This window comes from Podarcis pityusensis (assembly GCF_964106645.2).
Source record: "Podarcis pityusensis genome assembly, chromosome: 1".
Taxonomy (NCBI): domain Eukaryota; kingdom Metazoa; phylum Chordata; class Lepidosauria; order Squamata; family Lacertidae; genus Podarcis; species Podarcis pityusensis.
Window position 1 is genome coordinate 103840063 of NC_138028.1, and position 144179 is coordinate 103984241.

The following is a 144179-nucleotide window of genomic DNA, read 5'->3' on the forward strand; positions in this document are numbered from 1 at the left end:
ATTTTCAGTGGCGGTGGTGTCTTTTCCAGCTACTGGAAAAAGCAGCCCAGTCCTGTGCTCAGGTTTGTGGCCTGCATTCCAGCAGCATCTTGTTGTCATGGTGCCATTGGGAGAGGGTTTGGGTTCTAATATGACGGGGCTCTTTTTGGGGTGCGGGAAACAGAAATGCTTCGGTGACTGGGGAAGTCTGGCAGGCATCAGAGCGAACTCCTAGGGACCAAGGTCCCTTCAGCCCCCCCAAAAAAAATATTTGAGGGGGCTGCCCCCCCAAGTTAATGGGCATTGCCATCATTCAAATGTCATGCGTGTGCCATGTCCTGTGATCGATTATGCGGGGCGGGGCTTGCCTGGCCCCCCATATTTTATTGAAGTTGGCACTCCTGGTGGCAGGGGGTTCCATAGGCGCCCCAGAAGGATCTGAGAATCATTCCATGGATTCTGTGACATGCAACCCCAAAGCGATGGGCACAAGGGGTGATCTCTCGTGACCTGTGGAGGATCTTCCAGTCCCGGAGGTGGGTCGAAGGGCTGCGTGGCGAAGCCAAGGCGGCTTCTCCTCCTTTCTCTGCCTCTCTCTCTCTCTCTCTCCGCCTTGCAACGCGGGCGACCAGCCCTGCAGCTCGTCTCAACCCCTCTGATCAGCCAAGCCACGCTAATTGGCTGGCCAATGGCGAGGCAGCCCAAGAATTTAGCGCGGCTTGCGGCGCTCTCATTGGCTGGCGGGAGTGTCGGGGAGGCTGAGCGTTCCAGAGCAGGACTGCAGTGCACGCCGCCAGCCTCGCTCGCTGCATTGTGCGCTCGTGGGATGGGGCGGCTGGCCCGAGGCGGGCGGCTGGCCACGCAAGCGGTGAGTAGCCCGGGTTCCCCCCACCTTGATGACTCTTTTTAAATAAGGGGGAAAGGAGGGTCCCCGTGTAGAGGAGGCGGCACAGCGCTGCGTGCGAGAGGCGCGGAGTCTCAGGCGAGGCTTTTGTTGTGCGTTGCTCGCTGCAAGCGCTGGGGATCTGCAGCAACAGATGAAATGTTTGGGGAATTGATCGGCGCGCTTTGCAAGTGCACGATCACGAGCGCGCTGGTTTCCCCCCTTCCTGGGTCTGGTCTTCCCTCCTCGTCGGCGAGAGTGTCGTGGTCAGTCCATCTCCCCCAAGGATCAAGAGCGGGCGAGCTTTCAGAGGGCAGGAAATGAAATAGGCGCTTCGCTGGGGGGAAGTTTCCGAGCTGGAGATAATACAAACGGAGTCGAGACGGGAGGCTTACCTACGAAATACAGATGTATTTCATTGCTAAATAAAGTGGACTTAAAAAAAACAAACAAGCCCCTCTCTCTCCCCACCCCCCCAGTGACCACAGAATATTTTGCAGCCTGGTGGTTGATCCCTACAGATGAAATACTTAAAAGAAATATCTAGGTGGATCCTCGCTGTTTGTGGTATTCGAATTAAAGCTACATCCTAGTTTTAAATATTACAGCAGAAACTCTATTAAAAGGAACAAACCAGGCCTTGTAGTTGAATATCTAGAACAGCTCCGTTGAGATGCTTAGGTTAAAGTTGATTCAGTTCTATTGATTTTTGGTCAGACCGTTTAGCGTGTTAAATGTGAATAAACGGAATGCATTTGGTGGTAGACTGAGGATGCAGAACTCCTTTTTATTTAACAGGTTCAAGAGTTTACATTTTTTGAGGCTCCTTTTCTACTAATGTGACATACACACAAAGTTAATAGGCCTGACTCAAGTACTCAAATGCTATGTGAATGCATTTTGTTGTGAATTCCAATAGTTGCTTCTCATAGTTGCAAAGCATTTTGTCTGTAGGGTGATGCTCTTTTGATTGGACGGACATGTGTCTCAAACTGCTAAAAATTGATAGGTAAAGCTGGTACTTGCTGAGAACATCACTTAAGGGAAGATGGAAGTCCAAGTCTAAGTTTAATCTTATGCATGTTTGCCCAGGAGAAAACCCATGGGACCTAACTCCCAGGAAATCATGCAAATTGCAATCACTGGCTGTAATCTTTTGCACACTTACTTGGGAGTAAGTACTATTGAACACAGTGGGACTTACTTTTGAATAAACATACAAAGCTGTTAGATCATAAGTACATTTACTAGTGGTCTATATTGGTAATACAAGCGGAGTGATTCACACATTTATTTTAATGTGGTAGTCTAGATAATGTTGCACATTCTAGCCTGAATGCCGTCTTGCCACTTAAAAATGAAAAAAATTATTTCAGTCCTGAGATTTGCTTGCTTGTTTGTTTTTGTAAAAAATAATAATTGTGAACTTCAAAAGGTTTTCCTTTGGAATTGTTCATTTACCATAAAAACTTTCATAACTTTAATGACTCAAGAAAAATTGCAATTACTTTAGTTCATCTAAGTCTGTCATTTTGGGCATTTGCTAGAATGACTGTTTTTGAAGTGATTCTTTGATTTCAAAATTGGTCTCATTGACTGACTTCTGAGTTAACATGCGTAGCATCCAGTAATTTCACATGTCTGTTGTGAGAGCCAGTGTGGTGGTGTGGTGAGAGTGTTGGAGTAAGACCTGGGATACCAGGGTTCAAATGCCCACTCAGCTATGAAACTAACTGGGTGTGGCCAGCCATACCTACCTCACAGGGTTGATGTGGGGATTGAATGAAGAAGGGCAAAAAAGGTGGGATAGAAAGGCAATAAATAAATAAAACCGTTTAATAAGTACAACATCAAATAATTTACACATGGATGAAAAGGGGCGAAGATGCTTTGAACTGGTCTTCCATAAATGCATGATGCTTATAAATTACCTGACGTGTTTCAGGAAAAACAAGAGTAGGGCAAAGAATATTGATGTGTCCTGGCTTGGTAAGGTAACTAGAGGGTTATATCTTCAATAAATATTCCCACTTCTTACCTTTCTCTTTTCTTTTTAAAAATCTGTCTCATTCTATGGGCTGTCCCATCTCTCGTTTTGCGAGTTTGAATGAGCTATTTCGAGATTTATTATTATAGATAGAACGTCTACAGCTTGTGATCTCAAGCTGTAACATTCATTGAATGTGATGCATATCCAAGATTTGAAGTCAAACGATGAGATGTGATTTAAAGGATATTAATCTTTCTGAAATTCACTTTAAGTCCAGGTGGTAAGGCTTGACAGGTTTGTGGATTGCTGCCACAGTCGGCAGCAAGATATGTAGCCTTAAAGTCGAGGTAAGTTAAACATGAGGAAACTATTGTGTAATCGACTTTGTTTTTTTGTGAGAATCCTGATGTCCGTCTATCACAGATGGATACAAAAAATGGCTTATAGGAGCAAAGCTAGATTCAAAAAGGTGGCCGAGAGATGGAGCTAATTATCTACAGTACACACTGGGACAACTTACACACATAAGATAGGTTTCTACATATGAATTACTATAGAAAACGGGTACCAATGGAAGCCTTTTTGTTCCTACCGCACTTGGGAGTTGGGCACCCTAGAAATCATCCAAAGATCTACAACTAGATCGCACTCCCATTGTAAGGATTTTGAATTGTTCCACATGTGGAAATATTGGTTGATTATTTCGATCGAATATTTCTTTTTCTCTTTTAAAATTTATATCCCACCCATCTGCCTGGGTTTCCCCTGCCACTCTAGGCGGCTTACAACATATATAAAAACACAACAAAACATCAAACATTGAAAAACAAAATATCCTATATAAGCAGCCAACCAACCAATAAATAAATAAATCAGTAGAAATCAAGAATAACAGTAACAACAACAACAACAAAACAACAACAACAACAACAACAACAACAACAACAATAATAAACAGTTTACAGTTATACCCAAATTAAAATAACCACCAACTCCACCTAAACGTTTAACCAACACCAACCCCACAAAAACAAAACAGAGGAACCAAAACTAGAACCGTTTAAAACAATTTAAACATTTTAGCAAGTTGCCCCAAACCAAGAGTTGTTCCAGCAATGTCCCAGTGGCCTCCCAAGAGCCTCTTTTAGCTGTTCAGGGTGAGTCTGGGCTCCACTCCCTGGGCCAGGTGGAAATGGGCCTTGCAGCAGGGAGCAGGTCTTCCTTCCAGCACTCATGGCAGCAGCAATGGTTATTTACCGAAACAAATTTCTCTGCCCTAATTAGTGTAGTTACTTGGATATGTGCGCGTGTAAATACAAATATTCAGGTGGGAATAATGAAGCAAAAGTGGTTAGCCGTTGATAGAGTATGTGTTTGGCAGTGCAGTCTGGTCTGCATGTGCTTGGAAGTGATTCCCATGGAATTCAGTGGGGCTCACTCCTAGGCAAGTTGCATAGAACCACCCCTTGTTAAAATCAGTGGCATTTATAACTGCTTTCTGTCCTTTTCCGTGTATAAGACTAGGGTTTTTCCTTTAAAAATCATGCCAAAAGATGGGGGTCGTCTTATACATGGGTCGTGCATAGGGTGGATGTTTGATTGGTTGCTGCCACGGCTGTTAGCGGCTATTGTGCACGTGATTGGTTTCTGCGTAAATGGATGGTGTTGATTGGCTGAAGCTGCGGCAATTGGCAGCTTCTGCCGGCGAGGGGACGGACGAGGCAGATTTTGTGACGGGTGCAGGTGAGCGATTTTCAGCAATCCCCTCCCAAAGCTCAACAACTCGGTGCCTTCTCCCCTCCATTTTCTTAAATTTGAGTCCCCCAATTTGAGTCTTATACATGGGGGCATCTTGTACACATAAAAGTATGGTAACTATGGCTGGAAGGGTAATATCCATTTGTTTTTAGTGTCTACAATTCATTTTAGAGCTTTCTTGAAGAAATACATTTATGTTGTCCGTTTCTAGCAAACTATATTTAGTTTCTGGAACTGTTTTCATAGAATAATAGAATTGTAGTCCAACCCATTGCGATGCAGGAATCTTTTGTCCTACTTGAGGCTTGAACCCACAACCCTGAGATTAAGAGTCTCCTGCTCATCTTTTATTTGTTTTATTATCACGCCGATGGAGAACCATTAATCCAGTGTCAAGAGTCCAGCAACACCAATAGCGCTGTAAAATCAGGTGTGGGGATGTGGCCATGCTTGTTACTGTCTATGATTACTGAATATGTGATATTGAATACGATGATGATTCTGATAGAGCTGGATAATCCCTGAGAATATGCTTCAGTACCTAAAAGTATTATTTTGACAGTGTGTTAGGTTTACTGGTTTCATAGCTTATATAGCAGCTTTATTTTCTCAAATAAAATCGACCTTCTATGAATCAAGTCTCTCTGTGTGAATATGGCACTAAGATTATATCTAGTGGTGGCCTTGCACCAGCAGAAAGCACTTCTTCTTAGACAAGGCAGGGCACCCAATATTTTCTGACCTCCGCAACGACTACATCCTCTATGGACCCATGAAAAGTTGCTCTAGAGCACTGGGAGATCTGCCAGGAGAGAATGAGAGAACTGTGATAGGGGATTGGTGTAAATTGAGTGTCTCACCTCACACAAATACAGCAAATACATAAATGCAGATTTCTTTCTGTGACACATAATTGAAATCAATGAGCATTATTCCACTGGGTAGGATTTATGCAACATGTTCACAAAGCCATCCGTCCTCCATTTTCGGTATTTGCAATGTAAATGGGAAATGGAACAGGATTCTCCTTGAGTTGATAAGCTATCGCTTGCACAAATGACATGCAAAGTTGAACTATTAGCTTCTATATGCACTTTTCAATAATTAAATGGTTAGACTGGTAAGAGGGAAATACTAAACTCATTTAATTGTGCATATATATATATACACAGTATGTACAACTGTTGTACATGTATATTGTTCAGTGTACTCATTGCATATCCAATATGTGGAAGAAAGAGCATTTCTCTAAAGCTATGGCTTTGTGCAGTTTCTATGGGCTTTTAAGATAAAAGACCTATAAGGGATTCCCCCCCACCCCACTGCTTTGTTGATATATCCTAAGCATGATAAAAATGGTTCCTCCAGTCCCATATTGAAAACTGGCTCATAACCAATAAATACTTTTTTATGTCTGTGTTAAGTTTGGTTCTTAGGAAATGCTACTGTCATAACTCTCAGTCTAGCAAATGTATGTGGAAATAGGTTGCTGCGGGCACATTTATCACAAAGTCTGCAGTAATGGTTTAAGATTACTGTATCCAGCACGGGATAATATATGCACAATCCCATGCATTTCTTAATAGAATCTCTCTCAAATGCTACCAGCTTGTGCCTTAGGTACTGGCCTGGTTCATTAAACCATAGGCGTCTGTGTTCTCCCCTGCCAATACAGCTGTGAGGAGTTCAGAAGCTTCTGCTTCCTTTATAGATTAAACACAGTTTACCTTTACTGCTGAACCCTAAACTGTGGTCAATCTTAATTGTGTTTAGTGACAAGCCAGCTTTATAAAATATGGTTTGAAGTTGGCTGGCTTCCACAGAGTCCTTAAAATGTAACACTAAACCATAGCTGGCCATGTATGAGCTGTAACAAGGAAGATTTTGAAAGTGTTTGTTTCCTTTTTAGTTTAACCATACATTTCAGCATTGTCTGAATCCAAAAAACTATGGTTTATGAAGCTGGCTTGTTTCAATAAACTGTAGTTAAGAGTACCTACAGTTCAGGTTTGGCTGCAATGCTAAATAGATAATTTAAAAAGGAATGGAAAACTTAGGATTGCCTTGTGGCAGTGGAAGAGAAGGGAGTGTATGAGCCGCAGGCTCATTCATGTAGTGGTAAGCCATAGTTATTGTTGCTTCCAAAGCAGGCTTGTGGAGTGACAAGCCTAGTCTTGGTAGTAACTCTGTGCCTGCACTTGACCCTGTAGGAAGTTACTGAAATGGGTGAACAACCACGGAATGGATATATGTGCATTTGGCAAAGCAATCAGATGACTGCATTTGTTGCATGTGTAGCAGCATTCCTCATGTGTCAGTTTAGAAATTGCTTGGGTTGCTGATTCCCTGTGGCTTCCTTCCACAGGGAGGCCTTTAAATATTTGAATTTAATACACATGGAATGAGCAAATCCTGTGGGATGCAACAACACTCAACTTCAATGAATAGCGGCTGCATAAAACTTTTGATTTGATAAGCCTAAATTAATCAGCATAGTTTTGGGGTGGTTGGGGTGGTTTGGGGTGGTTTATCCCATGCTTTCCCCTGCAACAAGAAAAAAGCACTATAGCATTTGTGTGTTGATTCTTAAACACTTACATTTCAAATATATATATGCATTTTAGTCTTTATGCTGCAGATCTAAAGGGAGCTTTTAAATAGATCTAAATCAGTGAGACAGTTTTCTTTATCATAAAATTAAGAGTAAATGGATGTCGACCATAATTGTTCTATTTAGAATGCATTCTTAGCACTATTGTTAAAATCCTTGGCACGGGTGCAGACTAAAGCTTTGATTGTGCTTAACAAGTTTACATATGTCGTTCCCTTTCATGTGGCAAACACTTTGAATCAGTTGAGTAATCTTGTAGTTGTGTTTCAGAGCTGCAGGAATGTTTACCATTAGTGAAAATTTATTCCATCCTGCTGCATAAATGCTTGGAACTAAAACATTTGGTATGTTATGCTACTTCACCCAAGCGTTCTAATGCTATAAGTAACCTTTGGGATGCCTAAACAGAAATATTGTACTGTCCCCGTATCCCAGCCAAAATATTATTTGATCCTTTGGGACAGTGGTAAAATCCTGTCTTATGAACAATACTCCCTTGAGCTGTATGAGATGAGAGTGGGTGTAATGCCTTGCATTTGCTTGGAGGGGAGGGAAATAAGGCACAAGCTCATGTCAGCAATGGATTGTGCAATTTGTCTACCTTTATCCTTGAAGCTGTTTCCAGGCACCAGTAGGCTAGCCTGGACCACCCCTGTGGGAGACCTGCACGGGGCTGGAAAATTTGGAGATGAAAGCAATACATACTTTAAAAGCATTAAATTCCTCCTTGATTCCACTGTTATCTGTAAAGTGAGCAAAGGAGATCAGTTACAAAAGAGAGAAACTTGATAATCAAACAAAGGTACTCCTTTTTCTCACTTGTTTGGGAAAAATGTTTACCTCGTAATGTTACCTTTCTTATTAATTCCCTTTTCAAACATAATCTTCCTATGTTGGTGTCATTTTATTTGTTCTCTCTCTCTCTTTCCTGCATGTAATGTTCCTGTAGAACAACTGTTCCATTGCATATCTTCTGAGAACTTCACTTATCCTAAGTTGCACCTCATTGGTTTTCTGGAGCATCCAGTTACCTAAATGAGCATTATCAAGTACCAGTTAATTGTGTTGCTTGCAACTGAGGCTAATGGCTGCATTACCTAAATAGTAAACCAGCACAGAATTTCTATCTTGGTGAAAATAAGGTAGGTAAGTTGTGGGGAGCAAAGGTGCTTAAGGATACATTCTTTATACAGTAATTGACTTTTTAAAATCCTTTGAAATTTAGTGTACCTTGCTAAATATTTTTTCAGTTGTTCTGTATTCTTCAGCCAAGCCTTCAGTATGGGACAATTGCACCTTAGTTCATGGCTTTGTAATGTTTTTCTCTCTGCTCTTGAATAGCATAGAACAAGATAATTGGTTGATAGCACTGATTTCCTCCTCCTGTGTGAATAATAATAATAATAATAATAATAAATTTTATTTATATCCCGCCCTCCCCAGCCGATGCCGGGCTCAGGGCGGCTAACAACAATAAAATAGTACAACATTCTAAAAACATTTCATTATAAAATTAATTCAACTCAAAATGATGGCAACCATTAGGCTAAAGTTCTGTGAAGATTTCCAAAGGAGGGAGTCAGCTCTGTCTTGCAGGCCTTGCGGAAAGATGTCAAGTCCCACAGGGCCCTAGTCTCTTGTGACACAGCGTTCCACCAGATTGGAGCCACAGCCGAAAAAACCCTCTCATTTTTATACCCAGTGTCGACTCCTTCAAATTAATTCATTCTGTGTCTCCTGCGCTGGGTTGAGCTAAGCTTATGTAGAGATGAACTTAAATTAAAACTATTGAGTTGAGGTGTAAGACGTAACACCATGATCCTGAGCACAGTTGTTGGAAGGGTCGTTAATTACAACAGAATTCAGTTCCAAAACCCTCCAGTCCAGACTGCAAATACTTTAGGGGCCATATTTACTACCGATCTGAGGTTAATTTGAATTTATCTGTACCTATCTGTCTTTTGAGGGGAAACAATATGGTAGCTTGGGAACAGTATAATCTTTTGTCTCTGTTTCCAAGATAGTGAATCAGGATCTTGAAGGCTTTGAAAACCTATACAAGTCTTCAAGCAGTGGTTGCTGGAGCCATTAATGACATAGGACTGAAATGGGGTTGAGATTAAGAGAGTTTAGCAGCAAAATGTCAGTCCAGGCAATAAGATCATAGATGGAATTCTAAGGTTTGATAACCAGTGACCTATATGCCTTCTCATGACTCAAAGGACACTATTTATTTACATTCTCTATATTTGAACCACGCTTGTCTTCTAGTTATATGCAATGTTCTCCTGGGCATGTTTCCTTTAAGTCAGGGATGCAGAACTAGGGTTGTTGGACTACAACTTCCATCAGCCCCAGCCAGCATGGTCCATGGTCAGGGATGATGGGAGTTGTAGTCAAGCAACATCTGGAGGGCTGTGGGTTTCTGAGCTCTTATTTAAGTGAATTATTTTTTAGGGGGAAATTTCAGTTGGAGGATTTGCGAGATCCCATTATCTTGTCACTAGATCTTTGCTTCAGGGCTGCATATTTGAGGTTAAAAATATTTTGGCGTAGAAATGATATGTAGTTGAAAAGAAAATTTAAGGAACCAGGGGTGGAGGGAAGTTACGGGATTCGGGGAATCCCATTTTATGGATTTGATATTGTTTTTGTGTATATTTTTCTACGTTTGTTGTTGTATTTGTTATTTTTTTCTGTTTTTGTTATTTTTGTTGAAATTTTAATAATATATATATTTTTAAAGGACTGCATATTGTTGCACTGCCATAAGAGTAATAAGATACAGAGGGTAGTGTTGAATACGTACGTCTTGCAGGTGTCATTGGAAAGTTGATAATACAGCCACATTTGCTCATCCTAGATAATTTTGTCCTGGCATTGACATCAAGGGCAGCACTTGGAATGACAGGCTCCTCTTGGAGCAGGAAGCTCATTATGCTTTAGGCTTACACTCCTGAAACTGGCACAGAATTTATATGACATCACATAGCTGGCAAGATAGTAGCTCTGCTCCACAGGCTGTATGGAAACACAGCCTGTGTACAAATAATTCATGTAAGAGCTCCTTTTTTTTCAGCCGAAGAGGGAATATTAACTTTTATCAACCGGTAGTAGGGTGTCATCTTGGAAAACAGAGTCATATGTTTTCCTGTAGCCCTTTTCCATTTGTGAGGCAAGTTTTTCCCCCCTTCCTAGAGAATCAAATCTCTGTCTCTTTCATTTTTTTAAAAAATAGTGGAACTGCTCCAGAACTAAATGGAATGTGGTTTTGAAGAACTATACCATTGGTAGCCCTTTTTGGATGAAGAACATGAGCAGGTTGGAAAAGAGCTCAGTGTCCCAAGTGACCCTTTCCATAAATCAGCAGGAGCTTTGTCGTAGATATCAATTTGTGGTAAATCTCAATGGGCCATGTGAATTAGACCTCAGTATATGAGCTGCAGTGATTTCCTTGCGGCCATAAAATTTGTCCTTTTTTTCATCTGGAGGGCAAAAAGGGATAGACAGAAAATAAAGCTCTTCTCCTTTATTTTGGAGCTAAGACAAGCTAAAGATAACTTGGGTTTGGCTTTTCTGGTTTCGGTTCTTAAATGCTTGTTCGAATATCAGTGTTCCTTGTTTTGTGTTCTCTCCCCCCCCCCCCCAATTCTCCTTCCATGGCCACAACTGTTTTGTTAACTAGGTTCAAATCCTTGCTTGCCTTTGAGGCTCACTTGTTGCGGCTAATCGCTATCAACATTTAGTCCAGGCAAAACAGAACTACGGCTAGTGGATAGGCCATTTGACTCTGGTTTGAGTTTACAGTTTGTCCTGGAAGGGGGTTGCATCCCCCCTGAACAGGGGTGAGCCACCCATGAGGCTAGGTGAGGCTGTTAGCCTCGGGTGGTGGATCTGGCCCTCTCCCTGCCCCTGCTGTTGTTCTGCTGCCAGCCCTCCTGGGGCTTTGCCCTCAATGCTGGTGCAGTGCTGTTGCCTTCACGGTCCTCACCTCTGTTGCTGCGTCATGGTGGTAGCATGGGCACAGCCTCAGGCAAGACTGCAGTTGTGGGACCAGTGGCAGTATGGGTGGGGCAGTGGAAGAAAGCCCAGATCTGTGGAGGGGGGGAGTTGACATGGAGGAAGGGGCATAATCATGGTGTTTTGCCCATAGCAGCAAAATGTCCTGATCCAGCCGTGCCCCTGAATTTATAGTTTGGGGATACCCTTGGCATGGTACTCTTGTTAGATGCATCAGTGGTGATGGGTTCCTTTTTCCAGCTTCAGCTGGCTCACTCACCAAGACCCTTCCTTGCTGTCATTGTGTATGTCCTTGAAACCTCCAGAATTGATTTGGGTGGGTCAACCCTTAAATTGTTCAGAAACTTCAGCTGGTGCAAAGTGCCGCAGGTAGGTTGCTGATGGGTGATAGCCAGTTTTGTGAGATCTACCCCAGCTGCTGATCTATTTCTGTGGTCAATTCAGGCTGCTGATCTTAACCCTTTAAAGCCCTCAACACTTTGGGACCTGTATGCCTCAAGGACCGCTGTCTTCCATATGAGCCTCCAAACCCAATTCAGTGATTGTCTGGGACTTATTAATGAGTAAGCCCCACTGGACATGAGTATCATGCCTGATATATTGTATTCTGTTGGAAGCCACACAAAGTGGCTGGGGCGCCCCAGTCAGATGGGCGGGGTACAAGTAAGAAATTAGTAGTATTCTTACTACTACTACTACTACTATTAGTAAATAGACATAGAATTGCAGTGTTGCATTTCTGTGCTGCTTGACTTTTTAAAATAGTGTTCTTATTCCACATCCATAGCATTTGTCTTGTTATCTCACTCTTTGTTTGCTGTGTTGCTCTTTATTTTATTTTATTATTATTATTTTAAGAAACATTTCAGAGCACCAGTAGAGAGCAGTTTTATACAACAGGCCAGACCTCTGCAGATGTGTATTTCCCCAGCTCTCCCCAGCTGTAGCAGAAAGAGGGCACATGACCAGCCTTTGGAGCAACTGCACAGAAACCTCCCCTCTAATTAATCCCCGATACCTTTAACACTGTGGTCTAATTTGGTAAGAAGTTCAAAGGGATACAGTTTCACCTCTTGGCTCCTGGGCTGTAACTAGATAGCCTTATAGACAACATTGTTGAAACATGTATCTTGTGTCCATGTGTAAACTGAAGAGCGCTGCAGACCATGATCTAACTGTGAGGAATCTCCTTTGTGACAAGGGAACATGCCACCATTAAGACACTTCAGCACTACTTAGTTTAGTTCTGATCTTCACATGATGCTGATGATGGAGGTGTTGTTGATGTTGTTGTTGTTGTTGATGATGATAATAGAAAGAATAATAAAAAATTGGAATTTAATGTAGCATTATGTACACAGGAAATGAGGTCTGCTCATGTATTTAAACTCCCTCCCCCCTCTTTCCTTCCTCCTGTTCCTCCTAAACCTGCCCTGTGGTTCCCCTAATCTCCAGAACAGTTTTAGGGGGAGGAGAATCCCAAATGTGAGCAGAACTCATTCCATGCACACAGCAACTTAGTTGAATCCCATTCAGTGTGCCTTCTAGAATTCATACGCTTACACTAGAATAAAGCTTTGTTCTTTAGACAGCTATTCCCTAGAAAGAGTTATGTTTTGCTTGAAACTGTGTTGGGACTTCTCTATAAATGCTGTTTTATGCAGCTGTGGGTTTTTCATCTTTGCATCTCTTTCTACTGCTGTTACTCCGTACTGGTGGTTTCTTAAATGTCAGATCTGCATTACGTATGGGTAGCGTGAGTGCATCTTCTTTGCTTTTAATGTGATGTTTGCATTATGCATGATACTACTGAAGAATAACATGGAGGACAGTGAGATAAATGAACAGAGCTCTTGTTCCATCTCCTCTGTAGCATTTTAACCTTATTGGAGGTGTTGTTTTGAATCTGCCCACTGTTGGGTCAGAATGTTTACACCCTGAAAACGCAATGATGTTAAATAAAGGAGTACAGTACATTGGATGGTAAAGCAGACTTCTGAGAGGGTTTATTTAGGCAAAAAGCCCACTGAATTCAATGAGGCTTGCTTCTTAAGTGTGCATTGGATTGTAATCTAAATTAATGGCAAGTGGAGAGAGCCTATATCACTTGATGGGGCTCATTGGGGCTCCATTAAGGCCTGTCCACAGTGCTGAAAATCACCTTTTGGAAATGAAATAATATTTTAATAAAATGTTTTGGCTGGATACTGCAAGAACCACTAGGGATTCAGAAGCTGGTACATATGTGAGAGTTATGAATGTTACTGATGTATGTCTCACTGAAATGCTTTTGATGTCGTAAGGAATAAGTAATTTAACAGGTGCCAAAGATGTATAATTAGGAGACATCTATTTTGTCAGTGTTCACAGTGAGCCAATTGCCACTTCTGCATTTGTAGGATTTTAAATACACAGAGCTGTGATATTGACTGGACAGATCCTCTTATGGTCATTATTGGCATTAACCACCAATTTTCAGACATTCACCTGATAGGCTTTCTCATGGGTGTCCACAGCCTTTGCATTTTAGGTGTTCACTGTAACATAAATGAAATATGTACGTATTCTGCCCTTCAGCTGAGTTTGTGAGAGTATCTAGTTTCAGGTACCTAGGCTCGGCCAGTACTGTGCTTTCCTTGTCAGGACTTAGTCGTGGAACATTTGAAGTAAAAAGATAAAATAAAACTGCAAAACCTCGTTTCTCTTATCACTGTGTGACCAAAACCAACCCCCCCCCCCAAACTTGGAAATAGGGGCATATTCAGTGCAAGCTTAAATATTGGTGCAAGGTACTCTAATGGGCCCTCTCAACCTTGAAGAGATCACAATGTAGATACCAATAATTATTTAATGGTGTCTTTAATAATGTCTTTCTTGACGCTCTGGGCAAAATGGGAATTGGGGTGATGGTGTTTGGCAATTTGATGGTGTTGGGGAAACAATCATATATCTGCTCTCACCATCCTCTTGCAACTGGTTCATACTGTATCTATGTACATCACAGCCGTAACTCTCTCCCTCTGCTCAGAAAATCATAGTGGGGGAGTTGGGATACAGTAGGCACCCCTAGCAGAAAGAATTCTCAACACATTTGCCAAGTTTCCAATTCTCAGGATTCGTTGTGGGCAGTCCATGGCGCTTAAACTTCTAAGCTGGCTTTCTTGGTAGTTCTTCTGCCTTGAAACAAGTCAACTGGCAAGGTAGATTTTCTTTATGCAGACGGAGCATAGTTGCCTCCAGGAGAAACACGCTGTATATTTGCTGAGCTTTTATAATTTGGACAAAAACAAAACTCATGATGTTTCACACTGGTTAATTATTACTTGGCAACCTTCATCTTCAAATACCTTTATGAATGTTCATGAATAATCACAGAAGGTGGTATTTATTATTGCCATGTAGCACATCAGACTATAAAGACATTGATTTATTTCTTTAATTTCTCTCTCCAGACTACGAATGATAATCGAGATTAGATTTGAGAGGTTGATGTCTTGTCTGATCTCCCCCACCCTGTAAAAGTCTTGGCTACATAGTCTTGCTCCGTACTAGACTCCTAATGGGGTTATTTCTGGCTGGGTGAGGATAAATTTATTGTGATGGATGGAACTATAAATTATCCGTTTGCCCTCATTTACAAATTAATGGCTTGGGTCCCGAAATAAAAGTGGAAAGTCAAATTAAGTGGAGTCGGTCATCACCATGTCTGAGACCTGTTCAGCTTCTTTGCTTCTCTCCAGTTCCTCTTTCATTACCTTCCTCAGCAGTCCAACGTGCCTCTGCAAGTATTGCAAAGTAAGCAGACAGGACAGTTAGTTAACTAAGAAGGAAGGTTTATGGTGGCAGAATCGTTCTCAGTTCTAAGGTTCTCTTAGTGAAGGAGTGATCTGGATAGCGGTGGCCTGATAATAACCAAACAAAAAGCTAGCCACACTTTGCCTTTTAAATAGTTGCTTACCTAGCTTGCCCAATCGGCTGTAGGTACTAACTGTTGATGGGCAAGGCAAGGAAGCAGAACATGCCACTATATTAACTGAAGTGGCTAATCTAACCGACTGAAAGGTCATTCTGTCTTTTGGACAGTAGAAATCGGTACAGCTCCAATCTTCTTATGATTTTTAAAGAGTATCATCCCACCTCACTCTCAGAGAGCTACTAAATATTTCTTGCGCTGTCTGAAAGTAATACTCCCTCCTAGAGAAGTTAGACCGGCTCCTTCCTTGCTATCTTCCTGCTGGCAGGTAAAGCCCTTTCTATTCCAACAGGGCTTTGGGGACTGATTGTTTTTGAGGACAGAGCAGGTGCTGTGATTTTTAAAAAATGATTATTGGATTTTTAAACATTAAAACAACACTAATTGAATTAAAATAATTATTGCTTTCCCCCATGTTCTTAGCTGGTTCTGTTTTATCTGTGTAAGCTGCCTTGAGTCCCGAACTGGAAAATGGCAGGGTATAAATAAATATAATAGCAATACAGTTGAAAGTTTTTCTTTTGGGCTTTATTCTGCAGAATGCGGTATGAGTAAGTGCAGTGACGCTCTGGATGATAGGTCTTCAGTTGGGCCCCCTGCTGCGCACTCTAAACAGCAGGGCTCCCACCAAAACAAACAAGCTTTTCATCATAGTAAAATGTCCTAGTGTTTTGACAGCTTTGTCTGGACATCACATTACACTGTACTGAAAATGGAAGCGTTTGAGCCAATGAGAGTGCAGGAGTGGTGTTCAGTTATTGACCCGGCACTTCATAGTTTACATTTTCAGTTAGGTGGATCCCCTGAACTCTTTCTGACTCAAGACATCAGATGGGCATGAAGCTTCTCTTGTCATCGCTTGATGTGCATCACACATTATGCAAATCCTTTAGCGCTTACTGGTTCCATGCTCTGCATCTTACAGAATCTCTGAGTCTTTTGAAAGTAGTACTTAATACAGGTGGATCTCTGTTCAGCTTTATGGAAGCCAAAAACAAGTCACAAATAGTTGTCATGGGACTGGGCCCTTCCTTAACACACCTTTAGTTGCTGGAAGGTTGACACATTTTGCAGAACTAAAGGTGTGGGGAAAGGATAAGATTGTGAGTTCGTATTTCTCTCCCTCACTCCCTCACACACACTTATTTAGGGTTATTTTTTCCAAACAAAAAGTATGTATATCCCACTTTTTAATCAGTCTTCAAGGTTACCAACAACAAATAGTGATCATAAAAAAGAAATATGAAAGTGGTGAAGAATAACAGTGCCCCAGACCAGAAATTAGCTGGACTGGTCTCTGCTCTCCAACTTAGATCAGTGAATTTCCCAAAGTCACATTAAAAGAAGAATTGGGTTTTGCCATGCTCTAGAAAGCAGATGGTGATTAAGGTTGCAATTCTAAGCCTTGTTAAATATGATAGAACTTACTTCTGACCAGACAAGGAGTAACCCATTGATTATTTTGTCCTCTTTGGAATTGGTGTGTAACATCTCAGCTCTGTCCTTAGACATTGCTACACGAGGAGCACGCAAGCGAGAATGGCCAGCTCTTTATGCAATAAAGTATATTTCTCTATTCTCCAGGCTCCTGCTTTACCCAGACGATGTTCCAAATGCAAGCTTTGGTTCAGTACAAGTGGCAACCCATGCTTGGCAGCCGTTCCTGAATTCTTCTGCCTATAGTGGGAATGTGTGGAGTTCAGTTGCAACCTGCCTTCAAGTCAAGTGTGGCTGAAGGGCAGGTTTCCTAGCTCCTGACATCTTCTGGTGTCCCAGGGTAGGAGAGGGGAAACAATGGACCTCCCTATTAACAGTTCACGATAGGTGCCAGAAATGCCACCTGTCCACATGAAATGGGTGGGGTTAGCCACACTGTGTTTATCCTTTTTTACTACCTCAGTTAAGATGAAGCAAAGGAGATGTGTACTCTTGCAGTGGGGAGAGTGAGAACACATTATTTTGAGGCAGTAAGAGAAGCACATGGAAGCTCTGAAAATACATAAGGGAGATTGGCTCTGAAGGTGCGTTTCCTGAGTTTAATTCCTCTTCTCATCACCATCTCCTTTGGTAAGAGGCAGCCTATCTCTTAAAGGATTGTACGAGACTGGTGGTTCATCACAGGTGATCTCAGGATGCAGGGATGGCCTCACAGGGATGGTGCCCTGTGTTGGCAGAATGAGATGTGAGCATACACACACCCATCCCTGTCTGTTTCACCCCTTTCTACTGCTGTCAACAAATGAGTAAGATAAAAATCTTACTAATGAAATTTTGGAGTAGGATAAGGGAGTTGTGCATGCACTGTCAGGACAATTGTCATCAGAGGCAGGTTTGAGAGGTGGAGGCAGACCACCTGTTTATCTCCTCTCTGTTCATTTGGCATGTATAGGAAACAATAAGACTCTCAGAATAGAGTGGGATGGTTGTTCTTTGTGTGTGTGAACAGCTCCTTCTGTTGTCCTGTGTGGTAGCCAACATTTCTCTAGAAATGTTCCCCCAAAGTGTAATAAGCAGAACAGAATTCTAATTAAGGACATTGCATATTTGCACAGTCAGTTAATTGTTCAGAGAATATTTTTGAAAAAGAGTTTTAATTTAAATAGCTTTTGCTGTTGGCAAATCTGTTTGCTTATGTTTGTGTGTGTGTGTTTAATGGTAAAATAATAATGTCTCCAATTTAACAATAATGTCCTGGGAACCTAAAATAGAAATGTTTGTTTACAGTGTATTTATGCAGTTTGTTTATGAGAAGGTCACACTGCTCTGTAACTTGTTCTGATTGTTTCCAGATTTCTGTGTTGTAATAAATTGTATACTATGTTGAACTAAATATCCCCCCCCTGCAATACAGAGTTGTATCCAGTTCAGCCATTTAAGAACGCCCAAATTTAGGATGCTTTGGAAAGGTTTATTTCTTTTAGCCTATTTGAAACCAAGGGCATTCAATGTGCAAGACTGTGATAAACAGACCAACAATAGAGGAACTGGTGGGGCTTCAGATGTTGCTGGACTACAACTCCCAGCATTCCCAGCAGCATGGCCAATAGGGATGCTGGGAGTTTTGGTCCTACAGCATATGGAGCCCCACAGATTCCCCATCCTTGAAATATACCAAGAAAGCTTGCTAGCAAAAGGGTTCCCAGATTTGCTGGTAGAGTCCTATAATATGTGGCTGTGAGGTGTTCCCACTTGGCTTTTAATTAGAATTTCATCACTTTCCTCAGAGCTATTGTAATGACTGGTTACAGTGCAAGAAGATTTACGGGCATAAACGTAAGGCATAAAGTTCAACAGCCAAAAATTGCAATAAGGAATGTACAGTGTAAACTCTTTCCCCTCCTTATCAGCAAGTGCAATTAAGACAGATGATTTCCATAGTAGTAAGCATCCTACAAAACCTGTCTGTTACTAATGTTAAACTTGGCTACTCTGAAAGTGCTAATCTAGAATTTCTTGATGGTCTGAACTCTTGCCCTCCACCTCTGCCCAAGAGGTCCTAGCAGATTATTTCTTCCACAGTTTACCTTCTGCGTTTGCTGTTTTATTTAAGTAATATTGGTCAAGAAATCAGTCAAACTTTGAAATTTTAGAGGAAGCACTTTTGATTAAATGTTATTGGGAGAGAAATGCCCCCAGAGCTAGGAGATGATAGGAGTGGCTGATCTGACAGTAATGTTCACTATTTATGCTTGTGTATTCAGAACAATGAAACTGGCACCGGATAAAGACATGGGGAGGAAATGGAGTCTAGGATGGTGCTCATCTGACATGGCTAATGTAGTTTTAGCCTTCAGTGAATAGAACCATAATTTCCAGGTCGTGGGAAGGAACCCTTCCACTTGGTTTTTCTCTAGTCAGACTTCAACTGTAGTTCTCTGTCCGGTTCTGGGAGACACACTTGAAAAAGGATACAGGCACAATGGAATGGGTTTAGGGAAGGGCAGAGAAGGTCAGCAGTATGGAAAACAAGACTTCTGAAGGAACTGGGTATATATAGCCTGGAGAAGAGAAAACTGAGGAAAGGCGCTTTAAGAGCACTCTTCAAATAAAGGGCTGCCGATACAATAAAGGCCCAAAGCCTTGTTCTTTACTGCTTCAGCAGACAGGATTAGAGCTTGCTGGCTTTAGCTGAAAGAGGTCAGATTTTGGTTGACCACCAAGAAATCTACTTGACGGTAAGAACAGTTCCTAGTGGTTTGTCCCTTGCTACAGGTCTTTGGGTGATAGCGTGCTCTGACAGTTGGGCAAGATTGTTCCATCCAGCCTGTGTTTCCCAGTTTAGCCTGAATTTGTTGATTTGGCCCCAGTTGCACTCGTTGACTTGCCCAATGGAAATTACCAATATGGACGCCAGCAGGGATTGGCAAGAGAGAAGTAGGTGGCAGCATATGCCATGCTTGAGCTGTGTTCTTTCTGTCTGCAAAGCTGCCCTTAAATGGAAAGCTTAAGCTTGTTTATGTAGCAAACCTACTCTTCTGTGTGTGGATGGGGAGATGGGCTGCTTGAGTACCCTGGGATTCTCCCCTGTTCTCCCTACGGGTCCATCCAGCTCAGCATTCAGTGTTTGGGGTCGGCTGATGTTTGTGTAGGGTCCAGTTCCATGCTGCATTCCAAGATCTGTTTCTGCCTGCGTTAAGGTACTTCCTCGTTTTCTCAAAATAATTTGTATGTCGCTAGAAGCAGTTGAGTGTGTGGCCCATGCCAAAGATTTGCAGTGTTTTGCGAGCCTTTGGTATTATATTGCATGCTCTTTCTCTCTTAAGTTAAATTCAACATACAAAAAAAGAAGTTTTATAGTAGTCAATTCTGAAAGCTACTAGTCAACTCTGAAATTTGCTAATCTTGTCTGCCGTCAGAAGCTAAACAACTGATGCTGATTTTCTGATTTCCTTCCTTTTTTTCTGGCGCACAGTCGTAAATGGGTGAATTTATCCAATGAAATGCCACTAAACCCAAAGCTGTCTTGGGATGGAGGGCAAGTATATGAAAATAGCCCGAAATCAGCAAAAAGTTTATACTTTAGTATTAGTATTAAATTTAGAGATGTACCTGTAACTGTGACTACATTTCTTTGAATCAGACACTTGTTCTGGGACATTAAGGGCCAACAGTGAATGGAGATGAAATGTGATGAGGGAGGATTGGATGCTACTGCAAATTCTTTGAGTAGACAAGATCCTGATCAAAATTCTCCTAACCAAAAGCGGATGAGAAGCAGAGTGGAGCTGGTCTGCACTGACAGCAGTAGCCTCAGGACTTGTGGCATCCAAGATTCCAAGGGGAAATGTGTGGCGCTTGTGTTTCTTTTCTCCTCGTTACAAAGCAATGCGCTTTGTAATTTTATATCCTGCCTGTCTTCCAACATGGAACTCAAGGTGATATTCATGGTGCTTTGAGGTGGACTCCCACCCAGACACTGGCCCAATCCAGACCTGCTTAGTTTCAGCCCCTCTGCTGCCTCATCTGCCTCCAGGCCGTACCTTGTTTGCTAATAATTATTTGCAAGGGAGCCCTTTTTCAGTGTATCTTGTGTGGTTTTGGGTTTTTTAAATGTGTGTTTGTTTGTTTTCATTGTGTATCTGAGCTGTATAGAATTCAGGGGAAGGTAGGGTATTATTGTTGTTGTTGTTGTTGTTGTTGTTGTTGTAAGAATATTGTTTTATGGGAAAGGCCCAGTAATGGAGAACTGGCGAATCCATGCTTTCTAGCTCTCGCCCTCACCCACAACAGTGTTAAGCATATTTTCCTACATGCAGTGGGGGATTAGATTAGAAAATGGGAAGCGGTTCTATACTCACCTCATACTTGACAATAAGATAAAGCACTTCAGTGTATAAGCCCCCAAAGAAAAGGTATGACATATATAGTGCCTAAGTAATTTTTGGAACTTTGTGTAGTGAACAATTTGTGACTGTACTTCAGTGGGTGGATTTGGAAGTCTTGCACCCTGCCTCAGATTTTTCAGGTCTTTGCAAGTGAAGAGAAGCAGTTGAAGAGAGTGTCTGTTGTTTTGTTTCCTGCCAAACCTAAGACTGAAAAAATATATAGGTAAAGGTATAAAAAAACACCATACAGAAGTTTGAGAAACATGCCAGTGCGCTGATTTGCCATTTAAAAGCTGTTCTGGAAATCTGTGAACCAAACACTTTAGCAATATGATTGTTCCTCTGTCTTTGAACATTGGCTTGTGAAAGGGGTAAGTGTTAAAATTTGTACCCTGCATTTTTATTTATTAACAAAGCACCCTAAAAATGGTTTACACCACATAAAAAAAAGCTAAAGCAACATTAAAACAACATTTGCAAGCAGAGCAGTCAATAAAAGCTTCAGATCACTCAGCATTTTTTGAATGTCAGAATGCCTAAAAGTATACAAAGGAGTGGCCAGCTGAATCACCACTTGGAGGGGATTTCCACACAGAAGGTATTCTAACATTTGGGATGGAGGGATTTAAATGTGACTTTATATTTCTGCCTTCCCCTTGTTGGTATTTTCCTTTCTTGGTGTTTTCACGTGCCTTTAGGCTGTTCCAGCAAAGCCCTTTTTCATTGTACTCTGTGCTGAGATTATTTACGGCCATTGTGGAGCAGTGGTGGTTGAGGTTTCTGTGCAATATGGGAGGCAGTGGGTTGGTGGGGATTAGAAAATGGCACCCAGTTATCCTGCTGGTGCATGGCAGTGCTGACAGCCTCTCTTTCCACCACTCTAACCCAGCATTCAAAACTCCCATTGTTGTAGGCGTGTTTTGTGACAGGGAATTTCATAAACGCGAGCAGTTTCTGAGCTCTGGGCACAGTACTGTGCCGAAGATTTCAGATTAAAATTGCCACTGTTTCTCGGAAGTAAATCCCAACTGAGTTCAGTGGGGCTTCCTCCCAGGTAAAATGTGCATGGATTGGGGACCTGAAAACTTTCTTTTAACCCCAACATGTTTTGTTTAGGTTTTAGTTGCCTTGTTTAATGTACTTTTAATGTATGATGTCCTTTTAATTTGAAATATACTAGCCAGTTATTTATGATTGTTTAAGCAGTGCATGTTAAAGTGTTGTCTATCTCAGCCTCTGCTTAAAATCAAAACAAATTTTGGACTGGGATCATTGAAGGAACCCTTAAGTCTTAGGTTTGCGAACTGGACACTCAAGGTGGATATCTCTGTCATCAGTTGTCTAGGCCTTTAATATGTGTTAATTGTGGTGCCAAAAAAAGAAAAGAAAGAAAGAAAGAAAGTGTTGGAAATGCAAAAAGGCAGATGGGGACTATTTCCATATGTGGTGGACCTGCGATAAGATAAAAAATTTTTGGGAATCAATGTATAATGAACTCAAAAAAATATTTAGATATACTTTCCCCAAAAGACCGGAAGCGTGTCTATTAGGCTTAATAGGAACAGAAATTAAAATAGAAGATCAAAATTTGTTCATGTATGCTACAGCTGCCGCGAGGACCCTTCTGGCCCAAAGATGGAAAGTACAAGATATACCAACTATACAGGAGTGGCAGGCGAAGTCGACAGAATATGCAGAACTTGCCAAACTGTCAGGGAGGATCCGGGACCAGGGAGATCAAAGATACCAAAATAACTGGAGTAAATTTATTGAATATTTAAAGAAGAATTGTAAAGAGGTCAAGACGCTAGCAGGATTGACATAATACCTCCAGTGTATAATAGTACTAATTTGAGAATGATGTGTGTGATGGAAAGAGGATAAATATACCAGTTGTGGGGAGGGAGGGGGGTCGTGACTCGGCAGAGTCAAAGGGAATGTATGGTGCTATTACAATTTGTTGGAAAAGAATATGTAAGGAAAACAATAAAAATTCACTTGGCAACAAATTGTGGTGCCAAAAAGATATATTTATATGAAGGAAAGGGGGTGTAGGCAGTGGCGTAGCGTGGGTTGTCAGCACCCGGGGCAAGGCAAGTAATTTGCGCCCCCTAACCCGTGGATTTTAGCAGGGGGCAGAGAGCTGCGAGTGCGAGCGCCCCCCCCAATGTTGCGCCCGGTGCGGCCGGCCCCCCCTGCACCCCCACGCTACGCCACTGGGTGTAGGGGAAATCCAGGGCTTGTCTGCAGAGTGGAAGGAAAGGAGGACCTTTTTCTGCCTTCCCACTTCCAGCCACTCTCTAAAGAATGGAGAAGAAGAGACCCTCTTAAGTATATTAGGAGGGGAGGGGGAGCATAGCTTTGTTTTTTGCAGTCTTCAGATGAGAACTAGACCATGTGATAAATGAACATAAGATTTTCGCTGCAGTTTATTCGTTTTCAGCTTTGTATTCTTGTTATTTAAAAAGTGCGGCTAGACATTCTGTTGCTGCGCCCATAACCTAGGTTTAAGGTGCCATTTAGCTCCTAGCTTTCATAGCTCAGTTTCTAACACGGCTCTAACCAATGATGCTATTGGTATGCAGCAAAGTCAGTTACTGTTCTGGTTCAGTGTGCCAGCAAGAACCTATGCTGGGTAAACTCGCCCACATACCTCTCAGTATTTTTGGTAAATGCTCTGTGGGGAAAATAGAGGATAGCAGTGGGCATCACTGCACAGGTTGTGCTATATAAATGTGTGAAGGAAGCATGGTTCTTGGTGCAGCAATTAGCAGGTATAAGATGCAGAATTATCGCAGAGGAATGATGCAAAACTTTTTTTAATGAAAAATAGGTTACCTCACTGACTCTCTTTTGCATGTCAGTACATTTGTCCTAGGGCACTTACCTGAAACATGTCAAGCTTGAAATCTGAGCCTAAGGACAATGCTCATAGAGGAAGTTAACAAATTATAGGCCTTGATCTGTTGGGACAAATGACATTCTGGTTTTCATTTTCTCTCCAGATCTCTCTGTAGTGGGCTGCTGCTTGATCCTGAAGCTTATTTCTAATAGGCAGCAGGGACAGGTTTAATCTTTTTCTCCACCTTTGGTAGCTGCTTGTAATGTGTTGCAAACCACAAGGACCTGATAATTGCCAAATTTGTGCTATGACTAGTGCCACCTTGGAGAAAAATGTAATTCTAGGTATATCACACAATATGTACACTAACATTGCTTAGTGGCGGAGAACCTGGTGGACAGACCATAGGGTCCAGTGGGTGCCTTGTGCAAGTATCGTTAATGAGTTTGGTTCGGAGGCATTTTGGTGGCCGTTAACATAACCCACATCTCTGCCAAGCAGCTGCTTAGTGGTAGTAGGGCAGGGGGAATTTCAGAGCAGAGAAGTAGAGGGAGGGCTGCTTAACCCCATCCTGCCTGCTGCTTTACCCCACCCAGGGTTGGTTTATTTCTGCTGTTTTTAGCCCACGCTTCGTTAAAACCATTAACTGGGTGGGTGGGTTCTGGACCCATACATGCAACACTGCAAGGCAAAGTGGTTGAATGCTGGAAGTCTCGGCTTCCATGACTTACGAATGCAAATACCGTATTTTTTGCTCTATAAGACTCACTTTTTCCCTCCTAAAAAGTAAGGGGAAATGTGTGTGCGTCTTATGGAGCGAATGCAGGCTGCGCAGCTATCCCAGAAGCCAGAACAGCAAGAGGGATTGCTGCTTTCACTGCGCAGCGATCTCTCTTGCTGTTCTGGCTTCTGAGATTCAGAATATTTTTTTTCTTGTTTTCCTCCTCCAAAAACTAGGTGCGTCTTGTGGTCTGGTGCGTCTTATAGAGCGAAAAATACGGTATCTTATTTGCAGACATGTCAAGGATTATTATTTTTTACACATTTCAGAATATGTCATCAAAAAATATTGTTGAACAAAGACAGCATGCTCACCAGCTGTAGGCTCCCCCACCCCCCATATTTTGCAAAACTATGTTGTGAAAGCAGGTAGTGCAAATTTGCTAAATTGTGCTCCAGACAGAATATAGCTGTTGTCTTTGCAACCCATTTTCTGCATCTAATGTGGCCCTGCAGTACAACCCAAATGGCTTACGTGTGTATTTGAGTTGAGAGTATTGGGATGAGGCTTCATTTCAAGAACTAACATGCATTTAAGTTGGTGTTTGTGTTCAAATAGGTTCTATCATGTTCAATATTTCAGTGCCTTGATCTAGCTTGAAGGAATGTCGGCTTAAACTCATTCTTCCATGCTTCCAGAAGCAGCACCAGAATGATCAGCTCAGCTGAAGCTGCCGTTGCTGGCTGGCTGTGTCAGGATGTTGTTTTAAAGGTTTCTGAATCAGTGAGTATGGGCTCCTTTCTCCCCACCTGCTCTTTTTGCTCCAGGGCTGTGTTAACAAATATAAAATATTCATTTGATTCTTGCTTACTGGAAATGAAGCTCCCAAATTATTAATGTGATAAGACCAGGGGTACAGTCAAAAAAGGTTGGCCCAAGAGAGAGAAAAATTGCCTTGTAAATGTTATATATATATCCCCCAATATGTGTGTACACTAAACTTGTGTTTGTTGCATCTCTAAGGCCACATGCACATGTTAAAGGCTGCCATGTGGAGATCTTAACTGCAATTATTGTTTTTATGAGCTGTGAAGGAGGCTGTTTAATTACAAACTCATAAAGCATTTAGAACAGTTATCGGGGAAGTCTGTTGTTGTTGTTACCTGCCCTTCACCACATGCTCTCAGGGCAGGAACATTGGCTGATGAGCATAGAGTCATAGACCTGGAAGGGACCCTGAGGGTCATCTACTCCAACCCCCTGCAATGCACCACAGGCATCTCTGCAGGTGCTCAAACCACCAACCTTCTGGTTACCAGCCAGACCCACTGACCCACTGTGCCACATAGGACTATCAACGGGTTACATTTCTGACCACAGCCTCTTACTTCCAGGAGCTCCATAAGTAAAAAATAAAATAAAATAAAAAGGTAAAGGACCCCTGGACAGTTAAGTCCAGTCAAAGGCGACTATGGGGTTGTGGCGCTCATCTCGCTTTCAGGCCAAGGGAGCTGGCGTTTGTCCGCAGATAGCTTTCCGGGTCATGTGGCCAGCATGACTAAACCACTTCTGGTGCAACGGAACACGGTGACAGAAGCCAGAGTGCACGGAAATGCCGTTTACCTTCCCGCCACAGCAGTACCTATTTATCTACTTGCACTGGCGTGCTTTCTAACTGCTAGGTTGGCAGGAGCTGGGACAGAGCAACAGCAGCTCACTCCATCCCGGGGATTCAAACCGCCGACCTTCCGATTGGCAAGTCCAAGAGGCTCAGTGGTTTAGACCACATCACCACCTGTGTCCCATATAAGTACAGAGCCTCTCTCAAGGGAAGGGTAGTGGCAACCTGAAGCAATGTAATTTTATAATAATCTGAATAAAGTCGCCTTATTTTTGAGGAGCCTGAATTCAGATTTGGTTGCGCTCACTCAGTTTGGAGTAACTTCACTGGAATATTCTGACCTAGTAAATTTTGGATATGGGGACTATTTTTGGATGCGGATATACCGTGTGTGTGTGTGTGTGTGCGCGCGTGTGCTTGCTTGTTCCCCAAGCAACGCCTTTCCTCTTAACACTTGATTCTGGTTCAGCTACATCTCTGCTTGATCTTCTAACCACCCATGGTTGGGTATGTGGCCCTCCCTCCTTCCACGTTTCAGAACCTCACAACAGTTACTGTTATGTCTGCACCAGACACTTTACATATTGATAGTTGAAAGTGGATTTTCAGGGTGTATTTAGTTTTGTGGAAATGCCAGCACAGTTGTACCATACTTTTCTGTGTCTTAAGCGCCAAAAAAATGAAAGAGAGGAGAATTTGGAGGGCATTGGGTGCCATCCTAAACATGGCAAGAAGACCAGGCAGCGTTATATTCGCACTGTTTTGTACTCTCTGTATAAGAGCTGTACTGTCTCATAATCCAAGTTCCCATTGAGCTTTATGTACTTGGAAACAGAGTCACATGAATTCCTGAGTTCTGGTATTCTCATGATGAAAAGCAAGTGGCATTGTCCTTAACTGCCATGTTAAGTATTGTTTTGGGGAGGGGGTGGCTGTATACCTGAGTCCCCTTCTAATTCTTCAATCTAGCATAGCTTCAATTCCTGGACTAGCCAGGCTAGCTTCCTGGTGAGGTCATAGTCCTCGAAGGATAGACCATTAAGGCAACGAAGGAAGTCACTCTGTAGCAGAAGTGAGACCCTGCGCAGGAGTCCCTGGTTGGCTGGGAGGCCTCGGGCCTTTCTATGCATGGTAGCATAAATTTGGCAGGCCCCTGGACCAATACCCCTCCTGCCGGGCTTGGGCCTCTGAGGCCTGGGGCAAGTGTATCTGTCTTCTCTGTACCGGCCTGGCAGAAGAAAAATGAAATGGCCACCCTCCTTCAACTCTCTGGTAGTTTGAAAGACAAAGGCAGAGTTGGGAGTTGAGTTCACTAGAAGCTGGAAGGCTGCAGGCTGGGCAGCTGGGAGAAAAGCCATGCCTGATTTCCCTTGAAACCAAGGCATTGGCTATGGGAGAACAATACCCTCTTGTGGTGTTAAGATTGAATATATGTGTAAATAAACCATATATCCTAAAGACACCACGGTCTCCACCAGGCCTGTGCAGGCAGTGGGGTAGCCAGGTACATTTGGCCCAGGCCTCTGAAGCCTAGGTTGGCTGGGGTACTCCACCTGGGGCCTACCAGACTTACACTGTCATGCAAAGAACTTCCCATGCCTCCCAGCCAACAAGGAACACCTACCCTGGGCCTCAGACAAGCACTGCATGGGCCTAGTCTCCACTTTCCCTCATTCCCAGGAAACCGAACCCTGGGTAAGTGTCTAGAACCCCTGGAATCATGGGTCATTTGGAGGCTGGGGTGGCGCAGAACAGTATTAAACTGTTGTGGAATGGTCCTTCCTGGTAGATTATATGCATGTCTTGGGATGCCGTTTTAATGTTTCTTGTTCATCATTATCATCGTCGGTTTATTTATATACTGCTTTTTGGCCAAGGCCCTTAAACAGACTACAAAAGAAAATACAGTTAAGGTGTGTGGTAGAGGCAAATACAATAAATCAATAAAAGTATGCATCGCTTTTGTTCTTGCAAATAATGCACTGCACAAATCAATTTGCAATCAAGTAGATGATCTGATTCCTGTTTCAGATGACTGCCAGCTCCTAGAGATTTGTTGTTGTGGCTGTGTTTTTGTATTTCACTTTCCCTCCCAGAAAACTGTGTATATCCCAGGGGTGAACGCTGCTTGTAAAGAGATCCACTTCCAAGCAGGAGGGCTGCAGCTTGTAGCCTGCCATGTTGTGACAAGCTGGAGAACTCCTTATTAGTAAGTCTCTTGGCAGGGAAAAGTTCCGGTGTTCACCTGGTAGGCTGGAAACACTGTTAGCAAGGAGAAGCACTTGGGGGGAAAGGCAGTTGTCTGCTCCTCTCGCCGTGGAATTATTTGCAGCCTCGAGCTCTTCTGAGCCAGCCAGTCTGCTTGGAAGAAACTGCCCCAGTTTGCCTTAGTGTCAGCCTGGGTATCACCTTCCATCTGATTTTACAATAGATGAGCAAAGTACTTTCTTTTCTTTTTTTAAATGAATTTTTATTGTTTTCCTTACACATTCTTTCCTAACAAACCATAATAATACCATACATTCCCTTTGACTCTGCCGAGTCGTGACTCCCCTCCCTCCCTACAATTGGTATATTTAACCCCTTTCTATCGCGCACACCATTCTCACAATAATACTATTATACATTGGAGGTATTATGTCAATCCTGCTAGTGTCTTAACCTCTTTACAATTCTTCTTTAAATATTCAATAAATTTACTCCAGTTAATTTGGTATCTTTGATCTTCCTGGTCCCGGATCCTCCCTGACAATTTGGCAAGTTCTGCATATTCTGTCAACTTCACCTGCCACTCCTGGATGGTTGGTATGTCTTGTAATTTCCATCTTTGGGCCAGGAGGGTTCTTGCGGCAGCCGTAGCATACATAAACAAATTTTGGTCTTGCATTTTGATTTCTGTTCCTATTAAACCTAATAGACACGCTTCCGGTCTTTTGGGGAAAGTATACCTAAATATTTTTTTGAGTTCATTATAAATTGATTCCCAATTTTTTTCAACCTTATCACAGGTCCACCACATATGAAAATAATCCCCATCTACCTTTTTGCATTTCCAACCTTTTCTTTCTCTTTTTCTATACATTTTAGCTAATTTTACTGGCGTCAAGATGGCAGTTGATGCCAGATGAGCAAAGTACTTTTTAAGTGGCAGGAGGAATAACCATCCTTAGATCAGTCTGTGTCCAGTTGTTACCAGTTTTGCGTATGTTCATCCCATCCTGTTTCCACAATTATCTGTGTAGTGGCAACAACTGATTTATGCACATACAATTGATGTGCAATTGCACACATGTGCATTGCACCAACCCAGAAGTTGCTGGAAAAGGGGCTGTAATGGGAGGCATATTGAGGTGGAGTGGGATTATGTTCACTCCATGAACACACACGGGGGTCAGGAGCGTAAGTCCCATACAAATCGGTTGTTGCCTATATATTAAAACACATATTCATGAGTTTCAACACAAATATCACATTGAAATATGCCTTTTAACTCAATTACATGCATTTCATCACAAAATATACATTTTAATTCACCTTGGCACTTTTTTAAACCAGGTGCCGAATCGCAAAATTCAAAGAAGTGCAAAAATGGAAGAATAATTGCATCTAATCCACCCATTAGTCCATGGAGCTGCTGTTTCCAACAGAGTTCACAGTAATTGAATTCCTCAAGTATTTGTACCCATGAGAAGAGCCCTGCTGAATCAGTCCAAAGGCTTTGGGTTCAGGTTCTGGGTTTTGCTGGGATCAGAGAAGTTCCCAGAAACCAGTACTTGGGAACTGTCAAGTTGGTGACTTCAAGAAGTATGCATTTTGTTCTATTTGAAACTGAGTGTTATAGTTAATAGATAAAATGTATATTTTTACTTTCATATTTGAATTACAAAATATACAGTGTTATCTTGACAAACTTCAGAGCCCTGCGAAATGGAAATGAGAAAATCTTTTGGAGGATATGAATAACTTGTCAGTGGTTAAATGTGCAAGTAGAAGTACAAACCAGGTTATCAGATTCGGGAACAAGGCCTTTTTCTATGGTGATTCCACATCTCTGGAGAGATGTCTGCTTGAGTTTGTTGTTGCTCAGGTACCAAGAGAAGGCTATCTTGTTTTCTTGGGTCTTGAAAAAAAATCTCTTCAAGGTTTAACTAATTATTATTGCTTCTGCTTTTACTTTTGGCTACTTGTTACTTTATTGATGATTGCTCTTCTAGAATATTCACGCCTCATGAAATAAGCTGCTTTGGAACACTAATGGTGGAGGAAAAACAGGACAGGAATACAAATTTGGTTAGATTAGAAAGGTTGCAAACACACTTTGAAGCATGCCCCACCCTAAAAAGAAACCTGTAATTTGTTAAGAGTGTTGGGAATTGTATTTATGTGAGGGTTTTTGTGTGTGTGTGTGTGCACATGTGTCTCTAGAATATCCTTTAAAAGTATGGTGTGTATGTAGCCAAAGAGAGCACATTCATGAGCGCTTGAAAAAATGCCCTTTTTAGCTCCATGAACTCCCCTTGCAACTTGTAATTAGCAGCAAGACTAGATGGTCCACTTTTTCATGGAGTAATTAGTACACTAATTGTGTTTGACTGTTTGACCATACTTGCCTGCTGTAATTGAGGTAGGACGGTGAACTCCTTCACCATGTCTGCTCTGGGTCTTAACCAATGACTATGTGATATAATGAAGCCTGCAAAGATGTCAAACCAGCTAGAGTGTGTTTGACCTTTCCCAAGGCTTGGGAGAAAGGGTGGGGGACAGGAAAGGAAAAAAATGAGTGGAGGTGTTGGGGAGGGAGATTTGTTGAGAAGAGAAAGACATGGAATGATTTTTGTCTGTTTAAAATGTCAGCCAGCCCAGGCATGGAGAAAAAGTGGAAGTGAGACTGAGCACCAATACAGAATACAAGAATGAACAAAAATATAAACAATCAGTCCTGTGTATTTCTATTTAAAGGTAAGCCCCACAGAATCCAAGTGTGTACAGTGGTACCTCGGGTTACATAGGTTTCAGGTTACAGAGTCTGCTAACTCAGAAATATTACCTCGGGTTAAGAACTTTGCTTCAGGATGAGAACAGAAATTGTGCAGCGGCGGAACAGCGGCAGCGGGAGGCCCCATTAGCTAAAGTGGTGCTTCAGGTTAAGAACAGTTTCAGGTTAAGAACAGACCTCCAGAACAAATTAAGTTCTTAACCCGAGGTACCACTGTAATCTTAAAGTTCAGGAGAATTATGGAATCTAACATCACTGGTGCGATATCCCATCAACTCCTTAGTTTTCATCTGGTGGCTTCGAAACCACAAGTGGGACACACTCTGACCTATGCTGAGTCACAGCAGTGGCATCACTTGCTCCCCCCACCCTTCCTAAGGAAAGGCATGGGGAGGCTGACTAGGGGCAAAAGGATGATTTGCTTACATATATATATTTTTATAAGTATGAAAAAGAAAAGGGAATTTCAGCAGATAGATTCCTTTTTCCTCAATCCTGGATGGCAAGCTAGTTTGACGTCTTATGGGGAAGTCCATAGCTGAGTGGTTGAGCATCTGCTTTGCACGTTGAAGGTTTCAAGTTCCATGTCCTGCATTTTAAGAGACCCTTCCTGAAACCTTGGAGAGCCTCTGTCAGTGGTGACAATACTGAGCTTGATGGACCAATGGCCTAGCACAGTGTCTTCCTATGTTCCAAAGCTGTACCAACATTCCATCTGCTGTGCAGCCATCTTGGGCTTGCCGATTGTAAGGTCGGCAGTTCAAATCCACACGACAGGATGAGCTCCCGTTGCTTTGTCCCAACTCCTGCCAACCTAGCAGTTCGAAAGCATACCAGTGTGAGTAGATAAATAGGTACCATTGCGGTGGGAAGGTAAACGGCATTTCTGTGTGTTCCAGCACCAGAAGCTGTTTAGTCATGCTGGCCACATGCCCTGGAAAACCTTTCTGTGGCCAAACACCAGCTCCCTCGGCCTGAAAGTGGAGATGAGCACAATACCCCATAGTCGAATTCGACTGGAGTTAACTGTCCTTTACCTTACCTGAACCACTTCACATAAACCACTTCTAGTGCTGTGCAAATAAAAGTAGTAGTGATATAGTTGGAAAATGGCTTCAGGACCGAGTTAATGGAATATCCAGTAGTAATGCTAAATCAGGACCAGTGTGAGATTAGCACTTGAAATATTTATGTGTTAAACATATGGAAAAACTCTCCTTATTTAGCTGGCCATCAGCATTGACCTTTCGCGTCTTATTTCTGCATCACTGCTTGCCATGCATATGTTTCTCAAGTAGTAAATACAATTTTGGTGGTTTTAATTCCGGGCCTGCTCTTTATCCTTATCAAATTTCATCCAATTTATTCCTGGCTGCTGCTCTCCAATTTATACATGCTTTTGTCCTTACCTTTGGTGAAAACAAAACGAAACTCTTCCAAATACAACAGTAACAGGAAAAGCCTTGGTACGTGCTGTGAAACTACACCATGTGATTATTATTACAGAGGGGATTTTTTGGTCTCTGTTTTCTGTAGTTCCAGTGATGATTACAGCAAGGTACAGCGAAAAGTGAGATTCTGAGAAATGATATGGCAGCATGAATTTTGTGTTGTTCTGGGAACAGTTGCTTCCATTGCATCGTAGCGTTCCACTCCATCACAGCAATTTTTTGTTTCTGCACCCCAAATCAAATTTGCACCAAGATGGCTATATCTAAAACAATGTCAGTTGTTGCCTAACAGGAGTGAGGTAGGGGCTCAAGGACTACAGTGGGATTGCAGAGTGTGCTGTCAAATTATTTACTGTTCAAGTCCATTGCATGGCATCTGACGGGGGATCATACACAATGCTTGGATTTCTTCTCATTGCCACATATTTTTCCATTGTAAGCATGTTCCACAGCAAAGCTGCCGGAGGCCTGATTCAGACATGCAAATACTATTGTGACTTGCCGTGTGTGTGTGTGTGTGTGTGTGTGTTTGGGAGGGGTTTGAGATTGAAAATTTGACCTGCCTGGAGGTTGCCCCACTTGACTAAGGGTGTGTGAGATGTTGCTTGCTGAGGTATCTTTGATAGCTTTCACCACCCCACCCCCAAAATGATATTTAGAAAGGATTGTGGAAGCGGCTCCATTTTAAGGGATTGGTATGCTAGTGTTGCAGATGGCGCCCTCACTGGACTTAGGTGAAAGCCGAAAGGAAATGCAAAACTATCGTATTTTTTGCTCTATAAGACTCACTTTTTCCCTCCTAAAAAGTAAGGGGAAATGTGTGTGCGTCTTATGGAGCGAATGCAGGCTGCGCGGCTATCCCAGAAGCCAGAACAGCAAGAGGGATTGCTGCTTTCACTGCGCAGCGATCCCTCTTGCTGTTCTGGCTTCTGAGATTCAGAATATATTTTTTCTTGTTTTCCTCCTCCAAAAACTAGGTGCGTCTTGTGGTCTGGTGCGTCTTATAGATCGAAAAATATGGTACTTGTATGCAGGATCACTAGCCATTTGAACTTACTTCTAAGCCACCACCTCCTACAAGATGTATCAAGGTGGTGTACAGCAATGTATACAAATGCAATGGAGCATAAAATTCTATAAAACAATGCAAATTTAAATGTGGACGGCATCATGCTGACTCCTTTTCTGCTAAGTCAGGCTTCCTCAAACTGGGCCCTCCAGATGTTTTGAGACTACAATTCCCATCATCCCTGACCACTTGTCCTGCTAGCTAGGGATTGTGGGAGTTGTAGGACAAAACATCTGGAGGTCCGAGTCTGAGGAAGCCTGTACTAAGTCATGATTTAGCAACACATGGAAGGAAAAGTCTGGGCAACAGGGCTTGTCCTCCTTTTGGCACTGCTGCATGGTGGAATTTGAAAACCCTTTGGTTTCTTTTAGAACTCATCTTATTGCAATGTTTGTACCCAGACAAATTGCTATTAGTTTTCACAATGGTTTACGAAAATAAGCCAACTTTAAACTATGGTTAATGGAGAAAGCTTCCTTTCACAAATAATAGTTAAGATTGACCACTGTTTAGGGTTCCGATGTAATGCTATAAACTGTGGTTAAATGGAAATGGAAGCTTCCCATTACTTTGCCGAACAAGAGAAGGAGCTGAGAGGAGGAGCATGGGAGCCCCTGAGGCTCATCATAATGGCTTAGGGTTACATGCTTATTTATTTGTTTGTTCATCTCGCTTATTAATCACTTCCCACAATGTATTTCAAAGTGATTTATAAGTTTGTATATAAAAACAGTTGAAATACAGTGGTTGCATTCATATTTTGTTTAGATTCAATACAATGGTGTTGCATCATGTTAGAATTCTGTATGCAAAGCCTTAGCTTCTGTTTTTCAAACAAATTTAAGTCTCTGGAGCCAACTATGTGTTGCAAACAAATGGATGTAACTGAGTCCAAGCAGAAGAAAATAAAATAACAAGAGGGCATTTGAGTGGAGAAGCAGTAGATGATGTGAAGGGACCACTTAAATCAGGGATGAAGGGTATCTGCACACCACATGTTCTTAGACATCTCCAACTCCCATCAACCCCAGCTAGTAAGGTCAGAGATGATGGAAGCCTCAAACCTTTCCTCCACCTTTTCCCACTCAAAACTACCTTCTTTCCTCTCTTCCCCAGTGCCGTCTGAAATGCATGTTCATAAACAAGAAAGTTGCTACTTCTGGATAGTTTTCCTCTGTCTTCTGCATTCTGCTGCTTTGATAACAATCATAGACCATAGAAATGTTTATTAAATCACCTTACACATGTGAAAAATAAGCCACAGAGGAATGATAATGTCAGAATATGGCATTATTTATGGATTAATGTTTTTAGGCAATTGTGTTGTTTAGTTCAAATCCCTATTTCTGCACCTTGATAAATTATCTTAATTTTATTCTGAGGGTGCTGTGTGAGTGGTTTCTGTCACATAAAAAAAACATTTTTCCACACCAAAAGCCATATGAATTCCTGGTAATCTGCCTGCACCAAGTACTGCAGTGCCACTAGGAAGAAAAATATTTCTTAGACTTCAAGATGAACATCTTAGGTGATTAATTATTAGATTGGATGAACTAAATTATTACTTGAAAGCCTAAAACAGGTATTTTTAGGAAGTCTGTGGTAATTGTTGAAGGGAAGTTGACACTATACACCACAACTTTTTCACACAAGATCCTGTGAAATCCTTAATGCATGCAAGAGTTTAGATCATAAGAGACTTACAGAACAATCCTGCATTATTATGACACTTAGCGTTAATAAGGGAAAGAGAGAATTCTGCTCGAATGTCTCTGTAATGTGATTAGAGGATTATTTGGATGGGCCAATGATAAGATTAAAAATAAGACTAATTCAAGTTGGGTATACTTCTGCTGATTAACCATGGTCTTCTATACTAGAACAGTGTAGAGGCCTGGAGTCACATTTGGAAATCTAAAATTCTGGATGTCACAAAATACCCAGTTCGCAAAAGAAAAACTGGTGCTGCTCAGAACCCTCCCACCCTGCAAAACATCCCAAGGGGTGAAACAACCACAACTCCCAAAAAAAGAAAAGTAGGTAGCACCCCCTGTAATGAATCCTCAAACCAAACAACCAAGAGGCTATTTGAAGATGCTTTGCCTGGAATGTTCCCATTTCTGCAAATGGGTTGTGGACCAGACTCTTAGCAAAGGACCATCTGAAGGTAACAAATCAAAGGCCGGTTCTGGGAATGGGTCTGACGGGGTGCCACGAGACACTCTGCAAGTCCTGTCCGGCATTCAAGAGGGATTAAAAGTTTCATTACAGTTGATGTTGTTACTCCAGCACATGAAGGAAGTCTCTTCTGCAGTTTATTATCCCCGGCCTTCTATTGTTTCCTGGGCTGGTGATAGCAAAGACAACATGTCGCCATCTTAATCAGATCTGACAAATGGACAATTATGTTGCTGCTTGGCGAATTTGCCGGGTGACTTCAGTAGCTCCATTTTCGGAGCAAAAGGCCAAGGGAGGGGGAACAGGCCTGCCTAACGTTGGGGAAGATGTGTTGCTGCTTGCAGCAAGCTGGGTGAGGATGAGGGAATTTCAAGTTAGCCAGGATTTCATGCCAGAATGTTAGAAATAGTTTGCATGCAGGCTGAAGGAACTAAGCATTGTGCGGCATTTTTTGTTTTCCTTTAAAAACCTACTGTTGCTGTACTGATAATTACCCCTGTAGCTCCCTTGCTTGATTATGGATTGATTGCTTTTTGAAACAGTTATAAACCACTTGATATTTTACAACTCTCTAAGCAGTGTACAGTGTAAAACAAAAATAATTTTAAAAAATGGCACGAAGCAAGGAAAAAGAAATATAGAAGTATATAAAAAACAAATAAAACAGGTTTTGGGGGGATTCAAACACATAAAACAGGCCCAATTTTATGAGTCAGGGACAGCCTATAACTGAATATATTTGTTTTGGAGATACCATTATTTGGCACACTTTAGTGTGGCTCAGTTCTCTGCATAAATTATGCAATACTTTGGGTGGCATGGACTAGCTTGTTAGATATTTGAACATAAGCACTTTGCCTCTCTTTGTAGAGGGCTTGATGACCTTCCTTTCCTCTCCAGCTACAAAGTCACCATTAGCGATGCTGAACGTCAGGAATAGCTAACTTGTGGCCCTCCAGATGTTGTTGAACTCCCAACTCTCATCAGTCCTAGCAGGTAGGGATAATGGTTGCGCTGAGAGTTGTAGTGCAACCATATTTGGAAGGCCAGAGGTTTCCTGCTCCTGCTGTACATAACAATAGGTAATATAGTGTAGGGTCTGGGTTACTTTGGTGGGCGAGTTCATATATTACAAGGGAAAGCAGGATCCCTGGATCTCCACCATGGGTTGACAATGCGATCTTTGGAAGGATAGTTTGATATCTCTGGTCACAGTCAGTAATACACTTTCATTTCAATGTGCCTGAAATCCTTCAAGACTAGGTTGGTGTGTGTTTTTAAGCAACATGGGCTCTTCCTAGAGGCTTATAATATTTTCAAGGACAAGACGTAGTAGGGAAGAAGAAGAAAAGGATGAATCAATCAGGAAAAGTGAGAATTAAAAATGTGTATTGGGGAGGCGCTTGATTGAAATGATAGAGGAAGAAAGGGTTTGATGTTGGGTGGTAGGAAACAGCAAGAGAAGAAGGGAATCGATTGGTACCAATAGAGGGAGAAGACAAGGTGGATATACAGTAGCCATGTTCCAAAGGTAAGTGATGCCGAGGAGAAAAAAGTCAGTGAAGAAGAGAGTGAACTGAGAAATGAGTAGAAAATAATGGGTCAATAAGCAGCATTTTAGATGATGGTAGAGGCTTCAGAGGAAAAAGAGCAGTGCTTGTGGAGAGAGTAGTGATTCTAGCTGTATCGATCATTTGAAAAGGAGAGGACTTGTCAGGAATATGGATATACGGCAGAGGAAAACAAGGGATGTTCAGAAATGCAAACTCCAGTAGTCTCATTTGATTGAAAAGAGTGAAAAACAGGTTTGAGAGGATCAAAAAGTTGTCAGAAAAGGAAATGAGACACAGAGAGAATACTACAGGGTGACAGATGACAATCGGAATGCAAGCTTTTAAAAACAGAATAGGTGTAACATAAGGGAAGGGGACGCAGTAAGTGAGAGTGAATCCATGGGACAGTAGATTTACAAAGATCTGTGCTGACTGCATTTGATAGGAGTTGGAGCCCCAAACCCCTGTCAGGCACCAGGTTGAGAATGCCCTAGAGCAATGCCCCTTTGGTGGAAATTTCAAGGTTGATTGCGAGAAGCATTATATTAGGGGATTGGACAAATAGAAGAATTTAAACACTCAGAATTCTGGAAAATCCACCTCTTTCCTCTGTGTGACAGTTGGCTAAGTTGGGCTTCCTTTGAAACACAGTCTCAGATTTTAAATTTCTTTTTAACAATTGGTTTGAAGTTGGTCTAGGATCATTAAGGATGTGGTAGGCTTTCCACATACTGTACTATTTTTTGGTGCTCTATCTTCTTGGTAAAAAAATGCTTCAGCCAGCACTGTTACTCAAGAACTGGTTATAATTTTTGTTTGTTTTTCTTAGTTTTCTGTTTTTGTTGTGTTGGCACTGCATAAGAGGACATGCTTTTCCCCACAATGCTTTAAGTCAACAAAATATCTGAATCGCATGCAGTGAATAACTGGCATCTACTAACCCCTTGGTTTCTCTCTCTTCCCTTCCAGTTCTTGCTTTGTTTACTTCATAAAAGGAACCCTCTTGCAAATATGAATTGCAAATAGATACCCCTCCATAGTTAAGTATGTAAATGTGCTTTCACTATGAAAGCAGCTGTGACTAAGACCCAGATGACTTGTCTGCTTGGCCTGGGGAGTTGGTGGTAATATGCATGCAGTATGTTAGAACAGCTCTGCCTGAGGGCAGTTTTAGTGTATTCACAGCTCCCTACTCTATCCCTCGAGAGTTTGTAGCTTGCTCTTTTGATCTGCCTTTTATCTCTCCAGTTTCTGCCTCCTGCACTTTCAAGCTTCCTAGGGCACAGCTGTAAAGAGGGACTTGGTGGCCATGTTTCCAGTCATAGTCATTTTACTGTTTTTTTCTGGGCTGGAGAAACCATTATGACATACACACTCACAAAGCAGCAGATTGCATTGGATTGGGCATCCTTCCTTGAACCTGGACTAATTGTATTAGCATTAACTCTTGTAGTAACAGCTGTGGTGACTCTTGTAGGGCACCCTGTAATTTCTTGCCTAATACAATTGTTCTTTTGCACTGTGGTCATTTGTTTGCCACCCAGAAAACTATTGTTACAGCAGGCAGCTTACAGAATGAGTGGAGGAATAAATAAAGAACACATCCCCTGTATTTCCTATTATGTAACATACAAGATACTGTACAAATGGCTAGGGTTTTTTTTGGCAATGACAGGACAAAACTCCCAAGTCTGGAACTGTGCATCAGCCTTTGCAGTATGTTACTGGGATAAATAAACCATCTTCTATATTTTCTGGTGTTGGTTTATTTTGATCTGGGGTGGCAAATTTGGTGTTTGCCGGGCAGTGTTGGGATTCTAGTTCCCTTCAGCCCCAGCCAGCCTGACCAGTCATCAGTAAATGGAGTCTCAACATCTGTAGGGCCACACTTTTCCTAATTCTGTAATACTAGAACCTCACTGGAACTCAACTTCCGGGTATAGGACGGTATATAAATTCAGCAAATAATAATTAAAACTTTGAGAACCGCCAGCAACCATTTCTAGCATTCAGGCCTTCTACAAGGATACCAACACATCTTTCCATTATGTTTATGCAGGGCCATTCACTGTATGTGCCCCCTTTTGTACTTTGTTCTAACATCTGAGGCCCTATTACATGTAGTCGTGTGAAGATTGGCAGGTATTGAAAAGGAGCAGGGCGTTTTTCCCTTTTGCTAGCCTTTCATGTCCTTCAGATGCCGAGTTAAAACATGGCTCTTCAGTAAAGTCTTTGGGCCTGGTTGATAGCCTCATTTATTTGCTTTTCCTGGTCATTGATTTCTATCCTGAATTTTGCATCTTTGAGAAGCTTTTGATGTAATGTTTCAACCCTTTTAAGAGAAGGGAGATGGCTTTAGTTCTGCTAGCACTTCTTTCAGTGCCCTGTTCTCCATTGGACTGATGTCTGAAAACAGGAGCCAGCAGCATGTCTGCCCTAAAGGCTGGCACCAGCTCTGTCGCAACATTTCTTACTAGCATTATGGATTGGAAGGATGAGGCTTTTAGAAGAATATAAGGAGGCCATTCACTTTCTGTTGAGCAGGGAGAAGAATGTGATTGCTGCCAGGTAGGTAGGAGGGTGAGATCTGCTTGCCAGCTGGAGATCTGCTTGCCAACCCTCCAGAACAGCCAGGCTTTCCTGGGAGAGAGAGAGAGAGAACTGATCAGGCTTCTGTATTTGTTGATAAAGCTCTCATATGAGCCATATTCACTCTTTCCCTCAGACTTGTATGGGTGAGGAGTAGGGATACTGGAGAAGTCCAAGGAAAATGGGAGCAAGCAGAAGTGGCCAATGTTGGCTTATTCATCATGTGTCCAGAATGGAAACCAACTCAGTGAATATGATTGGTATTTGCTGTCGTTGCTTTCAGTCCACAAACGATACATAATTGATTGCATTCCCCCACTTCCTTTGCATTGCATTTGCATTAAAATGAATGGAGTGGAATAAAGTAATGTCAATGAAACAGTGCTATGTGCAGTGAATATGAGCGGAAAGGGGAACAGTGCCTTCTTGCATACGTAGTGAGAAGCGTGTGGGGTTGTCCACCAACCTTTTCTCCCTTGAAGCACATGCGAGTGGGAAGCTTCTCCCATCACTGTGGCTTTGCCCATGGCTTCATCAGGTGCAGTTCCATTCATCCCTCCAGAATGGGATGGGATGTGTTATTTGAATGAGATTTGGAGGTGTAAACATAACTATGGCCATTTTACCCCATGTAATCTACTCCATGTTCTCTTCAATGCAAGGGACAAGAAGTGCTGCAAAGTACTTAAAGAACTTTGGACTCAAGCTCTGACACAGATTGGCATGAAAAGACACAGTGCCTCTGGGCAAATTAAGGTAGTGAGTGGCTGGGGTGTCAATGGCACTCTGTGTTATAACACATCCTGTAAGCATTTTTTTTAAAGCTTTGAGAAAAGGATGGGGCAAGAGATTTGGGAGCAATCCTAGAAGGTCTGGGGTTCCAGGTTCCTTGGTTGCCCCCTACTGAAACCCTTGGAAGATATGATAGATGTAGAATAGAATTAAATTCTTTATATGGCTCCAGAAAAGAACGTCGAAGAGAGCAGCTGTAGTATTAGAGCAAGGATAAAAGTATTATAATGAATAGGTTGCTTTAAAGATTGTGTGTGTGGGAGGGGAGAATATATATATTATGCTCTCTCTCTTTAAATAATAATAATATAATAATCGTTCCCTATCTCTCATAGCTTTCATGTTCAACTTGGTAGGGGTGATTTTAGAAGGCCACTCTGTGTGTCTTCTTAGGAGTGTAAATGGGGATGGAAAGACTTCGGTAAAATTGCCTGCTTCAGATAGTCTAAACAATTGCTGCTCTATATTTTCTTCCCATTATGTCTGTTGGCACCATTTGTTGGATAAGCTAGATCTTCTTCTTCTTTTGTTTACAAAAAAGTTGTCCAACAAGTGGGTCTAGCTAGATGCCATCATTTGTGTGGCACCTCTTCAAGCAACTTACTCTTCTTTAATTACTGCTCCAGTTATTGCTTTGTTGTCTCAAGGGGAAAGGATGGATCTGTTTATCTCAGTCTGAAAGACTGGCTACGCTGCAGAATTTGCCAGGTGAATAGGCTTATGGACTTGAACATAACTGCTTAGAAAGAGCATGCTGGTAGTTTTGACGAGAGGGCCTGAAGGGCCACAGATCTCAGTGTAAAAAAAATGTATTACATTACAGCACATTACATGACAACACATCAAGCTTCTTGGTGTGCTGATCCTTACAGTTTCATAAGGCACACATCTTACTGTGGCTGAGACCACATTCTGTGAACAATGGTTTTCTTGGTTTCATTAGCAACTGCCCAAGAATCTCATGATAGGATCTCATGGTAACAATCTCTCCTGATTAAAAATAAATTGTAGCTGGCATATTAAAGGTGATAGCTCTCAGTGGACTGTAGGGCCTTGTATAATAAATAAGTGGCTGTGTGGAATTTCACCAAGTGTTCTAAACTTACACCTTTGTGCCACTTTTCCGGTGCCAAAGACTTTTGGCGTCAGTTCAGTTCCAAGCCCTGACTCAGGTTGGTGCTTCAAGCATTATGGTACATAGTTGTTTTTTATTGCATGAAGAGAACAGAGATAGTTGTACTGATCTTATTCTAATGAAATAAAAATGTACCGATTTGATTGAAATCCAGATAACCTCTGAAATGTACCTGCTGCAAAGGAATCTTTTATATGCAAGATTTCCTTTAGTTGGGTGTAGATGGGTGCATGCGTTGGCTGTACATATGGTAAAATAAACCTGCACAGTCATAAAATATGAGGGCCTATGCATGATGATGTGCACAGGGGAAACAACTTTCATGGTAACTTGAATCAGACCACTGGTTCCATTACTTCCTGTACTGTTTCTGGTCTTTCCAAGATTCATTAACTGGAGACGCAAGGGATAAGATCTGGGAAAGCATGTGCTGCCTCTTTACCTTTTTTTGAAAGTAAGTGGTTGGGCCATAATTATCGGTATGTTTTGGCAATCCAGTTTTGGAGTGTAAGGTATGGCAGAGATCCCAAATTCTTTGCGTTCTGACATGATTAGTACTCATTGCTTGGGAATAGCACTGGATGTAGGGTGGCATGGGCACTCTCCACCCCCCCAACCAAGTTGAGGGGGTACAAAAGAAATCCATTTTGGGGTGCCACATTTGGAGCTTGGACCGGGTGCCGTATTATGAAAGATGATCAGAGTCTCCCGCTGCTAGGAATAGTTTAATTGAGTTTACTGACTGACCAATGTTGCGTGCTTTCTTTTTTTCTGTCCCTCCAGGTGCACATCTCTTCCAGATACAAGGAGAACGAACTCCCAAGAAATCCGCATGTTTGAGGCTCCCCCTCTGCAATGGCATCTTGGCCTGTGCTGGCCTGGGTCCTGCTCATCCGTTTCATTGCTGATTACCTGAATGGAATTCAAGCCCGGGAGTTTACAGTGAAAGATATTGTCTACCTTCATCCTTCAAGTAAGTCTCAAGGAGCAGCTTATTATATTAAGACAGGGGTCAGCAAACTTTTTCAGCAGAGGGCCTGTCCATTGTCCCTCAGATCTTGTGGGGGTCCGGAGTATATTTTGAAGGAAAAAAATGAACAAATTCCTATGCTCCACAAATAACCCAGAGATGCATTTTAAATACTGTATTTTTTGCACCATAACACTCACTTTTTTCCTCCTAGAAAGTAAGGGGAAATGTCTGTGTGTGTTATGGAGGGAATGCCTACGGGTGGCATGCCTACGGATTTTCCTCCTCTAAAAACTATGTGCGTGTTATGGTCGGGTGCGTGTTATAGAGCGAAAAATACGGTAAAAGCACACATTCTACTCATGTAAAAATACCAGGCGGGCCCCACAAATAACCCAGAGATGCATTTAAAATAAAAGGGCACATTCTACTCATGTAAAAAACACGCTGATTCCCGGACTGTCCGCGGGCCGGATTTAGAAGGCGATTGGGCCGGATCCGGCCCCCGGGCCTTAGTTTGCCTACCCATGTATTAAGATGTCCTCTCAAGGAATATGAAAAAGAGGAGAGGAAGCTAACATTTCAAAGGGCACAAGCTCTTTACAAACAGCATTTTTTTCATTTTTGGATGTCAACACTAAAAAGAAAAAAGCCATAAACATCCCCCCAACAGAGAAGTACAGGATCTTAAAATAATGACAACCATTGATGAAGTCATTTCAGTTATTGAACAAAAGTGTCGCTCCACAGACCCCCGTGTGGTGCTGCGTCTCCTGAGTCTGAGCCTTCCCATTTCTCTCCACTGTAAACAGTAAAAGAAAACAGAACTGTAAAAAAAGCTAAAGCCAAAAATGCTTCCAGAAATGCCATACAGTATTTACTATATCTGCTGGCACTGAAGTGGCTCATAGGAACAGATAAAATGCTCAATGTCTCTGTTTTGCCCTCCATCCAATGAAACAGACCCTATGAATCCAAAACAGCTCCCGAGAACAAGGTTGCTTCTAGTGCAAATAGCAGCAATTGCATAGATCTTGTAAATAATGAGGGGAAAGTGTTTTCTGGAATGGTAAAGCATATCTAACAATCTCCCACTTTCCCCCTCCCCTTAACGGCCTGGTTCAGCAAGCTCCAGTCTCCTCCTTGGCCATGGCCACCCACAAGCCAAAGTTTGGAAATACCTGCTTCTTGATTTAAAACTGCAGTTTACTGGGAACTCTGATTAGTCTAAACAAGCCAGAATCATAAACCATGGTAGGAATTCAATGTTGTGCATTTCTGCTTGTCAGGTGTGTTTCTTACTTTCTTTCTTTCTTGGCCTGCGGGGTGGGAGGGGGGGCACAAAACCTGGGGGAATAAATGGCAAACCTTATTCATATTTTTAATCCAGAGTGAGCATGCAAGTTGTCCCAGAATCATTGAAAAGGAGCTTCTGCATGCAGGCGGGACAGAAAAAGCAAATGGCCTTGTACACGTTACATATGTTGCATGCAATCTTACTGTCATCTGTGGTGTCTTTCCACCCTCCTTGCCTTCTCTGGTCGTGTTGCTTCTTCCTGCTTTTATCCTGAGCTCTCCCAGTTGGCACGAGCAAACTTTTCCCAAACATTCCTTAGTTGGCAGCCTAGCCACATCTTATTTAGGTAATATCTCTGTTCTAGTTTGTATTAAATTGCATTTATAGCACCTTATTGTTTGTGTTCTTCATTCTGCATTCTGTTGTATGCCACTTTTTTTTTTTTTTTTGCAGGTAGGTGGTCTGTAAGTATCACAAAGCCAACAAGCACACACATTTTAAGGCTGGCTTACATTTTCACAGGTGGTTTTAAAAATGATGCTTGCACAACTATAAGCAACCTTTCTCGTGTCTTTCCACCCCTTTTTTTACTTGCAGCTTCAATTTTGTTTTTAAACAAAGGCACAAAGGTGGGATGGGGAGTTGATTTCTGCTATTTTCTTTCAGCTTGGCATCGCTAGGTGCTTTCCTGTTGACCAAGAGAGTGAATTGCAAGATATAGTTACAGGCAAATTCTGGGCACTGGGCAGTTGCTTTTGATTTCCTTTAGAATAGTCCTCTTAGGGCACTGGGGCCTTTTGCTCTGAACCACAGTCTATCAGGCTTATTAACTTCTTAGATCCTGAGCCAAACAAATCTCGCTCACAGCTGTGGCTACTGCTTTTTGAAGCTTCCTTTCAGTACAAGGAGGGGGGAAAGCAGAAGCAAAGAAATTACCAGGCACCTCCTGGAGGTTTTTTCTTGCAGCCCTTCTTAGCTTTGCATGTATGTGTCTCTTGCCTACAGACTGGAGGTATAACATCAAGGAGTCACAATGCTGAGCAATATCTTCCCTCTGAACACAGGAGAGGAGCAATGCTGCCCTTCTGCTTGAGCCCTGATCTCTTAACATACTTAATTCAAGTATTATAGGAAGAGTTGAAGACTGGAATCTGTGATATTGGTCCAGGTCCCATGAACAGGGTTTCTGCATTCCAGGGGTTGGTAGGTGCTTTAAAAGACCCAGGCCCATGGCACAAATATACATAAAAACTGCATGCACTCATTTGTTATATAGATGCAAAAGGAGTCTGATGTTTAGAAGGAAAGCCACCCTGTTTAAGCAAAGTTTTCATAAAAATTCTGTCTCTGTGTGTGTTTTTAAGATGATAAGGGCAGGAGATTCAGAGGCCGATGCACAAAACCTGGACCTTGGGTCCCTTTGGACTGCCCCATAACATTGTCCCCCTATGTATCCACGAAGAATGCACGGTCCTCTCTGGTTATCCTTGCTATAGCCCAAAGCAGCTAGCTTTGTTGCAATCCCTGTGACCAAGGCCTGGCTAGCATGTACATCCTACAATTAACTTGTGACATCTTGGACAGGAGCTTGTTTGGCCTTCATGGGCACTTGAGAAATCCAGATCTGAATGAGCTCCCATTACATGAATAGTATACTGCTTGTAAAATACTTACAACAACCTTGCAAAGTGTGGCGGTATTTTCCCCATATTGTGAAAGTTCGGTCACAATAGATTATCTGTGCCTGCATGCACATCACATTATGCAAAGCCAGTTTTTAAAAAGGGTGTTTGTTTTTACTATGCTGGCACTAAAATTCTGAGCCTTAGCACCAGATTTATGGGTGCTGGAGAATGTAGGCGTCAAGGAATTTTTTCTAGGCTTTGTGTAACATAGAAAGACTTCGTTCCTTTCTTTCGTAAGATACTGGTTCATTCTCAGAACACAGAACGGAACTGTAGGAGTGTTTGCGTTCCAAGGCCCAAGGCACATTTTGTAAGCCAGCAATGGTAGTATGATGTATGGAGTTGATATAGGCTGCTTGCCAATGTTACAATCACTGTAACAGGTTTTCATTTTTCCCAGGAGGAAGAAAGCAATCACTTTTGTGATGGCTTCTAGAGAACACAGTAGCAAAAGTCTATATGTTTTCATTTAGGCTTTTCTGAGGTTTGGATTTGGGGAGACATAATCTTCCAGTGGCTGCGTAGTGAACAGTGTTCCTGAAAAGCAGAGATTAACTGTGATGCTTTATGTTGCTCAAATTGTTTGAGAAGCAAATTTTGCATTTTTCTACCTCTTTCTTGAAAGCAAACCTAGCTCCCACATCTGCACGGCAATTTCGTCCCTGTAGCCTATTCCCCAAATCTCTGTTGGCTGTGACACATGTGAGACTATGACATTTATCTCCCCCATCCCTTTTGAATGCTATTTATTTCTCTCAATTAACTGGCTAAATTAATGTAGAGGGGTCACTGTAGATGCATCATTAGGGTTTAGTTGCAAATGTACATTATCTTTTATATCTGTTTTAAGTTGTCTATTGATTTTCCTCAAAGAATTCTGGCACTCAGAGAACTGAATGCCGGACTAGATTAGTTGTTGACTGATCCATCAGGGTGCTTCTTAACGGGAGATGGTGAAGGTGTTGATAGTTTTCTGCTAGAGCTCCGTAGCGCACACTCTCCCCCAACCCCACCTGAGCTGCAGGTTCCGCAATTCCCAGAGTCAGGAAATTACTATTGAACCAGTTTAAGGCTACAGTTCTGTATACATTTACTTGGGAAGTCAGCCTCCTTGAATTCAGTGGCACTTCACGGTAGACATGTCTAGGCTTGTGCTGCAGGTTTGTAGTGCAGATATGCAGAGAGAATAAAATGTCACTTTCTGAATACAGGGGCTGATTAGAGTCAGGAACAATATCTACTGATCCTGCAGGTAGGCACTTGCTGTTGGTTCATTTCTCACTTTTCAGCTGCCCCCCTGCTCTGTTGCCTAATCCGGTGGCTCTTCAAGTTTGCTGCATTGAGGAGGGGTATTTGGATTGCTGCTTCCCCCTCCCTTTCAGTAGACCTTTCTTAACATTATGCCCATCATGTCGGTGGCTACTTGAAAGGCTTCTGAATCCAAAAGGTTAGATTGACTCATGCCTTGAGTGGAATTCCACCCATGGAACTGCCTTGCTGGAGAAAGAAGCAGGGCAATTGCCTCTCGCAGAATGACATCTAACCAGCCTTCAATCAGCTGTTCCACTTAATATAGCTTATTTGGGGCAAGGAAGGTCTGCAGGAAAATCAGGCACACAGCTGGGGATCTATTTAATGTTTCTCCTGGAGTTGCTCATGTAGTTGTATAGCCAAGCTGCTTTTCTCTCGCTTTGCAGTAGGAGGTTCTGGTTTGAAGATTTTGAAGATTGCTATAAAATACCACAAATGAGTGGTGAAGCATTTTGGGGTACACACAATTGTTTTTCTCCTGTTCAGTTTCTCTCTTTCCCCTCTTCTTGTTGGGCACTTTTCGAACAGTTGCTGTTGCTGTGGTTCTGTTCAATACAAATTCTACCTTGATTTGGATAGTGCTTGAAATGGCAGATCTGGCTCCATACCCTGAAAGATCAGCCCTTTCAGTTACTATACAAACTGGTTCTCGGAGGCACAATCCCCAGAGCAGGAATAGCAGCACAGTGCAGCTTCTATGTGTTGATCTGCAGCTTCCATCATGCCCATGGCCCTTGCTGTCTGGGGCAGACAAGAAGGCACCATGTTATTTTTCTAGAAAAAGAGGTGCCAAAACTCACCATGAACACCTTCCTCGGTCTCTTCTGATGGCAATGGTGCCCACCTGAGAGGTGCCAGAACTGAGTTCCAGCTGAAAATAAGCCCTGGCTACCCCCGCTGTGTATTATTTTTCTTCAGCCAAGAAAATACTGTTCTTGTTTTGGCTTGACATTCTTTTTCATCTGAAGGTTTTTCTAAAGTTAAACGGCAAGGAAGAAACATGGAACTCCGGATCACATCACCGATAATGTTCAACTTTTGTGTAAATCTTGTACAAACATTTAGCACCGTTTGTTTCTATTCTCACCCACCCCTTAAACAATGTTCCAAATGGATTGATGATGTTAATGTAGCTGTGGCTTTTTTTGTTTTTGTTTCTCAGCTACTCCGTATCCTGGGGGATTCAAGTGTTTCACCTGTGAAGAAGCAGTCGACAACTATGACTGCAACCAGTGGGCTCCAGATATCTATTGCCCAAGAGGTAAATGAGCTGTGTATTTGCAGTGAAGGTGTTTTCAAAATGTGCGTCCATCTTAGATGTGGTTGAAACTTGGCTTCCTGCCACCTCTAAGGAATTGTACTGAGGACAGATTATTGCCCTCCTGTGAATCACTCTGCATCATGATTTCAGGTGAGCTGGTTTTGCCTGCAGCAGGCATAGGCATCGCGCACAAGCCTGACCATCAGTTCATTGTTGTGTCTTTGAGAACACTATGCAAGGCTTCACAGATCAGCTGATTGTCAGACACAGCCAATCAACAGTTCCCACTTGGCTCAGCCACGTCCTTACCTGTCCCATGCCTGACATTCTTTATGAAATGAGGTGTGGGGCAGCAGGCATGGCCTGATTAGGCCCACAGTCCAAAGGTTCCTACCCCTGCAGTGCTAGATTTAGCTGAGGGGGTGCAAAGTAGGGAAGACCTATCATTGAGAAGGTTCATTTGGGGGCACCCAATTTTGGGCTTGCTCAAGGTGCCGTACTACCACAGACTACCTGACCCCTGCACTATGGAGAAGGAAGCAGCTTCGAGGCCTTTTAAATAACTCCTGTTTTTATAATCTGGGCCTCTTGTGTCTCAGTTTTACTTTAATTTCCAATAGTTTTTATTATGTTATATTGCATGCTATGTTGGCTTGCTTTTGCTTTGAGAGCTGTCCAAAGAACTCCTGTTATGACGTACATAAACAAACAAACCCAATTTCATATTTAATTTGTATACTGTACCCTAGATGGTTTACAGCTGAAATGTACAACAAATGTCACATTGCAATATCCTATATCATTTCAAAGTACAGTGGAACCTCAGTTTTCGAGCGTCTCAGAAGCCAAATGATTTGGAACCAGAACACCAAAAACCTGGAAGTAATTGATTCCATTTTCGAACACACCTCAGAAGTCGAACGGCTTCCGCTGCGTTTTTTTACATTTTTCCAATGGATTTTGCAGACTGCCCATTGATCCTCGGTTTTCGAATGTTTCAGAAGTCGAGCCATCTTCTGGAACAGATTGTGTTCGAAAACAGAGGTTCCAGTCTATAACAATTCAGGAATACATTTCACATACAGTACTCCAAGACAATATTACCCAAATACCAGCAAACAAGAAAGCAAAATAATCTCACTGATTACACATTACAAACAATTTGCAAATAGCCATTCTAGAAGTCCCTTTCACTGCTTCCTGTAGGATTCCTCTCATCATCCCCTGTGTATTCTTACCCCCATCTCTTTCAACTTGAGTCCACTCTCAAACACCCTGTGCATCCACTGTTCCTCTGCCTTCCCTCTCATCCATTCAGACCCTTCACCCCAAAACCTTTCTTCACTTTCAAGCAACTCCCTCCCACATTCACATCCACCAGCCTATCTTTTATAAACAAATATGAGGCAAGCTTTCTCCTCAGTCTTATTTCAGACTTCAGTGCTTTGGAAGCTGGCCAGCAACATCTGCAGTCCCTTCTAGGTCAGTGTAGAACTTCCACATGGTCTGGCCTTACCATTTAATCTGCTGGGATAGATTTGATGACCACACACGGTGTTGTCATTCTGCTCCCAATGACGAGACTATAGGGAAGAAGCAAATTTGTGGAAGCATTTTAATTCAAGTGAATATAGACGCTAGGGTTACCTCATCAAATACGAAGCTGGTAGACACAGAACAATTAAAACAGCCCAAAGATATGCCTGTTCCGATATTTTATTCTAGTCCTGCTCAGAGTGTGGCAACTAGTTGGAAGGAAGCCAATGTGGTGGAAATCTAGTTTGAAGGGAGGAAGGGAAGGCAGACACCATGTTTTGCTCCCGCTATGGGAGAAGACTGCTGGGGGAATACTATGCTCAGGTTGCTTGAAAATGATGCTGCCCATGAGGAATGAAACTGGATTTTCCAAGCACCCAGCACACTTTTCTGAGCAGAGCAAGATGGCAAAGCGGGTTGAAGTGGGTAAATGTAGTTTATAGGGAGTTGAAGGACTGGTGTCCTCTTTCTCAAGCTCTTCTAAAATGAATACCCTGCGGGATACACAAGAGCAGGCCTTTTCTGTGGTGGCTCTCCATTTGTGGAATGTTCTCACCAGGGAGGCTTGCCTGGTATCTAGGTGCCGTTCAAAAGCATTCCTTTTTCCCCAGGAATTTGGCTTATTAAACAATCTATGGCCATTTAAACTGGCGGGTGGGGGATTATTTGGGGGGACGTGTTGTATGTTATATATTTTTGTGTTTTTATATCGTAAACTGCCCTGTGATCCTCAGATGAAGGGTGGTATAGAAATTTAATTTATTACTATTACTATTATTATTAATACCTTAGATTCCAGCCAATTTACATGAACTTTCTATTTGGGGGCAGAATAACAATTTGTGGGAGCAGCCACACTGCCAAAAGCTGTATTACAAGGAGCTGCTCAATAAAACATAACAAAGTGAGCAGCAGCATATTTCCCAACTTCAAAGAGACATGATTTGGGGTATTAAAGGAGAGTGGCTAATTAGGCTGCACAACAGCTTACATTTTTGGACTCATGTTTCCATTACTCCCATGAATTCATTAGTGTAGCTCATAAGCTACCTGCTTTTGATGATTTAGCTGAGATGCACTTGCCATAGTTAGGCTTCTATTAAAGCTCTTTTGTGTTATCTACTTTGAAAGATAGCAGGAGCCTTTTACATCTCCTCTCAGTGGGATTGCTGTACATCTGCAAAATATGGGATTTGGAGGCTGGAATCGACTGGGTGGAAAATCTAATCCATCTTTTAACTTTGCCGCAAAGGCTCCACAAGCTGCTTAGACTCACAGCTTTTGGATAACCTTTTTATTCTCATAGTCTTATGACTACATTAGCTGAACTATCAAAATACACGGCAAATGATGTACACGCTAGCTAGATATTAGTCCTAGCCAGAATCAGGTTCACTTACTTCTTAGAGAATGTGAAATCCCCAAAGACATTGAGAGAGATTACAGAATAATGGGATGCTGTTAATGAGTAAATGGCTTCAGGATAGCAAGCTTTGAGGCATTGGACTGCACAGTCTAGGGGCTTTTGTTTTTAAAAGAAAGGTTCGGTTTATGAAAATGTGTAAAGGAGATGTGCAAAATAGATGAAGGCAGAAGTTCTCTTGGAAGCTTCCCAAGATTTACATTTTGCACTCCATTTCTAGTGTTATGAAAGAGGGGGGAAAACCTTTTTATTTCCACTTTCTCCATGCCACGTATAATTTTATAAACTTCTACCATGTAACCTCTTGCTTGCCTTTTCTCCAAACAAAAAAGCCCCATGAAACCTCTTACAAACAGGAAAAATACAGAAACATTTTTCCCCCCTGTCCTGGCAGCTACACGATATTGCTATACTCAACACACGCTGGAAGCCAATGGAAAGAGTGTATCTGTTACCAAGCGCTGTGTTCCTCTGGAGGATTGCCTGTCTACAGGATGCATAGATCTCCAGCATAAGGGTTTGAAGGTAAGAAGTGAAATGGACAATCCTTGGTCCACGCTCACTCCAACACAGAGCAGATCTTTTTCACACCACGTGTGTGTATCTACCCAACAAAATGGGGACATGGCCATTTTAGTTAGGATGATTTATTTTTGTGGCTTTGTTTTGTATTCAGATAGGCACCAATTATTAAGCATTGCATAAAAGGAGGAACTGAGGTGAGGATTGTTGGCACCCCAAAATTAAGTAAGCATATTTGCTATTAAAACTGGATGGTTGTAAGTAAGCATTTATCAAGTGGAAGTTTGGGGAAATAGAAACCCCTTGACCCATAGGCTAATCCTACATACAGTGCTTTTTTTCTAAAAACAAATATATGTTTAGGGGTACTCTCATTTTCCTACTTATATTGAAATACTGCCTCTCAATGAGGCCAAACTTAGATTCACAAAATGTTTAGGGGTATGCATACGCCTGCATCCCACCCCCCAAAAGCACTGCCTACATAGGTTTCTCAACTATGGTATGGATGCTACCAAGATGGTTTTATGCATGTGATGGTAAGTTAAGTTTTGGAAGTGGTTACCTGCAATCATGTGAATAAAACTGTTTCATTTTTAAAACACAAATATTGTACATACCAATCATATCTTCCATGGGGTTCTTGGGTGATTTCTCCAAAGTTCACAACAGCTGGCCTTTTTTTTCTTTTGAAATGATCTGGAAACAGATGAGGTTGTTTTCGTTATTAATTTCTTGAGACTGCAGTGGTACCTCTGGTTGCAAACGCCTCTGGTTGCACATACTGTGGGTTACGAGCTCCGGTAACCTGGAAGAAGTCGCTCCCAGTTGCGAACTTTGCCCTGGGATGCAAGCGGAAATTGCGTGCCAGAGAGGCACACGCAACGGGAGGCATGCTTTTGCTAATGGCACCTCAGGTTATGAGCGGTTTCTGGTTACGAATGGACCTCTGGAACAGATTCCGTTCATAACCAGAGGTACCACTGTATACAGAAATTTTGTATTATGTGAGTTTTGGTTAGCCTTACTTTTCACACCACAATACAACTCAGCTCCAAAAAAACTATTTTAGGCATGGTAGCAGCTTCTAGAGGGGTAGCACTTTCCACTTCAGGTCGCAAGTGGGGATTGCATTCAGCTGAATTTTCTCCCACCCTGAAAGGGCTTGGGTACATACAGTGGGATTTTTAAAAACTTGGCTGTTTTTTCTTTAAAAACAAAACTTCAAGCCATAAATCCAAATGGCATACTAAAGTCCTTCCTAGTTCCAAAAGTGGTTTGCCATGAGACAAAGAGGCCCTTTGCTGTGGATGGATAAAAATGGAACAACAGGCAGATAAAATATAAAAAAATTGTCCAGTAGCACCTTAGAAACCAACTAAGTTTGTTCTTGGTATAAGTTTTTGTGTGCATACCAAGAACAAACTTAGCTGGTCTCTAAGGTGCTCTAAGGTGCTACTGGACAATTGTTTATTTTTTTAATCTATTTTGACTGCGTCAGACCAACACGGCTACCTACCTGACTCTGGAAACAGGCAAATAAATTAGCCCTTTCCTGCAACTTCTGTAATCTAAATTTCCATTTTATTTTATATTTCCATTATCATTTAAAAACCAACCAACCAACCAACCCAAAACCTGGAACTTGGAGTGTAACATGTAGTTATCTCAATCTGATGAAGGTCTTTTCACATATGGAACAGTTCTCTTGACCAATACTTTTTTTCCTTTTTCTAGGTCTGCACTTCGTGTTGTGAGGGAAACATCTGTAACTTGCCGTTACCCAGAAATTCAAGCGATGCCATATTTGCAACAACAACTCCCATAAATCACACACAGAGACATTTGCAAAGTGTACCAGTCATAATGGCATGTCTCCTGCTAGTTTTTGCTACGTAGACATCCCAGGATAAAGTGCCACTTACATATTGAGAAAAGCATTCAAGGATGAAAGTATTTATGAATACATATGACTTTAATTTAATATATGTTTTTAAACCCTTCTTTCTTAGTGACATTTCTAAAGTCAGCTGTCTTGAATTCCCTTTAGCCTTGGCTGATTAAAAAGCCTTTGTTTTAATCTGTGTCTTTGGTTTAAAAAAGAAGACAGAATTTTGTTGTAACTCTAATAATTTGAAGGAAACCTTTTGTAATCAGAAGATTTTGGTCACTGCAAATACTTGATCGAAAAGGTATATTTCTTCCTAAGTAGTAGCTTTCAACTTCTGAAGGGAATATATCTAGAGTTTTGTACATAACAGTAAAGAAATTAAAACCAGGGCTCCCCAGTGAAGCCACTCCACTATGCAAAAAAAGGCTTTTGATTAATCAGCTGACAGCACTAAAGAAATATTAGTTGATTGATCATTCTAGTTTTAATAAACTGCATACGTTATTGCATATGAATGAAAAGATCCTCTTGAAGGAAAAGTATTCTTGATTCACGCATTTATGGAAAACAGGTACCAGCTTAGAGGCATTTCCTTATGTGTGATGAAGGAAGTCCATGGCTCTTCCAAGATGGTTCCTGCACCTTCTGCTTTTTGAAGGGTCAGTATTTTCTTTTTTACAAAATAAGTAGCATTTTCTTTCACACATCTGTTACCCAGTTAATTTGGGTCATTGTTTTAATACAGGCCCTGTTTTTAGGCATGTCCGATAATAATAATTTATTAATACCCCGTCTATCTGGCTGGGTTTCCCCAGCCACTATGGCGAATCCTAACAGAATATTAAAACCACAATAAAACATCAAACATTAAAAACTTCCCTAAACAGGGCTGCCTTCAGATGTCTTCTAAAAAGTCAGATAGTTGTTCATTTCCTTGACATCTGATGGGAGGGCGTTCCACAGGGCGGGTGCCACTACCGAGAAGGCCCTCTGCCTGGTTCCCTGTAACTTTGCTTCTCGCAGTAAAGGAACCGCCAGAAGGCCTTTGGCGCTGGACCTCAGTGTCCAGGCGGAACAATGGGGGGTAGAGACGCTCCTTCAGGTATACTGGGCTGAGGCCATTTAGGGCAGCACACACATGCACAGCTCCAAACCTGGAAACGTCAGAAAGACATCACTAAAAGGGCAGAACAGTGTGTTTGCAGGCTTTTTCAATGGGTTTCCAATTTCACGTGAATTCACGCAATGACCTGGACTGCCACCCCTGGTCAAATGGGGAACTGCCTGTATTTCAAAAGGCTTTTAATTTAACCAGTTCATAGAGTAAGACTTTCTGTCCTGTATACACTTCCCCAAGGGTGAAGACCGTTACTCAGAAAGCCTCATTGAGTCCAGAGTCCTGCACACTCTGTGCACACCTCTCTGATCCAGTGGAACATTCCTCTGGGTAAACTTTTCCAGGAGCGCACTGCACATGTTGCAAACCCAGTTTTGATGTGCTTTACAGATACATCCCCATTTCCTGTGCATTGGAGCCCCTTAAAAGCTGCACATTGGGCATTGTTAGGCTGCTGTCATGGGTCAGTAGGATTCACCTACAAAATGTCTAATGAGAATCCGAGTTTGGATCGGAACTTCTTGACAGAGGAACGTTGTGGACAAATTTCTTTTCACTAAGGAAATGCTTCCACTGAAATGCGTTTTACTAATCCAGACAATACTTTTGGCACATGAGAGGGTTTATTTTACATACTAGATCACAGTATTTATTTTTTTATGACATGATCAGGATTGGTGACACGTTATACAGTGTCCTGTTGTTAAGCAGCTATGGGCAGTGCATGGGCTGTTAGTATGTCATGGCAAACCATGGTTGATTACTTACTGTGAATGTGCAGAATGTGTAGCTCCCACTTCTTTCTTGTTCACTAGTGAGTGGAGGCAATGAGATGCGGTCCTCTGGTGTAACATCAAATCCTAACTGGAGCAAAACACCAGCTAACCTTGGTTCGTATGTTGGGGATCATCACGGTTTGTTGCTCCCACTTGAGATGTGGCTATCATGGTGTGTTTCCACAAAACAACCATGACTTGCTATGATATGTGTTTTCAGCCTATATGTGACAATGACAATTTTTTTAGACTAGTGCTGTGGGGGGTGGGGAAGTAAAGCTGAAGCTAATTCAAATACGTGTCACTGCCTTATGACAGTATAAAGGATCAGTGGGATTTTATATACAATGAACAGCCGTGTAATCATGAGTTATAGTGATTTTTATGAGTTGTCTTTGGCTTTTTATTATGTTTGGCTAATGCTGATCCACGGGGACCTGGCACTTTTCCAAGTTACAACGCATATTCTTGCTGTAAACCAAGGGGAGCGGGGAGGGGAAAATGGGAATAGGGAACTGTGATCAAATGTATTCCAATAAGAAACCTTTTCTAAATCCTAAGTGCTTCATAAAAACTTCTGTCCAAAGCAAACAAACCAGCATCTACCAGCCTCATATTCTGTGCTGTGTTTGTAGACACACACCCAAATCCTAAAATATTTGTAATTCAGCTACTTTATGAAAACATGAACTCTCGTATTCGTTGCAGGACTTTGTGTGTTGGATGTATGTGTATAAATAAATGTAAACCTGCTGCTTATAAGAACAGGCCATACTATCCATTTATACATCAAGGCGTACACAGGAGTCTGAACTGGAGGCAACTACCTGGAAGTAATTTTCACTGTTTTTTTCAGCAGTCCTGGTTCAAAGTCCCATGTACACTGCATTTCATGGCTAGGGGGATCAGTTGGGAGTCAGATCCATTGGCAATGTGAGACATCATGATGTTGATAAAATCAGTCATGAAGTCCCATTGAAAGCAATGAGATGCATTTAGTTGTGTGACTAACTTACGTTATTCTGCTAACGGCCTGCAGGGATAAATAGGGGTTATTGAAATTTCAAGGAATCTATTTGAAAACAAGGTGTCTCCATCCAATTTTGGTCAATTCTAACTTACTCCATTTTAGAAGTCACCTTGACCCTCAGGAGTGGCTTTTTTTGGAGGTGGGGGGGGCAGTAAAACTCGCCTCCATTTTCTTCTTCCTGGGATCCAACCCAGCCATGTCCCTCTGCCAGCAATGGCTTGTTTTTTGTTTGTTCGTTTCTTACATCATATACATTTTAATCCGTAACCTCTAATTTCATACACCAGATCTGACATACCCTTTTCCTGAGGCCCTGTGTAAAATCTAGTTCAAATATAATTGCAATTCAGAGGGATGCAAGACTGACAATTGGGACTGCTCATCCAATGTTGTGGCATACCACTAAAACGGTTGGGATTGGACAGGAAGGCGTCACTTCAGCCAACTTTTAATCTTCTGTACTACTGAGTTTGTTTCATAGAGTACCCCTCAACTCACCAAAGTCATGACTGGGGCTGAAACTGTGTGCCAAAATACCGTATATGTTCAATTTATATGCTCTTTGTCATGTTGCATCAGTAATTTGGAAAGCACTTTCCACATGTGAAATGTGAAAGGATTGCAAGGCACTTAGAAGTTATCTACATACCACACTTGTGCACTCACCATATGGAGGCAGATAGCAATGGCATCCCTATGTGCCCTCTCCACACCACTGCTATGAAGTAATGTGACTAGGTCATATGGAGAGTTTCTGCACCAATACGGCACCATTCATGGCAATGGCTAGCATGAAACAGGTGAGTGCCATCCTACACATTAAGAGTGTAGCGAGCACCTCATGGGGATGCTATTTTAAACAGTCTCTATGTGATAGAGCTGGTCTACATGTTAATCACTAAGAGAATTGTTCGCATTGTGTCTTACAAAGAGATGTGTTGCATACATTGTGATCTCTGAAAAGGTAGTCAGTTGTTCGTTGTTGCACGATTGAACCATGTGGTTAAGCACTTCTTCACAAGCAAGAATGACTGAATTGTCCTGTCTGTGAAAGCTGTGGTTATTATAATGTGATACATCACTCAGGAAACTTATTATACTGCTCTGTAACCATTGAATTGGACCACACTTTGAAATCTTAATTTGAAAATTTTTCAGTCTAAGCATGATGGTGTTACTAAATTTGTATCTCTGCATTTGTATTTCATTCTGAATTTTAGATTTTTACGCTGTGAAAAAAAATATTGAAATGTGTCTAAGTAAAAGCATGATCATCTGAAGCCATATTTGTGCAAAATCTCCTGGTTATTATCCTTTCTACTGTTTTTGTAACCTTCTGTGGATGTATTCCTGTGTAAATAGTGCTCAGACTTGTTAATGTTGTAAATTTTGTACATTCTATAAATAAATAATGTTTTAAACATGGCATGTTTGAATGATTTTTCTTTCTATAATCCTCACACTCTTTGACGGTCTTTGTACTACTTAGCTCTAAGGAGCAAAGTTGTGTGCCAAGCTTTCTCTTTATTGTACAAATATACAGAGTAGCAACTAAGACCTGGTGTTTGCTTATTTATTCAAAATCATTTATACCTCTACAGGCACATACCCTCCACATATGGTGGGAATGCCCCCAAATCCAATCTTTCTGGACAGCAATCTTACAAGAAATAGGCAAAATATCCAAACAGATATTGGAACCCACCCCAGGACCATCCCTATTGAATATTTTCCAAGACAATAATGCACACTCACACTATAAAGAGCTCATAACCCACCTAACCACAGCAGCCAGAAGCACCATAGCTAGACACTGAAGAGACTTGTCAGGAGTGAACATGGACCACTGGTATCAAATCGTATGGGGAAACAGCCTTACTACAAAAGTTAACCTACAGACTGACATGGGGACAAATAAAAGAGGACACCTTACCCCCCCCTTTATTATATACACGGCCTGTAAAAGGTAAAGGGACGCCTGACCATTAGGTCCAGTCGTGGCCGACTCTGGGGTTCCAGCGCTCATCTCGTTTTATTGGCCGAGGGAGCCGGCATACAGCTTCCGGGTCATGTGGCCAGCATGACTCAGCCGCTTCTGGCGAACCAGAGCAGCACACAAAAACACCGTTTACCTTCCCGCCAGAGAGGTACCTATTTATCTACTTGCACTTTAATGTGCTTTCGAACTGCTAGGTTGGCAGGAGCAGGGGCCGAGCAATGGAAGCTCACCCTGTCGTGGGGATTCGAACCGCCGACCTTCTGATCGGCAAGCCCTAGGCTCTGTGGATTAACATCAATAGAAATGGTTCTATGGCCTCAAAAAAGAAAAAAAGGGGGGGGAAAGAGACAATGCACATACTATTGTAACCCAAGAAAATCTTCAGTAAAAATTACTAATATTTGTAAGTGACGGTACACACCATGTAGATGTTAAACAGCACGGGGGATAGTACTGAATCCTACAGAAAGCTCCAAGGGCAGAGCAACACCTGCAAGCACCACTATCTGAAAATGGCCATCCAAGAAGGATTAGGAGCAACTCAAAGCAGTGCCCTCTACCCCAGCTCAGCTGCTCCTGAAGGTACCATGGCTGATGGAGTCAAAAACTACAGACAACATTGAGAATAAACAGGCACCCACTCCCCTTGTCTCTGTCCCAGCAAGGGTCATCATGCAAGGTGATCAATGCAGTTTCTGTGCCAAAATTGGGCTTTAACTCTAATTGAAATGGATCTAGAAAATAAATCTCATCCAAGAATGCCTGGAACTGGTCCACAGCCAATGGAAAAGATTGACTCTTGCTTTCTTTTTTGTAAATATTGTGCTCCTACAATTTATATTAGTGGCTACAACCTGAGGAGAGTGATTTCAACCTAGCCCAAATATTACCATTAACACCAGAATAAAAAGAACGCTGGTTGGAAAATGCTGCAAAAGAGTGTGGCCTCCACAGAGAGAGAATTCTTTGGAAATGATTTTTGGAAGCAAACCAGAACATTCTGCAGGAAAATGCTAATAGATTCTGGTTGGCATCCAAAAACTGTCCACAGATAGATCACAAAGCAGCTCAACCAGCTTAAAATATTCTGCTCTCCCTGCATTGTAGAGTTAATGCATAACATTGGGGATACTTAAGATGCCAAAAAACATGTGGAATTGATCAGTGCCCATTCTTGCCTGCTTGCCTGTCGGTCTTAATTTGGCATTTCAACTCAGAGCCGCAAAAGGGAGGGAGGTCCCCCATAACTATTCTAGAAGAATTGTTAATAAATTGTGCAACATGGATAAAATGGGCAGATGATTAAATATACTATGTAGTTAATGAAAGCAGTTTGCCCATTGCATATATGCACACTCGGAATAGACAGCCCTTAAAAGCCTGCTTTTGTAGGAAACACTAAACAAGTTCCTTTCCTTCTCCGAAGGGGAAGCAATCCTAGGAGGTGACCTCAACCTAAATATGAAAGGCATACCCCTGAAAGACATGCACCCTACAACCCCATGGGCAACCTTCCTCCGAAGGAAATCCCCAACAACTAGGGACTCTTACAAGTTACTAAAAATGTTAAAAAACAGGGGTCTCTACAACATTTGGGGTGAGCAAAACCTGGGAGACACCAGCCACACATTCCAATCCGGACACCATGGTACAGTGTCCAGACTGGACAGCATTCTGCTCACACAGGGTCTGATCCCTTCAGCGGAGTCAACATTCCGATCACAGATCACGCCCCAGTAGAAGTCACCGTTAAAATAGGAGAGGAGACACAAACCACCCCAGCATGGTCCTTCAGTCCCATTCTAACTACAAACAAACAAATTAGAGAGAGTCTCACCAAAACTACTTCAAGGAAAACGATGTAGACAATATAACAATCCCCCTCCTATGGGACGCAATGAAAGCGGTCACCAGAGGAGCTTGCATAAAAGAGAAAGCATTCCTTAAAAAACAAACCTCCTCAAAAATTAGCAAAATAGAACAAGACATCACAGCCCTCTCATTACGCTACAAACAGGTTCCAAAAAACTCCTTCAACTTATAGAACAAAAAAGAAGAGACTAGACTCTCTATAAATCAACAAAACAATGACCAGCATTCTATACTCTAAAGAACGCTTCTATGAATATAGAGGGAAAAACTCCAGACTACTACAAATAGATGTAGGAAAAGAGCACTCAAAACAAGAATACACTGCGTCACCAAAAAAGATGGCAGCATAAATTTCTCCCCCAAAGAAATAACCTCAGAATTTGCAGAATTCTTCTCCAACCTATATACCTCCCATAACCCACCTGAGGAGGAAATCAGAAAATTCCTAGCAGGACTGACTATGCCTACCTTAACTGATGAGGAACAGGAATTCATGGACAGTCCTATCACCCCAGAGGAAATAGATGCGGTCCTCAAAAACCTGAAACCAAACAAAGCCCTAGGCCCAGATGGCTTTACAGCAGAACTCTATAAGAAATTCAAAGAAGCACTGATGCCCTACATGACGCGCTTATTTAATGATATCATAAAAGGGGGACCCATCCCCAAAATCTGGACCTACTCCAAAACACTCTCCATCCCAAAACCACTGAAATACAGCCTCAAAATAGAATCATACTGCCCAATCTCATTAATAAACCAAGACTACAAGATATTCACATCAATCTTGGCCAACCACCTAAAAATCTTCTTACACAAGTTAATAGCCCCAGACCAGACTGGCTTTGTCCCTGGTCGCAATATAACAGACCCCATCAGGAAATTACTGAACCTGATCGAACACAGTAAGGCAACTAAACTCCCACTGACAATTATGTCCCTAGACATCCTCAAAGCTTTTGATTGCTTAGAATGGAAGTACCTATTAGCAGTACTAACTAACCTAAAGAGATGGAACAACATAAACTTCACTCTCTCAGACAAAATACCCATGATCAAAATGATCACCCTCCCAAAACTAACCTACCTATTCCAAACCCTCCCAATCTGAATTCCCCCAACCCAACTCCGCAGTTGGCAGAGAAAACTACACTCTTTTATCTTCTCACATAAAAAACCAAGAATAAACCTCAAATACTTACACCTCCCCTCCTCAGAAGGAGGATGGGGAATCCCCAACATAGAAGCATATTACATTGCCAATCAAGTACGTCATACAATCCCATACATACTATAAGATGAGGCAAAACAATGGAGACACCTAGAGAGGGACACAATTGAAAATACCTGCACCACAGCATACCCACTCCTCCCAAACAAAGGAAAATACCCACAACACTTAACAGGTACACACAGACCATGCTCAAAGCATGAAAAGCAGAAATAGACAAATTGTCCCCAACCCCATCCCCACTAATTCCGCTGGCGCACCACCCATTATTCCACCACACAGCACACAACCTCTAGATAAAAACCTGGCAAACCAAAGGCTTATATTGCCTAATAGGCATCTATAAAAATAACAAACCCTTGTCAACGCAAGAAATACAGGACAAACTAGTAGACACCCAAATGCCCTGGTTAACACACCACCAACTACATGCCCTCTTAAACAATCCAGCAGTAAAATCAGCAGCAACTAGGCCCCTGACAGCTTTCGAAAACCTCCTCCTGACAACAAATGGACACGGCAAAGGGATGATATCCACAATATACAAAATACTACTCCAAAATCCCACGAACCCCCTAGATGCAATCAAAAAACAATGGGAGGAGACATAGGCTATGAGATTAACCCCACCCAGTGGACCAGAATATGGTCTAAACCCCACTTTATATCCATATAAACAAAAAGGAAAGAACTCACGTACAGGTGGTACCTAACACCAAGAAAATTAGCGCCAATACACCCAGGAACCTCACCTAAATGCTGGAGAAGGTGCACCTCCACAGGCACATATCTCTGCATGTGGTGGGAATGCCCCAAAATCCAACTATTCTGCACAACAGCCATACAAAAAATATGTAAAATAACTAGGTGGGTTATGAGTTCTTTGTGATATAAATGGGCGTTATTGTCTTGGAAGATGTTTAGTAGGGCCAATTCTGGGGTGATTTCCAGTACTTGCTTACTTTCAGCAGCCAGAAACGTCATAACCAGACACTGGAGAGACCTGTCAGGAGTAAGCATGGACCAATGGTACCAAATAGTATGGGAAACAGCCCTATTAGAAAAACTAACCAATAAACTGAAACTGACACAGGGACAAATAGAAGAAGATGTCTTCACCCTGGTACCACACGTAGCCCAACAAGACAATGACAAAAATCCACCAACAGCATATAAATTAATATGGCTAACTTGATCCAAGCACCCGCCCACCCCACTCACACATGAAAACAAAGCTCACCACAGCCAATCACAAATGAACAACCACACCCTAGGCCAACTCCAACCTCTGTCACCACCAAAGGGACACAAGCAAATAGCAGAGAACCTGCACAAGCGACGCTGACACCAAACCCCACACATATATTAAGTAAAATAGAAACATCACCACCTGCCCCCACCCCACTCACCTTTCCCCCCCTCCACCTCTTTCCCCCCTTTTCTTCCTAATGTAACACTAATGTCTCAACAAATAAAACGGATCTGTAGAAAATATAACTTGGAAAAAAAGAGAGACACATCGCTCATACTTTTGTAAACCCAGAAAATCTTTAATTAAAAAAAGAAAAGTCTGCTTTTGTGGGGGTAAGCAGGGAGAGGAGAGGAAGGTGAGATTCTATTGCACTAGCAGAAGTGTGCTTGCTTAGACACAGAAATGGACACAGACCTCCCCTTTATAATGCCAAGCATTTTAATGGTGACGCAAAAGCAAATAATACAAAACACATTTAAATTAACCTTTAAAATTACGAAGAATTAGCCTGTAAAAAAAACCCCTGCAAACAGCCAGGAAACAGGGAGGACTACAACAAAGCTTGCCGGTAAAATAAACCTATAGTGCCTGCAGATTGTACACTGGAAGGCTGGGAAATTAAGTCAGCCTGGTGCCTAACACTCATCAAGCAGCGGGGTAGGGGGGCTCTCTGGGGAGAGTGTTTTACAAACAGGGAGCCACCACACAAAAGGCCCTTCTACAGGATTGCCACCTGCAGAGGTCAGGCTTGTGGGATCTACTTTGATTTTTTTACTAGAACTCTGAGACCCACCAACCTGAGCCTGATGCAAGGGAAAGATGCTTAGAATTAAAGGATGCCGAGTTCAGGGACTTGTTCTGAGTGCCAGAACTGAATGGAGCACACTGTCCTTCCACACACAAAAATACACTCCTAAATACCTCAGGCTTTCTTTATTTAAGCTTAGGGCAAGAGGTCATTTTGCTTCAGCTGCTGCTAAACCAATGCAAGTCAGAAATCCTTGCTGATCTATCATGAGTCAGCAATCCAGATCTATCTTCTGCCCATTGGTGCTCTAGGTCTAGGACACAGGAACTCCAGATTTGTGAAGTTGTGCTTTGTGACCAGGAACCACTCTATGTGTACTTATGAATGTCTCTGTATACATGCACACACTTCCACTCGTTCGCTTTTTAAAGTGAACACTTAATGTGCAGCATGACGGCAACAAACAGGTGTTTCGTAACATAGGTCATGCAGCTGCAGCCATGAGAATAAGAACTGCTTTCAGCTGCTTTTTCGGATGTACAACCCTGTGCCAAACCTGAGTTTGTTGTTGTTTTGTGTGTACAATGGTTCTTAGTCTCATTGAATTCAGTGGGATTTGAATATGCAGTCCAGTAGTTAAATCATATTAATTGCAAAGACCTTTAAGAGTACCTAGCAATTTTTAATATAAATTGAGCCCATAGGCAATGGTAATGTCTCAGAACTATACAGTGGTGCCTCGCAAGACAAAATTAATCCGTTCCGCGAGAGTCTTCGTCTAGCGGTTTTTTCGTCTTGCGAAGCAACCCTATTAGCGGCTTAACGGATTAGCGCTATTAGCGGTTTAGCGGCTATTAAAGGCTTAAAGGCTTAGGGGATTAGCTGCTAAAAGGCTATTAAAGGCTATTAAAGGCTTAGCAGATTAGATAAAGGGGGGGGAAAGCGAAAAAAAAATCTCTAGACTTGCAAGACATTTTCGTCTTGCGAAGCAAGCCCATAGGGAAATTCGTCCTGCGAAGCAACTCAAAAACGGAAAACCCTTTCGTCTAGCGGGTTTTCCGTCTTGCGAGGCATTCGTCTTGCGGGGCACCACTGTACTTGGCCCCAAACAGGGCAAAGATTGAAGTCTTCAAGTTCCATAAATATCTGAAAAAGATAAGAAGCACAAGGCAGCTGAAAGACTTTGCCCCAGCATGTCCCATTACTGCCCTGGGCATTCTTCTGTGGGAGGGAGGAAGAATCTCTTCGGTAATGGACTGGGTGGTTTAAAATTCTCTGGGAGTTTTTTTTGGGTGGGTGGGGGGAGTTAAATGAAAGGCATTTTGTATGAGTAGCTTCTGCAAAATACATTTGCTCGGAGACAAAGGAGACTCAGTGCCCACCACAGAAGAATTTAACATACGTTAGCAGTTAATTGAATATTACTGATAAAATATGACTTGGGATTTGACTGTAAGCAGCAACACTAGTAAAAAATAAACCAAAACCAATCACCACCACCCTTGAAAAACAGGATGTTAAACTAGCATTAGTTACTGTGGGGAGGAAAATATGTGAATCTCTGTGGCCCCACGTTTATGGGTGAACAACAGAAAAAAACGATTGGGTGCCTGGATCAAACCTTCATGAATTTATCAGGTCTCCCTTTAAATTCCATAATTTGAGTCTCAGTTTAGGGTTGCCATATTTGGAAGAGCAGAGAACACATGAGTCAATTTCTACTTTTAACTATGGATTGTTATGACAACTCTACCCCTGAAAAAGAGGACATATGGCAACCCTACGAGTCAATTCGGTTGAAAATAGCCATGTTTTAAAAGGCATATCCACCCAACACGTTTGCTCAGAGTTTCAAGATTACAAAATAGCAGCAGATACAGTGGTACCTCAGGTTACATACGCTTCAGGTTACAGACTCCGCTAACCCAGAAATAGTACCTCGGGTTAAGAACTTTGCTTCAGGATAAGAGCAGAAATCGTGCTCCGGTGGCGTGGCAGCAGCAGGAGGCCACGTTAGCTAAAGTGGTGCTTCAGGTTAAGAACAGTTTCAGGTTAAGAACAGACCTCCGGAAAGAATTAAGTACTTAACCCGAGGTACCACTATATAGGGATAGGAGGGGTGCGAAAACTGTGGCCCTGGTCATTGGACCACGCTAGCTGGGGTTAATAGGAGTCAGTGTCTAGAAACATCTGGAGGGTCACAAATTCCCCAGATGCATGGCAGTGAAGGATCACCTACCTCCATATCAGCCTATATATTAAAGCAGCCTTCCCTAACCTGGTGCCCTCTAGGTGTGTTGGACTACAACTCCCATCAACCCCTGCCAACATGGTCAATGATCAGAAATGGAGTTGTAGTCCGGTACATCTGGAGGATCCCAGGTTAAGAAAGCCTACATTAAAGTTAAAAAATGAAGGCTCTTCTATGGATGCCCTACCCAAAAGTACCGTAGATCGTTGTCATGTAGTAGGCTCACTTTGAAACTGCCATGCAAAGATTTCTTCATTGCCCTAGGCTTTCAAAGAACAACAACAACAATAAGTTTTAGTTTGGAATTTGATCTGTTCTTCTTCTGCTGCAATATTTTTCTTGTTGTGACTTTGTATTCTATGATGTTTCTTTTAATTCTGGAGTTTTCTCAGCCATCGTTATGCTTAAATTTCTCCAGAGTTTTTCTCTCTTCTGGACTTTCTATATGTACAATGAAAGTAAGCCAAACCTGTGAGGGATGAGTCATGCTTATCCTCTCAAACTTGGCAAGTCAATTTGTTTCCCAGGTTAGTCATACTTGAATGTTATTGGGATGAATGGAACAAGGTAGTCATAACTGTTGTATTTTTTTTAGATTGGTTTTAAGTGTGGCCTAAGATAGAGCTCCTCTCTCATGTAATCTACACACACATTCAAGTATATTATTTAGAGTCAACTGCCCCAACACTACTCAATTCTTTTTAGCTTCTAACTAATGAGAATCTCTAAACTCTCCAAGGACAAGCTTGCTCTCTGTGTGGCTCTTATGGCTAATACTCTGGCTTAACCTATCAGGCTGGTCAGAGACATTATTTCCAGTTTTCACAAATGCCAAAAGTACAATTGATGCAACTTGGTTGAAAGGTATGGAAGGCATTTGGGAGTAGAGATTGCTGATTTCAGTAGCAATGGACTTTATTCTTTCCTCTTTGACATCGAAGGAGTGAACCCAGGGGTCAGCAAGGTTTATCTTGCCTGGGCCCATGGAGATCCCTCTGTGGGCCGGATCGCGCATGAGGGATTTTCGGCATTGTGCGTGCACAGACATGATTTTTGGCATCCGCGTCTGCGCAGATGCAATTTCCAGCGCCGCGGAAGCGAGTCCGCACGACCTCTGCGAGCCGCTTCCGGCCCATGGGCCTTAGGTTGCTGACCCCTGTGTTAAACTTTTCAGTTCTATTGTGATTACTGGATTTGGGTGAAAAAGAAAAGAAAAAGAAAGAAAGCTCTAATGTGTGATATGTAAATCAGCAACTAAAAAAAGCGAAACACGCACCCATGTTTTTGAGATGCCAAGATAAATTTTAATTATGCTAATACCGCCCTTCATAGATTGCAATCACTTTGCACGGGGGGAGGGGACGGGAATCACACACTCTGTAACATTTAAAAAGCATAGGAACATAAGCATCTGCCTTGCATTGAGTCAAACCACCAGTCCCATCTTCCACAGTATTGTCTACACTGACTGGCACTGGTTTTCCAGGGTCTCAGTTGTACCTGGAGGTGCCCAGAATTGGGACCATCTGCACACAGAACAGATGCTGTTCCACCAAACTACATGAATGCACCAGCTGCATAATGAATATGCCCAGCTGATGTTAGTGCTGGTTTTGACTTATAAATCCTTAAATGGTTCAGGACTGCATTATCTGAAGGACCGCCTTTACCCATATGAACCTGTGCTCATCACCTGTGGCTTTTCCTCGTGTGCTTCCTCCATGAGAAGTCTGGAGGGTGGCAACATGAGAACAGGCCGTTTCACAATTTCCATTTGTGGAATGCTCTCCTCAGGAAGGCTTGCCTGGTGTCATCATTAGATATCTTTAGGCACCAGGCAAAACTTTCGACTATAACACAGCCTTTGGTTTTTAAGTATCTGTGGGCTTTTAGAAGTGGGGTGTTTTGAATGTATTTCTCTTTCCTCTTGGCTTTGACGTATCCACATGCGGTTTATTGTCTTTTCTTTTCCCCTCCCCCCTTTTTTTCTTTTAAGCCACTTTGGGTTGGGTTTATCTGGGCAAGATAAAGCAAATGACAAATTTAATTTTAAAACAAGACATAACAATGGAATGTCTCCCTCCTTACCTCCTTCATGAAGCCCCTCACATCCTTACCTCACATGAGGCCCCTACTCTACATTGAGGGACCAGAATCTGGGGTGGGAAAAGAGAAAGCAGAAATCCCATTACACAAGTGAGTTTCCTCTGCAGAAGCAGACAGAAATCACTGGATGTTGCCCTTACATTCCAGCTTTCAGCAGATTTTCTCATTGTGACGTGAAATAGTATTTAAACAGTCAGCCAAAAAATGCACTGTGAAGTAGACCTCAGCAATCCCCAGCCCCTCTGTTACAGTTGAGCTCTATGGTTTGGAGTTACTGCCTTCATGAGTCACATAACACTGAGGAAATTTCATTCTGTTAATCCTGTTAGCCGCTCTCCCTAAGCATTCACAGTGATTAAAGCCTTACGTGCATGAAACTAGATGGTAGAATTTTAAATCATTCTCAAACTATTTTTAAAAAAGGGTAATCTCTGAGAGAGAGAGAGAAATGTTTGCACAGAAAGCAATCACATTATTTAAGTTAACATAGGAGACATGATTTGAAATAAAGGCTAGAAAACATTAAAAATCCTGGGGTATTCCATAGAAAACTAAGAACAACCAGGACTACATAGGACACATGCAACACAGCAGCCCCTTTTTTAAATGACAGAAATACTCCAAAAAGAAGGTTTTTTGTGGTGACATTAAAGAGTTTTTTGGTCAGTCATAGTTTTGTGAATATGTGAGGAATGATCTCTCCAGGCCAACTCCCTTCTGATTCACTAGTTTCCAAGCATAGTTTAGATATATTGTAAAACTTGTTATAAACTTCTCTCTCTCTGTTATCTAACTCAATCCATAAAACAGGAAGGAAGTTAGGGAAATTGTATGCTTATTTCTGGCTGCTCTTTAAAATCCAAAAAAAGCAGAGGATTTTTTTTAAAAAAAAACACATACGCAGCAAAGGATTTTCAGGGTGTTGGGTACATGTCCTCACCAATGTTCCCTTATCTTTGCTTGGGTAGAATTTCCTTTGGAGCCATATGTCTGTTTCCTTTGGTTAGACAGGAAACATTGGGGTTACAAATGTGCTAGCTAGCCAAAGTATATTGACCATTCACATATCAGGCCAAGATCTAGACTAGAATGTTATCTCTATTGTCACCCTGAAAGAAAGGATGATGGCCATGGGAAAGGGAGTGCTGAATTCCAAGGCTGATGTCCAGCTTGAAAGGGATGGAAGTCATGAGTTGATTAATTAGGAACATAGGCAGCCAGTGTGGTTTAGTGGTTAAGAGCGGTAGACTCGTAATCTGGGGAACTGGGTTCGCTTCCCTGCTCCTCCATATGCAGTTGCTGGGTGACCTTGGGCTAGTCACACTTCTCTGAAGTCTCTCAGCCCCACTCACCTCACAGAGTGTTTGTTGTGGGGGAGGAGGGGAAAGGAGAATGTTAGCTGCTTTGAGACTCCTTCGGGTAGTGATAAAGCAGGATATCAAATCCAAACTCCTCCTCCTCTTCTTCTTCTACTGAGTCAGACCATTGGCTTATCTGGTTCAGTATTGTCTATACTAGCAATGTGAGGAATTAAACCAGGGACTTTCTGCATGTAAAGCAGATGCTCTGCTACTAAACGACAGCCTCGCCACTAGATTTGGCATAGAATCATATAACTGTAGAGTTGGAAGGGACCCTGAGGATCATCTAGCTCAACCCCCTGCCAAGCAGGAATATGCAGCTGTCCCATACGGGGATCAAAACTGCAACCTTGGTGTTATCAGCACCATGCTCTAACCACTGACCTAGGTCTTTCTCTGGGAAGCAGCAGTGGCAGCTTGAAAGGTGATGAACTTGGAAGAAATATCAATGCTCTCCGTGCAGTTACTCCATATGGAATAACTTTGTTAAATTTATCTTTCGGTCCTCAGATTGGATCTTATGCAACCCTTGTAAAAGGACCCTAATAACTTGGGTAGCAATCTGATGAAGCAGCCAAGGTAGACTAATCTCAAAATGATTATATCAGTTGAACACAGGGCTTGTTATTCTTTGCCTCGTCGTTTCTGGCAGCTAGTCAGTGTGAGCTTTCCTCCCCGCCCTCCTCCTTTTTACAGAGTAGTCTTGAATTTCCACCAGGATCAGCCTGCTATAATTGTGGTTTTGTTTGCTACAAAAATTGCAAATGCAACAAGAGCCTTGTGGCAAGGCTGGAAAAGTCACCCAGGTATAAATATGCTTTGAGCCTTAATCTCATTCCACCACAGGTGTAGCGCATACTTTAACAAGATTAACTTAAAGCGCCATCGCCATGTGGATCTGTAAAGATGAAAACCTTTGCCCTGATGGGCAAATGCAGATATATTTTTAATCAAACTCCTGGGAGGCTGCAAATCACTGGCAGCATATAAGATGAGAATTCAACAAAGGGAAAGGCTCGCTTCAGTGAAATGACTCCATCTTTATTACTTATGTAATGTAATCAACTCATGTTACCGGGCTGTTACAAGCATTCCAATCTATTTTAGGGTACTATAACTCAAAACTCATAAAACAACTATTCAGAATGAGTGTAAGCTTGCTTGCTGACTAAATACTCCCTATTCATTCTGCTCCAATAATGAGCTCACTTGTGATAGATTAGGCCATTTAGGAGCTGTTGACTCGGCTATGCTACAGATGCTGCACTGAAATGGGCTTATGCAGGAAGTCTCAAACCTTGTCATAGCAAGCCTCTCTCAATCAAGGCACAAGCTGGTTGAGCTCTCTCCCGTACAGCTAAGGGAAAACAAGCTTGACTTGGGTAGTAGTGCTTATTGTTATCCTAGGCACAATGCCAAGCATCTCAGTGGAAAAGAAACAGAGCATGGCACGGTTTAAGGACTCTACGGGAAGCACTCCAGGGAACCAAAACAAATATCCTGCAAATAATAGGGGGTCAATTCACTGGGTTTTCAGAGCTAGCAATTAGTGCAAGGGAGAATGCATGGTGTTGCTTGGGCTATTGACTGGGGCATTTGAAAGGTGTGTGCATGGGTTGTAAGCAAGTGTCAAGATGTACCCAACATTTGCATTGCTAGTCGAGGAAATTTGCACCATGACTAGCAGCTGTTCCTATTTGCATAAGATGGTACACCTTGCACCTTCAGAATCCTGTCTTAAAATGGATCAACCATTTTACTTACAGCCTGTTTGAGAACAGAGGCAAACACATAAGGAGTGTTTAAAGCTTCTTCTTCTTCTCCCGCGATCACACAGGAAGGTAGATTATACGATCTGTTAAAACATTTCCCCATTCTTCAAACTTTACTATGATAATCCATTGCTCCTTTGCAGCTGAATCACTAACAACATAATTATGGCAATTATGGCTGCTCAGAACAAATGACATTTAATTCTTAATATAGTTTAGGGGAAGCCAATGTGATGATGCCCTCCAGATGTCATTGGACTCTAACTTCCATCAGCCTCAGCCAGACTAGCCAGTGATCAGGGATGAAGGGAGATGTTATCGAGCAAACATCTGGAGAGCACCGCATTGGCTGCTCCTGGTGTAGTTGAACTTGCCACCATTGCAGCACTGCTGACCTCTTGCACTCTTATAAACGCAGAGTGCAAGCACTGCATTTCTGCTCCCAGGTAACTTGGCCAGATCATTCTCTCCACCTCACAGACCTTTTGATACACTGGATGTGAATTCAATCTACATTCTGTATTACCATCTACATCACATCAGTTGAAAATAAAACAGAAGATTGCAGAAAGCACATTTGAAAAGAGACATATCAGCATTCCCAAAGTCACAACAAAGAGAAAAACTGCTGATGTGTGGATCTTCCCAGGCCAATTAAGGTTATTCTCCCCTTGTAAAAGTGCCTTCATCTCCCACCATGCAGAGAGGAACCTCAGCCAGGTAAGCAGGGAACCACTCTGAAAATTGTTATTTGAAAAACTCATGAATCTTTAGAGAAAAGTGTTAGTGATTTGTCATTATGGGGCCTGGTGTTAAAAGGGGCCTTGAGACATCAATGGACACCCAAATACAAAAAAAAAATTTGAATTTTTCTATTTGGTAAGAGAAGCATTTACATTCTTTTCAGTCTGGTCAGTTTATGGTTGAGCTTATTATTATGCTGTGCAGACATCCACTGTGCTTTGGTTTACTAAAATTCAGCTGCTAGAGCAGGGGAACTTATTTCAGACCAAGGGCCATTCCCCCTTCTGGGCAACCTTTTGAGGGCCACATGCCAGTGGTGGGGCAGCAAATGTAAATTTTGTCTTTCTAAAGGAGGCTAGTTTCTACACAAGCTCGCATGCCCTTCCCTAGCCTGATGTGCTATGTCAAGAATAAGCATTATTAGATGTGTTATAGGAACACATGAAAATCCCCCACTATCTATAGCGTTACTGATCTGTAGAGATATTATGCTTGGACTTTACTGAAGCTAATAAACATCCTCCACCCTATTTGCCATCACATTAGCTCTGCTGTGTGTTTAAGAGCTAAACGCACATACTTCTTCAGCAGCTCTGCTGTCATGCAGCCTCAGGCCATACCAACTTCTTGTGGAATCTTTGACAGATATCATAACACTACCAGACAAAGCTTGGCCAAGTCAGTGCAAACGGTAAGACATTTTCTTGAGTAGGGGATGAATGGGAGGGGAGAAAGAAAATAAACACTGATGAAGTACGATGTATATGCAGCATATAAATTATTAGATTTTCTTGGAGATTGCTGACATACTTGAAAGGTACCTGTAAACATTATGCATGAGAATTGCTTCTCTCTCTCTCTCTCTCTCTCTCTCTCTCTCTCTCTCTCTCTCTCTCTCTGTTGTCGTCACACACAGCAGCAATACTACCAGATGCATGGAATGCCTTTCACTCAATGAAAATCAGGACATTTTCAACCTAGCAGGGCTATGAATTTTTAATCCCATTTTCAGAATTTATAGCAACGAAACTCTGGAGCCCTACAGGGAAGCAAGTCCAAATGCATGTTGCTGTCTCCAAGCAATCTGGAGAAGTCTAACTGATTTCAAAGAAGATTGTTTGAAATAATTTGCAAACTGGGTTGGTGCAGTATGAAAAGGAATGCCAGCTTGAACTGCCGTGATAGGGGATGAATGGGAAACATGCTAATGGCTGTTCCAATTACTTGCTTGGAAGAGTTGCCCACAACAGCACTTTTTCTTTAGTACTGTGTAAAATATACTAGGCATGTCAAATGTGTCCAGAGGAGGGCAACCAAAATGGTCAAAGGCCTGGAAACGATGCCTTATGAGGAACGGCTAAGGGAGCTGGGCATGTTTAGCCTGGAGAAGAGGAGGTTAAGGGGTGATATGATAGCCATGTTCAAATATATAAAAGGATGTCATATAGAGGAGGGAGAAAGGTTGTTTTCTGCTGCTCCAGAGAAGCGGACACAGAGCAATGGATCCAAACTACAAGAAAGAAGATTCCACCTAAACATTAGGAAGAACTTCCTGACAGTAAGAGCTGTTCGACAGTGGAATTTGCTGCCAAGGAGTGTGGTGGAGTCTCCTTCTTTGGAGGTCTTTAAGAAGAGGCTTGACAACCATATGTCAGGAGTGCTCTGATGGTGTTTCCTGCTTGGCGGGGGGTTGGACTCGATGGCCCTTGTGGTCTATTCCAGCTCTATGATTCTATGATTCTATGAAATGTACCCTGCTCATGGGACAATTGGGAGGCAGTTTTTCCGCTCCTAGCAAATAATCAACAACACCTAAAAAATGGAGGTACTTCAGCTGGGAGACACCACAGGACCAGGGCTAAAATGCAGTCCCCCATGTTTCTGATCCTCCGTAGGTCACATAGCCCCTCATGAGACTACACCCCACTTCACTCTTCTTGAGTACCTTTGTCTGGCTAGGACATGTCACTGAACCTCTTTCGGATTGGATGGCGGAGGGGTGTGTGTGTGTGTGTGTGTGTGTGTAAACCTCACCCTAACATGGCAGGAATGGAACCTAATCTACATTGCTCCAGCCATTTTTGGCTCTTGTCCTGTCCATCACTAGCAGGACAGAACCCAGCACAGGAGGAAACAAAATAGCTAACCTTTCCTCTTCTGCTTTGCTGGCAATTGGAACAAAAGCACAAACAGCCAGGCTTATTATTGTTTGCTGGTTGACCCAGCTATTCTAAAACCACAGGATGTGATTTGCATAGCAAAACATGCCAAAGTCTATTTTGTTCTACAGCATCTTATCAGTGAGAACCTGCTACCACCACCAGATTGAACTGTGTTGGGGGAAAGGGTTAGAAGGAAGTTTCTACCTTCTTTCAAGTGTCTTCTGAAAACTGCACTGTTTCAACAGGACTTTACAATATGATTTCCCCCCTTTAAACCAACCAGTATCTACTAATGTTTGACTGATGCTTTTATGAGAGAGAAAGAGATTTTGTATGCTGTAAGGGGCTTTGTTCTATTTTATGAAACAGCAGGTTATAAATTTTCAAACAACAACAAAAAACCCTGCCTGTGTGGGCACATGCACCCTACAGATTCACAAAGACAAAGGGTTATCACATATGTCTTCCAATATGTGCATCTTTACCAGAGTTGTAGCTTTGTGTTACCATATAGCATAGTGCACTAAAATATCTCCCCTCCCCTCACTTGTTAAGCAGAGATTGGATGGCTATCTGTCATGGATGCTTTAGCTGAGATTCCTGCATTGGAGGGGGTTGGACTAGATGACCCATGGGGTCCCTTCCAGTTCTACGATTGTATGATTCTACCTCAGAACTACTCTTAAGCTGAACCTCCAGCCTAGAAGACCTTCTGGCCTTTTCTGTGAAGGCAGACCACAACAGCTACCACCTCTCTGCTGCCCTCTGCCCCAGAGGTGCTTCCATTTCTCTGGTATTGTAGACACTAACTGATAGAGCCATATTTCTTTTCATTGCCTACTGCGGGCAGTCAGCAGGGAACCTCCTTTGGACTGTAGAAACTTCTTTTCAAATAGACATATGCTTTATGTCCCTCTTTGACAGTGTTTAGAATGATGTCAACATCCCCGATGTTAACATTTCATTGTAAGTTTGGAAAGGGAGGAGGTAGCAAAAGAGAGTCCAGTGACATTTTTTATTCCCAACAGTTAGAAACTGAACTCCACGAGTAATACGATCATGCTTATAGGACATTGTCCACCAGTAAATCTGTGGAGTTTGTTTAAAAAATACTTTCCCAAATGTCAATGTCTGGCTTTAGCCATCTCCCGACACTCCTAGATCTTGTCTGAAACCATAGGCTATGCCTGACAGGAGAAAAGACTATTAATTAGATGGTTGAGTAACACACAAAAAGCTTGTATATCATGTTTCTCCTGCTCAAGGAAAAACATGAACAAAACGCCTTACCACTGATGACTACTAATTTTTGAATACCAAGTTAGGTTGTTTGATAAGCTTCACACAGGGGTGGTCCTGCCTTTAGGGAAAGTGAGATAACCTGCCTCAGTCAGCAGATATTGAAGGACAGCAGTGACAGTGCCCTGACTGTCCCTCCTAAGTCTCCCATCTATTCCCCTCTGTTGGAGGGCAGGTCTGTGTCTGCTACATCCCATTTCTAAACTAGTTCGCTGCCTCAGGCAGAGAAGAGGACACTGCCCCAGCACTACAAATGGCTCTTGTTAGACCCATAGCATTATTTTCCATCACAAAAGGAAATAATAATAATAATTTATTATTTATACCCCGCCCATCTGGCCGGGTTTCCCCAGCCACTTTGGGCGGCCTTCAACAAAATACTAAAATACAATAGTCCATCAAACATTCCCTAAACAGGGCTGCCTTCAGATGTCTTCTAAAAGTCTGGTAGTTGTTTTTCTCTTTGACATCTGGTGGGAGGGCATTCCACAGGGCGGGCGCCACTACTGAGAAGGCCCTCTGCCTGGTTCCCTGTAACTTGGCTTCTTGCAGTGAGGGAACCGCCAGAAGGCCCTCGGAGCTGTACCTCAGTATCAGGGCAGAATGATGGGAGTGGAGACGCTCCTTCAGGTATACTGGACAAAGGCTGTTTAGGACTTTAAAAGGGGCACACCGGTGTGTTTTAATTCTGTATTGCCACCAGGAGGCTTTTCTCATATTTATAGTAGGCTGAGGTTTTTTCTTTTTTGCTGCCCATCCCCATTTCTTTTCAGTGATAAATCTGTGCTTAGTGTGGCCTGTGTGTAGCATTTAATGAACAGCTAACAAAAGCCTAATAATATTAATGACCAACTTTCATTAGCTGTTGTTCAGCAAGTATTCTGGCTGAATGTTACACAAGAATGAGTGATAAGCTAAGTGCACTTGAAATAAATATGAAACAAGGTGTGCAGAACGCTCAGATTCCTCCCGAGTCAAAAACTGTATTAGCTGTTCACCGAGGTAGAAAAACAACACACCATGATTATTTGTTGCCTCTTTACAAGCAGAGCTCGCTGAAGAGAGAGGGGCCACAGAGAATACCAATGCAGTATGTGTCTGACATATTAAAAGTAGACATCCATTCGTTTTTAGATGGGTCAGTTTTAGAACATTATTCCTCATAACAAAGTGGTACGAATGAGGCACTGAAAGAATCGCTTGTTCCTACACTATTTACATGGTCAAAATAAAACAGCAATTTGTTCAGGAGCACCTAGATTTATAGCGATGGTGAAATGAAGATTTGGTCGGTGCCTTGAGGGGTGACCCATATAAGCTACTATGAGCTTTTTAAAAGGAAGACAAAGATAGAACTATACTCAAAGTAGCACTAAGGAGAACATTCTGTTAGTGAACTTCTGCTTGCATTCTCACACTCTCCTCCCCTTGTGCACCCCCCTAGATCAGTTCTGGTCCCCCTGAAGTCCTCTGGAGCAATGAAGAGGGGAGCGGGAATCTTATTGATTCCACAAAGCTGATTCTGATAAGAAGCTGGACCATGAAGCCAAAGAGATTCCTCAGCCTTGTGCTGGCACTGATAATTGAGCTAGTGCAACTGTTCCAAGTTGAATACTTTGTACTTTTTCAAGTTGGCCATTTGAGCCTCCTCTTATTTTTAGAACTGGAAATCTCAGAGAATGCTGAATATAGTATAGGCGACATGGCCTAGTCTACGGGGCTAAGAATGGCTTTTATAGATGGAGTTTATCTTTTGACACATGTCAAGAGGCCCCTTTAACCATGCACAGCCCCACAGCAGAGTTCGAGCAAGAGAGAGGAAAACCACACTCAGACCTTCTATCACCAGGGGGTGAGATTTCAATCTGGTTCTCTAGTTAGCCAGGCAGTGCACTTTCTTTAGAGAAGCTGAATTGCAGAGGAATCCAGGCATGCCATTTGTATGCAAGGTTGCTCATACAGAACTATGGCAACTGAGAATGCCCACGTAACGAGTGACTTCTTTTGGGCTGAATTATACTGACAAATTCTTCATATGAACGGTTACAATTGGGTACCTGCAAGAATCTGTTTCGTAGCGTTAACTAGGTCCTTGAGTTAATTGTTGAAGTGGTTCACTTCATGTTATCTAATTGCATCAACCCCGAATAGACACCACCTGCATAATTTCTTGATGTCCTCCGCCCTCCATGAAACATACTAGAAACTATTTCCAACTTTGAAAATAGGACTACTTAATTTTTCTGTTCTACAGCTTTCTGCCTTATAAAGGATTTTTTGTGTTTTGCAATGCACGGCTTATTTCTGAGTTTTAAAGAAATCTTCCTTTTTTTGCCCATCATGTCTCTGCATAAACTGCAGAAATGAGTGTATGATAAAGTTTCAATCTTAACAATATAAATGAAATCTGGAAGTATTTCGCTCTTACCACTTTAAGACTTAAATCATACTTATTTTTTCTGCTTCAAAATCGCCCTTGGAGTTGTGTTGAGAATTACAGGGCAGTTATGGGAATACTGGTTGGTCCTAATGAAGCTATTATTTTACTGACCCCAGGAACACCTAGCATGCTTTCTTACACAATATCAAGGTATTGCTTAAAATGAATACAGTTCATTTAACAACTACTTATACGATTCCGAATTGCAGCAATTAGTTTTGGCTGACTCTGCAGAAGACTCTGAAGAATTGCAGAGTAATTAGAATCTACAATGACTGCTTTTGAGGACTTACCTGTCTTGGGCCGGCTGCTCAGCACTGTCTAAAATTACCAGTCTGCTCACTCAAAGTTTATTAACTACAATTTCTCCTCAATTACTTCCAGAGGGCAAAAGGCCTGAAATGAAGATGGCAGGGAAAGACTAGAGACTCTCCCCTTGAATGTGCATCTTTGACCTTTTAGGTGTTTTGAGGGCTGCTTTCCTCGTGACAACAATAGCGAACAGTCAACAGAATCCTTCATCTTAACACTTATGAGGCCGTACCGACTGCATAGATCTTTTTTCATGCTCCCTTGAACTACACAGATGGAAAACACTAGACTACCTGACAACCATCAGCATGCGATGTAAAGCAATATGCAAAGGTGGCTTTAAAAAAATGATTTTACACGCAAGAATATAGGTAGATGATATACTACATTAAAAAAACTGTACATCCGTGTTTTTTCTTTTTTTATTTCTATACCGCCCTATACCCGAAGGTTCCAATGCTTTCAAATAACCATTTTCAAACTGTTTCTCTCCCCCCCGCACTGATGAGCGAATACGGAAAACAATCACTTTCAGATTTTTAAAAAATGTATTTCTTCCATACCAGTAAGAAAGTGCACTAAGGTGATTCACTTAAGACTGAACATTTAAATTTCTATTATCCCATTAAGATCACTCTATAACATGATAATGCAGGAGGAAGTGATTTCAAAGCTGCTCTTCCTCCACGATTTGCCTCACAACTATAGTTAAGCTTGGTTAATCCATTAGGCCCAAATTTTTAGAGGGGGTTTGAACTAGTTCATGATGGGCCTTGGAATTCCAAACCTGAGCTAGTTTCAGAATACCCCAGTTTCGAACGTCACCGTCATCATTATCCCTGGAGATTTATATATTATTTTTCATATTATTTATATATTTTTAAACAGTCATTTTAATTGTGAATGTTTTAATGTGCATTTTAATTGTATGCAATTGGTTTTATACTTGTAAATGGCTTAGAAGCCATTTTGGCAATTAAGTGGCATACTAATTAATAAATAATAGCTACTACTCTTCATTTCCAGCCTCTAATTAAAACCTTACAACTCTTCATGTTCACCATCTAATTAAACTTTGCACCAATACTATATTATTAGCAGAAAAGGACCCAAGGTTTAGAGATAAGCCTAAGGCCTGCCAGGAACTTCACAGCTGCGGTGAGATTTGAATCATGGAACTTCCTGGCTGAGCAGCAAAATTATTCTAGGAAAGAGAACACACAAAGATCCTAGTCCACAACGGAATGAAGAGGAAGTACACAGGTTTAACCACATTTACTCATAATAAGCCAACGAGACCAAAACTGACTTAACTATTTTGTTAATAAACTGCTGGTGCAAAGAAAGTATTTAGAATTCCTAAAACATGGTGTCAGATAATGAGATCTTTGGAACTAACCCATAAAACATAGTAGACAAAGTACAGAACCACATGCAGAATTTTCTCAGACAAGATGTTTGTATCTCATTTTGTATATTCTTTTAGATACATTGTGATGCAAATTTGTGAAATATGAATTCTGCATCTGTGAGGTTTTCCACATTTTCTCCCCCACCCCCTTTCGGAAAACCACAGTGAAATTAACTTATTTCCAGTCACTTCTCTTGCGTTCAGCACAAAGATCTTGGCAGCAGTGTGTGTTTATCACCTTAACACAGAGAGCACACTGCTCAGCTGTAGCTCATATTAGGACAGTCTTGAAGCCATAATGTTTTCCTCTAAGAGACAAGGAGACTGTGCTCATATAGAAGATTTCTAGCATATTTTCTTCCAGTATCATTGCTGCATAAATTATAAATAAAGTGTCAGCACTAATAACGAGCACTTTCACACATTGCTCCTTGGAGCATTTATTTCAGTTCAAAAAATAAATAAATGTGTGTACATATTTTCAATTGTGCCTAAATTCACAGTTGCTAAAACGTCCAATACTCCAGCCTGAAAAAAATCCATTCTGAAGAGGCGAGCAGAGAAATAAATGCAAGTTAATAACATGAACATTTTACTTGAGCATTTTCTCCTTAACAAATTGCTTGTGCCCCAAATCGCACTGTGGCACAGGCTCTGCTGCCTCTTGCACCAACTTGTTATGTTCCAGCTGCTGCTGCCACTGGTCCTGAGTCTTTAAAATTCTGGGAAATCCCTTGTGTCACAGATTTTTTGGGGAAGAGAGGAATCAACCCTCAACTGAGCTGGTTATGCTGCTTCTCATGCCAGTGTTGCTTCACAATTGGGTGGCTTCTGCTAGTGATGTACTGCTGCTTTTCTCAATATGGCGCCACAAAATAGGGTGGCAGCTTAAGAGACCAGGCTGCCTTTATTCTTACTGAACTCATTCTTCACACAACAGCCACCCATCAAAATGGGATGTTTGGACTGATTACTAAGAAAGCTGAGGCCTGGCTTATACCTGCAGCAGGATGAGGTGACAGAAGAATGTATAACATCCGGTACAATTTCTTAATGCACGCCTGCGAAATAAAATTACTCGCAAGTAAGAAGCAGATCAGGGAGGCAGGTTTAGTCCACCCCACTACTGTTTTCTATTTGCTGCAAAGTTGTTTTGTTTTTACACAGGAAAGCATTCAAGTGGCAATTTCCTCACCTTTACTCTTAATGTGGTACAATTCATTAAAACATTTTAACACCACCTTTCAATTTAAAATGTTCAGGGGTGAGCTGCTGAACTGGATCCAGGGCTGCCTCTATGAACTCTCTTCCAGGGGTCAAATAAATCTGTAAGTCGCTAACAATCCCTCTCCTCAAGGTTGTGTGAATGGAGGTGAGTGTTTCTCTGTAAAACTGAAACAACCTTCCTTTGGAAGCCTACCTTCCAAAGGTGGTATGACCAGGCGGATTAGGAAACTTAAAACAAACTTACCCAGTGATGTAACTAGCCAGAGGTGAAATAAAAAATTCTTAAGATTCATTACAAATCAGAAAATCCCAGGGCACCTCTCTCTATCATCCTTTTGGCAAAATGTGATTTTGTAGGCAGGGCAGCGCTATTTCGTATTATGTCCCACAGTGTGCACACCACCCCTTCTAAACTGCTGACACAAAAATGAAATTAAGAAATATTCCAGGCTGATAAGAAAAAGCTCATTCTGCTATATCATTCTACTACTTGCGCAAACCAGACTTTACATAATGGGAGCACAGGGCCACATATAGCACCTTTAGCCACTGTAAACAGAGGGGGAAATAGCAAAAATTACAGCCGGCATTCAACTAACCTCAAACGTGCAGAAGGGGTTCCCCTTGCACAGTGTGACTTTCCTCTCCTCTTGTTCCCCTGCATGCACCTAACGCCTTCTCCAAGTTGGCTCTGGAGGGTTGAGGGAACTTCTAGAACACAGGGGAGACTTCCTGCTGCTCATCAGGCAATGGCTTTTCCCACCTGTCTTGCCCCACCCTCCAGCCCTAGAATTCTTTCCCAGACCATGATTTTGAGAATAGGAGAAGCAGCTGGGAGAAGTGTGTGCCCTTGTTTCTCAATTTGATCCTTTTACTTGGTTTTGTATGTCTGTGGCATTTTATGCATTGTGACTTGCCACTGTTTTTCTTGATTATAGTTTAGTGATTCTTTATTATAATGGTAAGTGTTAACCATTTAATTATCATTTGCTGGTATTTAATTTGACTGTTTACTATTATATTCTGGTGGATTCTTGAATATTGCTTTGTCTGATAGAAGTTGTTTACAGTGATACCTCGGGTTAAGTACTTAATTCGTTCTGGAGGTCCGTACTTAACCTGAAACTGTTCTTAACCTGAAGCACCACTTTAGCTAATGGGGCCTCCTGCTGCTGCTGCGCCGCTGGAGCACGGATTTCTGTTCTCATCCTGAAGCAAAGTTCTTAACCTGAAGCACTATTTCTGGGTTAGCGGAGTCTGTAACCTGAAGCGTATGTAACCTGAAGCGTATGTAACCTGAGGTACCACTGTATTTTAAAGTTACAGGGACTTCTTTGTACTGTATCAGATTGTTATTACATGTTATTACATGGTTGGTTTGGCGATGGGGGTTGGGACAACCGAGTAGACCGCCCCCGTGTCCACCATAAACGGTATTATTTGGTTCCCTGTTTGCATTATCTTTGCTGTCTGTTTTGTTGTTTCTTCAGCTTGTAAACTCCCTCGTGTATAGTAATATAGAAAGAGGCAGTGTAACAAATTAAAAATGAAGTAAAATATTTAGTGGGTGAGCAGATGGGAGGAAAGCCAGGTTGGGCAAGTAGAAGTCATTGTGCAAGTGGAAGTCATTCTGCACATGCAAGTAGTTAGCTGAGGACTGTCCTACAATAGAACCACTGTAACTGTGGATTTTGATGAAAGCCACCTGGAAAACAATTTCTGTCTTTAATCAACAGCGTTGGCACAACGGTAGGTATCCAGAGAAAGAATACTAACCAGAGAAACTCATGATGCTAAGTGATGTTTTAACAGGATTTGATGACTTGGCCTATAGTTCATTCACATTTTTGTATTGCATATATTCAAGGAAATAAAACAGCCTACTGCAATGTCTCAGCCAATATTCACAGAAACAAAATTCTACTGACAAGAATTCAACCCATACTTGCATTCAAACCAGATCCATGAAAATATGACACTGATTTCTTCTCTTTATCTTTTGGCAGTAATGAGATCTAGAAAGGGTCTTCAGTGCAGAAACAGTTTTGATTTACACTGATTTAATTCCTTTGACTACTATTCTTTAATTCATATTGTTGTAGCTAGCTTAGAGAGGAGGCCTGGTAGAAAGTCAGGCACACTTAGGTGTACTAGCTTCAAGCAAATCCAATCACAACTTTTAAAAATCGAGTTGGGATATATTTTGGAATATTGGGTTGCATCCAGACCTGGCATTCCATGAATGGAAGAGATCTTTCTGTTCATGGAACTGAGTGAGATCCAGGAGGATCCACAGACAGGATGAGATGTGAGTAGAGGCTATTTTTCTGCGATTTCTCCTTCCCTCTGCATCCCCAAATGGGCACTTTCCATGCTGTTCTGGAAGGTCCCCAAACCTCCTGTAGCAAATTTTCAAAGTATGGCAGTTTCAGACAAGGCAGGGAAACTGGCAAAAATCACCTTTTTCCTCACAGGAATATCCAGGTTGCATGAGGTACAAGCCATTATGCTTTCTGAAAATCATGAAGTAGGCCACAAAATCTCCTGCTTGAAGTATATTCCAAATAAAACATGAAAAACAGAAATAAGACAATACTGGTTCTTGCATAAAAGAATGACTGATATTATTTTCCTTTAATGGGATCTAACCGAACAAGTGGACTATCCCTACCTCAAAAATGTTTCTTTTCAAAAATATAAAAAATGAAGATGTGAAATGAACATTGTTCTATTTCCAATCAATTTGCAACCTATGTCAAACAGACATTTATAAAATATATTGCAAGTAAATTAAATCTGACTTCACCAGAATGAAAATGGGAAATGTTACAAAAGTGCTGAGGATTTGTGTTCCAGTGTAAGATTACTGTGGATGTTTCACTTTATTGAAAGTTTGGAAAAGTAATACTTTAGAATATCATACGCTATATATACACACATCTCTCAAGTAAAATGTTGGATTACCTTATAAATTGTGTATAGAGACTACATATCCGATGAAGACTAAAATAAATAACAGATCTTTTACTCTCTAGAAATCAGTGTAATTTATCGCTTGATATGTCCCAACAGTGTTTATTGGCCAATTCTTAAGCCTGAAGATGCGGTTAATTGCCACTCAGTTTCTTCATGATAGGGCTGTCAGGTGAAGCATTAGTGAAAATACTTCCAACTACCACGTGTGTTCCCCAGAGATTATGACGAATAACTTTACAGCAGCCAAGGTCCTCCACATAAAATCCTAAATGGCGGTAGCGTTCATCAGTTTCAAAAAGGGTGTTGTTTGTATAAGGGCCAAAAAACTGCAAAGAAAGCACAACAAAACACGGTGTACATTTATAGTAAGATTCCTGAATATATTTCAACATAATAGATCAAATTAGTTTTAAGTCTAAGCTTAAATGCATTTAAATGTCATGACAGAAAATGTACAACTGCTGGTTTTGCATTGACATTTCTATAGAGGGATAACTATACTGTTTATTATATCCCATGGCAACTAGAAATTCTGGAGCCCACAGATCCAGCCCTCAAATTGACACTGTTACCAGGAAAGTTCACTTCCAATTCCTTGGATTTTATGAATCAATAGCCTGGTCCCTGTGGCGCAATGGTTTAGTGTGTCTAGCTGCTAACCGGAAGGTTGATGGTTCAAGCCCACACAGGAACAGCTGTGAGCAGGATTCCCTTCCAATATTTATATGATTCTATATACTGCAACAGCAGATTCTAGCAGTGCCCATGCAAAGACAGTAAAGATTCACCAACGAAAGTTGGGTAAAAAACTATGTACACATTTAGTAGGAGAATATAAGAGTCTTAAAGGTAAAGGCAAAGGTAAAGGGACCACTGACATTTATAGTCCAGTTGCAAATGACTCTGGGGTTGCGGCTCTCATCTTGCTTTACAGGCCAGGGAGCTGGTGTTTGTCCGCTCTGCAGACAGTTTTTCTGGGTCATGTGGCCAGCATGACTAAGCTGCTTCTGGCGCAAAGGAACACCGAAGCCAGAGCAGCACATGGAAACACCATTTACCTTCCCACCGGAGCGGTACCTATTTATCTACTTGCACTTTGATGTGCTTTCGAACTGCTAGGTTGGCAGGAGCTGGGAGCGAGCAATGGGAGCTCACCCCGCCATGGGGATTTGAACCGCTGACCTTTTGATCAGCAAGCCCAAGCCTCAGTGGTTTAGACCGCAGCGCCACCCGTGTTCCTATAACAGGTCTGAGTGCTTTGCTATTCCATACCGACTAGCTTTTCAAATAATTTGGATCTAGGACATTTCTAAGGGCCCTGATGTGGGACATTTTTTTTTTAACAATTAGAAATAATACTGATATGGTTGTACATGAAATAATTGTCAAAGGAACATCTCAAATACCTACAATCCATGACACACCACAATCCTGGTCTGAAAGAACTAGGTTAAAGGGGGGGGGGGAGGTGAGAGACAGAGTGGTGTAGTGATTCCAGTGCTAAACTAGGACTAGTGTAACCAGGTTCATATTCTCACTCAGCCGTGAAGCTCACTGGGTGACCAGGAGCCTATAATTCTCTCAGCCTATCCTAAGATTGTTGTAAGAATAAACTCAGGGCTGGGGAGAACTATGTGCACTGCTTTGAGATCCTTGGAGGAGAAAATAGATGTAATAACTAAAACAAATAAAAACAGTCTTGCGTTCTTTTGTTTAACTGCCTCTTAAGGTGCCAGCTATGACAACGGTTTCTATGATATAGCCGAGAATTAAGAAAGACTGTCACATACATTCCAGAAACAATTTTAAATAGCCTTTAAAATGGTTTCAAGTGGAACGAGCAGAAACTCAAGTAGGAGTCATCATATTCCTTTTTTCCCCTTGTCTGAGACACACAGTGCTCAGCCTCCCTCTTCTTGCTGTGCTTTGGTAGAAATACTTACTGCCAATCCTGAAGTTGGATCAATGAAATCTGCCCAATAGCCTTCGGCACACAAAGCATAGCAAATTTCCTTGGCACCACTGATAAACTAAGAAGAGAGGAAATAAAAGATGCTAAGCACACTTTTAAGGCTAATGTATATTCCATTTCCCCAGCAAACAAATGTGAAATTGAACACAGTACTGTTATTCAACTCTGTCAACCGAGACTAAGAGGATTAAAATTAATAACCTATATTGAGATACGATGGTCACATGGAACCTAGAAGAAATTCTTTGTGATGGTCAGTGAAGCATTAATAGTTCTGCACAGGCAGGAAAATATAACTGATTGCTCGGGTTGGTTGCAGTGTTGCCATACCTGCAAATACAAAAAAAGTAAACAAATCCATACCTCACCTATTGCCCACTTTCATGCATGCTCCTTTTGCCTTAGGTTTGTTTCCTAGTCTCAACTTCCTGTATCTTGATCAGTAAAGCACTTTTTGCAGTTATCTAATCCACAATGGCAACTCTGCCCAAAACCTATGCCAAGAAAATTATCGTCCAAACACAAAGCACAGATGCTCAAAACTCCTGCTAACCTCTAAATACATGGTGCTAATTTAGAAAGAAACAGAATCTAAAAAGGAGCTACACGAGAGTGTGGGATGAAACTGTGCACACAGATGGAACGCTCTTTTATTTTTGCCAGAATAGACTCTATTGTCAAAGAAAGTGACACTTCTTAATTTAAAAATTCAGGAGAAGCGTGCCTCTTCAACAAAAGGAATTGTGGAGGTTCTCACCAAATGCACTCGTATATCCTTTGCACTACGGCAAAAGATACTACATTAACATATCCAATGGAAAAGCTAACTGTGGTTTGGTAGGCTGCCCCTGTATGGGAAACATCACTTGTAACTGATTTTGCTAGGAACCCCCCAGAGAACTACTCCTCAATAAGAAAGGAAAGGAATTAAGAAAGAAACCAACAAAAGACAAGGAAAAGGGCAAGTATAAACAACAAGAAGAAGAAATGCAGAAGGGACATGGAAGAGACTTAAGGGCCTCGGACATAAGGCTTCCAGGTTGATGGACTAGATGGATTGGACAGTAAGGACTGACACGACCCGAGACCAGGAAGATGAGACGTTGGATGAAGATTGGAAGAAAATTTATAAAGGAAACTTTTTATTTAGGGAATTGGCTAAAAATTAATGAATATTAGGGAAAATGTTGGAATGAAACTATATGACTCTAGCAGAAATGATATCAGGAGTTATGTATATTTGAAAACTAAGATTTAAGCTTTAAGGTATTTTAGGGTAAGATATGGTTAAATAAATTAAGGCAATTTGTATAACAGAATATGGGGAAAGATGGTAAGGATTTGCTGAGCTAATTATAAAGTTAAACTGTCAAGATAATTTTTTTAACAAAAATTGAGAAAGATGGAAAGAATTTGCTGAAATAATTAATTAAACTAGAATACAAAAAGGGAGGTGGGAGGAGGTCAATGAAACAAGCAAATGGAAGTTATAGATATGTAATTTGGGATCTATGTTGTTTTCTTTTTTCTTGTGTTTTCCATTTTTCTTTTTATTTTTTTTGTTGTATTGTTGTTTTCACTCCCCCCCCTCTTTTTATGTATTACAGTGTTGTTTTTAATTTTTCTTTTTTCTTTATAACTTTGAAACTACTAATAAATATTATTTAAAAAAAAGAAAAAAAGAAACTGATTTTGCTAGTTTGCATTCCATTTGTTCAACACTTTGACACCTAAAACTATATAGTGAAGAAGCCAGGCGAACCTCCCCGGGGAGAGCATTGCACAAATGGGGAGCCACTACAGAAAAGGCCTGTTTTCAGGTTGCCACCCTCCGGACCTCTCGAGGCACACAATGTTGTACAGCTGCATCCCCTCATTTATTTGAAATTGATAAATACACACATTTCTTTCTCGAAGCATGTAAGCCAGATATCTGGACCCTTTATCATAAGGGCTTACTCAGATTCCGAATAATCTTAAAACAGAACAGATTTATATTCAGTGTGGACCTATTTTTCCAATTAGTCAAAGGTCTACGTATCTGTCCATTTCAATTTCAGATTAAGCCAACGGAACCCCAGTAAACAGTCTAAATATGTTTATGCACTGGACTCTTTTGATCCTGGTGAATTACAATCTCACAGTAGCCACTCACCAAACAGATGTTAATTAAGACAACTTGAGTCTTCAATACAATAACACCTTCATTTGCCTGCCACTAACTCTCATTACTTTACTCCAAGTCTCTCATGTTAAGTTAAGTTCTCCTGAGATTGTCTACAATGCAAACAAACAGTCCATTCTATTGTGAATTTGCTGTTAGTAACCTTTAGGCCAGAAGGTTACGTCTACCATCCCAGCACCCTTGTGTTCAATATATTGGAATTGACAGGAAGGTGGACAAGGAAGGAGGAGGACAATTAAAATATAATTAGACCAGATTACAATGCCAAGGCCCAACAGACCATGACTAACACAGAGACACTGACACGCTAAAATGAGAGCTTTATTCTGTGTGCAGCTTTCATGGTGATGACTGAACACTGCACTCTCCTTCCTAACCCCTTGAAAACCTTTAGAACCCATATAAATGCTTATTTGCCATTGTGAAACTTTCTCAAATGGAGTTAAAGGAACTGCAGTGTGGCTGGTGTTAAATAGAAACTGGTCTCAGATATATTAGCCAAAAAATCAAGTTGAAATAAAAGAAACTGGCATTTTTAGGTTATTTTAAAAGCACTATTAAAGTACAGAAAATTTTCAGAAAATAACATATGGGGAAAAATTCAGCAGCAGCAAAACACTGACATTTGTTGGGATGCAACTATTGATTCCAAAGCCAAGCAAAAAACGTACATTTAAGAAAGGATGACCCCTAGTGGCAATTCTGCATATAATCACTTGGGCAAACAAAATGTCTGATTTATTTACTGCAATTATTAACAGATGTGGTATAAAAGGTTCAACTTAGTAAACTGAATGTAAAACATTAAAGCATGTAGCTAGTGCGTATGCATAAAATATATTTAAAGTTACCATTTTTTAAAGTCAGGTAGGTAGCCCTGTTGGTCTGACGCAGTCGAAATAAAGTAAAAAATTAAAAAATTGTCCAGTTTCACCTTAGAGACCAACTAAGTTTGTTCTGGGTAGGTATAAGATTCCGTGTGCATGCACACTTCTTCAGATACACAGATACACTTCAGATATGTGTATCTGAAGTGTGTGTGCACACGAAAGCTTATACCCAGAACAAACTTAGTTGGTCTCTAAGGTGCTACTGGACAATTTTTGAATTTATTTTTTAAAGGAAAAATCAAGATGGGCATTAAATGTTAAGGACCAAGCGTTAGTCGTGTACATCCAAATTCTTTCTAAGAGAGCTTCATTAACACTGGGTCACAAAATATTGGGTCACAACCTATAATGGTCACCCACTCTTAGGGCAGACTCCACATTCCTAAAGCATGATATCAAGCACTGAATCCAATACAACACACAAACGCACATGGTCTCACCTCCAATGAGAACAGTATCATAATTCACTGCCCAAAGCTGATGAGACTTACATTTTCTATCAGATTTTCTCGCTCATTTTCCACCTCTTCACTCCATGCAGTCATATCATTTATTGTCTTCTGTGTTACTGTTAAGACTGTGAGGTTATTGGAAGTTCCTTCTGGAAACATTGACTCAAAATCTACGAAGGAAGGAAGAAGTCAATGAAACTTAACTGCACAATCTTAGCCAGGCCTACCTGAGAACAAGTCCTACTGAATTCAGGTAAACAGGATTAGGACGGCAGCCTTAGGTGATTGTTACAGTTCTTTTGCTCCACCAGCAGTGGCGCCATGCTGGAATTGAGCTGCTTGCCTGAGCTCCACCTGGCTGAGTCACTGCAGCAAACCAGGACAGAAAGAGGGAGGGACAATGTAGCATGGTGTCAATGTGCCAGGAAAGAGTGCCAGATCGCACCGTGCCAATCTCACCCTTCCCTCTTTCCATTCTGGTATGCTGCAGTGACTCAGTCAAGAAGATGAGAACCACAGCCCCACCTCTCCGTCACTGGCTACCCTCCATCAACCCCATTTGTAAGTATGGGGAATTGCCACTGTGTTCTTCAACAGCTTGCACACACAATGGAGACGCATTTACTATGGAAAGGATGACTGTCAGGTTCCCAGGCTAAAGGTTTTGCTCATCTGGAAAAGCGCACTGTTGCTTGCTTTTTTTTTAGAATAAAGACAAAAAGAGGGTTAATTTATGCAACCGAAAAGAAAACTGTGACGCTCCAGCAAAAAAAAAAAAAAAAAAGAAGGGGAAAAAAGGGTCAAGGTATAAAGTCTACTGAGATAATGAAAATTTTGAAAAGGAGGATGAGGGCAGCAGCACCCATACCTTTGCGCAACAGCTCTGGACACGCTTGTATGGCACATTCTACCTTAGTGGTTTCAAAGTAGGCCTTGGCATTACTAACTTCTTGTTTATGAGGAGGATTACCGTTCTGAAAACAAAAACAACAACAGGTAATTGTTCAGAGCTACGTACAACAGTAACGCCAGCAGTGTTATTTGATATTTAAATTTGCCCCAGCTCTTATTCTTAAAATTAGCAAAAAGTTGTACCCTCTAAGGCTGGGCGATACCTGGTTTTCAACACAGTGCTATATCACCAGCTAAACACAGAGAGATATGCTGATACATGACAATGTCTGAAATGAAGCTATGCAGAAGAGGCATTGGCTGGCTTCACGGTTTCCCCCACATTGTGCTTTTTTGCATAGCACACGCGCACACACCATGATTCGCAATATAGTGCCAAGTCAAAAATTATGAAGCCAATATCACGATATGGATTTCAAGCCAGTTTTGGGCCATATATCACCCAGTTCTAGTATCCTCAAGCTTCTGCACAGCTGAAGTACAATTCTATTCCAGACAATTCTATTCCAGGGCACCACTCCAAAAATACTATGATAGCCCACCTGTAACACAGGGGTGGGTGCTCATTTCAAAATCAGGAGAGAAAGACCATGTGCCTGCTTTTTTGCTAGGCAGGCCAGTTACTTTGGAGCTATGTTTTCCACCTGAGTTCTTACCTGGAACTCGTTGACGTACTGAGCCATCACAAATTCATGCCTTTCGCTTGCCAGGGGCTCCACTAATATGTCAGGCAGTTTTTTGTGCGCTTGTGTTGCCTTCTGAATCCCTGCACCGTTCAGGTGACAGTCAAAGCCTATGTTCCCCGGGAGCTGAAATCGTTGGTCTTGCGGACCAAAGGGTCCCATCGCCTCATCGGGCCACACAGTTCTTGGACCTGCCAAAAGTTAAGAGTTAAGTCGTTTAAACACACACATACAATTGCACTGTGTTATAAAACACAAACGTTTTTTGCACACCGCTCAGTAAGCTAGTAACTCAAGTTCAAGCAGAAAACGGGAAAACTAAGTTCCATTGAACTTCATGATACTTAATTCCGAGTATGTTATGACCAGAGGAACCATAAGATACAGATGATTTGAAAGACATATTGTGTGTGGTATCCAACTAACACACCCTCTGAGAGGCAAGGATTTCCACTTGTGCAACAGAACTCCCCACAGCTCCCCCCCCCAAACCTCTTCTAGAGCTCTGGAGCAGATGTGGGGAGGGTGTGGGGTGCACCCAGGGGAGGAGGAGGAGGGGAGAAAGTCCACTGGACAAGCAAAAAGCCTTGTGCTGATGATACGCGTTAGATGGATACAGCTATATGATTTCGCCCACAATACAGCTAATTTTAGATGTAAACACAGGTGAAACAAATTCTTGGAATGTTTCTTACATATGTCTGGGGGTGCAGCAGCAACAGAAGGCTCGTCTGAGCCAGAGGACCCTGCTGTGGAAAAGGCCTTGGGAGTTACAACCCTTCTAACCAAAGAATAAAATCCCGGAAGGTACGTCACCAGTCTAGCTCTGTTACAAAGTACCTAAAGGGGACACAAAGAGAACTGAATGTAGCATATATTGCACATCAAAACAACAAGTCAGTATGCAGAGACGCATTCCGTAGGGATGGAGGAATCTTATTAGCTGAATTTTGCATCCCGACCTTCTATATTACCAATGTACTACGCTTTCTTTGGGTGTGGCTAAAAAATTAAAAGTTTAGTATGAAAAATTCCGCGTGCTGGAATTTTTGCACACCGTTTGCCATATGGATAAAATGCTGCATTAAGTAAATGACACTTTTTATCTAGCAAAAGAAAAAAGAAAAGCGCCACAATACATACATGGAATGTGTTCAAACATCTGATAAGCAAAGCGTATTAAAAGAAAAAACATACGTGAGTAGGTTCTTTCTTCCGGCAAGGGTAGTTAAGAAGAGCAGACAAGTTAGTTCCTCTGGTTTATCAGGAGATGGCACATTTCCCACTGCAAAGCTGGCAAGCCACTTAGGGTAAGGCGACCATACTACTTGGCCATTCTGTATGCATTCAATCCCAGACCCATGCAACTGTAGTGACCTCACGCCTAAGCTTAAAACTCTCATGACAACAAAACCAGGGGAAATCTTACAACACACGAACCGCAGGGAAAATGGCTTCAATTTCTCTTCCTGAATCTGAAAACAGCCTGAATCAACAGGGCTCAGATGTGCGATATCATCTTGGTGTAGTTTTATTCTGAAGCTTAACGACAACAAATGCCAACATTATTAACTACTGCACCACTGATTAATTTGGCTGACACCGTGCTCAAGTGCTTGTCTTGCAATCCCAACCTCCCAGGTCTAACCTTTTGAAAAGTATTGCAAGATTATTAAGAGCTCACAAGGAATATATATATATATATTTACAGTTCCACCATTCCGTTTAGAAATGCATCTGCAGCCAATGTGGGTTGGCATTTGTTTTGTTTTTTAAATAAAAAGCCTGGCTAGATATTGCATCAAAATCCAGAACGCTTTAGAAAGGAATCTAAAAGGTAAGGTGCTAAACAGGGAATGCAAACTCAATGATTTCTAAATTTGAAAGGTTGTTTTTTACAGGTTAGCTTCAAAAATGGTTATTTTTTTAATTTGGAGGTACACAATCTTTACACTAAGTTTTACAATTCTTATGATACATGCATCCTTTCCTAAAATAATGTAATAAATATAGCAGTTTTATGTTACCTATGGCGTACTGCCCACAGCAACGTATGTTTCTGTGACCCACTGGCCCCAGTGACCCAGTACTAGACTGCTACAATACCTAATCCCACATCCTAGCAAAAAGCAACCCTCTTCTTTGCACCAGATGCAACGTGCACAGTGCTAATATAAGGACAATAGTTGCAGCTATGGTTGCGTAGACACAACATGAAGTAATGCAATCTGAAATCACACTATGGATATGTTTTTTCAACACTGAGCCTTTCTCGGTTTTCGGCTCATTCACAGCTCTTTGCACTGCATTAGTGGCCACTGTCAAGAATCCCACGTTTTGAAAGCAGTTGGTCCAGTGGCAGCACAGAAAAAGGGGCAAGTAAGAAAAGGATCATAACTAGACAAACCAAATCAAAAGAAGGAAGGCAACGGGAAGGCAGTAACAGAAAAGGGCAAAACAATCTCAAGGATGCACAAATATGATGATTTGTATTGGCCCAATGTGTTTCAAAGGATATTTCTTCTGTAGGGACACTGCATATCACTAGTATACTGCCAAAGCTTCATGTGGCTGTTATGGGAGTTGTTTCGTTCTGGTATACTTACGTTTCTCTTTTAAATGTGTTGTAAGTTTTCTGAACACCTTTGGGTAACAAGCAACAACAACAACAAGCACACCATTCTGTTCTCTAGTGTTATGGAGCACACTAAAGAACACAGAGGTGTGCATTTTAAGTGTCCTTAAGAAGTATATTTGGAAAGATGTTTAGCCAATAAAACATTTCAGTTTTGTGCATGGTAGAGATTCTGTCTCACCCTATTTCCACAAACAGAAAAGGACCTCTGAAGTCCTTAAGGAAGGTCTATTCATGGTTTTTATAGGCATGTCAGTTTATATGATGAAAAACAGTAATTCCAATTCAAACTTGAATGGTGCAACATTTCATACAGTTGTAAATGTTCAGGCTTAAATGTGTTATTGCATCAAAGCCTAAGTTTTGAACCCAGAATATGAGCTTTCAAAAATGCATTAATGCTGTTATTATTATTATTATTCAAAATGCATATGCTCTGCCTCTCTCATTATATCGGTAAGCTATCTGAGCCAACAGAAGTGTACAATAAGGAAATCTGTATAACTGATTTAAGATCACACTGGCTACACTCCTGCATATGTTCCTTTTTCTTGTTCCTTTCCCCTTTTGTTCCATGTATTTTAGACTGTAGGCCTGCAGGAACTGTCTTATCTTTTAATCCCTGAACAACCTGTAGAAAACTGTAGGCGTTTCATACGTGATAAATAAATTGTTGTTAAATCTAACAGAAATAAATCAAATGTAACCAACTTAATTCTTAGTCCACAAGCCTACATACACTTTAGGAATGAATCTTGTTGAACTCGGTAGGACTGACTTCTGAGTACACCCACAAAGGATTGGGTTGCACTAGTTTCTACAATTAAAGCCTTTATAATTTATAGGTTGATGCCTAAGAACTGTGGGGAGTGTTCCTCAAGAGGAACAGGATTTGCCTCCCCAGACACCTCCCAAAGCAGCAGCAGATGCTGGGCTGAAGGGAGAAACTGGTAAAAATACCTTCCATGCACACAAGAAGCCCATAGGATCCAATCCCACATCTTTACAGGCCCACACCCTCCAAATTCTTGTGTGTACCAAATCCAATGTTTTAGGTATTTATAGGACAGTGGAAAATTCAGTTTGCCAGTGAATAATCCAGTGTTCTAGGTATTTCAGTAGTGATGCAAATTACTTCCTAAAGCATTCCATATTATGAAGCTGCACATCTTTTTTTTTTTAACCTATCTAGTTCAGCTCAGTAGTGCATCATGATTTACATCATACTAAAATGTATACACCAGTCTAAGTGTTTCCATTTTTGACTTCACAAGTTTATACATCAAGAAACTTCATAAAGCACTACTCATATGTCATGTCACATAAGCTAAGGAACAAGAATAGAAACAGGAACACATTTAGAGACATTTGTATGGCATTCTTAACAAACACTGAAAACAGCAATATTACTTACAGTGGCCATTTGCATGGGTATCTTCGTCTAAAGATTTTTCCTAAAACAGAGACATACACACCAGAGTGGCTGGTTATACAACACGTTGGGCCTGAGCTGCAACTTGTTAAGGATCCATGCCCAAACACTTCCGAGAACTGCCCGAACCAGCTGTTAGAACCTGTGCAAAACAAACCAGAACTATGTTTTTTTTCACTTTACCACAAAACTACAAAGGGATGCAGATATTATTTTGCTTCAGCAGGAGGGGAAAGTGTATGTCAATAGCTTATAAATAGTTGCATGACTACAGTTTTGGAATTTACATTCAGTTAAACATCTAAATCTCTAGCCTTTCCATTGTGCAGAGAATTTTTTTAATGCTAATGCAAACCTTAAAAAAAGCAGGCTCAGAAAGTAAAGAAACCTGTTTGTAAAATTTACACCCTGTTCAACTGGAGATCTTTGTCACCTCCAGAGCACTAGTTGAAGCACTGTCCATGTGAATTTTAAATTCTTTTAAAATTTCAACACTAAAGTTGAAACACAAAAAGGAACTTGTGATTCTGAGATGAAACACATACTACTTTTGAATAATTTCCTTGAAACTCTTGACAGATGGGAGCTTATTTCTCTTTCACGCTTCCTTTTTAACACTGGCACACATTGCAGGCAATTCACAAGCTGCAGATGCCTGAAAAACTCATATAGGTTGTTAAGAGATCTGACCATTCTGGTGCCCATGAAAACAATTTTGAAGAGGACTAGGACAGCTTCATGATGACAAATGGGAAGAGACAAGAAACCAGAAACCTCCTTGCCCAATAACCCATTTTCTCCCCACCTCACTGCCAGATAAAATTACCATTGCTGGCTTCACTCCCTTTAACCACCCCAGAATCAGGTTTCTTTCCAATCTCCTATACAGTACATACACAGAAAAATGTGGTGCTGTTTTCTGCCTCATGCTTAGCCAGTGCACACCTCGGGCCGAAGTGATGCGTTAGGGGATTTCTTTTTTATTTTATTTAGATGATGATCGCCCCAGACCCTCCAAGTGACCGTATTTTCCAGGGACAGTCCTGAATTTACAGAAGCTGTTCCGGTTTCTGACTTGATCCCGGAATGTCTTGCTTTTCCTTAGGATGTCCCTCTTTTCATCAGAGAAACATTGGAGGGTATGGAGTTAAGTGACACCCCCCAGCCAAAGAGATAAGTACCTATACAACATAGGTACTTATGTTTAGAAGACATCTGAAGGCACCCTGTATAGGGAAGTGGTGGTTTTTGTTATTTTTAATGTTTAACGCTAACCAGGCCTTTGGTTGATCCAATTTACATCCTATGCCCTTTTAAAATGTGTTGGGTTTTTTTTTTTGTAGAGGGGGGTGTTACTGGGTTGTTGTTTTAATTTTTATTAGGTATTTTGTGGTTTTATAGCTTGATTTTATTCTGTGAATTGCCCTGAGACCCCAGGGTATAGAGCAGTATATAAATTCAATAAATAATAATAATTTTGTTTTTATGTATGTTGGAAGCCGCCCTGGGTGGCTATAGCTTAGGGCCCCACTCTCTTTGGGGCCCAAAAAAAATTTAAAGGAAAAAAACCTGGATGTACATTTCCAAAACGTAAGAGCTCCCGTTGCCCAGTCCCTGCTCCTGTGAACCTAGCAGTTCGAAAGCACCTCAAAGTGCAAGTAGATAAATCTGGTGGGAAGGTAAACGGCGTTTCCGTGCGCTGCTCTGGTTCGCCAGAAGCGGCTTAGTCATGCTGGCCACATGACCCGGAAGCTGTACGCCGGCTCCCTCGGCCAATAAAGCGAGATGAGCGCTGCAACTCCAGAGTCGGCCACGACTGGACCTAATGGTCAGGGGTTCCTTTACCTTTTTTAAGATAAAAAACAAATACAGTGGTACCTCTGGTTACATACTTAATTCGTTCCAGAGGTCTGTTCTTAACCTGAAACTGTTCTTAACCTGAAGCACCCTTTAGCTAATGGGGCCTCCCACTGCCACCGTAGCACGATTTCTGTTCTCATCCTGAAGCAAAGTTCTTAACCCAAGGTACTATTTCTGGGTTAGCGGAGTCTGTAACCTGAAGCGTCTGTAACATGAAGCGTATGCAACCCGAGGTACCACTGTAAAATAAAACCTACATACAGCAAGTCTTTTGTGTTGTGTATGGACCTATTAGGTCCATAAATTACCATATAGCATATATTCAACACAAAAAAACAGCGACAATTTGTTGTTGACAAATTATAGCTGGACATATCAAGGGCCCCATTACCTTCAGTAGCTTAGGGCCCCATCAAACCTAAATCCGGCCCTACACCTGCTCCCCAACCCCCGTCTAGGGTCCAAGAGCGACGGGATGGTTTGAGACTGGGAACTGAAGCGGCTAGTCCGCATTGAGGAGCTGTGTGCGTAGGGACAGCGCTTATCTGAAGGGGAGACGGTGCGGGGGGGGCAGAGGTGGGAGCGGGGCCTGAGGACGCCTCTGGCCCAAAGTTTAAGCGGGGGGGGGGTGTCGGGAAGTTCCATTTGGCGAGGGGGGGGAGCTGGAGGAAGGGAGACGCCGCTGACCGGGCTCGTTACCTCTTTTTTCTTTTCACGTTCTGTTTGTTCCTGTAAAATGGCAACCCCGGGCCAAAGCAATCGATCCTTGCCTCCGTCGTTTCCAAAGGGTAGTTGGGGGGGGGGGGAAGAAAGAGGGAAAAGGTGTCGGCGGGGAGAGAAAACGAGACGCTCGACGCGCGACTCCCCTCCCCTTTTTTTCCTGCTTAGCCGGCTTGCGGGCAGGCCGAAGCAATCGAGCCGACGTCTCTAATGACGGAGCTGACGGCTGACGGGGGGGGGGGGGAGAGAGAGAGAGAGAGAGAGAGAGAGAGAGAGAGAGAGAGAGAGAGAGATTGTCGAATCCTCGAAAGGGCTTGCCTAATCGAGTGCTTCCGCGTCGATGCGGAGAGTAGGCGGAGTCAGCAGAGAGGCTTTGCCCGCGCTGGTTGGTCGGTGCAGTTTTGTTTAAGGCGCGCGGGGTGCAAAAGAGGCGCAGCCCGAGTGGAGTAACTGGGTGGCCTCTCGAGCACCTTCTCAGCTCAGGGGTTTGCTTTCCGTATCAGAAATGATTTTCTTTTCTTTTTTCTTTACTCTCCCAGAGGGGCTGACAGTGTTAGGGTGTTTCCACTTAGTTTGCAAATGGGTAGCTGAGATATTATTGCAAACGGGACATGGACAATTTTTGTTTAATTTATCTCCTTTCAAAAAGAGGGATAGATCCGCGTGAAATGGTTAAAAAAACCATGGGGTGGCGTTTTAATGGCAAGGACGTCCTGTGAATACTGCAACGCACAAACACAGGTGTACACACATCTTGTATGCGTGGGAACCTAGGCTACAATAAATGCCTGCTTGGAAGCGCCTTCAGGTTGTGTCGCAGCAAAAGATCTTTAAGCAGCACCTAGGATACTATTATTTATTATTATTTATTAAACTTGTTGCTTTATCTTGCCAAAATGCCTTACAAACAAAAACAATACCCACCCCCAATAGATATATTAAAACCAACCGGAAACAAACAAACAAACAATAGACTAAAAACATCCTACTATGGCAGATACTATGGCATCTTCCGCACACCTTTCCAAGTGTGTTTTCAGCTGCTGCAGCCCATTCCTGCCAGTGGGTGGTAGTGCAAGGCTGTTCGGTCCTTGTTTTCTACAAGCATAGACCATTCCTTTCCCGAAGGTTTCTCACCTGCTACTTATTTCACCTTGCAGAGCATGTGCCCAACTCACAAAGAGTGGCAGGATTTTAAAACTTGTGGGGTTTTTTAAATGGTCAGCCTGCAGGAAGTGCTGCTTGTTGTGGAATTGTCCTGAATTTCTTTGTGCAGTTTGTTTAGACACCAGCCATCTCTGGCCACCCATTGCTGGCCTGTAATTCTGCATCCCTTTGCACTTGAGGAGACTCATTTTGTGTATTATATGCATGCAATGTAGGTGTGTGTATGTGTGTGTGTGTGTACACACACACACACACACACACACGAATTGGCATTAGCAACTGTCTTATTTAACTTTAACATGCACAAACTTCACTTGTCAAACAAACTGTGGTGCAACCTGGTGCACTTATCAACATGCCCATAGCAGCACACCTGACCTATGTTCAAGTTGGTTAGGCTTTTTTTAAAAAAAAAAAAAAAACAGAACAAACCGTGTGCGAAGTGGAGCTATGGTGCACCCTTGTGACAACTTGTAAAATAAAATTCTATTCTGTTTTTTGAGGTACCAACTCCGGAGGTGCGTGCATCTGGAGAAGATTATACTAAAGCTGAACTGGGGCCAACAGAAGAACATGGTCCCTGTAAGCATCACCCAAAGATGCAGGCTGTGTTTATACAAAACAGAGTTCCCATGTGCAGTGGGGACACTTCAGTGGAGGATCTCTTTGCCTATGTGGTGCCACAGGAGAAATGCCAACACCTTATGCTACATACTGTTTGAGATAACTGCAAGAGAGTAAGTATATCTCTTCTCCAGGAGAAGAGATATACTTACTCTCTTGCAGTTATCTTAAACAATATGTAGCATAAGATGTTGGCATACCTGTGCCGTACTGTTTATACAGTTTCTCTCCAACAAAGGAGACCTGTATGAATTCAGATATAACCATGCAATTCTCTTGTCCTCCTTGCGTTACCTAGCTGCCTTCACTGTAACATACTTTTCAGTGTTGTAGTACTTTAAAAATTGTGCTGTACTAATCAATGGATGACACTCTGATGTGCTTAACTACCAATTCAATATGGATATTAATGAAATACAACATTAACTAAGTAACACAGATAGTATTGTTGCAAGTCTATATTTAAGATTGAAATGCCATAGTAGATATTACTGCAATATTACATTCATAGTAAGCTGACTCTCTCTTTTGTTAAACAGTCTATGACATCCATCTTCATTTACATTATCTTGAGGAACATCTGAACCTACTTTGGAAAATGCCTAGATTTTTTTTTTAAAGTTTAAAGTGTAGCAGTGTGGTCTAAACCACTGAGCCTCTTGGGTTTGCTGATCAGAAGGACGGCGGTTCAAATCCCCGCGACGGGGTGAGCTCCCATTGCTTGGTCCCAGCTCCTGCCAACCTAGCAGTTCGAAAGCATGCCAAAAACTGCAAGTAGATAAATAGGTACCGCTCTGGCGGGAAGGTAAATGGTGTTTCCGTGCGCTGCTCTGGTTTTGGTGTTCTGTTGCACCAGAAGCGGCTTAGTCATGCTGGCCACATGACCCGGAAAAACTGTCTGCGGACAAACGCCGGCTCCCTCAGCCTGTAAACGAGATGAGTGCCGCAACCCCAGAGTCGTCTGTGACTGGACTTAACTGTCAGGGGTCCTTTACTTTTACCTTTTAGCTAACTTTGAAAAATCTTTTTAAAATGTACATTTGTTTTCCAAAAACAAATGCCAGTAGCTAATTATTTAGTGAAAAATAAAACAATAATTTTAAGGAAACATGAATTTAAGGGTTGTGAATGATTACACATTGCAAGGACCTTTAAGCAGAGCTTTTTTTCCAGCCAGAACTTACCAGAATTCAGTTCTCAAGTGGGCACCATTGCCATTATAAGAGAACAAGAACAATGAATGAGGGTTCATAGTGAGCTCTGGCACCTCTTTTATCCCACTCTGTAAACTGTTTATCTTCAGATATATAGTTATTGGGGTTCATTTCACATGTGTTTGTGTGTATGTGTCATGGTAGTTAAGCACTTAGCAGTTGGCAGGGGAGCCAAGGTGGGTGTGGGATGGCATCCAGGCCATTTGCTTACTTGAACTGCAGCTTTAGTAAACTTTCACCCCAACTCTAAACCTGTTTATTCAGAAGCAAGCCACCCTGATTTCAGTGGGCTTTGCACCATTGGAGTGAGGACTGTGCAGCGGATTTTCGCTACTAAAATGTGATGCTCTGCTGCTGATCTCCGCCAGATGGCAGCAATGATTTGTTTAAAATATTTCCTTTTTCTTTTTTTAAAAAAGAAACCTGTATACTTTATATCTTTCCCTAGAAATCACACCTGAACTATAGCTGGTCATAGCTGAAGGAAAAGGCAAATGAGACAAAGCAGGCAATGTAAAATCTGATGAAAGTAGGGGTTTGTTTGTTTGTTTTTTGAGGGGGAGAGGCATTTCTAGAACTCTGCTGTCAACGAAAGAGTAAAAATATAGCCAGCTCATACTTCCATGGAGCCAGGATATGTTAATGCAATTTACAGCTGAATCTAGATGTTGCCAGAGATGTGGAGCTCCCCTCCCTCTTGCAGATCTTTCATTTCCTCATAATGTTTAGTTCAAATGTTGCTGGACTACAACTCCTATTGTCCCCGACCGTTAGTCATGCTGGCTGAGTCTGATGGGGGCTGTAGTACAGAACATCTATAAGGCCACAGGTTCCCATCCCTGATGTAAGTAAAGGCAGCATGTGGCATGAAATGGTGGGTCAGTGCTGTCACAGACCCTCCAAGGGCCCCTATTTTTTTAGGGACAGTTCTGGATTTACAGAAGCCGTCCCGGTTTCTGATTTGATCCCGGAATGTCCCACTTTTCCTTAGGATGTCCTTATTTTCACTGGAGAAATGTTGGAGGGTATGAAGTTATGCGACCCTCCAAGCCAAGAAAACAAGACATCTTTAGAAGACATCTGAAGGCAGCACCGCTGTATACACTGGCGGAGGAACGGGAGTGTGGAGGGAGCGGACCGCCCCCTGTACCACTATTCCAGTAGGGTGCTGTCGCGGCAGCCCCCCTGACATGCGCCGCACGCCATACCCCCACAGGTGGCACGCCATGCCCCCAGAACACGCACCACGCTCCTGCGGGTGGCGTATCACACCCCCGGGATATGCGCCACACAACCATGGGCGGCGTGCCACACCCTTGGGAAGCACATCACGCCTCTGCAGGTGGCATCCAACACCCCCGGGATGCGCGTCATGCTCTTAGGGGCTCCAGCCATGCCCCCGCCTGCTCTCCGCCCCGGTAGCGGAACATGCAGCTTCGCCACTGCCTGTACAGGGATGTTTTTAAATGTTTAATGGCTGGCATATAAATTATTATTATTATTATTATTGAAGAGGATGTTCCTATTTTCATCGGAGAAATGTTGGAGGGTAGGTGTCATGTGTCTGGTTGTGTTTCGGAGTCATGAGGAGGCGGCAGTACTGTGAATATACAAGGCAGCAGAGGCAGACCTTGGGGTCTCAAATTGCAGCAGTGCCCTGTACAATGCCAAAATTCAGCACTTACACTCCATTGTAAATCATAGTTGTTGTGTCCCTACGGTGCCCCTCCGGTGTGACCGAACTAGTTGTGCTCTCCCTAAATTGGCCTCTGGGGGCAGTGCTGGTCAAGTTTTTGTACATGCTTAAAAGTAGAAAGATCAGTGTGGGGTTTTTCCCCCCATTAGGATATATGGTTTATTTGCACAACATACATACAACCTGATTTGAATTATGGTGCTGGAGGAGACTCTTGAGAGTCCCATGGACTGCAAGAAGATCAAACGTATCCATTCTTAAGGAAATCAGCCCTGAGTGCTCACTGGAAGGACAGATTGTGAAGCTGAGGCTTCAATACTTTGGCCACCTCATGAGAAGAGAAGACTCCCTGGAAAAGACCCTGATGTTGGGAAAGATTGAGGGCACAAGAAGAAGGGGATGACAGAGGACGAGATGGTTGGAGAGTGTTCTTGAAGTTACAAACATGAGTCTGACCAAACTGCGGGAGGCAGTGGAAGACAGGAGTGCCTGGCGTGCTCTGGTCCATGGGGTCACAAAGAGTCGGACACAACTAAATGACTAAACAACAACACATACAACCTGAGCCCAAGATGGAGGGGCTCACAGACTTAACACCCCAAAAGGTCTTGCTTCTTCCATACTGACAGCCTTGGAATCAAGCACAAAGCAAACTGATCATTGTACTGAACTCCAGCAATGGAATCCTCCGTTAGATTTTAACCCTTGCCAGATCCAGGACTTTCTGCCTGCAACTAAAAATAGTAATAATAATAACAGTGATAGTAATAAAAGCAATGCAACTTCTAGAAACAACTACACAGATAAACACAACTGGAAGCTCCCCCCCTCCTTTAGTGCGGGGAGGGGGATGCAATGAAACTTTATAGAAATCAGCTTTTCCCCAGCAAAAACTGATGGAGGGTCCAGGGGCTCAGAGGCTGCAGGAAGAACCTCTTCCCAAACTGGAAGGAAAGAGCCACAACCCCCTGCCAGAAAGACCAGTGTTAACCATCATGGAACCAGCAACTCGTCTTACTAAAACAAAAGTGGAAAGCACACCCTTGGCTTCCAGTTCCCATGACACAGGTAAGGTGTGCCTAAGCATAAGTTTAGATCCAGATGACTAAATTCCCATAGATTGCAATGAGACTAGTCTAAGCATCACTAACATCCGGATCTAACCCACTATGGCAGGGGTGGGGATCCTGTGGCCCTCCAGATGTTGTTGGACTCCAGATCTCATTCATGATTGCTGGCCATGCTGTCTGGGGCTGATGGGAGTTGGAATCCATAGGTTTTCCATATCTGAATTATGCAGAGAGAGAAAGGACCATTAGCGGAACCTTTTAAATATATAAAACAGCCACTGTTCCTATGGCATCAACTATGACAGCGTGATGTATGACATTAGCAGGGAATCCTGTGTTATTTTGTGCTGTAAAGAAACACACCTTGCTGATTTTTGCACAAGTCTCAGTTAAAACCACAAGGGAAGGGCAGGCTGTTCCCCTGATAATCTTTATGGGACAACCTTTATGGGAACTCAGCAGGCCTGGACCTGCTGTGTTGAGAGTTGCTGAAAATATAAGGAGATATATATATATATATATATATATATATTTCATAGAATTAATCACACCCTTGGAGGTTTTTTTAAAAAAACTTAAAGTTGTTTACAAAAAGGTAAAACAATAAAATCAAGAAAAAAACCCTACAACTATACTTAAAAACATAAAAGTTAAAGTACTAAAACAGAGTATTTTACCTCAACTTTCAAAGCATCTCTATTTGTTGGAAAATGTCATTGCAAATGAGTTTTATATGTTATTTGATATAATACTATATGTTATATCTCATCCACTTTTTCAGTGCAACTAATCTTAAGGGTCTGTTTCTGTCTGGTTAAATGAATGGAATGCATGCTGCATGTGGTCTGTAAAAAAATACAATTTTTTATTTTAATTGGATTGGATTGTGCATGTAACCTTGCAGAGGATTATGATTATTTGTTGCATTTCTTACCTGCCCTTCACCCAAAGCTCCCAGGATGTTATAACATACAAAACCCCAATTAAAACAGAAGAAACCACCCTCATGACACCCTCCCCGCCTCTTTAACAATCCTTGCAGTGCATTACAGAGAGGCCACCAAAACCAGTTCGTCTCTTCCAAGTCCAGGATAAAGAGGTGTGTTTTCAGCAACTGATGGAAGCTGTAAGGAGACAATCCCAGGCACATCTGTCTGGGGAGGAAATTGAACATTCTTGGGGCCATCAATGTGAAGATCCTCTCAGAAGCTGCTGCCTCCAAACCACTGGGAGGACTTCTTCCACTGGTCTTCATTCCTGAGCTGATCCAACAATCTGGCTGCTGCGTTCTGTGCCAATTGCAGCTTCTAACCTGTCTTCAAAGGCAGCCCTATAGCAAAAGTTTAATCTGGAGGTTACAATAGCAGCGGAGGACAGTGGTCAAGTCGACCTCTGTCCAAAAGGGGCTACATCTGATGAATCTGCCAGGGCTGGAAACAGGCCCACCTAATCACTGAGGCTACCTGAGCCTCCAGTAACAAGCTATGCACCAGCTCCTTCCAGGTGACTGTGACCCTGTCCAAGATAAAGACACAATGTTGCGCAATGGATAAAGACTCAATAGCTGCCCAGAGTGACTGGGGCAGCACCCAGATGGGTGGGGCACAAGTATACTAAAAGTTAGATGGTATCAGGCCTATTGCTTCTCATATCCTCCCTAAAAATCTGTTTTGTGAATTCCTAAGATTACTTTCAAATGTGCTGCAATCCAACCCAATGGCGAAGTTATCAAATATAAATCATGTATATCTTTGACTCAGGTGCCCTTCTTCAGGGACTGGGGAACCCATTAGCAGCTATCTTTTCCTTGTAGAGCAATGCTCTTTGGACATGAGAATGAGCTCTGGCTCCAAAAGTCCTTATAAAGACAATCCGTATCCAAACATTATGCTTAAACTTGTTTGTAATGTAGGGGTTGCAGTTCAAATGTAAGGTGACTGCTTTGTAATCTCTCTCTCTCTCTCTCTCTCTCTCTCTCTCTCTCTCTCCCTCCTTGCCCCCCACCCACAATCCCCATTTTTGATCTCTAGCATTTCCAGTTGAGGTAAATAGAACCAGGCATCAATAGCACAGTGGCATCTAGCTCACAATTCGCCAAATGCTCAGATTTACTCCAATGCTCCACAGGCCCTCTGACATGCGAAAATAAGAGAAATAAAATTTTCACGCCATTAGACGCACCTGACCATAAGCCGCACCTAGTTTTTAGAGGAGGAAAACAAGAAAAAAAATCCTGAATGAAACAGTGGATGTATGATTTTTGCGGTTCATGCTGTGGCCACAGACATGATATGTGATTTGACGGTGAGTTTGGGGTAGCTCAATGCAAAAATCCTGAGAATGAATGTGGATCTGTACTTTGTAACCACATTTTTGTATCATTGCGGCCCCACGAAACAGTGGATGCGTGTGTTTTTGGTGCACGCTGTAGCCATGGACATGCTATGTGATCGGATGGAGAATTTGGGGTGATCCAATGCAAAAATCCTGAGCATCCATGTGCTTTTACCTCCCCCTCCCAGGCAGCCTCCTTTATCCCCTCCCGATTGCTTAGTGCTCAGCTGCTCAGTGGCTTTTTTTCAACACCCCCTTCCATCTTTCTAAAAAAAAGAGAGCACAGTCTGCTTTTTGCCCCGGGCAATTCAGCTCCATGAGATGCACAGACATTTCCTGTTACTTTTTAGGAAGAAAAAAGTGTGTCTTATGGAGTGAAAGATACGGTAATTCCTGGAAAGCAAAAAGTTCCCCATGAACTGCAGTGCTGGGGGCAGCTGTGTGTGTGTGCACTGTGAGTTATCAGTGTATACCCGCTTGCCCCTTTCATGAGATCTCCGCACGGCAGCAAGTAAAAAGACATCAGAAAGCCTCTGAAACATGAAGCATGCTGAATATTTTGGTCGAATAGCATGACAAGTTGAGGTCTTTTCAGTAAATATATGCATATGCAGAGTTCAAGTGTATATATTGATGGGAAACATGGAAGCGGTGAGGTAGCTAGACCATTGTGAATAAACCTGCAGCTATTTTACAGAGGTGAGCCACAGATTGAAAACCATACACTTACTTACTGTCTTCCTTTTATGAAGTGGAACGGTGAGGGCAAGCATTCATGGATGATTTTAGTTTGGAAGCAGTTAGCTCACTGCTCATAAACTCCAGGCATCCAGGAAATTTGCTAGGAGCATCTATGTTTATTATATTAGCTGCCTGGGCCCACTTAAACCAACCAAGCGGCCTCTCTTTGATTGCAGCGGGAAGTGGATGGGTGTCTTTCACAAGGTTTCCTGCCAAAATGCAAAGTCAAGCACATGGCACATGTTTCTAGCCGTAACAAAGTTGGTATCAAGTTAGCGTATCACAATTGCCTGTTTCCTTGTCATCCAAGTCATTAGCTGCCTAGATCACAGGCTGTAAAAGAAGCCGAAGCCAACTTCACCTTAAGTGTTTCCTGCCTGCTTGGGGCATTTGCTTCTGTTCTGAAGACTAGCAAATGCCATGGAGCCACTGGGCAAGATCAGGATGATGTGCTATAAATACAGCAAGGCAGGGAATTGAAGGCACCATTGAAGAGGAAAGAAGAAGCAGAGTGGTAGGTGGATGACAAAACAGGGGTACCATGAAGAATCAAAAGTATAGGAAAGTATCACTCTGCCACTGGCTGAGAACATTCCACTAACTTACAGGGAAGCTGCAAGCCAGGGTTGGGGAACCTCAGGTCTGGGGCCAAATGCAACCTTCTCATACCCTCCAACACACTGACAGCAAAATCTGGGACCCAAACCTACCCGGATGCCATCTTCCCATTTTTTATGTCGTGACCTTGCACAATTTCATGCTGCGATTCCCCATGAAAAACACTTCTTTTCTTGGGCTCGGTGCCCCAAAACATGTGTTTTGGGGTGCTGTGTGAGATTGTGGTCCTGAAAAAGTGTTTGGGGGTGGGTGGGAAATTGCAGCGGAAATTGTGTGAGAACACAGCATCCAAAAGAGCCACCGTTCTCTCACAAGAAAAAAATGGGATGTCCCAGTTTTTCGAGGACACTTGTGGGGTGTATGCTCCAGTCTTCTTTATATGGCCCTTGGAACTCTCCACACATAGCTACTGGTCTTTCTCTGTACCCCAAGTGTTTTTGCCAAACTGGATTATGTTCTTGAACGCTACTGATGCCTCTTGCTTTTTCTGGATGGAGGAAAGAGGGGTGTGTGAGTATAGAAATGAGCCTACTGTGCAAATGTAAAATTTCCATTTGTTGCTCTTCCCACTTTGCCTCTGCCCCCATGCATCACTAGCAGGTGACCCTCGGAAGGTTGTGCAGGAGGTTCCTTGCCACTGCAGTGTAGGCTGTGAGAGGACAAACATACTGTTTGTGGTGCCTTTTTGCTTGGCTATCATGACTTAGTGGTCATAGCTACACCACAAACTGAAACTGAAACCCTGGGAATTATAGGTTTGTGTAGAGAAGCAATAGGGGTGTCACTGAATTCCTTGGATTATTTGGGGAAAGAAACACAATTAAAACTCTACAGGTTTGCTGTATAAATTTATTTGTGACATTTCCCTTCTGAGTCTCCCAGCATGAAAAATTGATAATTAAGAGTCCTTTGGTTATGGGGGAAAAAAAAGAATTGGGGATATAAAGGGATATTAAAACCACGTTTTAGTGAATTGAGTAAATTATATGATGAGATGTGTATTTTTGCATGCCTGGCCTCTCAGTTGATACCTCTGCAAATTCCTTCTCCTCCTGTCGATGCTTAAAATGGGGAAAGCGGAAGTTCCTTGATGTGGAAAGACAAATAGAAAATGATTAAGTTTAATTTGAAAATGTAAACATTTATCTAATTATTTTTATTTAATAGGAGCTGGCTGAAGTAATCAGGTCTATAAATGCAAGTATTTCCCCTGCCTCTTTTCCGTTTCAGTTGGCTGCAAAGATCAATAGAGCAAATGGGAAAGAAAGGCTTGAAATGAATTTAGCAGCTAGAGACTGAAGCAGCCGGTTATCTACGTTTGTTAGCATTTTCTTCCTCTCTAAGATTGTAATCCCTTTTGAGCTGAGAATGCCTATCTGTGTATTGCACGATGCTCATGATATCAATGCTGGTTTACAAAATGCAGCATTTTTCTTTGTCCCCAGCCTTCCTTGCAAGACAGCCTTGAGTTATTGAGGGCCAGACTAGATACTGAGCTAACCGTGTGGCTAGCTATTGCTGAAAAGGACAACTGGAGGGTTAGCTTTCCCCTCACACTCCAAAATGTCTGATAGAATTTGCCATGTCCTCATGTGATGACGTCCCACATTTCCCCGCCTCTCTCTGGGGCATCATATTTAGGACACCGGTAGGGTGGCCAGATCAGGGACATCCCAGACTCTGAAATTTCAGGGCCCACCTAGGGGCAGTGATGTCATAAGGGTGATGCCCAGTGATGTGCAATGATCTGATTGTATAATTTACACCATGGTGGCACATTAAACATGAACCACACTTGCTGAGAGCATGTCATTCAAAGAAGAGAGTCCCACAGATGAGCAAACACGTCATTGGCTGGAAATTAAGATAGATGTTCCTATGGCCCTCAAAGAGGGCTCATCCAGACTTCCTTTTGAGCTGTGTTTCTAGGCACAGGTCCACACTTTAAAGCTCTGTGTCTGAGTGCTTCCCCACCTGCCACTTACTCTGCAAAAACCCACTCATTACTGCTGAATCAGAGCAAACAGCAATCTATGAAAAACCCAAATTGCTGTTTATTCCAGAGTTTAATTCTGGTACCACCATAGCTGCTAGCGGGAAGGTAAAAGGCGTTTCCATGCGCTGCTCTGGTCCGCCAGAAGCGGCTTAGTCATGCTGACCACATGACCCGGAAACTGTACGCCGGCTCCCTCGGCCAATAAAGCGAGATGAGCGCTGCAACCCCAGAGTCGTCCGCGACTGGACCTAATGGTCAGGGGTCCCTTTACCTTTGCCCATATACTATCTGAAATCAAAGGAGCACATTGGCTGCCAGATGCGATTCCCCACCCCCCAGCTCTCCTACACCACTACAAAGATTTATACACTTGCACAATATGGGTGAAATGCTTTTTGCTCCAACAAGGCCAAATAGCTTTGGGTGTGATATGTGGACACCCAGAAACCAAAGGACTACAGTACAAAATGCTTATTATATTCCAAGTGTGGAATTATTTTCTAGGCATAGCCGTGTCTCAGAGGACAAGGTGTCTGTCACCATTTCTTAATATCCGGAAGTACCTTTGTCACCTTGGGGTGTATGTAGCTAAACATGCAGGCAAATCTGCTTAAAATTCTTTGCTGTCCTTAACAAATTCAGCAATAGGCTTTTGTAATAGCACTAGCAATGAGCCCCCTTGGCTGCACTAGGAAGTTCCTGTTGGAAAATCCCTTAGTGCAGCTGATCCCAGCGGGGCTGATCAGTGAGTCCCACTGACAGTGAAACAACTGGGAGCCTACTCTATGCTCCTGCTTGTTCCTTTTAAGCTACGCCCTTAGCTGCTCCATACCTGATAACACATATGACACCAGGTATGGGGCAGGTAGGCATGGTTTCAGGGGAAATGGCCTCATGGGCCAAATGGCTTGTGGGCTGGAGGTTCCCTATCCCTGCTCAGCAACATCAGCGGGGTACCATGTTCGCTGTTTCTGCCATGGAGAGTCACAGCTGATCAGGATAGGCAATATCTGTTATGTACTGATGTTCTCACCCTGGGCCAGCAGGGGGATACTGTAGATAGTTATGCAAATGAAGGATCGAAAGTGACGCTCTGTGATTGGATAGTTTGTATGCAAATGAAGGATCGAAAAGTGACATTCTGTGATTGGATAGTTTTAGAAAGTTGCAACAGTTACAATTGTTCTGGAGCTCTATATAAGCAGGCTGACTGAGCTCCTCGGTTAGTTCTGTTCTGGCATCTGAATAAAGAAGAGCTGTTTGAAGAATCGCAGTGTCGTCTGATATGTTCACCCACAACTTAACAATATCAGGCCAGGTAGACCTATAGTTTGATAAAGTTTAAGGCCGCTATAGACATTCAAGCCATAAGTGGTGCTAGGAGAACACATTTTAAAAAGTGGGTTCCTTGCACAAAGTTGTCAGACCAAAATAGAATCCATCGGCAGCATGTGTCTGCACAGATTCCCTTATTTAAAATTTGATGGCTTGACAGTAGATGGAAAGGTCACGCAGACTGGGACATCAGTACTGCATGCATGTTTGCTTTGTGTGTCATCCTGTCCTAAGGGAAAAGAAAACCACCTTCTCCTTCCGATCTTATGCATCCCCTGCGGTCTTCTTTTTGAGGCTCAGAGAAGGCTCTGGAATATACTCTGCAAAGGACTGGGCTGGCTGCCTGTAACTGTCATTGCTTTTAGAGTTAAGCAGCTCTGTAGTTCCCTGTTTATTTAAGTCAGGGATGGGGAAGGTGTGGGCTCCCAGATGTTGCTGGACTCCATCACCACCCAGCTAGCATGGCCAGTTGGTCAGGGGAAGAGCCAGTTGGTCAAGAAGAAGAGTTTGGATTTGATATCCTGCTTTATCACTACCCAAAGGAGTCTCAAAGCGGCTAACATTCTCCTTTCCCTTCCTCCCTCACAACAAACACTCTGTGAGGTGAGAGAGGCTGAGAGACTTCAGAGAAGTGTGACTAGCCCAAGGTCACCCAGCAGCTGCATGTGGAGGAGCGGAGACGCGAACCCGGTTCCCCAGATTACGAGTCCACTGCTCTTAACCACTACACCACACTGGCTCTTAATCACAACACAAGTGATGGGAGTTGTGGTGCAACAACATCTGGAAGGCCACAGGTTTCACACCCCTGGTTTACCCCTAGACAAGAGGTACCCAATGTTGTGCTGTCCCAACTCCCACCATTCCTGACCATTGACCATGGTGGCTGGGGCTGATGTAAGTTTAAGTCCAACAGCATTTTAATTCTATCTGACCTAATACTCTCAGCACGGTCTAAGTTTGCCTTAGAGGAAGCTTCCTTGTACCAGGTCAGACCCCATGGTCCACCTACACTGACTGGCAGCTGCTCTCCACATTTTCAGGTGGTAGTTTTCCCCCAGCATGATCTGAAGATGCTGGGGATTGAACCTGGGACGTTCTGCATGCAAGACAGATGCTCTACCACCAAGCTTCCCTAAGATTCACTAACACTTACCCAGTGCTAGTAAATGCTTCCTGGTTGCTGTATGCTGTCAAGCAACATAATGCTTGACAGGTAGGGAAGGACTCATAGGAAACCACAAGCCTCTTTATCATCTTACATGTTAGAGTTATTCTAGTTCTGTTTTTTCCAATTTTCTGGAAAATACTTTTTACATTACTGACCCAACCGTACTCCTGTGAGGCAGCCAGATTTTACATTAAACAGCTACATTCTCCTGAACTTAGTGGTGCTAAGATAATTTCCTCCTGAGTTAAGGAACTGGATCTTAGTTATCATCATCATGGCATATTGAATATCAGCTATGATACTAAAAACGTAAATTCTAAGAAATATTCCAATAAGTATATACACTCCCAAACTTTATGAGACAGAGTACAGGTGTCAGAGGAAACAACAACCCTGAACGTTAGTTTTTAGACTTTTATGTTCCATCAGTGAATTTTTTTTATTTCATAATGAGAAGGTCTCAGGATAATGTGAATCAACACCTATTCAAAACATGCAGAAAAATGCATAAAATATTTTCATTTCCAACCTTCTGCATTAGACCTACAGCTCTTCTGAGAGTTAATAAAGCTGAACAGCAAAAAGATCTTTTTGGAAGCACTTGCCAAAATGTTTCCAATATTAATTACAACACATCCTTGATATCCCCAGAAATATTCAGTGGTAAAGAGATTCAGTGCTCATATCATCACCATCATCTCAATCTGTTGTTGTTGTTGTTGTTGTTGCTGCTGCTGCTATTGTTGTTGTTGTTGTTGTTGTTATTAGTCTGCCATTCAACCCAAAGATTCCCAGGGTGGCACACAAACATAAAGCTGTCCCATAAAAGCCACAAAACCAATAAACACCATGGAATGGCAATCCAGCAGAAGAAACCAGCTCATTAAACCAGCCAAAGAGATATGTCTTCACGTGACATTGAAAAGCAAGTTACATGGGAAACAAGTAGACAGAAATCCTGTAAAGAATCGGTACCCAAGTTTGCTTTCCCCCTCATTCTTCTCTGTTACTTTACCCTTGCATGTTGTGTTTTTTGGATTATAAGCCTGCAGGCAGGGACTGTCTCGCTATAGTTGATCATATGCAAGCTGCCCTGGGAACCTTTTTGGCTGAAAATTCGGGATACAAATAAAGTAAGTTCCTGCTGGCAGTAGTTCACCCCCCCAAAAACATTCTAGCCACTATGTTCTGCTCTAGCTGCTGCCTCTCAGCCAACCTCAAGGGTTGTTCCACGTAGCGCATTGCAGTAAGCTAACTTTGAGGTTACCAAGTCCTTAGACCTGTCTATTTGTGAAAAAGCAAACAAGACTGGTTCAACACACCCAAGAATCCACTGGAAAAAGGGTTGTGGTCTATCATATCAAATCAATCATGTGAATCAAGATTGTGGTGGCAACCAGGATAATTCAAGAACATTTCTGGTTTGTGTAAGGATGGGAGAGTTATCATGTTAGGAGAGTCCTTTTTCTTTCTTCTGCTGCTTATGGGTTTCCATTCCATTCAAGGGTTCAGCATTCTGATGGAGGAGTGTGAAGTGCTACCATAACATGATTGCAATTATATAATCAAGCAGATGGCTTACTTATGTGACGTCCACACATGAATATTTTGAGACCTGACAGGAGGAGAAAGCTCTCCTATAAATGTTATACATTGGCAGTGAATTTTGTTTTGGTTGCTAAGTGTGTGATATGCTAGACCATTCATTCACAGTGATGGATGGTGGCCATCCAGGAATCTGTGGAATATCAGTTTGGCCTTGCCTTAAGATTAACTGTTGCAGGTTCAGATGGACGGACGGTGAGGGCCAAATGGGGCTGTCATTTTCATCCGAGCGTGTCTAGTGAGGCAATCTGGCTCAAAGCCTGCAGTCATTTACTGTGCATAATGATATCCTCAGTTTTTAAATGCATGCACTTTCCATCTGGATATTCTGATCATCTCAACAGTTGCTGAAGATCGCAGCATCCTCCCTTCAAGTTACATGCTGGAGAAAAGTCCTAGACTTTTGTCAATAAAAGGTAAAAATAACTAAAAGCCAAGGACCCCTGGCCTGGAGTTAAGTCCAGTCAAAGGCAATTATGGGGTGCATATGCAAGCCCTAACCAAAAATAATGCACTATGTGGGTGCTCCAGGAAGATGATCTGAAAAATAGGAGCAATAGATTGTTTTTCATACATTGACTTTCTGTGAACAGAACTCATATTCCCTGGTGGTGTGGTACCTATGCTCTCTGCACTAGAGGAAGAATTCTGAAACACTGTGTGTGTGTGTGTGTGTGTGGTGCAGTGGCATAGCAGGAGGCTGGAGGGGCATAGACCCAGGCACTTTTTTTTTGAGGGGCATGACCAGGTGCCCTCATTGGAGCCTGAATCGGTCAAATGCCGCCAGCCGCTGATACACTCCCGGGTCAAGCTGGACCTAGGAGCAGAGATAGGAGAGCTGTGGCAATGCTGCCACCCACCCTCCTCAGCTGTGGTGCTGTTAAACATATAAATAAATGGGTACTGCCATTTTCCAATGTGCATTTACAGTGGTAGGGAATCAGACCTGGCCAGTAGGTCAGATCACCATGTCCCCTATCACCATGATATCTGGTGACCTGTTCTCCTTTGCCTGTGCCACTTGAAATAAAATTGTGCAGGCTAAGGCTTTGCAAGAGCCAATGACCAGTTGATGGCTGGTGCTCATCAAGCCCATGCAGAGTGCTTTGCAAGTGCTGATGACAGGGGCTGGTGGCACTTGCAAAAGCCCATGCACAGCAGGCTTGAGGATCTGCTCAGATAGATTGTCTAAATTTGGGGCAAAGGATAGTCAAATTGGCCTGAAATGCTCATTGTCCCCTGTCAGTGACCATATTAAAGACAGCGACATATCAAAGACTAAATTAGAGGCCTGTCTCTTCATAGCAGGGCATTATGGGTCACAGGAGTAATATAATAGCCCTGAAGAACTCAGCTGGAAGGCAAATGCCCTTCAACACCCTTCCTGAAGGCCAGATTCTTTATAGCCATCGTCCTAAAACATTATGAACATTGCCTAGATAATGCAGTGCAATAAACAGAGATTAAACAGAGGACCAGCCAAATACATTATGCTAGAGACAAATAGCATTTCAGGGAAGGGCAGAGCTCTCCAGGCTAATCTGATCCTAGGGAAAAAAGTTCTCTTGAACCACAAATGTGATGGTCAATTAGACTTGGAGTATGTAAGCAAAACCTTCTCTCAGGGATACTCAAGAGAAATGTTTCTTAGCTTTCAGTAAGCTGTACAACAACCCAACTCCAGCTGTGGACTTTAGAACAATATATTCTATTTGCTGATCTCATCCATTTCTGCGCTTTACTGACCTTCTGGATTAAATCCAATTTGTGTATCCCCTATCTTCTTTGCAGCTGAAATATTTCTCCCCCCCCCCCATCTGTGTATTCTGGCTCCACCAGCTAATGCTGGTGAACTAAAGCTAACTTTTCAATAGCGCTTGTGCATTTGGGGCGTGCCCTTTTCAATTACAATTCCACCACCTAAACTCAGTTTAGAATTGATCTGCCCCTTGCTCCATAATGCTTATAAAGTACCAAAAGTACAAAGAGCTAGAAACAAACAGAGTCCATTTTGAATCTGAATCTGATAGGACTGAGACATTCTGTGGACCAGAGGGAGCCAACTTGGCCAGCTCTGGATGTAGTTGAAATACAACTAACACACACCCTCCAAGTGTACCAATTTTCCAGGGACAGTCCTGGAATTAGGAAAGCCATCCCAGCTTCTTATTTGATCTTGGAAGGTCCCTATTTTCCCCGCCAGTGCTGCCACTGCCAAACTGCAGGAGAAGGATGAGCCGGTGCTTGTTGTGAGCAACTGTTACTTCTCCATGGCCCCCGCTGCCAGCCTCCTCCCTTGAGCAGCTCGTCGAAGCTGCCGGAGAGTGGGTGAGGAGGGGTAGAGGCCACCACCACCAAGGCCCACCCTAAACTCCTATTCATTATATATGTGAATATGTAAAAAAGGATCCCGGTTCACAATTGGCACACATAAGGCTGCTCTACACAGCCAACAGACTAAGGAGCTAGTATGGTGAAATGATAGAGCAGACTGCATCATTTCAGATTGTAGGTGGAGAGTCACATTTTTCATGCCCCCCGTAAAAAGTCTGCTGCGAATAGAAAACCAGCACAACAAGCAAAGGCATGTTCCTTGATGTGGTAGGTTTCTATTTGGAGGGAACACCCAAGAGTAGAATCCAAAGGTGTTCAGCTCGTTTCACCAACTCAGCATTCTTTCACCTTATTCTGCTGCATATGTGAGCTCCTCTGATGAAGACTGGAGTGTAAGTGTAAATAAATAAAGGCACCTGGATATTTTCTTTGCTGTCAATCCTGTGACACCTCACCCCACAACCCATTCCTGCACTCTTGATTTCTCTTGGATATGAAGCTGGCCTTGTGATATTTTAGATGAGGCCTAAAGCTGGTTCACACCTGCTAGACCTTGGCAGAAGCAGTAAGCTGGACAGCTACTTCTCTTGCCGATTAATTTCTAGGACATCAAGATTATTGTAACAACTAGAAAGGATCAGCTTTAATCTAGTGTATGGTTTATGACTAGAAGAAATGAAGAGTAAGTACATAAAACTCTTTAATACTCATAGTAGTCTCATAGTTGGGGCTGACGTAAAACATATTCTGATGATAAACTACCAAGATCTGATAGAAATCTATTGATGCACTTATTATTTGCAAAAGAAACCTTGGTTTTTTAAAACACACACACACACAAGATGGATTTATAAGCTATACAAAAGAGATCTAATGCTGTCTTCTTGCATTTGAGTACTAATTTTGTCACAGCGTGCGTCATGATTCAGCTGATGGAGACAAACGATTGAACACTTAGGATATGAGAGGGAGACAAGGCTGCAGCTCCCAGCCTTTGAAGAGCAAAGCCATCTATAAGTATAATGGGGAAAGGCTACAGTATGAAATTCCACAGTCAGCAGCGAATGACGCAAACCATTGCACAGGAAGGCTAGATGATGTTAAAGGTCTTTCCTGTCATTTAATTTCTGTGTCTCTATGGAAACAGTCACTGAACACGACTGGTCCTTTCACCCTCTCTTTCTGAAGCTGGTTTGATTGATGTGTAAGAAGTGATGCTTGAAAATGTTGGCCTCCATGGTGCATAAGCTCAGGCCTATTGTAAACTTGCCAGCAAAGCTGCATTATGCCAAATACTCTGTTTTGGATTTCCTGTATGCCTATTATTTGTTGTGGATCTGGTAGTCAACGTCACACCATCACAGACTTCATCTGCGCAAGTATACCAGCATTCCAGATAGAACAATTCCTACCTCCCATGCTTTTCTGGGGTTGCTCCTTATCAACCAACCCCCCCCAACCAATTTTGGGAGGCATGAGATAAGGGGAGGTGGAAGTGCCTTTGTGCAGAGCTCCCACTGATGGTGTTTGGTGGGTGAATCTCAGCCAGAATATTCATTGTAAAAATGGGATGAAGTCTTCTTGGAGTTTGCAGTGAAATCCTGTATATGTCTATTGTGAAGTCAATCTCATAGAGTTCAGCAGGGCAAATTCTCAGGCAAGCAGGTATACGATTCCAGTCTTTGGATGCAATCCTATGGTCTCTGGGAGGGTGTCTTGAGAAGTGGTGGGCTCTCCTTTATTAGATGTGTTTAAGCAGAGCCTGGATGGCCAATGGTCTGGGATGCTATAGTTGTATCCTGCATTGTACAACCTACACTGAGCAAGGGGTTGGTCCAAATAACCTCCAAGGTCCCTTCCAGCTCTGATTTTGCTCACCTATAAGGACAACATACTACTGACAACTGCAGCTGTATGCACATAATCAACTTTTGTTTTCTAGTGATTAATAGACAGTCATTCTCCTTCTCAAATTCTGCCTACTCCCCATTACTGACATACATGCTGTTTGAAAGATTTGATGATGCTCAGGGCAAAATAATTATAGAGGTGTGGTATTTCTGAATAACTTTATCCTAAACTCATGCCTGTTGGCACTGCACACCCAGCAATCCAAACCAAATTGATTGCCCAAGCAAAAATAAATAAATAAATTTGATTTTTCATAGCAGCAATATTAACTTTGTGGCCTTAAAAGCTTTGGAAGTATTTATTAACAGAGCTATGGGCTAAGTCTTGCCACAACAGGGTGCCAAGTTCTGTGATGATCTGTTGATTTCTTTCTTTATTCTGAACTGTGTTAAATTAATGGATAAAACATTCATACACACTAAAGCTGGAGTCAGTATAATAGTGATTTGAAAGTGCTAAGATAGAGTTATTGCTGCCTGTGATATACACACTCATTTATTTTGTGCTGCTTGGTCTACAGCGTCACCTACTGCCCTCCCTTATTCTGTCCTTCGGTTAAGACTACCTAGTGAATTAAGGGTATATTGACAGGGTCTCTCAGTTCTTAGCCCAGCCATGCTAGTACCCATTACACTAGGCTAGCTCTTTGTGGAAAATACAAGGTCACATGAGGCTAAGAGAGCCTATCAGAAGTTAGCTTGTTGGATGCCATGTAAGAAATTATACATTGTAAATAACGACGCATGATACGATGATGTCTCAAACGTGAGTACAGAAATACACAAGTAAATTTGACAAAAATCTGCAGGGGTTCCAAACCATTGAAAAGGAAGGGAAGAACATTTTTTTTTATAAAAGATAAATGAGCTTGAAAATGCAGTTTTGTCTAAGCTCTTCCTATCCAGAGGTTGCCGAATACTAGAACCACATGTACCAGGACTTTACTGGGAAAACACGGTCTCCTCTTTCTGCTGCATTTGCAAATGTTTTTCCCCCAATTAGGGCTGGTCATTTCCCAATGGTGCTGGAGGAGACTCTTGAGAGTCCCATGGACTGCAAGAAGATCAAACCTATCCATTCTTAAGGGAATCAACCCTGAGTGCTCACTGGAAGGACAGATCCTGAAGCTGAGGCTCCAATACTTTGGCCACCTCATGAGAAGAGAAGACTCCCTGGAAAAGACCCTGATGTTGGGAAAGATGGAGGGCACAAGGAGAAGGGGACGACAGAGGACGAGATGGTTGGACAGTGTTCTTGAAGCTACCAGCATGAGTTTGACCAAACTGCGGGGGGCAGTGGAAGACAGGAGTGCCTGGTGTGCTCTGGTCCATGGGGTCACGAAGAGTCGGACACGACTAAACGACTAAATGACTAAAAAACAAGGGCTGGTCAGAGGTGGAGGTAGGTGCTCCAGTACCCGGAGCAGCGCACATGCTTTGCACCCGGGGGCAGGGCCATGGGGGCAGGGCAGGCATCCCAGGGATGGGGCAAGTGTCCCAGGGGGCGAGACACCCATGGGGGGCAGAGCGAGCCGCCCATGGTGGGCTGCTTCCTGGGTGGGGGGAGGGAGGGAGCCACACTGCTTTGCCTTCCTCCCTTCCCTCTTCCTTTTGACAGCTTGGGGGAGACCCCCCCAGCAAGCAGCCCGGGCACGGGGGACAACGGTGTGCCACCCGCCTGCAACTCCCAAGCCTCTCCTGAGCTTTCAAAATGAAAGGGGAAGGGGGGAAGGCCGCTGGCAAGGCAGCGCAGCTCCGCCCCTTCCCCTGACGGCTTGGGATAGGCTTGGGAGTTGCGGGCGGGTGGCGTGTCGAATGTCACCCCCTCAGTGATGACACCTAGGGCGAACTGCCCCCACCGCCCCCCTTCCTCTGCCCCTGGGGCCGGTTCTACCATTAGGCAGAGTGAGGTGCAGGTGGGATTTTCTGCCTCCAATAACTTGACTCGCTTTGGGGAATATGTACCTTGACATGTCATGATACGATGAAGTGATAATACACACTGCCTTAGAATAAAACTGGCTTCCAAAATGTAAAAAATAAATAAACAAATTGTGGAATAATCATAAAGTGAAGGTTGCTATTTCCTTATCATTTGTTTCTTTCTATCCACTTCTAGAATCTGCAGAAATGGCTTGCTCCTTCCCTGATGTCTGTTGAAGATTTTTATGGATTTGAATGTTGCTATCTAATCTGAATTGTCATTTGTATTTTTCTGCTCATTTGGGAATCCAGCCTTTGGATTACTTCTACTTTAGTCTTATTTATTTTTAGTGAAGAAAATCAGATCCCATGTTTTGAATATAAGCAAATATCCAAAAAAGAAAAGAAAAGAAGGGGAGGCAGTGCTTAACATAGGGGAGGAAAAATATATATTTAAAAATCACAATGGATGTTTTAATAGGGTAAACTAGCATTGGCTACATGGAATACCAAACACTACCGTAAGTGGACATTTTTTTAAAAGGGCCCATGGAATAATACGTTGTAGCAGTCAGCACAGTATAACCAGAAAGCTTTTTGATAATAAACAGTGTTATCTCTCTGGGAGGTAGACAGTCTGAAGTGCCAATAAAAACTGTAATTACACTCACAACAGGAAGCTGCATTGCACGTGTGACAGCAAGACTCTCTCTCAAGCCCTGTTTGGGTACATTAAGATTGCAGAGGTCTTCATTATATGTTCTGGGCCTCTGTGTTCTCACATTTTCCTCCAAATGTAAAAGCAGGAGGGGGAAAGTTAATTATAACCTGGACCAGCATAAATAGAAACGTAATAGGTAGACAGGAATCTCTTGGGAAGCTTCCCTCTCTGTACCTTTTGCAGCTTCATAAGGTAAAGGCATAACAACCCCAAATACGCGTTTCCTCATTTCTTAAAGTGATTCAGCTCTTAGGTTCATGGTGTATAATAAAATTGGGTAGAAACGACTCCCCGACCACGTATTGAGCTGCTGTAATGAAACCACGCAACAGCTTTTCTCTCGTGCCCATGAGTCTGTTATTTCATGCCAATTTCAAAACAAACGGCAGCACAATTAGAGCCGACATAAACTTTCCTCTGTTCCCATTTTGCCTTGCAAGAGAGTCTCCGCTGGCTCCCTTTCACAAAGGCAATCTTCACCACAAAAAGAGGTCTGCTGCACCAGCTCTGTTTATGCTTTTGAGAGTGGAAGAACCCTTCAACTATTTCCCTAGTCTTCTTTCAGTGGCATTTATGCAGGTAAAAGGTAAAGGGACCCCTGACCATTAGGTCCAGTCGCGGACGACTCTGGGGTTGCAACGCTCATCTCGCTTTACTGGCCTAAGGAGCTGGCATACAGCTTCTGGGTCATGTGGCCAGCATGACAAAGCGGCTTCTGGCGAACCAGAGCAGCGCATGGAAACACTGTTTACCTTCCTGCCAGAATGGTACCTATTTATCTACTTGTACTTTGGCGTGCTTTTGAACTGCTAGGTTGGCAGGAGCAGGGACCGAGCAACGGGAGCTCACACCGTTGCAGGGATTCGAACCACTGACCTTCTGATCGGCAAGTCCTAGGCTCTGTGGTTTAACCCACAGCGCCACCTGCGTCCCATTTATGCAGGTACTCGAAGCTAAATAGTTCAGTGAGTAGAGCATGAGACTCCTAATCTCAGGGTCATAGGTTTGAGCCCCACATTTGGCAAAATGATTCCTGCAATGTAGGGGATTGGACTTGAGGACCCTTGTGGTCCCTTCTATGCTGCTATGCAGCCTGGATTTATGCCAGGGTGGCTCAGTATGGGCTAAGCAACTGGGGTAGAGGGGCCATAGAAGAGTCCAGAGACAACAAGGTCAGAAGTAGCCACCCATACCTTCACTCTTAGGTGAAGTCAATTCCAGTTTCTCATAGATTCCCATTTTTCCAGTCTTAAGTTCACTTCTGCATATTTCTACACCAGTTTTTTCTTTATTTTTTAAAAAGCTCTAATGAAAGTTCACTAGTGATCATTTCTCCTATTGTGCACGTTTGTTTGCAATTTTGCCGAACAGACACATTTGGGAGGAGCAGTTCCTCATAATATAAAGCATCTTTGTATGCTGTTTTTGCCGATGTATGCTCTTTGATGCACACTTTAACCCAGTATATGCATTGTTGTATGCATTACTTGACTGGAGAACTGCCTTTCAAAATTCGGAGAAGTCCACATTTTGAAGGATGGCAACATGTCGCTTCCTGTACTGTTTTGGAAAGTGCAAATGAGGTAGGTTTGCTTTTAAATGTGAACTGAACTGAATTTATCCTCCATCCCTACTATGAGGAGAACTGTAATTAATCCAGGGGTGGGGAACATTTTATAGCCTGAGGGCTACATTCCCTTCCAGGCAATGTTTCAGGAAGCACATTCAGGGCCATCAGCAAAAGTGGGCAAAGCAGCAAATGCCAATTTAACCTTTATATTAACCAGGCAGAGGGCCTTTTCGGTAGTGGCGCCCACCCTGTGGAATGCCCTCCCATCAGATGTCAAAGAAATTAACAACTATCTGATGTTTAGAAGACATCTGAAGGCAGCCCTGTTTAGGGAAGTTTTTAATGACTGATGTTTTAATGTATTTTTAATCTTCTGTTGGAAGCCGCCCAGAGTGGCTGGGGAAACCCAGCCAGATTGGTGGGGTATAAATAAATAAATTATTATTATTATTATTATTATTATTATTATTATTATTATTATACAGTAGACTAGTTTCTGTATGCACTCAGACACTCCTCTCTACGCTCCATTCAGGCAAGTGAGAAGCATTATCAGTTTGCACACTCAAGGAAGGTGAAAATCGGGGCTGGCGAGGGGTGTGACTTGAGAAGAGTGCATAGCCTCCAAGTGTCCCTATTTTTCAGGGACAGCCCTGGAATTACAAAATCCATCCTGGCTTCTGATTTAATCCTGGAATGCGAGGGAGCATCCTGTTACCTCTCCGTGGCCTCTCCTCCCTTGGGCAGCTCATAGCAGCTTCTAGAGAGCAGATGAGGAGGAGAGGCTATCGCTGCCTCCGAGGCCCAGCCTCACGTGGCAGGCTGGCTCTGAGGTTCAGTCAGAATATAGGGCTGCCCTGGGTGGGAAGAAATGGGGAGCAGAGCAGAACACAAGGACTTTGGGTGTTGTTTTGTTTTTTAAAAAAGTGTTGTGTAACTGAATCGAATCTTGCCCCTTTCTAAAAATTATTTATTGGCAGGGTTGCCATATCTTGTAGAGCGTGGACTGCATATCCCTGGCTTGAACTGGCAGGGGCCGTGGCTTGCAGAGCTGCCTGAGCCCATGCCGCCCGAGACCGAGCTGCCCGAGACTGAGCCACTAAAAAAACACCCCCAGACCCCGCCAGACTCCAGACATTTCCTTTAAAATGTAAAAATCCAGCCGGATGGGCATATTGGGTTTTCCCAGATGTATGGTAATCCTATTTACTGGTGTGTTTTTCTTTCTTTCTTTCTTTCTTTCTTTCTTTCTTTCTTTCTCTCTCTTTCTTGTTTTTCTTAAAGTTTTTCTTGCGTTACGAAAGTGCATACATTGCTTCTGTTTTCAGATCATAAAGTCCTTTCTACAGATTAGTTATATTTGATGTGAGACATTCATGCTATAGTAAGTAAGGTAAAGCTAAAGGTAAAGGACCTCTGGACGGTTAAGTCCAGTCAAAGATGACTACGGGGTTGCGGTGCTCATCTCGCTTTCAGGCTGAGGGAGCCGGCTTTTGTCCATAGACAGCTTTCCAGGTCATGTGGCCAGCAGGACTAAACCGCTTCTGGTGCAACGGGATACTGTGACAGAACCCAGAGCACACAGAAATGCTTTTTACCTTCCCACCAGAGCAGTACCTATTTATCTACTTTCACTTTGACATGCTTTCGAACTGCTAGGTTGGCAGAAGCTGGACAAAGCAACGGGAGCTCACCCCGTTGTGTGGATTCGAACCGCTGACCTTCCGATTGGCAAACCGAAGAGGCTCAGTGGTGTAGTAAGTATAAGGTTGGAAGAGAAGAGAGGGGGAGAGGGGGAGTGTGGGGGAGAGAGGGGGGTAGTAAACGTTCATTACCCATCCCTGATGTTTTTGTGCAGTCCTCCTATGAAGTGAGTGAACAAAAAGCCGTGATTCCAGAATATATGCCTTGGGTGGAAGCACACAGTTCTTTAGTTGTTTCAGCCATATTTAACTGCATAATACAAGTTTTTAGTGCAGTTTCAACAAGTTATGTACAGTACCTAGGTTATCTTTGGCTATTTGTGCAAAACAAGATAGAAAAGTAGGCGGGAGAGAACTGGTCATTCCTTGCCCTATCCACCATTTCTTCCTTGCAAATGTCCCCCCACCCTCAGGCTTTGGTAATTGTCATTTTCTCCTGTTGGGTTCAAAACCAGAAATAAGTCCAGTGGAGGAAAAATAATAGCTGGTGGATATTAGCAGGGGAGAATCAGTGGACATGGGGTGGGTTAAATAGCTCTTTCTTCACCTGCCAGTCCTTTCCCATGAGTGTCCTCCCCAGGCCTGGCGAATTCCCATAGTTTCAGCAAATGCAGGCATAGAAATTTGTGTTTCCTGACAATGTTGCCCACTAATAAACATGAAAAAGCTTGCTATTCAATGCTACAGTTTTAGCACTACATGTTTCACTAAATTTATACGCCGTCCATCCAAGGATCACAGGGCGGTTTGCAGTCTAAAGCTATAAAATTTCAAGCTTGAGCTAAAGAAGAAAGGTTATTCCCCATGCACTGATATCAGTCGTGACTGTAAAAACTGAAAGTGTTACCCGGTTTTAAACTTGTATCCTATGGGCCTATTTAAAACTATCTGGGAAAGGCTGCTTTGTGCTTTGAGAGAAGTCACTGCATTGCTAATTAAGCCAACATTAATTATTTTTAATGAGATGCAGAAGGGTGTGCGAAAGCAGAATTTAGCCAACAAATACAAAGAACACTGAAATGTGGGAGTTCAAATATTGTAAGGAGAGTGTTTAACATAAAGATGCAGCAAGGAAGTAATTTCTCCTGTAACATTCCAATGGCAGGATGTCATCGTAATGCACTGTAATGACTGGAGAGGAGTATGTAATTTCAGATAGTGGGTTTAAAATGCTTTTCTGGAATGCATCTGGATCCTCTCGGGATCAAGTAAAAAAAACCCACCAGGGACCACTTCAAAACCCATTTCCGCATGGCTAAATTATCATGTATGAGCTTTCTGTTGCATGTATGGTGTTCCATTATGTTTGACTTCTGACTGCTCCTAATGTGAACAAACTTCATAATGTTCTATTAGTAATTTGCAATTTAGACAAAGCCATTGCACTTTTATTTGGAGCCATATGTTCAAAGAAGAAGGGATGCGGGTGGCGCTGTGGGCAAAACCTCAGTGCCTAGGACTGGCCGATCGCATGGTCGGCGGTTCGAATCCCCGCGGCGGGGTGAGCTCCCGTCTTTCGGTCCCAGCTCCTGCCCACCTAGCAGTTCAAAAGCACTCTTAAGTGCAAGTAGATAAATAGGTACCGCTTTCTAGCGGGAAGGTAAACGGCGTTTCAGTGTGCTGCGCTGGTGCTGGCTCGCCAGAGCAGCTTCGTCACGCTGGCCACGTGACCCGGAAGTGTCTCCGGACAGCGCTGGCCCCCGGCCTCTTAAGTGAGATGGGCGCACAACCCCAGAGTCGGACCCGACTGGCCCGTACGGGCAGGGGTACCTTTACCTTTATGTTCAAAGATATTTCCTGTGCACTGCCTGAACTAGAAATTCTTAAACCGTTATTCTTGGATTAAACAGATATGAAGCACAGACCCTCTAAGTGTCTCTATTTTCCAAGGACAGTCCTGAATTTACAGAAGCCATCCCGTTTTCTGATTAGATCCCTGAATGTCCTGCTTTTCCTTAAGACGTCCTTATTTTCATTGGAGAAATGTTGGAGGGTATGGTAGGACGTCCCTATTTTCATAGGAGAAATATTGGAGGGCATGAAGTTATGTAACCCCATGAGCCAAGGAGACAAGTAACCTTTAGAAGATATCTGAATGCAGCCTTGTATAGGAAAGTTTTTAAATGTTTTATGTTTTGTTATGTTTTTATATGTGTTTGAAGCTGCCTAGAGAGGCTGGAGCAATCCAGTCAGATGGGTAGGGTATAAATAATGAAATAAAAATAAATAGTATTGTTATGCAATAGGACGTCCCTATTTCCAATGGAAAAATGTTGGAGGGTATGGTTGCCTCTAGATTCTCTTTGATTTTACAAATCAACTCACTAGTGGTCTGCATTCTTCAGTCTTACAGGGGCAGATTTACGGTAGCAGGAACAGTCCCTCTACTCTGGATTGGGCGCCACAAGGCACTGCAATTATGACATAGTGCACTTGCAGAATGGAAGACAAGAGGTGAGAGGGGCAGCAAATTTTGGGTTCGCACAGGGCGCCACTGAAATTTGAAAGACCAAAGCCCGCTCCTGACCCTTGACAGGTTCAATTCAACCTGTCAAGGTAACATCAGGAGGTTACTCCCTGCTCATGTCATAAAAGGGAGGTTGTTGATCTTTGGAGGAGGCTGCTGAGGGCCGGAGAAAAGTACAGTGGTACTTCGAGTTACAGATGCTTCAGGTTACAGATGCTTCAGGTTACAGACTCCGCTAACCCAGAAATAGTACCTCAGGTTAAGAACTTTGCTTCAGGATGAGAACAGAAATTGTGCAGCGGCAGTGGGAGGCCCCATTAGCTAAAGTGGTAGCTCAGGTTAAGAACAGTTTCAGGTTAAGAACGGATCTCCGGAACGAATTAAGTTCTTAACCCGAGGTACCACTGTATACTGGAAAGAAAAATATAAAACCACCCTTGGCAACCTCAAAATAATCAGGTAATCTCAAAGTCCTACACCCACTGGAATTCTAAAGTGCTCTGGCAAGGAATGAGAAAAATGAAAATCTCTCTCACAAGGGAAGTAAACTTTTGAAAAATTGGATAATAGATTTCAGCAGAACACGACTTCATATATGGTACAAGCTGTTACGGATTTTGTCCGACAGACGGGATAATTTAAGCATTAGCTTTGGTCACTGCAGATGGCTACAATCTGTTTGGCGTAAATGTTTGCCTAGAATAAGATTGTCATATAAACAGAATATATGGTGTGCAAGACTAAACAGAGGGAGGTTCCAGGCTATCACTGTTTTCGGGTGGTAGTCAATCACATACCGGTAAATTCAACTTGCACAATTCAAGTTGATTAGTGTTCTTGTGCAAGAAACTCACTTGATTCTCAAGATTTGAGTTTTTGTGATAAGGAAAGTGATGGGTGAATGGAAAGTGTGGGATAATAACTGCTGATGTCACATTGTATGACCTCACTGCAAACAAATCAGAATGAATGCTCAACAAACATCTACTGTTGTCTAGCCTCCTCACAAATGTTGTGAAAACAAATCTGCATGAAGGTTCAATAAGCAGGTCATTTGGTAGCAACCAAAATGACAGGACTGGAACTGAGAGGAAACTGGTGGCAGGTTAAATTTTGGCTCCTATTTCTTCTTTACTTGCTTTCTATTCTGCTTCATCCCATTGTCTTCATTCCTTCATGTGGTGTTCATACTCCAGACCACTGAGCAGTACCTTTGGCCATCAAATTCATAGTTTCCAATGTTAACTGGAGTCTATTAAGGAGATATTGACAGCGACATAAATGTTCATTGTCCTACCAGGTTAACAATGGCCAAGACAAATTCTCTAATCAATTACCTCAGTGATTTAGCTCCAGGGACAATAAATCTTAATAGCCACAGAAACAAGGAAAAGTTTCTAAGCAATTAGAAACATCCATTGAAACAGCTATTGGAAGAGTAATGGCAAATGAGAAAACGATTTAGGATGTGATCGCATGCACACTTACCAGGGAGTAAGTCCCATTGAACTCCAGAGACTTACTTCTTAGTGGACATGCATAGGATTGCACTGTTAGAAAATTAAGAAAGCAATGTTGCCTGTCCTGGTTGCCACCATACCACTCACATCACAAAAGCACAACCCTACTTTCTATGCCCTCAGAGAAGACTCCCTGGAAAAGACCCTGATGTTGGGAAAGATTGAGGGCACAAGAAGAAGGGGATGACAGAGGACGAGATGGTTGGACAGTGTTCTCGAAGCTACAAACATGAGTCTGACCAAACTGCGGGAGGCAGTGGAAGACAGGAGTGCCTGGCGTGCTCTGGTCCATGGGGTCCGACGAAGAGTCGGACACAACTAAATGACAACTTTCTATGCTTTGGAAATGGCAGAAGTGTGGAGGCTCTGTGTGTGCCCTTGTGGGCTCACAACATGATCTGGGAAGCCCATGTTTTCTTGATGAGGCTTCCCTATCCTCCCCCCTATTCCTGAATTTTGTCACCTATCATGAAAGGTCAAGAATATGCTGGCAACTGGGCTAAAGCATCACTCTGTTGGTTTAATTCTATGAGATGCAAGAGTACAGGTCTGTCACAAACTGACTTTAAGCGGCTCATTAAGCTTTCCCCACATAATTTGAGCAAAGCAGAATGACTGCACGAGGCAGAACTAGCAGACAATTTCCCACACCCAAGTCAGCTACTCTGTTATTTCAACACTGAAAGCAATTAAAAATGAACTAAATGATTGAGGAGCTGCTTTAAACGTGGTAGTAGAAATCTGACACTTCGCGTGGATTGTAAAACTCTTGATGAGCATGTTCGGTGATACTAAAGTGACTCTCAGCTGGTATTTTAAATGTCAAATTAATGAAATACATCTGATTCGCATTTGGTGAAGCAAAGGTCTAGCAATATTTTCTAGATGGGAAAAAATTGAAGGCATAGCATGGGAGGTCAGACTGTGTGCTTGATCTGCCAGTTGAAGTACTACATGGGTTCTTTCAGAAGTGGTGGGAAGAATGAATTTTTAAAATTGCTTGTCATTGAGAAGCAATCTGCACAGCATGAAGAAAACATAATTGAGGACACCAGTATTTAAACATTAGACTACTGGGTTGCACTTGACGAATGCCTGAAGTTGCAGAGTATGGCCCATTGAACTTAATGATAGTATTGTCCCATCATTTTTACAAAAAAAGTAATCCATTTGCTACAGGGTACCAAACACATGGGACATCTCAGCAAATTTTCTTGTACTTAAAGAGAATTCTGTTCAGTCTGTAGTTTCCTTATGGATATCTGTAGAACTATTCCTTACTTAATCATACATAATAAAGATAAGCCTGGATTTATGTTGGTCAAATCTATCACCACCAGCTCCTTTTCACACAATCAATTACTTACGTACATAATTGCATGGATACTCTTTAGTGTGAACAAGTTTTTTAATGCATTGCTCTGGCTCAGATTCACCAGGGACCATGCTTTCCCACAAAATATATGGCAGTTCTCAGACTCATGTGCTTCCCTTCCTTAATTCTTTAGTACACTGCAGGAGGAGATTGATACTCAATATTTTAAAGTTCCTCATTTGGGATTATGGCTAAAGTATGGTTCATCTAAAACAGGGTTGGACCAAGACATATAGTGGTCTGCAGCAAAGGAAAAGATGGTGCCCTCTTACACCACTTTAAGAGTCACGGCTTGTGTAGTGGTTAAGAGCGGTAGTCTTGTAATCTGGTGAACTGGGTTCCATTCCCCGCTCCTCCACATGCAGCTGCTGGGTGACCTTGGGCCAGTCACACTTCTCTGAAGTCTCTCAGCCCCACTCACCTCACAGAGTGTTTGTTGTGGGGGAGGAGGGGAAAGGAGAATGTTAGCTGCTTTGAGACTCCTTCGGGTAGTGATAAAGCAGGATATCAAATCCAAACTCCTCCTCCTCTTCTTCTTCAAAGAATCCTGGGAAATGTAGTTTGTTGAAGGTGCTGAGAGTTGTTAGGAGACAATAAACTACAGTACTTGGGCGAAGCCATGACTCTTAAAGTGGTATAAGAGTGCTTTTAATCTATGCTGTGGATGTACAAGTCCACTGATTTCACTGGGTCTACTTTGATTATGACAGCCAGATACAGTGATTTGATCATAGCCACAGAGGACTTACAGAATGCAAATGACTGGTTTTATGCCATTATGAAAAACTTCAATCTTGGACTAAAAAAATCCCCAAATATCTTTTTGTCATCTATTCCCCCTGATCAAACCAGAAAAATGGATCGGATGATCTACTCACTCAGTAAACATTCAGTGGAAATCAGTCTATATTAATGCTTTGCAGAACTACTGAGGTTAGAAGATAAAGCTGCAGAGTTAACAATATTGATTAACTGAGGTAACAAAGGCCAAGCTAATTTGTCACGATCTCAAAAGACTTCAGTCATGCACAGCAGTGTTACTAGAAATTGTTCCTGGGTTTAAAAAGGGAAATAATTAGAAAGCAGAATGCAAAGAAACCCAAGTGTAACCTATTCAAACCATCACTCAGGAAAAGGTTAATGGAAGCTTGATTTCATACAAATACTGCGTTTGTGTGTTTGTGGGAGAAAGCAATTATTAAGGGCAAAATTGCACAGAATGTACAAATGATGAGCACTTTCATCAAAATATCACCTCCAAAAAGGTTAATTGCAGCTTGAGACGAAACTGATATTTACAGAGTCTATCTTTCTTTTATATTGTGTTTATCTTTCCTCCATATTGTGTTTTCTGTATAGATCTGTTCTTTCCAAGGACGATATAAATTTATTAAAAGCTTCAATTTTTTCAAAAAATGCTAAACACTTTATGCTGTGAATGGAAGATGCATTGGTGTAACTTCCATTTAAAAAATTAACAAAAAACTATGAAGGGAAGGAAATAGCTTAATTTGCAGAATCACTAACAAAGAGTCTAGTGAATTTATCTCTTCCAGGCCTTTAATCATAAGCCCTAGTCCGGCATTCTGCTCAAGTGTAAACCCTACATGTGAGCAAAGCAAGCAGGGATGAGTGCACTAAACTCTGCCTCCTGTATTGCTGCCGACTTCCAATTCATGGAGGGTGACTGTGTGAAGCAAAGACCCTCCTGCACACATGTAGGGTCCCGAAGTGATTTAGAATCCTGAATATGCCATAAAAATATGCCCCCCCCAAAAAAATTTCTTTTGGATTTTTTGTATGTGGAGGGTGAGGGTGGGATGGATGTTTGGTTGGGCTTGGGGAATTTTTTTGATTTTGATGTTTTTGTAATTTTTACAGTTTTTTGTTTGTATTGTTTTATTGGTTTTGTTTGTTTGTTTGTTTAAGGTGTTATTTTGTTCTTAAGGGGAGGGGTCAGGGCTGCCGGGGAGTGGGCCCCAGCCCACAAAATGGCTGGGGCATGTTCCACAGGGGGGGATGCACTGGGACAACCGATCTCAGTGATCACGGGTAGGAGGAGGAGTTACGCTAAGACTAGACCATGTCATTACAGAGGGGGCAGGTTTAGTCGTTGTCTGAGGACTATTCCTGCCTCCGGGTCTGGTCCTGACAGGATGGATACTAGAATCAGCAAGGGATACCCACATGACCTGAAGGTGCTGCTGTACAATGCCAGGTCAATGATTCATAAGACCACTGCCATCCATGACTTGATCATGGATGGAGGACTTGACCTGGCATGTGTAACAGAGACTTGGTTGGATGAAGCAGATGGGCCTGTCCTTGCCGTTGCTTGTCCACCAGGTTTCTCTTATGCACAGCAACCCAGGTCATGTGGGCGGGGAGGGGGGGTTGCAGTGATTTTTAGGAAGTCATTAGTTTGCACCAGGCGTCCTATTGGGAAGACCCAGTTTTCCGAGTGCATGTTCTGGAAGTTGGGCAATAGGGGCAGTAAAGGATTCCTTTTGGTGTACCGACCTCCCCGCTGCACCAAGGATTCCCTGCCCGAGCTGCTTCAGGTCGTGGCGGTGTTCTCCTGGAGACACCTAGTTTGGTCGTCCTAGGGGATTTTAACATCCATGCCGACACGACCTTACAAGGGGCTGCTCGGGACTTCGTGGAAAGCATGGCCTCCATGGGGCTGTCCCTGAATAAGTCTGGCCCAACCCATAGCCGCGGACATGCCTTGGACCTGGTGTTTACCTCTATGGATGTTGGTGATCTGACACTAAGTAAAAGCGAAACGAAAGAAGTGCCATGGTCAGATCACTTCCTGGTGCAACTGGACTTCTCTGCGACCCATCCCCTCTGCAGGGAGGTGGGACCAATTCGGATGGTCCGCCCCCGCCACTTAATGGATCCAAATGGTTTCCAGAGAGTGGTAGGGGATGCTTTATCCCATGTTGATGGCCTTTCAGCTGATTCCCTGGTGGCCCGCTGGAATGTGGAGTTAACCAGGGCTATTGACTGTTTGGCTCCGAAGCGCCCTCTCTGATTGCATGGAGCCCGGAGAGCCCCGTGGTTTTCCACGGATCTGAGGGCAATGAAACAATCGTTGAGATGGCTAGAGCGCCGGTGGCGGATAACTCATTCCGAATCTGACCGGACACAGGTTAGAGCTCAACGTCGAGCCTACCAAGTGGCGATAGCGACGGCGAAGAAGAATTTCTTCACCGCCTCTATTGCATCTGCAGAAAACAGCAGCAGGAGACTTTTTCAGGTGGTTCACAATTTAGCGGAACCACCTGCAACATCGGGGCCCAGTACGGGCCACATGTTCTCCTGCAATGATTTTGCAAAGTTTTTTTGCAGATAAAATCGCTCAGATTCAGGAAGAAGTAGACTCCACCGTGGGAGCAGGGCCGGGGCAGGAGAGTGCTAGAGTTTTGTCTAGTCAAGTTGAGTGGGATCAATTCCAATCTGTTACTTCCGAGGATGTGGACAGGCTGCTTGGACGAGTGAAACCAACCACCTGTCTCCTGGATCCTTGCCCATCCTGGCTTATAAAAGCTAGCCGGGAAGGACTGGGCGATGGGCTTCGTGGGGTGGTGAATGCTTCCCTCCGTGAGGGAGCCTTCCCAGACCCGCTGAAAGAGGCGGTTATTAAACCGCTTCTTAAAAAACCATCTTTAGATGCAGCCACGATGGCCAACTATTGCCCAGTCTCAAATCTTCCATTCTTGGGCAAGGTGATTGAGCGAGCGGTTGCTGAACAACTCCAGGCATGCCTGGAAGAAGCGGACCATTTGGATCCCTTCCAGTTGGGATTCAGGCCTCATAATGGGACTGAAACTGCCTTGGTCGCACTGGTTGATGATCTCCGGCGGGCTAGGGACAAAGGTGAGAGCTGTTTCCTAGTTCTGCTGGATCTCTCAGCGGCGTTTGATACCATCGACCATAACATCCTTCTGGACCGTCTTGAGGAGCTGGGAGCTGGGGGCACTGTCATACAGTGGTTCCGCTCCTTCCTCCTGGGCCGTGTTCAGAAAGTGGTGGGGGGGGATGAGTGTTCAGACCCCTGGGCTCTCACTTGTGGGGTGCCTCAGGGTTCTGTCCTCTCCCCCATGCTTTTCAATATTTATATGCAGCCGCTGGGAGAGATCATCAGGAGGTTTGGGCTGGGTGTTTATCAGTATGCGGATGATACCCAGCTCTGCCTCTCTTTTAAATCAGAACCAGTGAAGGCGGTGAAGGTCCTGTGTGAGTGTCTGGAGGCGGTTGGAGGATGGATGGCGGCTAACAGATTGAGGTTGAATCCTGACAAGACAGAAGTACTGTTTTTGGGGGACAGGAGGCGGGCAGGTGTGGAGGATTCCCTGGTCCTGAATGGGGTAACTGTGCCCCTGAAGGACCAGGTGCGCAGCCTGGGAGTCATTTTGGACTCACAGCTGTCCATGGAGGCACAGGTCAAATCTGTGTCCAGGGCAGCTGTTTACCAGCTCCATCTGGTACGTAGGCTGAGACCCTATCTGCCTGTGGACTGTCTCTCCAGAGTGGTGCATGCTCTGGTTATCTCCCGCTTGGACTACTGCAATGCACTCTACGTGGGGCTACCTTTGAAGGTGACTCGGAAACTACAACTAATCCAGAATGCGGCAGCTAGACTGGTGACTGGGGGCGGCCGCCGAGACCATAAAACACCGGTCTTGAAAGACCTACATTGGCTCCCAGTACGTTTCCGAGCACAATTCAAAGTGTTGGTGCTGACCTTTAAAGCCCTAAACGGCCTCGGTCCAGTATACCTGAAGGAGAGTCTCCACCCCCATCGTTCTGCCCGGACGCTGAGGTCCAGCGCCGAGGGCCTTCTGGCAGTTCCCTCATTGCGAGAAGCAAAGCTACAGGGAACCAGGCAGAGGGCCTTCTCGGTAGTGGCGCCCACCCTGTGGAACGCCCTTCCAGCAGATGTCAAAGCGATAAACAACTACCTGACATTCAGGTCAGGTAGTTGTTTATCGCTTTGACATCTGCTGGAAGGGCGTTCCACAGGAACGCCCTTCCAGCCCTGTTCTGGGAAGATTTTAACGTGTGATATTTTACTGTATTTTTGGTTTCTATGGAAGCCGCCCAGAGTGGCTGGGGAGGCCCAGCCAGATGGGCGGGGTATAAATAATAAATTATTATTATTATTATTATTATTATTATTATTATTATTCTAGTTCTTCAGAGCTACCCATGTGTAGAGGAAGCAGCCTTTGCAAATCAAATGCCCTCCAGTTGTTTAGGACCACCATTCCCATCAGCAGTGGTGGCTGATGGGAGCTGCAGTCTGAAACAGCTGGAGGACACTACATTGACAAAGCCACTTCCACCCTGCAGAGGAAGTGGGATTGCGGGCGTCACGGCCCCACCACGTGCGCGGAGGCTGGAGCCCAGCTCCCTCGTGATTGGGGGAATCCTCTGCTGTGTCACCCCCTGGCCAGCCAATCGGCTGGCTCTGGGGGTGTGGCCTGCCCTATTTAACGCAGGCATGGCTGGGGATCTCCCTCTTTTCCCGCCTATCAGCTGTTCCTGTTTTCCACCCTCCCGCCCTTAAAGATTTTTGTTCCTTGACTTTGCTATGGACCTTGGTTGGTCGCCGTTGAGGGGCCTGGTAGAAATTTTTCCACTTGGCAAATTGGCACCAGCCACTTGGTTTTCACCTACCTCGTAGCAAATCGTCACAACTTTCTTGGTTTTGGCGGTTAGGCATTGGTATTGGTATTCTTTTGTAGATGGATGAGGGGAGGAAGTGCCATCACCTGCCCAGCATATTGAAGGGTAGTCCAATAAAGGATTCCAGGGGGCGTGGCCCTGTCCGAAGCCTATGGAGGTGAGGGCCTAAGGCACACCCCCGAGTGGTGACCCCGGGGGGGGGCGGTTCCTGAGTTGATGTACAGCAGCAGGACTCCCCTACTGGTGGTTAACCCTTCCCGGACTTCAAGCGGACGGGCTGAAGCCGGATATAGTCGGTTAGGACCAATGCCTAAGCCAATACCGCTCATCACCTGTAACCAATAAAGTTGTGGCCTTATTTAGCTCATTAGCCTTAATAATTGTGTCATGTGTGTTTATTTCCACTGGGGGGGACAGGAACTCGCCATGCAAAGGCTGAAGGTCTATGAAGAGTAGAAATTTTCAAGGCAATAGACAGAATGATTGTTACTTTATATCATCATCATCATCGTCGTCAATGTATATAGCATTTTTCAGAGAGAAATAGTTAAAAGAAAGAAGACTTCCATGAGAATGTACATGTTGACAGCAAGGGGAAGAAGAGAGGGAAGGAAGGGGGAATCAAGGTTAATGAACAGCAGATGATGAAGGAATGGAAATGACCAAGATGATAGGGGGAAAGTTGAATTACCCCCCCTTCCGCCAATCAGTTCTAATGGCATCAAAATGTAGATGAGGTGCACGTTTGAGTTTCCATTGAAAGTAATGCTCTGATCAATGAACAACAGCTACATCTGGATCAAACAGGAAATTAATGGTGCAGAAACTTTGCACGGTTTAGGGAAGTTTTTAATGTTTGATGTTTTATTGTGTTTTTAGTATTCTGTTGGGAGCCACCCAGAGTGGCTGGGGAAACCCAGCCAGATAGGTGGGGTATAAATAAATTATTATTATTATTATTATTATTATTATTATTATTACAGTTCTCCTAGTCTTTACCGGGGCTTCCTGCTTTTCACCCCTGCCCACTAACCCCAATATGTGCAGACACTGAAGCAAAAACTGTATGATTTTTTAAAAAAAAATATTAAATGAAAAGCTATTAATAGTTTAATTATACAATAGTAGTCAATCTGGTCTAAGACTGATCGTGAAGACAAGAGTTTAATTTGCAGCACTGCAAATTAGTTTGGAAATTGTAATCAGTGTCAAGATAAAAGGTCTCCACGATGAGGTCATTCTGCAGATTAGTTGTTGCCTTTAAAGATGGAAGACTGAACAAAGAAGGTCAAATGAAATTCTGGATGACTAAAAGTGTTCTCTACTTCTTCATTAGATTCTGCTACTCCTCTGAGTCATCTATCTCAATTTGATGTATACATTCTAACCTAGGGCATCTTGAGGTATCCATAATCCAAAGTCAATGCCAAATACTAGGACAGTATTTCAAAATATACCTAAACAAGGAAGCAACAGAATCATATTCTCCTAGAAGTCAACTTTTCCTGGGGGAATAAAAGATTATGTTTGAAACTGGAGGCTTCATGGGGGGGGGGGGAGTGTCAGCTAGAAAGCCCTAATAAATTGTTCTAGTTACAGGTAGGTAGCCGTGTTGGTCTGCTGTAGTTAAAACAAAATTAAAAAAATTCCTTCCAGTAGCACCTTAGAGACCAACTAAGTTTGCTATTGGTATGAGTTTTTGTGTGCATGCACACTTTAGGAAGTTTTAAATTTTGTTTCTAATAAATTGTCTTCAACTGCTGTCATAAAATGTATACTTTCAGTGGCGCGCTGTGTGAGGCCAAAACAGCTGCGAGCAGAGGATTCTGGCACCGTCTGTATGGTATTGGAGCGGCGGTGGTGGCAAACTGCTATGTACAGCGAATGTGCGGCGTCACTACGTATGGCGCATATGTTGTACGTAGTGACGCCACGCATGTGCCCTACATAGCGATGCCCGCCCTGGGTGTCACAAGCCTTCCTTCGCCCCTGCCATAGCTGTCAACTTACAGATTTGAAAATAAGGGACCAGCAGCCTCGAAAATAAGGGATCAGCAGCCAAAATAAGGGATTTTCCGAACACAGGTATGTTCAACTTCTGAGCCCCTCCGAGCCAAAAGCAGAAAGCTCAGCCAGCAGCCAAACGAAGCCTCAAGCGGTTGTTCCCACAGCGCAGCAACCCGGCAAAGGGGATGCAGCAAGGAAAACCACTGTCACCTCTCCGCTGGGAGAGGCAATGCTGAGGCAGCGCTGAGCAAAGGCAACGCAGCCGATTTGATCGGCACAAGGCGTGCAAGCTCCACCCCCAATCGTTCTTAGACTCTTTATTGGGTGAGCAACGCAGCCAAGCAACACAGTTGGAGCCTCCCTCCTCCCTGGCCGGCAGGGAGGGAGGGAGGGAGAGGAGCTGCTTCCTTTGAAACCCGGGAAATTTAAGGGACATCATCAATAAGGGACAGCAGCGGGACACAGCGCTGGGATAGGGAACTTTCCCGCCAAATAAGGGATGGTTGACAGCTATGGTCCCTGCCTTCACCCAGTCCATTACTGACACCAGACACTGGGTTAGCACTGAAACAGCTTCCTCAGATGCAGATAGAAATGAGACGCAGAGTTGGGTGTCATCAGCCTATAAACTGTGTTGGAATCTTCACGGTGTTATTGGGCTCCAAACCCATCAGTTCCAGCTAGCATGGCCAATGCTCAGGGATGATGGAAGCTGTAGTATAATGTGTGAAGCTCTAACACCTCACCCCTGTCCTAGAGGAACAGTGTACTGTCTAATCTCATCAGGTCACTAATGGCATATGAAATGAAAATGCATCATGTAACATGCCTATCCCTCAGGAAAAGAATAAATAAACCTGCACTTTTAAAACAAAAGGGAAGATACTGATTTATGCGTCTTCCATTTGGAAGAGGATTGCAGTTGCTATTCAGAAAGCAAGGACAGACCTTCATGTTTGGCAGAAGTGCACTTGCTATATGTTTTTGTTATGATTTGCTGAATGGGGAAATAGGTCTTATCGCTCTGTCTTTCAAAAGACCTCTATGTGTAACTGCGGTAGCAAGTCAGAAATCTAACTGACAATCTGCCTCAGGAAGCCAATCCAGTCACCAGTCTAAAGAGACAGAGTGACATTTTGCAGGCTGAAGCGTGAGGCCTTCCCTGCATCGTCTTCATTTGGCACTAATTTCTGCTTCTTTGAGGCCTCGTTTTTAGACAGGAGAGGGCCCGGGGTAACAAGAGCAAGGACCTAAGAGGTAATTGAGACTGACAGAGTGTTTAAATATTCTAGAGACTCGTATGTGACAAGAAGCCAAATTTATTGTGTCCTGTGGGAGTCTGGACACACCAACGTAATTTTTATATTTTCCACATTGTGATTTGAAAACAGACTTTGGCACAAGTTTCCATTCCGCCTTGTCACTGGAGACACACTGTGAAGCATTCAAATAAGGTTTTCCTCTGTATCATGCATAATGATGATTCATCATCGAGAGGCACTCTCATTGTGTTTGTAAACCACTGTGAAATGGAATATTTTTAAAAAAGCAATTAAGGTGTTGCACCTAAGGATAAGTGCTGGGGGAAAAATGTGTTCTGTGCGTAAAACGATACTGGATATTTAATTATTTCCAGACATTCTGTAGGACTAACACATTGTGGCTAATCTATGACCTAGATACCACCCTGGCCCTCAAGACCTCCTCAAATTTGCATTTAAAAACAAAAACAAAAACTGCATTAAAATACTCCCCCCCCCAAAAAAAACTGGCTTTGTGTCCCACAAGGTCCCTTCAAATTTGCCCTCATAAAGGAGAGTACATATTAAATAAATAAATAAATAGATAGATAGATAGATAGATAGATAAATTCAACTACTCTTACAATTGGATTGTGGACCAAAGTTATGGTCAAGTGCTTGAAGAAGTATAATTGACCACCTGTTCTATTGACCCCTGCACATCTTGGCTTCTTAGAGCAAGCTGTCAGGGATTGACTAGGGAAGCCCATTGAGGAACAAATGGTGAGAGAGGTACCACCCACCTCGAAGAGGACCTTCACAGACCCAGAAGCATCAAACAACTACAGTGTTGGGAAGTAAGTTGCAGCCCAGCTTCAGGAAGCGTAGTGGTGGACCTTTACCTATCCACTCTTTTCCTACTGTTGCAACTGCTGATGCTCTGGATGGTAACAATGCAGAGAGCGTTTGGATGCACGAAAGTCATATTTGCACACCTGAGCTGGAATGAGGGAACACACAAACATGCCCTCCAACAAAAGCTACATTATTAAGCAGGCTGTGAAATTCTCCCTGTGGTTCTATCCACGGACTTCTAACATTGTAATTAATTTCGGAAGGTAAACAATTTCCTGGAGCTACATAGTAATGAATGTGTTTACTAACAGATGAAGGCCAGTTTTGCCTTTTCATAAGAATGTACTGATATAATTTATACCTTCTGAAATAAGAAGAGACAATGGGAGCAGGAGTAATCCCAGGGAATTGCCCTTATCTTGGTTCCAAAACACACCACCTGTTTTTCTATGCATCCCCAGACTTTTCCTTTTCTGTCAGTTTTACGGTAACATTCTCCAGAAGGGATGCTGAGGCCGAGATTAGGTAGCAGAGGGATTTACAGAGAATGTGAGAGGCACAGAAAGAGAGGACAGTGTTTGGTAAGGACATTAGCTGGTATAAATGCAGTACCTGCCAAGTACTACGAAACTGAAGTAAAAACATATCCTTCATATATTTTCTTCTGTCTCTGGCACCCTGTGTTTTCTCTATTCTCCCCTGATTCCTCCACAGGGCAGGAGGCTGTTGGCACTAATCTAAAGTTACTTTATAGATATTGTACCTTTGCATACTATGCTAAGATTTTGAACTTCTAGATCTTCTGCTGTGGGTTTTTTATGTAGTAGCAGTAATAATGGTAACAATAATCACAATCACCTACAGTTTGGTTTCAATTGTTTCTATAATACTATTCTTATATACCAGGCTTCCTTAACTTTGGCCCTCCAGATGTTTTGAGGCTACAGTTCACATCATCCCTGACCACTGGTCCTGCTAGCTAGGGATCATGGGAGTTGTAGGCCAAAAACATCTGGAGGGCTGAGGTTGAGGAAGCCTGTTATATATGCACACACTCTCAGAATAAAATAGTTTTTGTCAGATGTGTTGTATAGGCAAATTTGCTGGTATCTTTAGATATTCTTGAGCTATACACCCAGAAGACACCATGTTTTTGAGTTGTCATTGTGGAAAATACTGTATCTTTCATTTTTCTTGTTTTTTAAAGTGTTGCCACAATTTTTTATCTTCATCTGCAGGTTCAGAGGCAATGTTTTTCTTTCTTGTGTTCATTTGTTGAGAATGTCTTGCTCCAATTTTTATGTTGACATTTGACATTTACAGTACCACTTCTAATTTCATTCTAATTTATTCTGCAAGTATGACCTTTTACCAATTTATATTTTAAATGTTACTTTTCATCTCTTCCTTGAAAGGGGGTATATTGTGTTGAAGAGTGAAACAGCAAGCAAATCAGGACACCTAATACTAAACTGGTCATAGAATGTTTCACAGTGCAGACCTATGCAGTGACTTTACGTCGGCATTTTAAATCTCTGAAGAAAATACACATTTCCAATAATGGGTTAGGATGAAATCTATTCACACAACAAAGCTTAGCATCTGAATTGAGTACCTAACATAACGTACCACCCATTACCATTTTCCTTTTCAGTCTTGTCCCCTCCAATCCTAGCAAACCTCCAGCATGAAGTATAGCAATAGGAAGCACGGATCAAATAGACAGCATTTCTGGGAAGCAAAATGCAGTAAACTCACTGAGCTTCAGAACCATCTCTGCAACATGAACAAGGATACTTCTTAAAAAGAGCACATGTGACAAGAACATTTAAATGTGAATTTTTAGAACATTGGTTATGGCCAATCCAGAACCAAGCTTTGCCAGTACTTGTTTGAATACAGAGATGAGACACAAACACTGGGATAGGAAAGGCTACAATTTTATCAACTTGCAACAACAGCAAAAACATTCCTACCTATTTTAATCTTCCTTGTGCTGAAACTCCCCTATACAAGGGGTGTGAATATCTGGGTAAGCTCCATCCTGTTTCTGCACCAGAAATTGTGGGCCACTTACTGCTACCACCTCAGAGCTGAACCATGCTCCCCCATGCTCAGTCAATTGATTTTGCGTGGCTGAGTATTGGAAAGACCAATGATGTCCCTGTCCCCGACCCCCTGGGCTAGATGTTCCTGAGAAGCTGGTTTGAGCCCCACGCCTCCAGCTGTCTGTGAAGTCCAGCTGGGCTGGGGAAGATCTTATATAGCTGCTCAATGCCCACCACTCATTAGACACTCACCAGGCCAAGGTTGTAGTATTTCTGCCTAGGAATCGTTCACCAAAATCCTGATGGATTTCCCAGGCCAGCATAACATTAATTATGTTCATCTATGCTTTGATAAATGGGGGGGGGGGGGGAGTTACACTGAAATGAGGAACCACTGTCCTTTGTCTTCTTTTTTGATGCGATTAAACCAAATTAAAAGTTGTTATTATCCCAGATATTCCCTAGTTAGGAAATATAAAGGTACCTTTATTTGCATTTCAAAAAAGAATTCCTGTTCCAGAGAATGAACTTCCTTTTCTCTCTCTTCATATTTTCACATTTACAGATAGTAGTTTGTAGAGTTATCATCATCATTATCATAGTGTATATTTAAAACCCGAGAGAAAAAATAATTATTGTGAGCTTTTAATGAAAGCATGTCCTTTAGAATGACTTTATTTTCTAGAAATATGCTATACACCTGTGAATAAACTGTAGCACAACTTCCCTAACCAAAATCATCTGGATGTTTAAATAAGCCTCTCTTTATCAGGACACACAGGCAAGGTAACAGCAGGCAGATCTTGAATTTGTGCTTCTGAAAAAGCCCAGATGGAAACACTTGTCACAGTACAAAATATATGGTTTCGAAAGGTGAACAATGAAAGCACCCAATTGCAAATAATAGCCCATTTGAGCAAGTACAAAGAGCAGCTTAGTCAACTCCCTGAGCCTGAATGGTCCCTTTGGATTCTGCAGTTTTCATCGAAATCTGTGAATGGTAGTAATAAAATTAGAGTGGAATGAATAGCAATAGATATACATTTCTTAAATTGTGAGTGAATCTTTTATATCTCTCAAGGTGTTTGTTTTTATTAAGAGCTACTGCATGAAATTTATTTTAAATAAATGCAATGGGTGGGATTCAACATTGGACTATTATGACCATTCCATTTGCACAAACATTTCAGCTTGCTAGGTGGAATAATCCCTCCTTTCCTTCCCCTATGAGTTCTTCTGGGGGCTCTCTTCCCCTCCCCAGACAAATTCCTTGAAGGAATAGAAGGGCAAAGAATAGGCGTGAGAACCAGACTTTGCCACCACTCCTTTCGCAATACAGCTTTTACTGGGAATGAGCTGTTGGATATGGACAATATTCTTAGAAAGTAAAGCTCATTCTAAGTTGGGTGGCACACTGGGGCTGCTGTGACTAAGCCACGTCAGTACCAGTGGTTTACGACAGTGATGGGCAGGCCTTAGGCTTGTGGGGTCCACATTGTTCTTTTTACTAGAACCCAGCAATCCACCAATCAGAGCCCAAAGTACAAAAGACAACCAGTGTTGTAGCTAATGAAGTAGTCTCATTTGCTCAAGAAGTTGCACTTATGTAATGGAACTCCCTCTCCCTCTCCTCTCCCTACCTGCCTCCTGCATCTCCCCCAAATCTGTTCTAGGATTTCCCCAAGAACAGACTTGGGAGCAGTGCATGGGGAGGGCAATAAAGGAAGTCCCATTGTGGAAGCTGAAGCCCTTGCATGAGCAGAACAACTTTGTTGGATACTAACCTTAGAATTAAGGAACATGGAACCTCTGAGCACATACTCAGCCTAGTTTTCAGTTCCAGAACAGAACTCATAGTCCTGTCACACAAAAATCCACTTCTGGTTTCTGTCCTCACTCCAGTCATGAGGAGAAGCAGCAGGAGTAGCCTAATTCAGAGGAGGAAACCCCCTATATTGTTATTGTTAAGTAATTGGGAATGATAGAGTCTTGCCTAATCTACTGGAAATCATTCAGAGACCTGTTAGGATATGTCCGTTCCACTTTAAAAGGGAGCAGGCTTTGTGAGTCACAGAGTCTGCGTATTTCCTGTTCATAGGAAGTTTATGTTTTGTATATAGCTTATGTTTCCTCTCTCTGCGCCTGGACATCGAAGCAGGCAGTCATGTTTTTTCCTTTGTTCTGACCAACGCTGAATAAAGTTGTAAATAATGCTCTCCTGAGTGCATCTTTCGCTGTGCAAACTCTGCTGATAGAGTGTGCACCAGTCCTTGGAATGTGGAAAGCTATTTCTGAGGCTTGTGTCGCTAATTGACTGATACTGCGTTTCTACGGGAGGTCGATGGATCGTCCAGCGACGGCGTGGGGTCATGATGGCCTTTGTCTCCTTGGCAGTATCCCAACAAGACCTACCTTTATATGTCAATATCTTTTGCCTACACGTAATTTAAGGTACAGGAGGAATAAACCCTGCCTGACTACCTCTGCCCCCTTCAGATTATGGTTAATAACTGTTACTGTTCATAAGTATTATTTGTAATCCCACAAACAATTTGCTGGTCTTCAAAGTGCTTTAAGAACTCTTTGTTGGCTTTACTGCGACAGATCACCACGGCTAAAACAAAAAAATCCTCTAAATATAACGAAATAGTGTTAAAATTATCATAATTAATAACAATTCCAACAGTATGAAAAACATTCAAGCAAAAATAAGCAGATCTGACCTCCAGTTGACTTCTTAGAATAACTCACTCTCATGCAGCACATTAATTATAATACAAGAATGGCTAATAACTATGCAGGTGTTTGCTTGTATTTATCCTACTGACGGGAGTTATGAGCACTGGTTGCATAATACTAATACTGTGATTCCTGTTAAAAACGACACACACACACACACACGTGTATCTTTTGTACTCTGTCCCCAATACTCTTAATGATGAAAACCCAGCATGATACGACAGGGGTGGTCATTATCTCTGCTGACGCGCATTGGCTGCTACTTTTGTGTTTCCTAACATGGAGATTAAGGTTTAAACCTTCTCATGGGAATTTGGCTTAAGAATTATAGAAGGTTTTGTTCTTCTCTCCCTTTTGCCATCTTGGAAAACACTGGTCTCGCTGAATATTTTTGCATCTATTCCTCCCGCCTTCATATTTCACAAGTTGTGCTAATAAGGGACCCTTGTCATTCATCGTTCTTTCAGATATAATAGTAATAGATTTATCCAATTAATGAACAAATAGCAATCCAGTAAAAGAAACAACTGCAGGCATTTTGTAAATAAAGGTAAAGGTAAAGGACCCCTGACAGTTAAGTCCACTTGCAGATGACTCTGGGGTTGTGGCACTCATTTCGCTTTACCGACTGAGGGAGCCAGCGTTTGTCCACTCTGCAGATAGTTTTTCTGGGTCATGTGGCCAGCATGACTAAGCCACTTCTGGCAAAACCAGAGCAGCGCACGGAAATGCCGTTTACCTTCCCACCGGAGCAGTACCTATTTATTTACTTGCACATTGATGTGCTTTCAA

General features: G+C 42.6%; 2 protein-coding genes across 4 annotated transcripts; one reads left to right on the forward strand and one right to left on the reverse strand.

The window, feature by feature from the left end:
• Positions 1–733: 733 nt before the first annotated feature.
• LYPD6 (LY6/PLAUR domain containing 6) lies at positions 734–58360 on the forward strand. 2 transcript variants are annotated; one of them, XM_081009545.1, is made up of 5 exons: positions 734–847; positions 42770–42959; positions 48412–48510; positions 51864–51994; positions 53729–58360. In XM_081009545.1, the coding sequence occupies exons 2-5, from the start codon at positions 42842–42844 to the stop codon at positions 53888–53890; spliced, it is 510 nt and encodes a 169-aa protein (XP_080865671.1). In that variant the 5' UTR covers positions 734–847; positions 42770–42841; the 3' UTR covers positions 53891–58360. The 2 variants fall into 2 exon arrangements, with proteins under 2 accessions (XP_080865671.1, XP_080865672.1); XM_081009546.1 differs by lacking the exon at positions 734–847 and adding an exon at positions 25302–25385.
• A 25490-nt stretch (positions 58361–83850) lies between these two features.
• MMADHC (metabolism of cobalamin associated D) lies at positions 83851–97828 on the reverse strand. Of its 2 annotated transcripts, none has more exons than XM_081008930.1 (8): positions 97689–97828; positions 95112–95271; positions 91758–91902; positions 91036–91253; positions 90336–90441; positions 89507–89637; positions 85912–85998; positions 83851–84294 (listed from the first exon to the last, which is right to left on the reverse strand). In XM_081008930.1, exons 2-8 carry the CDS (start codon positions 95124–95126, stop codon positions 84100–84102), a joined length of 897 nt encoding a protein of 298 aa, XP_080865056.1. In that variant the 5' UTR covers positions 95127–95271; positions 97689–97828; the 3' UTR covers positions 83851–84099. The 2 variants fall into 2 exon arrangements, with proteins under 2 accessions (XP_080865056.1, XP_080865057.1); XM_081008931.1 differs by lacking the exon at positions 97689–97828 and adding an exon at positions 97381–97520.
• Between the last annotated feature and the right edge of the window lie 46351 nt (positions 97829–144179).

What these genes read in the sequence shown, in the direction of transcription:
- LYPD6 (XM_081009545.1), top strand. Translation starts at nt 42,842, where the DNA reads ATGGCATCTTGGCCTGTGCTGGCCTGGGTCCTGCTCATCCGTTTCATT. An exon ending in AGATATCTATTGCCCAAGAG is followed by an intron (nt 48,511 to 51,863) that starts GTAAATGAGCTG and finishes CTGTCCTGGCAG; the next exon opens with CTACACGATATTGCTATACT. An exon ending in TCCAGCATAAGGGTTTGAAG is followed by an intron (nt 51,995 to 53,728) that starts GTAAGAAGTGAA and finishes TCCTTTTTCTAG; the next exon opens with GTCTGCACTTCGTGTTGTGA.
- MMADHC (XM_081008930.1), bottom strand. An exon ending in GAGAAAATCTGATAGAAAAT is followed by an intron (nt 85,999 to 89,506) that starts GTAAGTCTCATC and finishes CTCTCTTCTTAG; the next exon opens with TTTATCAGTGGTGCCAAGGA. An exon ending in ATCCAACTTCAGGATTGGCA is followed by an intron (nt 84,295 to 85,911) that starts GTAAGTATTTCT and finishes CTTTCTTTGCAG; the next exon opens with TTTTTTGGCCCTTATACAAA.